The 143,138-nt window shown below is 43.3% G+C and overlaps 9 protein-coding genes across 15 annotated transcripts in view; 4 read left to right on the top strand and 5 right to left on the bottom strand.

Annotated features, from left to right (window-relative positions):
* The window catches only part of tcea3 (transcription elongation factor A (SII), 3), a 7,125-nt gene extending 5,459 nt beyond the window's left edge, over nucleotides 1-1,666 (top strand). For both annotated transcript variants that reach the window (XM_084027085.1, XM_084027084.1), the window contains exons 15-20: nucleotides 124-284; nucleotides 376-437; nucleotides 547-696; nucleotides 811-957; nucleotides 1,148-1,219; nucleotides 1,313-1,666. In XM_084027085.1, coding sequence (XP_083883211.1) covers nucleotides 124-284; nucleotides 376-437; nucleotides 547-696; nucleotides 811-957; nucleotides 1,148-1,219; nucleotides 1,313-1,321 — 601 coding nt within the window. In that variant the 3' untranslated portion in view covers nucleotides 1,322-1,666. The remainder of the gene's footprint in view (nucleotides 1-123; nucleotides 285-375; nucleotides 438-546; nucleotides 697-810; nucleotides 958-1,147; nucleotides 1,220-1,312) is intronic.
* A 14,702-nt stretch (nucleotides 1,667-16,368) lies between these two features.
* Nucleotides 16,369-23,473, top strand: oprd1b (opioid receptor, delta 1b). Its single transcript, XM_084027362.1, has 3 exons — nucleotides 16,369-16,655; nucleotides 21,075-21,430; nucleotides 21,512-23,473. Exons 1-3 carry the CDS (start codon nucleotides 16,420-16,422, stop codon nucleotides 21,847-21,849), a joined length of 930 nt encoding a protein of 309 aa, XP_083883488.1. The 5' UTR covers nucleotides 16,369-16,419; the 3' UTR covers nucleotides 21,850-23,473.
* A 6,353-nt stretch (nucleotides 23,474-29,826) lies between these two features.
* Nucleotides 29,827-37,166, bottom strand: rcc1 (regulator of chromosome condensation 1). Its single transcript, XM_084026692.1, has 10 exons — nucleotides 37,095-37,166; nucleotides 35,685-35,781; nucleotides 35,325-35,512; nucleotides 35,029-35,208; nucleotides 32,481-32,577; nucleotides 32,273-32,395; nucleotides 31,987-32,127; nucleotides 31,671-31,790; nucleotides 31,298-31,450; nucleotides 29,827-30,572 (listed from the first exon to the last, which is right to left on the bottom strand). Exons 2-10 carry the CDS (start codon nucleotides 35,761-35,763, stop codon nucleotides 30,397-30,399), a joined length of 1,257 nt encoding a protein of 418 aa, XP_083882818.1. The 5' UTR covers nucleotides 35,764-35,781; nucleotides 37,095-37,166; the 3' UTR covers nucleotides 29,827-30,396.
* A 1,803-nt stretch (nucleotides 37,167-38,969) lies between these two features.
* Nucleotides 38,970-60,658, bottom strand: phactr4b (phosphatase and actin regulator 4b). 6 transcript variants are annotated; one of them, XM_084027149.1, is made up of 16 exons: nucleotides 60,255-60,658; nucleotides 55,360-55,471; nucleotides 55,168-55,212; nucleotides 49,449-49,619; nucleotides 49,130-49,210; nucleotides 47,766-48,275; nucleotides 46,127-46,483; nucleotides 44,914-45,045; nucleotides 43,377-43,893; nucleotides 42,805-43,094; nucleotides 42,194-42,392; nucleotides 41,935-41,990; nucleotides 41,514-41,575; nucleotides 41,294-41,431; nucleotides 41,065-41,141; nucleotides 38,970-40,483 (listed from the first exon to the last, which is right to left on the bottom strand). In XM_084027149.1, the coding sequence occupies exons 3-16, from the start codon at nucleotides 55,178-55,180 to the stop codon at nucleotides 40,468-40,470; spliced, it is 2,619 nt and encodes an 872-aa protein (XP_083883275.1). In that variant the 5' UTR covers nucleotides 55,181-55,212; nucleotides 55,360-55,471; nucleotides 60,255-60,658; the 3' UTR covers nucleotides 38,970-40,467. The 6 variants fall into 6 exon arrangements, with proteins under 6 accessions (XP_083883275.1, XP_083883274.1, XP_083883276.1 ...); XM_084027148.1 differs by lacking the exon at nucleotides 60,255-60,658 and adding an exon at nucleotides 59,629-59,769; XM_084027150.1 differs by lacking the exon at nucleotides 60,255-60,658 and adding an exon at nucleotides 58,430-58,561.
* Nucleotides 60,659-65,207: 4,549 nt separating this feature from the next.
* On the bottom strand, nucleotides 65,208-69,715 carry LOC311024357 (uncharacterized protein). Its single transcript, XM_084026727.1, has 7 exons — nucleotides 69,669-69,715; nucleotides 67,793-68,049; nucleotides 67,615-67,696; nucleotides 66,858-67,014; nucleotides 66,578-66,691; nucleotides 65,759-65,824; nucleotides 65,208-65,673 (listed from the first exon to the last, which is right to left on the bottom strand). Exons 3-7 carry the CDS (start codon nucleotides 67,670-67,672, stop codon nucleotides 65,589-65,591), a joined length of 480 nt encoding a protein of 159 aa, XP_083882853.1. The 5' UTR covers nucleotides 67,673-67,696; nucleotides 67,793-68,049; nucleotides 69,669-69,715; the 3' UTR covers nucleotides 65,208-65,588.
* A 2,244-nt stretch (nucleotides 69,716-71,959) lies between these two features.
* hivep3b (HIVEP zinc finger 3b) lies at nucleotides 71,960-106,072 on the bottom strand. The gene is made up of 9 exons (XM_084027828.1): nucleotides 105,831-106,072; nucleotides 81,639-83,972; nucleotides 81,060-81,346; nucleotides 78,817-80,835; nucleotides 78,487-78,641; nucleotides 75,280-75,455; nucleotides 75,005-75,106; nucleotides 73,673-74,319; nucleotides 71,960-73,526 (listed from the first exon to the last, which is right to left on the bottom strand). The coding sequence occupies exons 2-9, from the start codon at nucleotides 83,632-83,634 to the stop codon at nucleotides 72,867-72,869; spliced, it is 6,042 nt and encodes a 2,013-aa protein (XP_083883954.1). The 5' UTR covers nucleotides 83,635-83,972; nucleotides 105,831-106,072; the 3' UTR covers nucleotides 71,960-72,866.
* Nucleotides 106,073-109,788: 3,716 nt separating this feature from the next.
* Nucleotides 109,789-116,359, bottom strand: serinc2l (serine incorporator 2, like). Its single transcript, XM_084027952.1, has 10 exons — nucleotides 116,225-116,359; nucleotides 115,306-115,467; nucleotides 114,951-115,138; nucleotides 114,764-114,843; nucleotides 114,468-114,605; nucleotides 114,132-114,301; nucleotides 113,957-114,047; nucleotides 112,563-112,713; nucleotides 112,262-112,471; nucleotides 109,789-111,694 (listed from the first exon to the last, which is right to left on the bottom strand). The coding sequence occupies exons 1-10, from the start codon at nucleotides 116,261-116,263 to the stop codon at nucleotides 111,556-111,558; spliced, it is 1,368 nt and encodes a 455-aa protein (XP_083884078.1). The 5' UTR covers nucleotides 116,264-116,359; the 3' UTR covers nucleotides 109,789-111,555.
* A 2,654-nt stretch (nucleotides 116,360-119,013) lies between these two features.
* stmn1b (stathmin 1b) lies at nucleotides 119,014-121,490 on the top strand. The gene is made up of 5 exons (XM_084026751.1): nucleotides 119,014-119,129; nucleotides 120,115-120,160; nucleotides 120,533-120,711; nucleotides 120,829-121,020; nucleotides 121,115-121,490. The coding sequence occupies exons 2-5, from the start codon at nucleotides 120,145-120,147 to the stop codon at nucleotides 121,172-121,174; spliced, it is 447 nt and encodes a 148-aa protein (XP_083882877.1). The 5' UTR covers nucleotides 119,014-119,129; nucleotides 120,115-120,144; the 3' UTR covers nucleotides 121,175-121,490.
* A 2,550-nt stretch (nucleotides 121,491-124,040) lies between these two features.
* paqr7b (progestin and adipoQ receptor family member VII, b) lies at nucleotides 124,041-129,476 on the top strand. The gene is made up of 2 exons (XM_084027152.1): nucleotides 124,041-124,149; nucleotides 126,100-129,476. Exon 2 carries the CDS (start codon nucleotides 126,106-126,108, stop codon nucleotides 127,162-127,164), a length of 1,059 nt encoding a protein of 352 aa, XP_083883278.1. The 5' UTR covers nucleotides 124,041-124,149; nucleotides 126,100-126,105; the 3' UTR covers nucleotides 127,165-129,476.
* The last annotated feature ends 13,662 nt before the right edge of the window (nucleotides 129,477-143,138 follow it).

The raw sequence follows: 143,138 nt of genomic DNA, 5'->3' as shown, positions 1-143,138 counted from the left end.
CACCAGAAAAAAAGATCACAGCTGATTTTGGATAACAGCTCTCCTTCAAATCAGGCCAAATCCACCAGATGTCTCGCTTCACACGATCTGCTCTGTAATGCTCCGATGTGTCCTTATCTGCAGGAAGGGCAAAACCGACGCCCCTAAAACTCCCACCACCCCGACCAGCCCCATGTCACCCGGCTTCAGTTCTGCTGGGGGTCCGCTGCCCCCCCACCTCGCCACGGGAGACACCGTCAGGGACAAGTGCATCGACCTGCTGGCAGCCGCCCTGCGCACAGACAGTGAGGCTAAGACTACGTTTTATCCTAATGTGCTCTGAATATACTGACAGTTAGGAGTGTGCAGATTGACTTTTTAATCTGGTCTTCACAGACGACTTCAAGGATTTTGGAACTAACTGCGATAGCATGGCCGCGGAGATTGAAGATCATATCCTTCGATTTAGCTAATTATTTGCCAATTTATGGTTGGTTCAGTGATGGTGCCGATGTTAGACATTACACGATGACTATTATCTACCTTGACTGCGCGGTTGCACATATCTACCAGGAGATAAAGGCCACCGATATGAAATATAAAAACAGAGTCCGCAGCCGCATCAGCAACCTGAAGGACCCCAAGAACCCGGGGCTTCGCAGAAACGTCCTCGCGGGGAGCATCGACTTGGGCCGCATCGCCAGTATGTCTGCTGAGGTACAGATGACCGCAGCCGCTCACTGAACCGATGAATCCCTTCCATTTGTTTTTACGACTAAGGGCTTTTTATCTCCCTTTGCTCGGTTTGCTCACATATTGGTGTTTGTGTAGGAGATGGCGAGTGACGAGCTGAAACAGCTGAGGAACGTTCTCACCCAGGAGGCCATCCGGGAGCACCAAATGGCCAAAACGGGTGGCACCTCCACCGACCTGCTGCAGTGCGGAAAGTGCAAGAAGAGGAACTGCACCTACAACCAGGTAAACGCTCACAGACCTACTGGGGCTTTTTCAACTGGACCTTTGACTCCTAATGGGGCTGAATGTTGAGATCTTTTCACATTAAGGGTGATGTTAATGCTCCATGATCAAGTAATTAGGAGTAAGTGATGGTGTTTTATTCTGCTGTATGTATTGTTTACACCTTATTAAACCCCCGTGTGTGTTTCAGGTGCAGACACGCAGTGCTGATGAGCCAATGACCACATTTGTTCTGTGTAACGAGTGTGGGAACCGCTGGAAGGTACGTGTGTGTTTCCCGGCCTTTGTTTCGATAACTCAAATCTTTTTGTACGTATAATTTTGAAAATACATTTGTTGTTTTTCTAAATTTCAGTTCTGCTGATGCCTTCCAGATGAAACCACTTTTTTTTTCTGAGAACATTGAACTGCATTATTTTCTATAATGGGAAGGGAGGGAGTTTATAAATTATTGCAGCTAGTGATTTTGACACAATTTTTACTTGAAATTTTGATTTGTAAGCATGTGCTAATAATCTGGGTTTGCTTTATGTGGAATTGAAGACTGAGCATTAATGTAAGTTTAATGACTGTTAACACGTTAATAATGAGGGTTCTGTCATGATGGACAGGCTATCCAGTTAATATGCTACATCATATTGCAGCTGTGAAAATGCAAAAATCATCCGTATGATGGCTTTTTAAAGTCATGTTTAATAAAAAAAATTGACACTACACTTCACGCATCATTGTGATTGTCCTGTGACTGACAGAATATTGCTTTGAAGTAATTGATAATTATTTTTTCTTTACATTCTTATCAGTATTATTAGTAGTATTAGTAGTAGTATTTTTTTTTAATATTTCAGTAAACTCAAGAATTGACTGAATGAATAAATAAATAAAAAATGAACATTACATATACAAGCCAAGTATAAAAATGCAATGACAGTTAGAGTTAGAGAGTTACTCACTGCACAGATATTCAAAGACAGAATTTTTTTAAATGAACATGCAGTTGAAAGTTCTCCTGTTGCACCGCTGAAAACGTACAGTAGATGGCAACAATTCATCACAACCCAAAAACACGGGCAGCGGCAGTTTCCACAATTCCCTCTTCAGGTTACCCACCACAACTAAATGAGACGCTTGTGTGTTAGTGCCACTCCAGCCGGCTGGTAAAGCCAGAGGGAAACGCTGCTGAACACTAATGTGATTAAATTAAAGCCATTCAACAAGACAAACCTTTTTCCTGAACATAACTGAATTTGATATATGAGAAATATATTGTTCCTTGAGCGGTGCCAAATGATACTCCACCAATTCTGTGTGTCTGAAGAGATCGGACCGCATGCAGTTCATCCAGTATATACACAAAATGTGCTGGTAATGTGAGAAATGCCCGCTGGCTGAGTATCCACCATCTGGTTTCCTGTGAGTTGAAACCACATTCATTTACTTTTTCTGCATCATTTCCGCTATTAGAGGTCCTCTGCTGATGTGCACGCAGCTCAGAAAGCATCCACACCGACTGTTATTCTACACCGGTGCTTCGGTCTTAAAAACCATCATCCCTCTTACATCCCGGAGTCTAAAAGTAAGCAGAAAAATGGCTCCTGAAATTCAGTTTAACAGCTACACACAAAAAGGAGCAGCCGTAAAGCTCCATTTACTTCATTAACTGGGACTTCTACTTAAAAACAAAGAAGTTAAAATAATACATTTCTAATTTGTTTTAATGGATTCTGCAACACACTTCCCCATCATGTTCACTTAGTGCAGCTGCTCTGCTCCGACCTCTGTGTCCTCAACAGTTGGTGGAAAGAGATGTGAGAAAAAACCTCTTCACACTGTCACACAAATCAATAATGCTCTCGGAATTGAAGGCGACGTTTGACTCCATCATAAATCAAAAATAATTATTGTGACAATTATGTCTATTATACCAAATCATGATGAGATTTTCCGGTGAACTGCTCAGATGCTCCAGAAGTTTTGATTTAGCTCAACTGTCGTTCATACTTTGAGGTTTTGGTGGATTTTGCGGGGGAAGAACGTGATGAACGTGTGCTGCATTCAGACGTTGGCGGTTTGGTTTGACAAGAGGTCTCCATACAGTACGTGAGCGGCATGCCATTTAAATCAAAGACAGTCTGATGTAAACACAGTATAGATGTTTCAGTCTCTCTCTCTCTCTTGAGAATACGTCTGTCAATCCAACACTGACAGCATCCTTCAGGCGCCGTCCAATCACACAACTCCGTCTGCTTCAAGACGACCTCAGGAGTTAAATTGACAAGTCAGTCAGGATTAATTTATTTCACTACATGTCAGAACGTTTTCACACGAATCCATCTGTTGGATGAAAACAGACATTAACACGGTGCTCGGCTGTGTGTTAATGACAAGTTGATTATAGGCTGTTGGTATTCTTGAAAGCTTATTGCATCGTTGACGTGTACCAGTCTTCTTTTGTGGGAAACGGTTCTCTGCAGTGTTGATGATGAGTCTGTAACATCTCTGCCTCCTGTTGTTGCTGCTGCTTTCTGCCTCTCTATAAATGGAAATAAATGAGATTTGGTAGGCATGCGGAGTCCCCGACGTAACATCATCAGTCAGGCGATTAAAAGGAGAAAACACTTCCAACTACTGATGTGCTTTGAACAGTCTAAAAGAATGGCAGTGGGAGAGCATTTCTCTGATATTTACTAAGGTAAATTAAAATCAGACAAAAATATATATATATTTTTTTATAATTTCACAAGATGCTAGCAGCTCTGTGAGGCTGGACTTTGGCTCAGTGGTGCTTTGAGCTAAGTGCTCGTCTGGCAGCATCAATTTGTAAAATCTGCGGTGTGCATTTGGAAAGACATTAGGACTTTCTTCCAGCTTTTAGAAATGGCTGAATATAGAAAGTGTTTACGAGAGCCAAAGGCCTCAAGTTTAAGCCCTGAAATCTGAAATCTCTGTATAAAAGCATAGTGTCATGACTTCTCCATGAAACCTTTCACTTTAGAACATCGGCATTTTCAAAAGCATCTAAGCCGGCCTCCTCCTGTGAAATCGTTCCTTCTCAGCAGGGAACACCGGATCATTTTATTGCATTATTTTTTAATAATAAGAAAATGGATCCTTCAAGAACTCCATCACTGCAGCAGGTAATCTTTTGGCTATAATGGTGTACCAAAACTTCAAAATTTTATCTATCACTATTTTCTATCACTCATAATCTCAATAATTTTTATGCTTAATCTTTTGAGACCTCCTCAATACTTGTGAGTGGGCGTGAAATGTTAAATGCTCACCTTTAGTGCTGCAGCATGTGATGAAAGCTTCACGGTTGGGACTTTTTAAATTGTGAGGAAAATGCACCGAGGAAGAGAGGGAAAGGATGATCAAAACATCTGGACTACTTGCGGAGACAAACTGCCTCCTTCTCGGTCTCCTGCCTTTAGCTTTCAAAGAAGCAAATTCTATTTCATTACATTTGCTCAAGAGTTGTCGCAAAAATGCATTTGATGCTGAGGGCTGTCAGATTGCAGCAATATTCCCGTCCTGGACATACACCTGTCTTTTTGCTGGAGTTACTCGTTAAGGGAATGAAAAGTAATTCCCTTTTCATCTGCTGTATAGAAGGTAAATACTTCTGTGGAGAGAAAACTTCTACTAGGAGCCTTTCCTGCTCCCAAATCTGTTGATAACTGACTTTTGAATGTGGTTTGACACCCATTTGTTTGATATATCCTCACATTTCTGGACATCTACGACGACTAGAAATAGTTGGTGGACTGAAGATGTCTGACCAGCAGGAAAGTTTCCGACATTTTGAAACGAGCTTTGAGGACCTGTGACTTGACAGGTGTTTGTCAGGAAAGGGAGCCAGGGGAGTGGCGTTCAAACAGTATCGGATATATAATGCATGGTTGGGTACCGCTGCGTGAAATGACCTGGACCAGATGGGCACAGCGGGCTACAGAGCATTTGAGGACAAGATCCATTTGGCTTTCTGCAATTGTGTTCCTGGATCGGTTTGGCTTTTATATCACGGCTGCCTTATGTGATAGAGTCCCCAAGTATTAACAAACAATAAGTAGTGCCATCATGCAGGACGGTAGACCTGCTGCTTTATGTTGGTTGTTCTAAACACCGGACCAGGGCTGTCATGATGTTAGAGTCTCAGTAACAAGATCAACAGCAGTGTGCAATCTTTGTGTTTTGGACAGTGTGGAACTGAATTACCAGCACATATTTTTAAGCCTCATGGTATAGTATGTCATAAAATGTATTAGTATAGTAAATCCTAAAAACCATACTATATCAAACCATGGAAAAGTCATAGTATGTCATATAAAAAAGTAATGAATGTCAAATATCATTAAATAATCAGCAAAGCCAGCAACCGTTTCTATTCTAGCTGCACACCACTGTGGCTGTTTATTCACACACATCCCAAATCACAACAACAGCCATGGAATCACCTCCCCTTAACCCCAAAATGGCACTGTTACCATGGTTACACCAATTATCTTTAAGGAAAAGTTCACACTCACCATTAGCAGCAGCAGAGTAATATCACAACGTCACAATTATGTCCTTACGCCCAGGCAGAGACTAGTATTGTATATCTTAAAACGATTATACTATATATATATATATTTATCAGTCTAAAAATATGAATGTAGGGAGGCAGAGTGAGAGAGAGATATATCATATTTGCATGAACATGATATCAATATTTGATTTTTTTAAATATCACAGGTACAATGTGACATCTTTGCAGCTTCCAAAACACACTCGTGATCCGTCTACTTTCTCTACAACTAAGGATGGGAGGAAAACCCATTTCCACCTCATCAAAGAAAATGTTGAGCCTGCAGGCTCTGTAGCTGTAGCTGTGTCAGATGGAATTGCGTAAACTGCAGAGCTTAAAGTTTTTAATACAGAGCTATCTGGGGTCTAAAACAGTGAGACACTGTCTGAAAGGAACGCATAATAAGGTAAAGCATTCTCCAGACTGCTTTAAACTATTTAAATGACCAAGAAATCAATAAATTCAATAAACTGACTGCCCAGACCAGCTGATGACTTATTGACGTAGCTAAAAATCTAATTTAAAACAGACTGTCAGGTGCAGCTGCTTAAATCAGACCAACAATTATATGCAATATGCAAGCGCTCCTCAACGATGCCCAAAATGTCATGCCCACTTCAGTGCTCATCAGCACCATTATCATGTGTAATGAGGCCGAAGACATTCTCATGGAAATGTCGCTCCCCTCTCATCATCAGCCGGAAATTATTCAATGAGCCTTCTGGACAGGGTGAAAAACTGAGTCCAGACCTGCTGATTTCACCCAGGAAGTAGGAAGGATGCAATGTCATTGAAATGCTGACGTTTCTGTTATTTAATAGTTTGCGAAAGTGCGTTGTGGTGTACTTTTCAGGAGTGTCTTCGAACAACTTTCTCCTACCTCAGGACAAGATATTCACAGTTCCTTTGTGTTTCCCTCCTTTTATCCGTGCCTTGGAGAAAAGAACAGTCTTTGAGTTTGTGATACTTAAAGGCCACTGGAGATGCTGTCAGCAGAGCAAATACAATGTCCACACTTCAATAAGATATGCCTGTAGGCATGTGGCTGGCATAATAATATCATATTTCTTCAGATGTTCAAGACATCAACACAGCAACAAATGTACTTCTCTTTATCTGTCCTCACGAGTCACATCAGAAACATTGGGAAGCCCTTATCTTTCCTGCTTTTTAAAAGAGGTTCTCCATGTAATGTTTTTAACTATACAAGATATTATCACGTGTATATAGTTGATGCCGCCGCTATTTCAAGAGAATATCTCGGCGAAACAGTCGTGACACAGCCTTGTTTACAGCTCCGTCCCTACGTGCAGATCACCCGTCCCGCCTGTATCGAGTCGACAACATGATCCTGTGTGTGGAGGTCGATTCCCAGTAGCACCTGGTGAGACACAGTCTCACTCTTCTGTGTTGTTGTAGTGACCCGCAGGGTGAGAGGAGCCATGTTCATCCCCACCTGTGTTTTCTTGACCGAGTAATCCCACTGCAGTGTGATTTCTGGCCAGCAACACTCAAAGAGGATCTAATGAGCGCTTCGGTTGGCAGCTGGGATTTATCCAATCAAACGCTTGGCCTTCAACACAAGGAAAACAGGAAGCTTGGATTGCAAATAGCTGCTCAATTGCTGGCTTTTAAATGTTGCTTCAGAGTCCCTCATTCAACCGTCTCTCTCACTGCGTTGCTACACTGATGGCCTTCTCTGCACTTAATATGCAGATGCACTCAGCGATAACGATGTTCTACTGGCAGTTACTACTATTGTTCTACAATGCAGACATTCTTCTCTTCTTTTTGCAAATGTCCACTTAGTGCTGTTGACATGGTGGAAATAAAATATACATTTTCTTTTTCTCTTTCGACGGTGTCTGTGTGATGAGACGATGACCCAGTTTCTCCACGCTCGTCATCAAAGTTCCATCTTATCATTTTGCATCTAGCGAACAGGGAGGTTTGCAGAAGCTCAATCCCAAAATCCTCTCTCAAAAAAAACGGAACAAAAGAGGGGGAACACTTTGGCTGCAATCTCGGAACCCACCAGCTATCGTCTGGCCATGATTTCACTTTTTCTTGGTTTCAAATTAGCTTGTATACTGGCCGTTAAACAATCCGGTCATTCATCGTCTCCCAATTACAGTGTCTCATCTCAACCCAATCGAACTGTAAACGATGAGCAGTGCACAGAAAAGGACTTCTGGGGCAGCTACATTAAATGTACTCCTTTCCCCCAGAGGCTTATCCATCGTCAGACCGAGAGCAAATGGGCTCAGAGTTGCTGCCTGCTTTGCTGAGCCCAAAGACCCTCCAGTCGTAATCCAACAGGCTCACTGATCGAGGGACAGACGAGTCCAGAACCAGAACGATTCTGCACAAAGTGTTTGAATTATTGAAGTGGGCTAATGCAGTTTTGGTGTCGAGCACTTAAGACGGAAACAGACCTGTTCAACCGTACCTGTCAGTCCACCTCCTGTTAGTGCATCAAGCCAAGTGATACTTGTATACCTTCACGTGATTGCCTGGTTAGTCTGAATAGGAAGACGTTGTCAAGGCTGTATGAAGCCAAAGCCAGTAAACAGCCACAAATGTCAGAATGCAATCATCCGGTGACAATCATAAATACCAAGGAGCTGAAGCTGTTTGCATTTACAGTGGAAGCCTGAATGGCATTTGATCTCAATGAGAAACTTCAAAATAGATGTTATTTGCAGTAAGTGGGCTTTGAACTCCACCCGTCTCGTCTCCCTCTCCTTCTACTTTCTGGGCCTCCCCTTCAAGCGCCCTCCTTACTGGCTAAGGTCACGGGTTCCACTTCAGCTCATTAGCTTGATTTCTGTTTGAATGAACTGTGGCTCTTCGTTTCAGATGTGTCCTCCTCCTTATTTTACACCCGGAGATAGTGTTAACACAGCGAGACATGGAGGAGCTGCTGTAACACCCTGCCAAGTCATCAGCGCTTCAATGGATCTCCACAATCTTTTGTACTATTTTTTTTTTTTTGTCCATTGAATTATCTGACAGTAGGCTTTTTACTCACAAATTACAGAGGGTGTAGCAGCATCATGATCAATATAGGGATGTTAGAAAAGTCGGTTCACGTTTGTCACACTGTTTCCCGTGAGACGCCAGCGTTACACGATGTCTCTCGGTTCACTTCTTAGTGTTACGACACTGCAGAATCGGTTACCACTTTTTAATAAGAAACTCTTCATAAAGAGTTAAAAACACACCATGGCAAAGGAATTTTAAAGGATATTATAGCTGATTGTTAAAAGATAGGATCCACACCACTCTCACGTCTGTTTGCTAAATACAGAGCTGTGTTGAGCTTAATTTAGCACAGACAAGACAGTTTCCAGTTTCCAGTTTTTGTGCAAAGCTAAACAGCTGTTGGCTGTATCTGAATATTTATATATAAGCATGGTATCTTTTCATTTCACACCAAGCAAAGTTAATAATAGTTACTAATGTCTCATAGAGCCGTAATAAGCTATTTATAAGACTAACGTTGCGGTTGCCAGGTTGTGTTTATCCACCATGGGTGAAGATTACTGGACACAGCGGTGGACACAACCCCCTCCCAGCTGCTCAGTCTCATTCACATGCATGGAGGATGGACAATGACTCTGGACACAACTATTAGTGTAGTTTATCACGTTTAGGACCTCATGATTTAAATGAACAAAATGTAATAACATTTTCAACAGAAGGCTTGGATTATTACGAACCCCTTTTAAAATGCTTATGAAGCCGTATTATTGAAGATTACTTACTACATTTTGCTAATGAGATAAAAAAAAGAAGTGTGCCATGAGATGAAACATTTCACAGTCATTCAATATTGATATTTTACATGAAATCTGCATGAGCCTCTGAACCTCATCTTTCACCACAGCAGGGATTAAATAGCCTGTACTAAAGGGAAGGGCTACCAGACTGTCTGGAGAGAAGCTCCGGGTCGTCACTGTAACACAAATCAGCTTCTATCCACTCACACATTAGCTTCTCCGAACAGCCTGACGTCATGAGCCCAAAGCACACTTGCTCTCTGTTGTCACTTTATTACCTTGTTTGGAAATCTGAGCATCCTCCTGGGCTGCAGACATCACGTTATTTCATTTCATCATTCAGCTGAGAATACTGTGCAGTTTCTCTCATCTTCATCACACGGCGTCCTTGTCAACTACAGTATGTGTCACCATGCTGCAGGTGTCACAGTGAGGGCAGCCGACCTCCCAGGGGACGGCAAAAGGCAGAATTACAGGAGGGGTCTCCTCTGCTCTTTCGGGAGGAATTCATATGGAGATAAGCCAACTGTTTCCTTGACAACCACATTTTTAGCAACTTCTTTTTTTTTTGTGTGATCACTGAGGTCCTCACACCTTTTTATTCTCTCTCTTTGAGATGGTAAAACACTTTTCTATCAATCTTCTTTAAACATCTGCTCTCCTACTCATCTCTTTTCATACATTCTTTTTGCATCCTGTAATTCATTCAGTCCATCTTTCTGTTAGTGAGTCGGTTGAGTTGATGCTTTCCCTTTTACATTCCTCCCCACATTCCACTCTCCACTCAGTTCATCGGTTCTTGGATTGGATGTCGTCGTCGTAGGTGTTGGATGACACTTAATAAGACCTGTAGACCTGTAGACCTTGACTTCAGTATAGTAGCAGATAACAACAACAACAACAACAACAACAACAACAACAACAACAACAACAACAATAACAATAAATGTATGCATTTTATTTGTATTGTATTTCATTGTCAAAAACAATCTCAAGGTGCTACAGAGTAAAACAAGGGGGTGAAGCGGGATTTTCTTACCGGAGCGGAGGTTTCATGAGGAGGTTTGTGGTGTGAGGAGTTCTTTGAGGTAGGGAGGGGCATTGATCCTGAATGAGACAGGAAGCCAGTGAAGTGAATGAAGGATGGGTGTGATGTGATCGTGTTTTCACACCCTCATCGGGATCCGAGCAACAATTGGATGTATTGTAGTTTTTGAAGGGTCTTGCTAGGAATCCCGATGAGGATTGATGAACATTGCAGAGCGTTGCAGCAGTCCAGTCTTGAGGAGACAAAGGTGTGGATGAGTTTCTCAGCATCTGACAGCCTGAGTGTGGGACGAAGTTTGGCAATGTCTTTGAGGTGGAAAAAGGAGGTCTTGCAGAGATTGGTATCAAATTTTACATCCAGGATAGTGACTGTTTAGGATAGCGGGATGTTTTGGCCGGAGAAGGTAATGTGGGTTATGGGAGTGAATGGTTTGTGATCTGGCACTTCCATGTCATAGCGGGTTTGTAATGGGGCGGAGTCAGTAATGACCAGTAGTGCCCTCTGTTGTGTGTGGGGACGTCAACATGCTGTTTGAGTTTGAGAAAGTCCGGTAATTGTAGAAATCCAGCTGCAGGGTGGCAGGAGGGGAGTCTGTGTATAACTTAGGTGTATCACAGCTAAGCTGACCACTGCAGGCTCTCTCCAGATAATAATAGCCAGGGGTCATGATGATACCTCTACACTTTGAAAATAAACGTTGCATAAGATTCCAATTTGAGGGCCGTTTAGGTGCATAATACCTGAAACCAGACCTTACATTAATCTTAAACAGTCCATTAATGAGTAATATAATGAATACCCCAACATTCAGGGTATTCATTAAGGGCCGAAACAATTACACAATAGTAAGTACTTCAGTTTAAACTTCCTCTTGTGCAAAATGTCACTGTCATCTTTTTAAATCAATACAGCAAGCAGCTTGCATGTGAATATTCGGCTGTTGCATCACACTCTGCTCTGCACTGCACAGCAATTCTTTTCACAACATTGTTATGATTTATAACCAACTCCCTTGGCAGTAATGGAAAGTGTACAGTACAAGACATGAATTGGCTCGGGGTGGGTCAAGGACAGGAGCCCTGCCGTTGCACACAACCCCCAGTGGATGACGGCAATGACTAATACTCTTTCAAAAGAGAAGCTGCCTCAGACTTTGATTTGAAAATCCTTTAAAAGAGAAAAGTCTGAAAAAAAGGGGGGGAGGGGGCTGTAAGCTGTCCCTGCCCCTTCTTTGATTAATTGTGATGCCTTCATTCAGTCATCACTGCATGACATTATTCCTTGAACAGAAACAATGGATCAGACACATTGGCCTCTGCTGTTGTCTACAGAATGCTGAGTTTAATTAATGACTGGCACAGGGTGCGTTAAACATTTCCAATTAGAGCATACTGTCTCTGTCATATCTATGCTGGCTGCCTCCTCCAGACAGAAATGAGAAAACGAATCAAGTCCCAGACCCGGACAAATCGCTGTTGCATAACTAATTGCATAACTGAAACTGCTGAATCTCTGCCGCCACTGCTGAACACTGCTGTGAAGGAAGGGGAAAAACGAAACAGATGAAAATAACCTCGGTGATACATTACATTTAGCAGCTACAGCTACTCAGTGTATATGTCTGTCAATCACATGCTATCATGCCTGAGGGGGGTCGAATATTTTAAATGATTAGCACCGCAATCAGGAACTCTTCACACTTTACACTAGGAATTACTTATCGCATTGCTAATGACATTAAGAAAGACAACAACACTAAATGGATTTGGCAGGCATCAGTAACTTAGCAATCAGAGGCCCCGGCACTATCAGTATCATAAGAAGTGATATCATAAGAAGAACCATTCAACCAACGCTAAATAAATTCTTTATTTATAAGATATTATTTTTGATGTATTCCAGGTGAGGTAAGATCATAACATGCAGTAAGAAGCCTGAACCTCTCTGAGGAGGCTAACATGTTCCAACTTCCTCTAAGTGACCATGTGTCCATGTAGACAATTCAGTGGTTTACAGACTCATAAAAACCTGAATACCTCATTTTTGCAGTTGCCAATTTAACTCTAAGTCAACCCTTCATGTCTAATTCGATTCTCAAAAACAGAATGTAGAAGTTAAAGGGGGAAAAGTAGTGTAACAGAAAAGTGTGAATTTATCTTGAAAGAGCGTATGAAAATGATTGTTTTGGGGAGGGTGAATTGAATTATACATTTTAGTTTCTAAAAATAAACCATAATCTTGTCTCCTAGAAAATACATGTCTATAAGACTAATTTGCAAGAGACAATACGTTTTGAAGAAACCCAAGCAGGATTAGATGAAGATGCATTAAAGTATTCTGTTTTGATGTGTGTTTCACTACTCGGAGAGGAGAGATACTGTATTTTGTGTGTGAGACAGATTTGTGGATCACAGCCTGTCTTATTCTGTCCTCGAATGCATAATACCACAGCAGGGCATCGGTAGCTTCTCTGCAAATGAATAACACATAATCGTACACACTGACCCATCACGTTTTATAAAGGAAATTGTATTTTTTATTTGGGGGAGGCTTATGTTCTTGTTCATCTCTTTGCTTGCAAGGTAGCGTCAGGTTGTCAGGTTTCATTTGATGGTTTCTTGGTGTCACTGACACTTGTTTTGTCCCCTTTTCAGTCTGTGTGCAGAAAAGCATCCATAACAGTGGAACATATTGTGCATGGATGGTGTGTCATTTGTCTCATTGCTGCAGTGAATATTGTTGAATGTGTGTTGGCAAAATGACGTGATCACATAGAAACTGGTCAAACTCAGCGTGGCTTGCTGGGTCATTGTTGGATAGTGATACGATGTGACAGCCAGCAGAAGATCAGCTCCTCTGCTGAGCCTCAGCTCTGACAGCTGCAGAACAAACAACTTAAACCCTTGCCAAAGCCTCAGCACATGTGTTTTCATGTTGTTTCTCTTGCATTTAATACCACATGTGCAGAAAGATAGTGGCAACGTGGAAAAATAAAATGTCAAATTATAATACTGTATGTATTTCTTTTATTGTATTTCTTTTTTCTCTGACCTTTCAGAAGTTACCAGCTCATATCAGAACCGCTGTCGTGCATGCAACCGGATAGCAGATATAAAACAGATCTGCTCATAACAACAGCAAATAAAATATAAAATGACTGCGAGTGCAACAATCATCATGGCTCAATCGATGCAAGATGTTTTTGTAAGTGTGTTAAACATGATTCATTGAGATTTAATCGATCAGCAGCGACAGAAAGGAGCCTTCTTCTCTTGTTTGTTTGTTCATAAATCAAACATGCGCTGTCATCACTTCGTCCTGATGCAAAACAAAACCTCACCATGAAGCCCACTTTGAATCGTCTGTTCTCGCTGACATGTATTTGATGGGTTCGGGGAGGCTGCGTAATGCTTCCCAAGGTTTCCATTGGGCTGATGAGTGATGCGAGTAATCATAGTGCCTGTTCAGAGGAATTGTGAGTGATCGTCCCCCGGCGGAGGACATAAACACCACAACAGCAACGGCAGCATTTAGTCTGTCGTCTGCCGTACATCCAGACCCATTTCTGTTCTGTTTCTCTCCACATTTTGACCACATCTCAGATTGTGTACAGAGATATTGCTCATCATGCACACTCTCGCTGCCATTACAGAGAGTACCTACCCTGCAGTCATACATTATGGTATTTTTAGCCCCCTTCATTAGGGGGGATAGATGGCCCTCTAATCTAACCCTGTATGTCATCGTAACTCGGCAGCAGGTGTCATACACTCCCACACAGATGTAACTGAAATGAAGCAGAATTGACTTTCATGGACTGCTGTGTAAGTCATTTCACACCAGCGGAGTGTCCCGTGGTCCCGTTGTTGAGGTTGAATGTGATCAGGGCGTCGGTGCCAGAGTTGTAGGTACACCAGCACCATTAGACCAGGATATAATGCCGAGCCTTCTGGGGGGTTGTGGGCTGAATTCAATGAAACATATGTGATGGGAGGTGTCTGTTTGATAACCCCCTACCCTCAACTCACACTCACTAAAAGCAGCTCACCCTTCAGATCTCAGACTTTGCATTGCAGACAAGCGTATAGCTCTTTTATAATTACTTTACACTCAAACTGATAGTTGGTTGTCTTCTGCTTCCTTTTTTCTATCTTTGGCTGATCTCATCTGCACTAAAATTGAAAGTATTCTGACTGAATTTCTTTCCACTGTATTCTCTTTTATTATGTAGCAACGCATTATTCTTCACAGCCACCCACTCATTAACTGTGAATTGCTATTTGTTAATTAGCATTAAAGGTATAGCTGATGCTGTTGGGTATGACGTAAGTTTTTGGTCATCGCACAAATTGACGTCGGGGGAGCGCAAAAGTTATTAGGATACATCATCTGGAAACCATGAATGTCTGTCCTAAATTAATTGAAAATCCATCTTGAATAATATGTTGATGTGGTACTACAGGAATAACCAGAGGGTCACCCGTCATATGGAGTGATCCTCTGGGAACCATGAATATTTGTACCGAATTTCATAGCAATCCCTTTGATATATGTTGAGATATTTCCATCTGGACAAAAGTGTCGGATCAACTGAATGACAAATTGTCCAACTGACATTTCCATCCAGAGATTCAGTCTTGCACATCATGTTGCGAATAAGGCTCACCTGTGGATTGCAAGACATCTAAAGAGATGCCGCAAACATCCCTCGTTAATGAAAGACAAATGAGCTCGCTGAACTCCCAAAAGGAGGCAGATCTTTTTAATCACAGCTCTTCATCTAAGGAAGATGTGTGTGATCTATCTTTAGAAGGAGCAGAAAAGAGGGAGGTCTCTGATACATCTGAGCCTTTGTGCAGCATGCTGGCTCTATTCTTCTGGCTGTCCCCTGATGCTTGAAGGCGTATTTTTGTAAAGGTCACAGTGCATTAAGCCTGCCATGCTTATGAACACAGACATGTCAAATTAACAATTAAACCTGAACAAAAACTGACTGCACACTTGCACATGCATGCGCCAATTTCAGCAGATACACACGATGACATGCAGCTGTGTGTTCCTAGTGGTTTCTGATGCTCCTAATAATGGGCCACAGACAAAAGGTGGCTTCAGATAAATGAGCGCTCTGATTCAAAATGTGAAAACAGAAACCTGCATGGCATTAAAAGTCAAACGTTTGTTTAATCAAGGATTTACGAGACATGGCATTACGTGAACATACAACGTGCCCGATTGCAAATAAACATTGATGGACCATGGCAAACATGAGCAACATTGGTTCAATATTGATCGACAGCAAATACAGAGTTCTGCCTCTGCTTGCTCATGCAGATGTAATGGATACCAACACAATTGCAGAGACAATGAATATATATATGCTCGGGTTGGGAGACAATTCATGGGAATTAGAAATCAATACACTTCACCTGCTGCCATATGCCATCAAAACCATCTCAAATTAGTACTCATCCTTGCTTCTGACAGGTAATTACATCACTCCCTGGTTTAGTTGGGTCCTTTCATGGAGGTGACTGCCTGGTGAGAACTGTCACTCCTCTAATAGAGCTCCCCCAACACAAGCCACCGGTCACGGAGAGAGGGAGAACAAGCACCTCAGGGGTTGAAGACAGGCAGCAATAAGAGGGATGGCTCAATAAAGCATGTCTGATCGAACAATGAGAGATCTGGTTTGACTGACACGATCTGATGAGCTGCTGGGTGGCAGGGGCTGTTATTTTTGGAGAAAAGCCAATAAGGAGAATAATAAAAAAAAATGGATGCGATGAATCATTATTACATGCTAGAGCTAATAAGAGCACTTTGACAAATGGTGCCGCTTTGGGCAGAGTAGGGGAGAGAGAGAGAGGGGGGGGGGGGAGTGAGAGAGAGAGAGAGAGAGAGAGAGAGAGAGAGAGAGAGAGAGAGAGAGAGAGAGAGAGAGTCTCTCTCCTGGGCGCCTCATTACTAATTTGACGCTCAGTTCTGGTGCGCTCCTGTGAACCTGCTCTGGGAATCTTTGACTTCTCCGTGCGCAACAAGCTCACTTCGAGCGGCTATCAGAGATGGCTCTTCCTCCCTACACTTTCGGTTATTTGAACGATTCGGTCTCCATAACTCCCTTCAATGTTTCGTTCACCGAGGATCCGCTGCGCGCGCCCTCGAACAGCAACCAGACCAACAAGGCTGCAGCCAGGGACGCTACAAGTCTCATCATCGCCGTCTGTATCACGGCTCTCTACTCGCTCATCTGTGTGGTGGGACTGCTTGGGAACGTGCTCGTCATGTACGGGGTGGTCAGGTAAGCAATACACGATAAACAAAGATCAATAAACTATTTATTAAAACCTTAAAGCAACAAAAAACATAGTTCAGTCATGATGAAGCGCATATTTGCAACTATAATTTAGTGGCTATGAGCAATTAAAAGGGACAAGCACCACACACTATCAAGGACTATCATCATTGTAAAGGTATTTTTAAGAATGGAATGTGTGTAAAAAACAATATTATATATATGTATATATATATATATATATATATATATATATATATATATATATATATATATATATATATATATATGTATATTACTTGCAGTGCAGTACAGTATAATGGTCCTTTCTCATTGCCCACAGTTTCAGTGTGTCACTCTAACACACCCACACACACCTACTCTCATACATGAGGCGGGGCATGATGTGATAAACTCAGATGATTATTTTGCATTGGAAATAAGTGACATGTTGGACCCTCACCTGCACATCAAAAGTGACGACTGTGGCACTGATTCAGGTGTTCAGATTTTGAGGATTCATGTTGATTTGAGCTGAAATGAGAACCAACTCTGTGATGGTTGGACCACCAATGTCAATCAAATTAATTGTCTCACTAAACTATTAACTGTGTGGAAGATGAAACAGGAATTTATGTTTGTTTTTCCATTCAGAACATTAAAACTAAAGACAATAAGAGACATTGTGCCCACTCTCTCCCAAAATAGTTACATTCAGAGGGAGATCTAATACATCTCTGTGGGGGTTAAGACAAAAGGTAAGACATGTCTTTGTCTTCCCTCAGAGCTTGTTGCTGCAGTTTAATTAAATGACCGACTACTGTCATCATGTGCACTCATGTGGATGGATCCATCTTTACAGAGAAAGGGGAAAAGAGTTTTGGAGGATTTTTCAGCTGAAATCGACTCAAACTTGTTTATGTCATTAAAATGTCTAACATGTGTTAGTCATGTCTCCATAGTTTATGGTATAAAATAGTAATGGTATAGTATGCCATTAAAATGTCATAATATAGTGCCACAAGGACTTTCTTGTATCTTTTTTTGCCTGGTCTGGCACTCTGTCCCTGTCTCCAGCTGTTGCTCACTTTGCCACGCCATGCACCCTCACCTCACTCCCTGGACCTTCCATCCTCTAACCATGTACAGGATGCCCTTAGACTCTCCTGCCAGCCCTGCTTATCTGACATCCCCTTCCACATAGACACCTATTGCCGTTTCTTTTATCAGCTCTGCCTGGCTTTCCCGCCACCTAATCACCGACATTTCAATTTATCATAAGTCACTCTCCGCATATACCAGTTCACCTCCCTTTGTTCCTTGTAAGCTCTTTACTATTGCTATGTAGTTTCTTGGAAACTACCTGCTACCTGTCTCTTACCTGCTATGCAGCCTGCCTGTTACCTGTCTGTCATTTGATTTGTTCACCCTGATTCTTCCTCATAATTCTTAGAATCTTTAAAAATGTATGCCTTTAATTAAACCGAAAGATGCAGTTCAATTCCATTTAATATTGACTAGGATGTTGAAAAAAGTAATATATAGAATGTCAAATAAAACGTCCAGTATGTTGAAATTGTCAAAAAGTCATAAAAAGTCATATATAGTATATGTCCAAAAAAAGTCAGTGTGTTGAAAATGGTCAAAATGTCATGGTGCAGTAGGCTATGTCGATGAGTCTAAAACAGTCATCAAATTTCATGATACAGGATATTAAAAAAAGAGTGTTAAATTGGCAAAAGCCATAAAATTTCATAGTACAGTATGTCCAAAATTGGCAAAAAGCGATAAAACGTCAAAGTACAGTTTGTTGAAATTGCAAAAAGTTATAAAATATCATTGTATAGTATGTGCAAAAAAACATCATTGTACAGTATGTCAAACATTTTCAAAAGATCATAAAATGTCACAGTATGTCAAAAATAGTCAGAGAGTCAGAATATGTCATAGTATAGTTTGTCAAAAAAATACATCAATGTATATTATGTTAAAAGTCATAGTATAGTATGTTGAAAAAAGTCAGTATAGTATGTCAAAAAAAGTAATGTATTGTGTGTCAAAAAATTTAGAAAAAGTCAGTATATTGTGTGTTGAAAAAAGTCACCAATAAAGTCATAGTATAGTATGTTGAAAAAAGTCATAGTATAGTATGTTGAAAAAAGTCTAAGTAAAGCATGTCCAAAAAAGTATTGAAAAAAGTCATAGTATAGCATGTTGAAGAAAGTTATAAAGGGTATAGTGTCATAAAATTAACAATTAAAGTCATAGTATAGTATATGGAAAAAAATATTGAAAAAAGTCAGTATTACATGTCATAAAAAATCGAAATATAGTATGTCGAAAAAAGTCATAGTATAGTATGTTGAAAAAGTCTTGAAAAAGTCATAGTATAGCATTTTTTTAAAGTCATAGTATAGTATAGATGAAAGTCAAGATAGCATGTTGAAAAAAATATAGAATAGCATGTTGAGAAGTCACAAAAAATAGTATAGTAGGTCGAAAAAGTGACATAAAGTCATAATATTGTGTGTCGAAAAAAGTCACGAATGAAGTCATAGTATAGTATGTCGTCATAAGTCTTGTGTCGAAAAACTCAAACATAGTAGGCTATAATATGTTGAAAAAAAAGTCAAAGTAAAGTATTTTGAAAAATTTCAGAAAAAAGTCAGTATAGCATGTCGAAAAAAAGTCATAGTGTAATATGTCGAAACAGTCTTGAAAAAAGTCATAGTATAGCATTTGGAAAGAAATCATATAGTGTGTCGAAAAACTCATAGTATAGCATGTTGAAAAAAGTCATAGTATAGCATGTCGAAAAAAGGCATAGTCTAGTATGTTGAAAAAAGTAATAGTATAGTATGTCGAAAAAAGTCATAGTATAGCATGTTGAAAAAAGTCATAGTCTAGTATGTCGAAAAAAGTCATAGTCTAGTATGTTGAAAAAAGTAATAGTATAGCATGTCGAAAAAAGTCATAGTCTAGTATGTTGAAAAAAGTAATAGTATAGCATGTCGAAAAAAGTCATAGTCTAGTATGTTGGAAAAAGTAATAGTATAGTATATCTAAAAAAGCCATAGTATAGCATGTCGAAAAAGTCATAGTCTAGTATGTCAAAAAGTATGTCAGAATATGTCATAGTTTGTAAAAAAAAAAAAAATCATGTATAGTATTTAAAAAAAAATTTCATAGAACATTATGTTGAAAATGGTCAAAAAGTCATAAAATGTTATAGTTGTATGACTAGTATGTCTAAATTAATGTCATAGTACAGTATGTCAAAAATGGTCAAAAAGTCATAAAATATGAGTAGTTGTATGACTAGTTTGTAAAAATAAACATGATAGTACAGTATGTCAAAAATGGTCAAAAAGTCATAAAATATCAGCAGTTGTATGACTAGTTTGTAAAAATAAACATGATAGTACAGTATGTTGAAAATTGTCAAAAAGTAAGTTAGTATAGTATCTCCATAAAATGTCATAGTATAGCATGTTGAAAAAAGTCATAGTAAAGTATGCCGAAAAAGTCTTGAAAAAAGTCATAGTATAGCATTTTGAAAAAAAAATCATAGTCTAGTAAGTTGAAAAAAGTATTGAAAAAAAGTCATAGTATCGTATGTCGATAAAAGACAGGATAGTATGTCAAAAAGTATTTTATTTAGTATTTAGTAAAGTATTTAAAAGACAGTACTTCAGACAGTACGTCATACAGAAAAAAAGTTCATGAAGTCATATCATAGTATTTGGTTATTTATAAAATGTCAGGAAATGTCCATGCATAGTATGTCACAAAACGTCATGGAAATGTAATGTCATAAATAATGTCATACTTTTTCATTTTTTATAAAGTCATGGTATAATAGGTCATAGACAATCACAATATAGTATTCAACTAAAAGTTATTAAATCTCACAATAATATGTCATGAAAATGTAATGAAAAGTCAAAATATAATATTAAAACGTGTATAATACATTTTTTAATATTTCATATGGCATAGTATAGTATGTCATACACATATAAAAAGAAAAGAGTATATTATCTGATAAAAATATTCCTAACAAAATAATCGTAAAATATGTATATAAAAGTCATAAAATCATAGTATAGTGTGTAAAAAGAAAACGTTTTGCAGTTAAATGCAGGTGTATGGCTCTTGGCATTTACTGTTGTGCCATGGAAATATTATGCACCTAAAAAGCTAATTTATTAGTTTGATATTATTAGAGAGGAAACGTTTGCTCACCCATTAGTTTAAGACAGGAAATGTATTAGAACAAACAACTAATTGGTTTCTTGCTCTGAAACGTTTTAGTGGGAGTCAACCACACTCTTTATTTTTTCTGTGAAAAAATGAAATCTCCTTCAGCTAATAATCACTTCTCCTTGAATGAGTTGAAATCGTTTTTTTCTCCCAACCAACCAGGTACACCAAGATGAAGACCGCCACCAACATCTACATCTTCAACCTGGCTCTCGCCGACGCTCTCGCCACCAGCACCCTCCCCTTCCAGAGTGCCAAGTATCTGATGAGCACGTGGCCCTTTGGCGAGGTTCTGTGCAAAGTGGTCATCGCCATCGACTACTACAACATGTTCACCAGCATCTTCACGCTCACCATGATGAGCGTGGACCGCTACATCGCCGTTTGTCATCCGGTGAGAGCCCTGGACTTCCGCACGCCCGCCAAAGCCAAGCTCATCAACGTCTGCATCTGGATCCTCTCCTCCGCCGTCGGAGTCCCTGTGATGATCATGGCTGTTACCAAGGTGACAGTGCAAGGTGAGAGATTTCTATTGTTGAAGAAAAAAAATCCACTTGAGCCGGGTTATTATTAAACATCTACTTCTTTGAACTCCTCAGGAAACACTGTCTGCGAACTCCGATTCCCCAAACCCGAGTGGTACTGGGACACGGTGATGAAAATCTGCGTGTTCATCTTCGCCTTCGTGGTTCCCGTCCTGGTCATCACCATTTGCTACGGTCTGATGATCCTGCGGCTCAAGAGTGTCCGTCTGCTCTCTGGCTCCAAAGAGAAGGACAGGAACATGCGGCGGATCACCCGCATGGTCCTCGTGGTCGTGGCGGCCTTCATCGTCTGCTGGACTCCCATCCACATCTTCATCATCGTCAAGACCATGGTGGATATCGACCGCAAGAATTTTATTTTGGCTATGCACAATACAAAAATAGGAAGTTAAAGTGTTTATCCTTATTAGGGGAACAGAGCGGGATTCTGTGTATACACAGTTCCACAATGATGAGATGGTCAGGCAGATCCTAAATACACAGACAAGGCTGCAGAGAGGAGTCTTTTTATGGACAAGCGGTGACTGCCACGTCACGTGACCTCAATCCAACGGGTCATGTGTTTCACTTGATGAAGACCAGAAGACCAGAAGTCCACTGCTGCGATGCAGGGCTGGCAGAGAGTGACCAGGAAAGATACTGTACTATAATGTTTTGTAAAAACCTGAAGTAAACTGTGATGATTGTCTGTGGGTTTGTCAGTATGAGTGACTCCTTTACATTGCACATAGGCATGTCACCCATGGTTAAGATAAAAAATGATTTTATAATAGCCTTAAAGCTGAATTAACTTCAAGTTTAAAGGAGCACAGAGCCAATGCAAAGAGAGACGTGTCTCTACCCTAAATACTGATTGAATGCATTGTAGATCTAGACTGGTCGTGACACGAATCCAACAATGTGAATGTTTCACTGAGATTCTCTTTTCTCTGTCAAATGAAAGGAGGTACTCAATGTCATGTTTGTTCTTATGATGGAAAGAGGAGAAATCAGGATGAAGGCCACACGCATGAGCAAGAACAATTTCAGAGCAGGTGAATGAATGCGTGTCAGTTTTTCCTCTTTTCCATCCGATACATGGAGAGATCTTTGTGAAAGACGCCTTTAATAACGTCAACATACAGCCTTGATGATGAAGCGAGATGACTGAGGCTCCCAGCACATATTCACCAGGATCATCAGTGCTCAGCTGATTCATTGTACTCCTCTAGCAGCTAGGCTGCTCTGGGTTTTTTTCTTTTTGCACAACCAAAAAAATATCCAGTTGACAGTAAACTGAGGAACTGACGAGGAATGTGGCACTGCTGTTACAACCCAACCTCAACCCGGCACGGAGGCTGGATCAAACGCTTTAGTAGGAACGGACGTTTCCATTGATGATCTTTGGACACTTGCAAGAAAACTGAGGAAAACATTTTTAATTTTGTTGCACATTAAAACAGTTAAATCTTTGCCTCCCATCTTACCACTGCAGCAATGTGATTCTGTTTAAAAAGGCATCTATATATCAAGTGTGTAGATAATATTGTTCTGTAACAGTGATGATGTGATTTATTTTGTTTCAATGTGCTGTCGAGTTGTTGTACCATTAAGTTTCACTTATAATCAATCAGTAACATGAGATATTCTATAAGCAAGTATTTACACCAAGTGCTATAAATGTCAGGCGAAGCGATTCAAATCTTCAAAACTATTTATCGCCTTTCACCACCCTGTAGAAAGAGCATTCGTAAATGTAAATTTAACATGTGATGAAGACATGTACCGTAATGCCTTATTCAGCATTATGTTCTTTTTGCAAAAACAAAAAAAGTACTTGATCTTTAAATGTTTTCACATTTTGTGTTTTGTTCCAGCAGATATATTATCGAAAGTACCTTATTGTGTAGTTGTGATAACTGCTTTAGTGTTTTCAAACATTCATATGGAACAGCATTAGTTGTATCTTGTGTAATTTAAATTTTAAATATTGTTGTAAATAACTTTCAGATTCAATCCAATATTTTGTTTTCTGTTGTTGTTGTTGGGGGGTCGTGTAGGGATATACATTTTGATAACACTATTGCACGTCCCATAATATGAATCATTACATTTTAGGGTGAAGATTTTTGTTTTGAGGGTTGGTCAGGAACAGGCTGGTCGTGGTTCTGGTTCTGGTTCTGGTTCTGGTTAGGTATTGGGGGTTCTGGTCACCAGATTCATTGAGCATTAGCTAATTTTACAATGTATCAATAAATGAGTACAACCAATCATATTATATATTTTGTTATTGTCAAAAAATCCATTGAAATACCAAAAACAACAATGCATCAGTCTGTATCTCGATACATTCTGACTCCCACAGCCTGTGACTCTCAGACTCCGGGCCACTGGTTCCTCCTGAAGATATAAATCTTAAATCAAATTTTTTTTTATTGAGGGCTATTTTCAGCCGTATATTGGTTTGCACTCTCGGCAGCAGAACAGTGCATGTGGGATCACCTCCAATTACAATTGTGAATTGTGCAAGCTGTATTGCACGGGTGCAAGTCAAGTATCAGCCATGATTGGTAGCAGCCAGTCGATGATGAGACATTCCTATGGAGGCACTCAGCACCTAAATGACACATGCCAGCGAGCTCCACAGAAGATGTGTTGAAAATTAAAGTTCTTTTGTGTTCTTCTTCCATTACATGTTCAAACATCCTTCCACTGATTTCTAGCACATGCTAAAGGGCTGAAATCACTCTCTGCTGAAGCAGAATCCCTGATGATGCGTAATCCTCACTCCTCTTTCAGACTCACTCGAATGAGAGGCATTCAGTCTGAATATCTCAGACGTTCCAGACATCAGAGAGCCACCAGGAGACCGACATTGAAGATTTCCTCTACTGAGCACACACACTATGCTCCCAATGCTCTGCCGATTTGTTCACTGCAGACAAATGAAACAGCAACAGAATTAATAATTTAGTCAAACACCTCAGCAGACAGATTCTCTGTCATGTGTAGCCGGAGATATTTGCTCCCACACAAACAGTTCTCTGACCCATCTTGTGTTTTCTCTGAGAGCTCGGTTGCACATGCAACAGACATCTGCTATCAAACACTGTGTTGCACGCAGAGATACCGCCGACTAGAGTGACAAGCAGATGACCGAACGTTCTCATCTACTGACCTTGACTAATGGTTGCTGGTGCACTTGAATAAACAGAGAAAAAAAGAGAGGGAATGTTGCTGAAGCGCTCAGAAGAGCTCTCGGTGTCGCCATGCTGCTATTCCCTTGTTAGCATCAAACATTCAGATGCATGTTTTCTGTTTCATCCAGAGAATTCCTGCTATGTGACTTGGTGAGGAGAGCTACTGTCAGTGAGGGAGGGAGATGTCTTGCTCAGCAGATTTGTTGCTTGGTCTGATCATCTTGTTAAAAGCATGACTTAGCTCCATAACACCGCAACATTACAGCCAAGACGATATTTCTACGTTACAGATGTACAGGCGTCTCAACAGCAGACACTTACATACTGTATGTGGCGTTTCATACAGCACAGCATCCTGGTTCACACACCTGTGCTGAGTCAAAACCCTATAACCCCAAACTGAAGAAAGAAGGACAAGACACCCAAAAAGAACAAGCTGTTTAGATGGTGATTATGCAGAGATTCTGGTAATGGATTTGGTAATTTGGTCGTGCTGCTTTGTGCGACGCCTGCTGGAACATGGATAATCGGGCCGCCTGGTTGCCTGAGGTGTTTTTCCGAAATGCTCGAAATGCAGAAAGCTCTGAAGCAGTAGCAGTTTCCCCGGATGTTTCGCAAGGCGGCAACTCCTCTGGTATTCCCTGCTGAGGAACTGAGACAGGGATTCAAACTGGGTGCCATCTGCCAGCTGAGAGTCACAGGGAGTGTACAAAAATTATTGTAGCCTTGTTGGAAGGCTGAACCTTACATTTCGCTTCATCAAGCACAGGGTTAAGTTTTTCTTTGAATCCTGCTCTTGGCTTTTGACGACGCCTCGAGCGTTATGAGCTGCAAAGGTTCAGCCAAGTAAAAAATCAAATAAGGCCCCCCAAATAATTTGTATGCACTCCCTAAGAGTCTGGGCTGACAAACTCAATTTCTTCACAGGATCCTTCCCTTTGTACGAGCTGCTTCCCTCAATGGAACACCGTCCTGTTGTCAAACATAATGGGGATTTATATGATCATACTTCACGTAGACCTCTGGAGGTAATTAGTACAGAATCAATACGGCACCGGCATCAAGATAATTACAAGAGAAGTCCATTAAAGCAATGAGTCACATGCCGCGTGATCATTAATGGGCTTGATACCTGTTCAGTAACAAACAACTCCGTGCATCAGATGAAGAGGTCGGTCCCGCGAACGGTCCGAGTCCCTGCACAGCCGTCAGTCCTCCGGTCTGAGCCTCACGAGAGGCCCTCAGCCCACTGGACAAAGAGTTCAATATATCAAAGCAATCTCCTGTAATTACAAATGTGGTCCTCAGGCAAAGGAGTACCAACAGCTTACCAGCAAGAGAGCCACTCATTTGGTTTCCTGCGCCCACAGAAATGCACTTTTTTCTCATTTTCCGTTTTAGACTTCAAAACAACAGCTCCCCTGCCATGGCAACAGTGGAGTATTTATTACATGTAGTACTTCATACATCACGTATTGCATCAGTAGCAGCCAGGGGCATTTGTTGTTGTTATTCCGGTGCGACCAATGAGCAGCGGCTCCTTTGAATCAAATCCAGACACAGGAAGTATGTTGACATGTATGATGTGTTTGTCTGAAGACAGCTGCTTTACAAATGTTTCAAAAGGGTTTCTAATATTTTCTGAGAGCAGAGAGGAGCATTTCTCAGATGTCACAGTTGAGCCTCCATATGGTGTTAATTGAACTGCTATGAAACAATATGTGTTGTCTTCAAAGTGTTTTAAAATCTATATGGTGGAAAAGAAGCGTGGGCTGAATGCTTTCTCACACAAACAACAAACAGGCTCTCATTTGAGGGCAGCAGCAAAGAACATTGCAAATGGATGTTAAGTGTTTCCTTGAAAAACACATTTAAGTGCTCGTGTTTGGGATAACTGTCTGATATGGTGGTTGTAACAATTAAAATGTAATTCTCCCATATACAGATTTGTTAATGTTGATATTTTAGTACCTAAAATTACTCCTTTAACCTAAAGTTAACACAAAAATCATGATATTTTCCATTTGTTCCAAAACTGACCAGTCATTTCTATCCATTCTCCGTAGAACAAGGAGTTAGATCTGAAGACTGTATCTGTGGTTCCACAGTGGCGAGGAAAGAGGCGTTACATTATGCTCATACAACATTGCTAATAAAATAGGACTTGCCGGTGATAGCCGGATAGTTTAATATAACAGCTTCTTGGTGTTAAAATTACACTTCATTAGGAAATTCAAGCCTCCAGTAGTATTATTTAATGATCTGGAAATGTTTCATATCACGTGATTTTAAATAGGGTCTAAGCAACTTTAGTTTTATTCTTCCATCTGGACATTCATAATCTTTTTTAAAAGGATGTTTTTTGTTTGAGGCTACATTTGCTTTCTTTCAATCCATATTTGTCCTTCTACAGCTTCACTTCCCACATACACACCTGCATTTGAAGGTATTTTGTCCAATTTTTCTGTGTGTGAGAAACAGAGTATGAATGCAATGATTTGTACAACTGGCTCCCATTAGGACGGATCTCATCATGAACCCCCCCCCAGAAAAAAGGCCTCTCCAAAGCATTCAAACAATCACCAGAACTTTGGATTTCTTGATTAACACATACTTGAGAAATTTCACCCAGAATTATTTTAAATGACAAGATAATTAAGAAAGCAGCGGGTGACTCGACGGCAGCCACTTCCCAATCGAGGCAGAGCTAAACGATGCCATTGAATGCTAAATGTGTCCTATTGTAAGATAATAATATTAATAGCGTGATGATGCTGCTCATGAATGCACCATGGGGCCGGTCACGACCCTGTTACAGATGTGCGGTGAAAAGGGCGCACAAAGACAGTGTTACCAGAACAAAAAACAGCTTATGAAAGCCTCACGTACGGCTCCGCGTGGAGCAGCCGATTGCTGTGATTAATGACGATCCCTCCATTACTCTGGTGAATGTGAGGCGGTGCAGGTGCCTGAGACTCCTCGGTCTCCCCTGTGATTAGTTTAACTAGAGGAAGATTAGAGCCCGCATGCATTCTGAAAAAATCCTGTTATACTTCCTATAAGTGAATGGGATTAATCACAGGATGATATTGCTGAGTTCCTGCAGGATTGTTTCTCTTTGTGCTGCAAACATACGAGAGGGTTTCTGGGTTTTGAGGGCCTGATGAGACCTTCGATGCTCCAGCATATGGGAAGCTGTGAACAGATGTCACAGACGGACCTTTTTGACAGCTTTTTTTATTAAGGTCACTTTTTAAAAAGTCTTTAGGAAGAATTTTGTTTTGAAGGTCTGAAAGTCCTGAAGATGCAGAACCAAAGGACAGAGATGCAACACGTTGAACAGGTTTAAGAAATGCAATGTGCTCTTTAAAAAATAAACTTTAAATCCACAATGGGTGAAGAAAAAATAATGGATGTATGACTTCTTGATCAGTGTGATTGATATTATGACTTAATGTCATTGTTACTGGCTACTCATTACTGAACAAAGGCAACACCTCTGTTTGGTTGAGTCCTTCCCAATTATATATCCATCATTGAAAAAACATTTTTGTGCACAGTGTTGTAGGTCTTTGGCTGAAGCTGAAACTACCATATCACTTTACATAACTGCCACTACAATATAAAAAGAAAATAAACCATAACTGATGTTTGTGGCAGAACGGCTCTCAATACATCTGTAGTACCCATGACAGGTGTGATGAGGAAAGCAGCCAGAACCATTTCAGATGTTTGACACTAACAGGTGTGAACATTCAAGCTGGAAAGGGGTAAGAACAGTCATCACTCCTGCATTTGAAAGACTCTTGCAGCCACTGCAACCATTACTGATGTGAACCTTCGAATGTATTCCTGACAACATTATGATGCAAAACAAACAATGGACGAGGTTCACTCCTTGCAATTAACTGCTTATGAAAGATACTTTTGCATTTCAAAGCTTTTTGAGAAGCTTTCTGCCACGAGGGCTTTTCACAGCCCTTATACTGTACTTCATCATCGGTCCTTTTGGCCAGATGAAAGCAAGATGAGACGAGCAAAGACCCTGTGCATTTCACCCCGGATAAAACACAAACGCATGCAGCTTTGATGTACTTGCACCATCATTTGCATTCTTAAGTGTTTCTGATTAACATTCACGACTCTATGTGAATGGAATATGTTGTTTGCATACGTAATAGACATAAAGCGGCTCAGTCGTGTGCTGGAAAGGCAACTTGAAAACCTCTGGTCCACATCGCTTACACTATGGTGACAAAAAGCATGATGCCCATACCTTCTGTAACTGTTTAACTCAGTTAAATGTGTTATATTGTCAAGACATTGAAACAAGTCAATTTCTTGCTTCCGTGGACACGTTTCTTTTTCCTGTTATTTAACGTGAAATAAGTTGCATTTAGCATGGTCAGAATTCTTCCTTTTACTTGCTTAAATGAAATTAAACAAATTTTAGTTTTAGGTCACTTGTTAACAAACTTAAATGTCAGCCCTTATTGGAATATCTGATAACTTCATTAAAGGGCTGCAACTGCACATTTTCAACATTGCCATTAAGGGTGCTCAATACGAGATTCGGAGCCCATCTAGTGCCTAATCACGGCTCTCAATATAGAGACGGCTGGGCCGGCCGCTAACAGTGCACACAATGGCAACAGTGCTGACAGAGCTAACAGTGTTAATGTGAGGGGGAGCACAACACTTCTGGGAGAATGCTGTCAGCCAGCGGTAACCGCCGTATGAGTGCGATGTAGGGAATGCTTGCATGCATTAAAGCATGCACAGCAAGCCTGCTATGTTCCAAGTCCAGAGAAGCCTGGATAACAACACACACAGAGGGACAGCGACTCCATCTTTGCTCAGGTACATTATTCCACTATACCTTTACATTGCATATACTTGTTTGCTGCTGTGTTGATGCTGTGAAGATTGTGTAGAGCACCTTTTTAACTGCCAAACTATTGTATTGATCATTCAGAAAATGATTAAGACAGAAAAGGGTTAAAAACATCTGAGACAATTTCTGCAAAGCGAAAGTGAGACATTTGACATAGTTTAAAGTCTAAACTAAAAATACATTGTCTACTTAAATAAGAAAAAGAAAAGCAGCAAAAGTTTTGTATTTTTGCACTGAAAATAACTAAATCAAATTGGGTAATTTTTTATGCATAGGATAAGAAAAGGCTTGAAAACTTAAAATTGTATCTTTATTTTATGACAGAAAAACCCAACAAAAAAGCAGAACACTGTATGATGTGTGAGCATATTTCCAAATGGTAACACTTGTGTGGCAATGAACAGTAGTTTCACAATTTAAACTCACGGAGTACAAATGTCCTGTCTGAACCAAGGTTAGTGGAATTATTGCTAAGAAAAAAGAAAAACATTAAAAAGATTGTTGTCTGGGGAAGTCATTAAAAGGCTTGCACTCTCATTTCCTTTACGTACATGCAAACAGTCACATTCACAAACATCACATACCATGTTGCAGTCATACTAATGACTTTTGATGAAAAGAGAACATCAAAAACTAGATTTAAAAAAATAGTATCTCATTTGTCATGATCTACAGAACATCCATGAATATTTTCTCCACATCAGGAAGAGATGAGCTCTCATAAAAGGGCCCAAACGTCTCACACTCCCTCGGCTCAGCACAGAAAGTCACACATAGATCAAGCCCTCCCCGGATTTAGGCGTCATGAAAAAAGGCCCCGGCTTGAAACTACTAAAAAAAGAAAAGACCACTTTCTGAGATGGACATCAGCTCTCCTGCTTGTCTTTGACCAAAAGGGCCGTGTGCTGCCCTCCGCTGGAAACCATCAGTACAGTGCGGTTCTCCAGTTGCTTGCCCGTCATCTTTACAGGGCTCCATTCATCTTCCTCCTCTCCTGTGCCAAGCTGCAGGTTGGTGCCCATGCCCCAGCCATACACAGATCCTGGAGAGAGCACAAGCAACAGCAAGTGTAAGCATTCCTTTTACCCTCAATCAGCTGGCAGTATGCTTCCTGTAACAATGGATATTTATTGTTCCACACCAAAATACAAACTGAATTGCCTGTGAGGAATGTGGACTATCCCATATTTAAAATATATGATTTCTACCTTATCTTTAGTTAAAATTGTATTTACTTTTGTGTAAATGTATAATTATTATTACTATAAAAACATTGTTTTGTTCATTTTTTAATTTTCATTGGTTTATAATATAATTTGCATGTTCTCTTTGAATTTGACATTGACAATGCAGCTAAGTCATTTTTTTTTGTGCAAAATAAAGATTTTGCACAGGGCCAAATTCATGCCAGAACTAAGTTTCACCCTCCCCGATCCTATTTTTTCAGCCACTGAAGATGGGACATGCTGAAGCTCAAACTCTATTTGTGTTTTCCTGAAACAAGCCTCTTGCATCTGAGTGAAGGGAGCAGGTCAAGGTGGATGGATGTGCACAGTATGTGTGAAAATGTTTATGTTGAATGTTTTTCATAGCCTGAACCATAGAGGTGGTCAGTCAGAAAACACTTGAGTCCTATGTTTTAGAAGGCTTGTTAAACAACTCCTTTTTTCATGAAGGAATGAGGACTTAAACGCACTAGATAACACCATTAAACCAACTCAGAATTTGATGCACTCAATCCTCGGCTGCGTTTGATTAGTTTCTCACCTTCTTTGGTGACAGCGAAGCTGACAGACGCCCCACATGTCATTCCACTGGCCGACTCCATCCCCATCACAGGTGTGGGCTCACTTTTTTCTTCTGCCCCTTCGCCCAGACCAAGGCGACCATATTCTGCTCTGCCCAGGCTATATACCTGTCCTAAAAGATGAAGAGAAAAGTGTGTTAGTCACAGTACTTAGGTATACCTGTAATTCTTGTTTCATCCATTGTTTCATCATTTTAGCCAGGGTTTGGGTTATATCCTTGAATTATAATACAATGAGTTAATCACTTAATATGTAGTCTAGAGGAACAAAACATCTGAAGTTAAAGTCTGTTAACTACTTATTTAGTTTCAATATAGTTAGTTGGAATTTACCTGCTGCATCAAGGCAGAGTGTGTGATGTTGACCTCCAGAGAATTGCACCCAGGAAGTTGTAGAGTTTTTGAAGCATGGTAGTTTTACTGGGACATAAGAGATCTTGGTGCTTTTAGTGCCTGAATAAAAAGAAAAGGTACAAGAATACATAAAGGAACCTCACAACGGTGGGTGCAATTACTTTAGAGCAGAACGTGAGCAACTCCCTCATAGCTAACCGTAAAGCAATGTCAGATACCACAGCAGGTAAAGTTATAACAACAATCTGGTCAACGGACACCATCAAAGGAGGAAACACTGGTGTGACATACTGACCCAGCTGGTGATAGTTGGAGAGACCAAATCCATAAACATCTCCATCTTTTGTCACAGCAAATGTGAGGTACGCCCCACAGAAGGCATCTATAAAGTGAACTTTCCCTTGGACTTTTACCATCTGTGGTACCAGCAACCGTTCTGAAATCACAGGACACACAGTCAGCCAGAACACCACAATACACACACATGATATGAAAACACATCATTTACAATCAAAACTCTTGTACACTTTTGTTCAATCATAAGTTGAAGTTTTGGCCTGGGAAAAGCTTGCATCACTTACCGAGGCCTTTCCTGCCTCCTCGGTCTGAAAAATGCTTGGGCACTCTTCCCAGCTGCCCCTGCTCTGCAGTGCCGGATGTGTACAGATTTCCCGCCAGTGTAACCAGTACAAGGTGGTCGTTACCTATTAGAGGAATCATGAAAATTAAACAAACATACAAACTTCAAACAAACAAAAATCATATGGCACTAAAAAAAGACTTTCTTACCTGATGAAATTTTCACAACGGGTTCTGTGATGGGGACTTTGATGGGAACGGTAGATGTTTTCATGGCCTCCAGAAGACCTATTGGCCCATTGTTATCCTGGGAAAAGAAGGCACAGTGTATTAATACTTGGAACCAACCTGCATACCTACTCAGATGCCAAGTGTCTATTTTATTATGAAATATTTCACATTTCTGCATATTTTTTTGATTTCATTGAGCATAATAACATTCAGTAATACATTAGACCAAACATTGTGCAGGTTTGTATTGTGACCGTTAGTAAATGCAATACGATTTGTGTCCACAAATATCTGATACACAGCATTCATTCTACTTCAGTCTTCACACCAAACTGAACTGAACTAAAAACAAAACCCAACCTATCCGGCAATCTAGCTTAACTAAAAGTAACTTTTGGTAAGTGTTGTACTTTATTCTTTACTTGATCATGTATTTTTGATGTATATTTCTTTTGGATGATAAAACAAAACCTGCAGCGATGGAAGGATAGATTAAAGTGCGAGCTGGAGATGATTACAGCAGGAGGAAAACGCCTGACACTAAGAATGGGGTGCAGCTGCTTTGAGAATAGACCTGCCTGGGGCATAGAGATATTATGTAATTCAGCAATAAAAGGTGATGCAATTAGAAAACTTCCACTTGCCACATTACCTCCTGGGGGGAAACTAATTGATGGGATGTACTCTAAAATGCTCATATAAGACACATTTAAAATATAAATCCCAATAAATACACTGGATTTGTTTTCAAAACAGACATTTGACACCGTTTTCATAAATCAAGTGGGATTGCAGAAGGTAGGCAGAAATAATAGAGATGTAAGTGTTGCTGTGCCATTGAGTATTAATAAAGAAAACCTATAAGAAACCTAGCAGGAAGAGTGATAAAAACTGCATGGAGAAGAAATCAAATATAGAACTTTTGGTCAGAGATTGGGTCATGTAGCCACGAGAGGCAGATATTACAGATATCAGAACGATGAGACACGAGAAACAGTTCAAAGGGTCACACTGTGGGAAGATCATCTCTAATAAGAAGCAGTTAGGGAGGAGAACTGATGAGAGGACGTGCAGCAGACAAGAAGATTCTGGTTGCTTTTTATGCTGTATTATTTATAGCACAGCAGGTGGTCTGACAGTGTTAATTTGTTGTTACAGTTGCAGAGCAGCATCTCAGTTTAACTGGACCGACATGAAAAGCAGTTGGTGACCTAAAAGCTCAGTCAAGTGACAAACAAACGGTTGAAATTTTAAAATGCAATTATAAATCTGATACCATCCATTTTCAGGATAATACCAAATACACAGGGACTGGATCATGAGTTTATACTCCAGCAGTACAAGTGTAGCTGTTCAAGAACGTGTGAGTTACAAACTAAGATTCCAGACAGTAAAACATAAGAATGTGACATTTTAGTGAGATGCCACTGGTTTGATAATTGAGGAGCTGATGGATACAGAGAGCCTGGTTTGCTTGAATAATGGTGATGTGAGTAGAATAGTTATTATTACAGGAAATATTATATTTTTCTTATAGTTGTACCAGATCCATTTTGCAGTTGGAGCTCTGCAGAAGAGGGGAGGATGGACACATTATCAAGTCATGAAAATTAAAGTATTGATTGAATGAATGGAAAAAAGGAGAATTTATGGGGACTCAAGTTTTATGTGGAGATAAAAGCTTGATGTTAAGGATGAAATTGAGGAAACAAATGATCATTTTTCCAAATGAGGACACAGCAAGGAAAATGGATGTGTCTAAATATTCATCAAAGTTTGGATTTTGTTGTCACTGTACTGATAAGAGATGGACAAACCCAAAAAGTATTAATACTTGAGCTCTTAGGGTTGGGCTGGTGTAAAACATTTTTAGAGTTTATATTAAGCCAAACTCTGGACCAGACTATTGGATTTTACCACTATGTGTCACACTTGACTCAGCAGCTACTCAGTAAAACAGTAACAGTAAAATATAATGAGAGTCCATGAATGAGAATGAAGAAACTCCTGCTGTGTTCAAATCGCCTCACTTTTTTCTTTTTTTTTTAATTATCTTTTCCTTGGCATCAAATTCATCAAAGTGTTTCTCTGCCATGTCTCATCACCCCAAGAAACACAAACTTTCTCGTAAACAAGCAAATGTCCTTGTGTTGCTCCGTTAGTCCGTTTATAAAGAAACACAATATTATGTTAATCACATTGTCATATTGGTTATTACTGTAACAGATGTTATGTTAGTCCCTGTTAATTGTATCTCTCTTACTGCAGGAAAGAGGGGCGGGGCAGAATTCCCCAGAGAGGAGGAGAGTAAAAGGAGAAATAATTAAGCATTTTGGCTGATGCTCAACTGGATGCTCCATGTGCATTTACTCTTTCATTATAAAAACCAGTTAGGCAAACCTATGAATAGCCGGTTAAATTATAAATGCAAAACAAGTCGGTTTTAGCAGCGTAACGCCGGTGATGTAAGCAGGCCACTAGTTGACTAGATGTAGGGAAAGGTGGCAGAAAGCAGCAGGTAACTAACCCTGAAGGAGCCCCATATGTACACTGCTCCATCCTCTGTGACTGCAGCTGTGTGGCTGTCCCCCGCCGACACCTGGACCACCTTCTCCTCCAACGCCACCTTTCCTGGAACCATCTCAGACCCCGACTCTGTTGTGTCCCGACCAAGCGCACCATCATCATTACACCCAAAAGTGTAAACCTACGAAAGAAAAAGGGGAAAAAAACTGTTAATCTGGGAAATGCAAGACCCTTGAAATGTTAGCAGAGAGCCAAAGCATTTGCGATACAACAGAAAGAAGACAGTAGGTTCCTTACATTGCCAGTGTCGCTGACGCACACAGTGTGCATGCCTGCAGCTACCACTTGCACCATCTTCTCTGGCAGGGACACAAGAGCCGGCTTCTTCCTCTCAATGGTGTTCTCGCCTAGACCCAACTGTCCAACATCCCCCTGACCCAGAACAAGAACGTGACCCGCCTCCTTGCCATGACTCCTGTGGCAAACTGTTACACAGACACAAAACACACCCACACAATTTCATACCAGTTGTTGAATTTCATTTGACCTGCTATTAAGTCTTACAAGGCCAAACTTGACGACTGTGGTATAGAAAAATAAATATGGGCATAAGACATGTGAAAAATATCTGTTGTATGTTTAAGGCCATAGATTTACCTTTCACTTTCTTGGGGCCTTTTTCATCCTCTGCGATAGGCTCAGTCTTCCTCTTGTTGGCGGTCCTTTTAGCAGGCATGACAGCAACACTTAAGAACTAAAATATGACGAGAACAATTTTGTATGATATTTCAAAATCTACTATTGGTCAAAGTATATGTAGGTGACAAAAAAAAACAAAAAACAAAACAAAAAGGGAAATCAGAGAAAACTATCATAATTACAAATGTGGCTGCAAAGCTTACTAAAATTAGGTAGGTAGGTTACAGCTTAGTGACAATTCTTTGTTTTGAGAGCTTATGAAGCTAAATGAACTGCAGCAATGCCTGAGCTGCAGATCCACGAATGTAAACAAAGAGTTGCAAGCTGAAAGTTAACAGGATATCAGTCTCAAAAATGTAACCTACAAGAATAAGAACATCGGGACCACTTTAAACAAAAACAGTGTTCTTCATTTTGGCAAACTGAGACTTAATGGGTGAGAAAATGTCCACACAAACAGAACAATTTCAGTTAAATTTGAATTATAATAATTAAAGCTATCAAGAGAAAAATACAATGACAATATTGTGACACTTGAGTGAGTAAAAATACTGAAATGAAATACGTTTTCATTAAATAAAAGAATCACTGTAAGTTGAATGTCCTTGGGTCTTGGATTGACATTCAGACAAAACTTTGGGCTTTGGGGACGTATATCCACATTGACATTAACATAAACGTAAAAGCCCACAGACAGAATCAGTCCTTATTTTGGTCGTAACATTAACCAGGAGCAGTTGAGGGGGTCAACAGCTGTCAGAAAGTCATTCAATGGCTGGCACGGTGTCAGGTGCTTTGCTTTCACCCCACAGACAGTTGTGCTTCATCTGCTGCTATGCTGCTGTGAATGAAGGGCCACAGTATATCTGCTACAATCTAAACTAGAGTCGCACTCAGCTCTCACTGAGTCTAGTCTCACAAGACTACGATAAAGCGACGTAGCGCAGTTTAAAATAGGCAGCGTGACCTAACGTTGGCAGCAACTTACCCATGTGTCCTTGCTAACATGTAGATAGCTAGGGTACCGAAGCTGTAGCTCATAGCTGAGCTTCAGTCCACTACTTGATAGTAAATAAATGTGACGCAGCCGGTTACTAATACAGTAGGGGTGAAGGACGCTAAAGTCGGGTCGTTACCACATAGACGATGTGAGTTGCCATTAAAGTAGGCTGTAGCTAGTCTTCATGGCACTAGCTAACGCTGAGAGCAGTTTGCTAGCTAGCGGCATTAGCACGACATTCTCGAATGAATGATCTACAATAACACAATTTATTGAATGGACCGCATAACGTTACACGTTGCTTAAGTCGTGTGTATTTTTGCTCGTCTTTTCCAACTGGAAAGTTTAGGAACTGATCACTTACTAACCTGTGATGTGTAGTAGTTTGAAGTTTGCAGTCTGCCTACGAGTGAACACGCAAAGCCTGTTCCCGGTCTAGGTTGAAACGTCACGTTCTGGAAACCCCGCCTCCTTAAAGAGACAGTAGCACTCGAATCTGCAATGGTGGAAGAATCATTGCAAGTAAAAGTCCTGCATTGAACTTGTCAATGTGTAGATACAGTATGGTCAACATCGTAAACGTATACGTATTGATTATGTAGAAGCATGTCCCTATAAATAAAACATGTTTTGATACTCCTGATGTATCAACATGCTAATGTCCGTTCTTAACTAGGCCTATACACTGTTGTAGTGTAATCCATAATGTAGGCCTCAATCATATCTCAATTAGTTATAGTAGAAGTGCATATGCATTGAAATACAATTTTCTCCAAAGTAATTAGTCACTTTAGGTGTCAAATCAATGTAGTGGAGTAGAAATGTCAGGAAATAGAAACACTCAATTAAAAAAACTAACTCAAAACTCAACATAAGGGGAGAACTTAGGCCTACTCATGAGTTACATTCCAACATTGCAAATATGTGATCCAGATGTAAAGAAAAGGGAGGCCTCACAATTTGAAGTATTACTCCCATTTTGAAGGAAGGGAATTTGGGATTTTTTCACCTTCATCCGTTTTGTAATGTTTATATGTGTATATAATAATGTTTCAAGTAAAGATAACAAATGATATAAAATAAAATAATGACTTGTGGCCAGCGAAAATATGGATCTATTGGATGTACTCCAGCTACAGGCGGTGCCAAGAAAACATTTGATAAAAAAGTGTAGGATGTGCACAGGACGGGAGGACTCTACGGCGGGTGATTAAAACCAACCATAACATCTGTGGTAACCATCTATGTAGTATTAGTGATATTGGTGATAAGAGGTGCCTGCAAAGAGCCTAAAGGATATTAAAAGACAAAACCCTTTTGAGCCACAGCCTATTAACCCTACCGCCGCCTGTCAAGCCTTATCAGCTGCCGTACCACCAGACTTCTGAGCAGCTTCTTTCACCAAAGACTCCTCAATCCATCCTCCACCCTCCACTATACAGTATAATATAGTATTGTTTTTGTGTTTGTTCCTCTAACGTTGCAAAACTAGGACTAAAAACTGCATTCCAACCCTGTTGATGATAAATGAACCTCTAACTATGTGTTAGAAATACAGTTTGGTCTAGTTTTAGTTCAGTCTTTGTTCTAAGATTCTTTATTGTATTCTAGTTTCTAGTTTTTATCCATCACTATAAACATAACAATCTTGCTTTTGTGTTCAATTTGGTGTGACTTTTTATCTGTGATGTCTCTGTATCTATTTATTTGTCCCAAATTATACATATTTAATTCATATTTTGGGTATTTCTGTTTCTGCATGATTACCTGTTATGTGTCCTGTGTTTCACATAGCAATCTGATGATTCAGGTTTCCCAAATCATTCCTTTAATCTACATTCTAGTGTTACACATTTTATCTTCTTTTGTCAATCCTGGCCATTATTCAGCTGCTACAACAATGCAGTGCCCTCTTCTTACAGCATCCCCTCACCAGATGAGATCACCCTTGAGTTTGCTTTCAGTTTACAAAATACACCGTTTTAAACTTCCCTGGTTGATCATTTAGAAAACAGAATCCTAGGTTCCTATTCTTCATGGATGAGGCGTCAATAGGCATCAACTATCTCCAGGTTTAGCCCATTGGAGTGACATACACGTGCCATGCCACAAGGTGTCGCTGCAGCCATACGTTTTTATTTTAGAGGTTCAAAATGAAACGTTCCACCCAAACACATCAGTAGGTAAAACCGGTCTGTTGATTCAGCAGCCAGGTGCAGAGTCATTGCACAGACAGATCAAGGAATTGTGAGATTTTTAATTAGATCCAGATGTGACTATTTACAATTAAAAAGAAAACTGTCAGTCCATTCAATTCCCCATTCAATTAAAAAGGAACTTCTTTTTTTACAGAAAACATACACTTCCATATTCCCATTCTTGTAGCATTTAATCATAAACTAATATTCTGTGCTTAAAAAAATAGCAACCTATAATACTTTTATATTTAAAATGTATTTTCAAATTAAAGGAAGACAAGATATACACAAGCGTCAGTTAAACCTATGTCAACCTGTACACAGCATAGAGAACCCTGTAAGCTACTGGCCAGACAACAACACAAGATAAAACACTTCTGCAGTTTCAAAAGGTTTCAGCCAAAATGACTCCCTGTTGACCGTTTATACATTTTCAGATTCATTTTGATAAATCCCTGATCTACAGAGCTTACAGTTGACTCTTAGTATAGACACTACTAGCCTGACCTTATTCAAAAATGGCTACAGAATGCATTGCATGTTTGATTTTTAAAGGGAAGTACAAAAACTAAAAAAAGAAAAAGTGTAAATGAAGAGACTATCCAGATCGCTCCAATCGTATTGGATTCTAGATTGGCTCATGCAGTGGATTGCAGAAATCAGTGATATGAAAACAGTATCCTATAGTCCTTTAGGCATTGGGTATGTTGGCACACATAAAAGCCCCAACAAGCCTCCCGGCCTGCACCTTTTTTTTCTCTTGATATCTAGATCGACACTTAAATGGCCACCTCACATCACAATCATAAATACAAGCAATCCCCCCTCCCCCCCAAAAAAAGTTAAAATAAAAGCCATCACTACTCAAGTGATCAAATTACAATATAAAATATATTGTGCATTACAGAATATTTTGTATTTAGATCCTTCCATTTTCATTCTAAGGTATGACAATAGCAATCTGTACACAATTTATATAAAACTCATAATATCCCAGAGATGTCCAGTCATATAACAGAGTATCGCAGTCTTCTTCCTCCAGCCCGCTCTCGCTGAAGTCCTTTTCCTCCTATCGATTATTACTGTGTGGAGTATTATAAGTCATCATCATTATTATTACTATTATTGTATGTTAACAAGATGAATTAGCTTTTCCATATACACAGTAAAGAAGAAAAAAAGGCAACACAGAATGAGGCCGCATTAAAGGTTGCAAGTAGATCCAAGTCCCTGAGGGGTACCACATAACGGCAGAGGGTCAGCCCTGTAGGTCCTCTGCCACTTCCCCACTTCATTGGCACGTGGTTTCCCCTGAAGTCCGGGAGAAATACTGCATCTGTTCCTCACCCATCCACCCAGTAAAAGCAATGCAGTAGGAGGGTGATGGATGGCAAGCGAGAAGCATCATCAGTCTCAGGCGTTCTCTGATAATCTGTACAGTACATTCGGGAAACGTAAAAGGGCATTCGGTCTGCACAGGGAGCAGCTTCTGGCCACACGGAGATCTTAAGTGCTTCATTTTCCGTGAAGGAGGGGGTGGGGGCTAAGGCCGATGAAACCTAAACAAAGCAAAGGAATCTCATGAGGCATGAACAGACATTTATACTCCGTTCAAAATGTCAGCAATAGCCATTCCGTGCATTAACATTTCGTAATTGTGTTTCTAGAACATAGCAGCCTACATTATTAGCGGCGGCGTTCGCCATTCCCCCTCTGCATTCAATTTTGCCTTCACATGCACAAAGGATTCACACGACACTTGTATGCGACTGTTTTTAATGTTGTCTCATGAGCCTCACTGCTTTTCACTCTCCTCGACGCTGCATCAAGTCACTCAAGACCAATGTTTCTGCCGCCGCTTTACATAAAATTATGAAACATGACAGAGCTTTTATTGTAGAGTTGCAGTAAACAATATATTTGACTGGTTGCTCATGACATGAAGAAAAAGAAATGCCCATTATTAACTGGATTCTGAGTTTATTTCTTTCGTGTAAATTTGCACCAGCTGCTCTTCTGTTGCATTGCAGCAGCACACAGTGTTTGCCGTAGTATTAAACCACACTTGCAGGTTAGCACAGCAACCAGGCCTGAAATCTGAAGGAGTCTAACGTCACGATCCATCTGATCAAATGTATACCTCGTGTAGATTCTGCTCTCTTCGTGGACCTCCATTTCAGTGCTCTTGTAATCGTTGAGCTCCTTCCGGATGGCCGCCTATAAAGCAACAGAACAGAGACGGTCAATGTGAAGCTGAAAGGAAACGTGCTCAACGCTTGATGCTGATTTTATGTGAAGCACAATCCCGCTGTTGGGAGATGTGTGGGGTTTGTCGAGTGCTTGCCGGACATGGCAAACTGAATGAGCACCTTGTCAGCAGGAGTCAGCTTGGTCCACGGCTTGTCCGCTCTCCGATCGTAGTCCTGGGCGTCCGTGACTTCCACGTACTCGTGGAACCGCAGGATTTTCCTTGCCTGCAGTTCTGCAACTGTGGGTCTTTGACTCAGCTACGATGAAAAGATGTCAATTTAAGATCCAGCAAATATATGATTTGACACTTGAGTGTCTGTTGTGGATGTGTTGCCTCACCTTTCTGGTCAGCCGGCGCTTGATCTCTCTAACCTCAGCTTGTCTGTCAGCCTGATTTTTGGCTGAAAACGGAGAGAGAAAGCAAAAAAAACAACAACAAAGCAGATCTTTATTTAGATGACAGGCCTGATGTGCACCAAAGGCAGAGTAAAAACACTTTCCAAAATTAGACACTGACCTGTAATTCATGTTTCAAACTGTCATTTCGAGTGGAAATTCTTGCCATTACTGCATGTACATTTTTTTTTTATAATTTGTGAGACCTTGCTCAACTATGTGAAAATGTGGCTTCATTAATACAAACCAGAGTAATTCACGGACAATTGATCCAAACTGAGATTATTCCAAACAAGCCAAAGAGTAGCCGCCTCAAAAGTAATGGATAATAAAGGTGAAAGAGAAATAAAGATTTGATACTAACGTTGAAGGATGTTTCTTTGCTCAAGCTCCTCAGCACTTGGTCTCTGACTAAGTCGCCTGAATTGGGAAAGGTAGGAAAAAAGAGGATAAGACTATTTTTACACAGTTTCATCGCTTTGTCATTCAGGTAGAAGAAGTAGGACAAAGATCTAAGAAATGATCAGTGGATTTCTTCAGGAAGTACACATTCACTACCGTCAGTTTAAAGGATACGAAAACAGATGGAACATGCACCTAGGTGTGATGGCGCCTTGCTTTACCTTGTGAGTGCAGTGCCGATCTGTGTGCGGATGGCCTCCCACTGCTCCCTGCTCTGCCAGGTGAGGCCGGTGTGTCCTGGAGGCTGGTCGTCTCTGAAGCCCCTCTCCTGGATGAACCGGTCCCTGTCTGGGGCACATGGACGGTTGCTCAGCTTCAGAGCCAAGGTGTCCTTCCTCTTGACCCTGCTGGCCAGGGCACCTGAATAAAAGCCAAGCAGAGATGTGGTCAGGTATGGAGGGGCTCAAACAAAGCAACTGCTTTACAAAAGTCTAAAAATGCTAAATCTTTACATATCCATCCATAATCTGTGACCGCTTATCCTCGTCAGGCAGCGTACAGCCCGGACAGATCGCCAGTCCATCACAGCGCTGACACATACACACCATTTACACTCACATGCACACCTACAGGTGATTTAGAGTCATCAGTTACCCTAACCTGCTTGTCTTTGGACTGTGGATTACCCGGAGAGAACCCACGCTAACACGCTAAGCAAGAGCATGCAGACTTGGAACCTGGTCCCCTCTAGCTGTGAGGTGAGAGTGCCAACCACTACACCACCATGCAGCCCTAATCTTTACACATTCACATAACATTGGGTTATGCTTACTAATTGGGGGCTCATCCTCCTCATCTTCATCAGAGTCTTCATCCTTATAAAGCACAGGACCGTCCGAGTCGCTCTCCTCCCCGCGCATGTCGTGCTCTCCATCCACATCCTCCTCTTCCTCCTCCTCCTCACTGCTATTTCCCCCGGGGATGCCGCAAACACCGGCGTCTCCGACCAGGCATCTGCGACTCCGCGGCTCCAGCTCTGGCTGGGGGATCTCCCCGTCGTACTCCTCTTCTTCCTCGTCATCTTCATCGTCATCTTCCTCGTCTGAGTAATCATCTTCAGATCTAATGGAAAGAGAAACTAAATTCATAAGCATTAAGGATACAGATGACTCATTTACGTGTGTGTATTTAACTCATTTAGAACTAGCATTTGTCACTAGTTTTACAAAGTTAAATAAAGTACTTTTATTACTTTTATTACGCCTCATTGCTATTGCAAAGCTGGATCTCATGTCGATAGAGGCCTTGAAATATTTCTGCCTGCTGTGCCATGAAACCGTTTATCTCGACAGAATAGCTTTGTTTTACAAAAGGTCTATCATTACTATGTATTGAGTGACTCACAGTTTTAGTGGTTGGATGCTAACAGGTAGTGGTCGACCACCTTGGTAGTCCGGAGGAGTTTCAAAAAGCAGCGCATGTGCGCGCTGTGACCCGTCTGGATGCGGCTGAGCCGGGCCGGGACTGGACAGGGCTCGCTGGATCATGATATGCAGCGGGACGGGAGCTGGGCGCTGAGGAGACTCATTGGTCGGGCTCGGTGGGTCAAACAGCATGGGTATGGGCTGAGGCAGTGGGTGGGGGTAGGAGTGCTGATGGTGGAGGTGGTGGCTGTGTATGTGTTGCCGTGGAGGAGAAGGTGGTATGTGCGTTGGAAGGGGAGGGGAGGGAGGTGGCGGGGGCAGCTGAAAGCCCACAGTGAGGCTGCTGTGGTCCTCCAGAGAAAGCGGCGAGGGGATGATGGGATGGCTGGAGTCCTCCGTGTTGCGTTTGGTGACGGGCGTGGTCCTCTTCGGAGGCATCGGTGGAGAAGGCTTGGCTGGCACGAGACTGGCACCTCCGGTGGCTTGGGTGAAGTCACCTGCAAATTGAGAAACGGTCAATACAGCCATTGATAAAGGGAGACAGACAGCTCAGGTCTGTGAGTGCCACCGTTACATGAGTGCACATGCATCAGCTCTACATGTATGATGTACCCAACACAACAGAATACATATGAACAAATATAAATACTGGGGTTACATGTCTGACCGAGCTTAATTGCGTACATACAGTGTGTCGGATCACATGACTGGGTCGACATGAATGCACACATTTCCCCTAACAAACCAGTGTGCAGCATGTGCCTCAGGTCACAGAGACACACATACAGCCTACATGCTCTACACAGCCAGATTCTCAACCTGCTGTTAAACCATGTTTATTAGCATCTTCATAGTGCAAAAAGCTCCTAAAAAGCTGAAATAAAAAAAAAAAATCAAATTATTTGCATGCATATTTGTACATATAGAGAATTCTTACAATGCTGTAGAACAGCTTTAAAGCCACATCAACGTTAAAAGCCATAGCCGTGCCAGTGAGACATACGAGATAAGTGCTGCCAGACTTGAAACATGCAGTAGACTGAACTGGATAACATCTCCATCTCTAAATTAAGTCAAGCCCTTATGTTAAAACCCTTTGGCCCCCTTCATTCATTCATCCATTCACATCCACCCATCCATCCCAGTTGAGCAGAACCTAAGAAAAAAAATTCACTTGATGCATTGAAGCCCACAGCTGGAAACCGCCAACGGCTCTCCCTCATTCACATGCCGAATAAGAGGAGAAAACAGTCCACGGCTCGCACACACAGAAGTCGCCTCTCGCGTACACAGAGCACCCAGCACACTCATTATCAGCTCATTATGTGCGTGCATGCAGCTCTTATATCCCACATCCAGAGAAAAGCAATCAAGGCCAGTAAACAAGTTAGAGGCATTGTGGAGGGCGATATGTTGGCAGCGAAGAAGGACGCGACACGATGAAGAACGCAGACTCTGAGAGGGGGGCATTCCAGACATGGGCACCCTGGCCAGAGATACCAGAGGGCATCTTTTACCTGAGCGCAGGCCTCCGGCCCGCCGGCACAGATAGACGGGCAGGGACAGGTAGACGTCGTAGTCACACTCTCGCTTCCAACAGGACCAGTAGAGTGGAAGCTGAGCGTTCTCTCCCCCCTGCAGGGCAGAGACTAACATGGAGGAGACGGAGGCCTTCAGCTGGAGTGTTTGATGAATGCAGGAACATGGTGGTACTGTATGCTGCTGTATAGATAGTGTGCTAATGAAGGAGGCGGTGTTGCCCTTAATACTCATCATTCTATTAAAAAAAACACACACTGTGGGATACAAGCCTTTTGTTTCCTTGCCATGAGTTGGATGAGAAAGTCGATACAATATAAAGCTGCTACCAGGAGAATATTTAGATAACAATTAAAATAGGAATGTTTAGTAACGCTGACTTGATGGACAGCTTTTGTAAACTGTCAACTGCATCAACAGATTTTTTTGTACTTGAGTAGAGATTCCTCGGTATCCCGAAGCGTGTGAAGATGACAATGAGGTTGGTTTCCAAGTCCTAACCAATATAACATGAAGTGAAACAAAGACAAACAGGTGATCTAAATACATTTTCCCCATTTGGCTCGTCACTTCTTTTCACATGACCAATAAATGTGAGAGAAAGAATGAAAACATCTCACAGAATATCATAAAAAAACAAAATAAAACTGCAAAATTCAACTCACACAGACACAACTATGGGCATGATATGCAAAAAAAACCCACCAGATCTGCTGATAAAATCAAAGTAAACAGCCTTGCCCGAGTGTGACAGATGAGCTAAACCCCCAGCAACAACCACCACAGCACTGCATCTGTGTGAGCATCATCCCACAGCCACAAGAGTCCCTGTAATCCTCACAGTGTAAAATCCTGGGGAAATGTTGCAGCTAAAACAGTCCAGGCGTAGAAAGTTATTAGCTGGGGAAAAGCCACTCAAACTGTTAAGATAACATCATTACCAGGATGTGTGTGTGTGTGTGTGTGTGTGTGTGTGCACATGGATGTATGTGTGTGTGCGCTAACTGTGGTGAAGACTTCTCTTTGCCAGCAGTTGCATGGTGACTCAAATGTACACATTGTATCCCCCAGAGAGAAACCTACATGCTAAGTGAGCAGACATCTGAGTGTTGGGAACGCTTGCTTAATACTGTCGATGTATCTGCATGTGACCGTGTTAACAGAAAGCACCCACTATTGAGCAGAACTCACCCAGCATGTTGGCATTGCCCCTGTTCACAGGCTTGGGTGGGGGCACAGGGGGCTGCTTGGTGCCATGAGAGGCGGAGGTCGGGGCTGTGCACGGAGACAGCTGAGTGGACGCCCCGGCAGACGAGATGGAGCGAACCGGTTTGGGCGCCACGGCCGAGGGGGTGGTGGGAGAGCGGTAGTGGTTTGTGGGGTGGTTGGATGGGGTGCGAGGTGGTCCCTTGTTGCCGGGTTCAGGGGCGGAGGTCATCAGCCATGTTGGAGGCATGACAGTCTGTTTAGGTGGCAGAGGTTCCCGCAGGGTGTCCCGCAAGGCGTCCCGCAAGGCTTCTGGGTCAGGAACAAAATGGCTGTCTGACTCTGAAAACATTAGATTAAAAAAAAAAGTTAAATCCACCAAATTAACTTCAGTAATCTATGCCACCTAGATTGAAAAAATGTTAACAAAAATGACAGAAACCTTTTAAAATCTCTATATCCAGCTTTGTCACACTGGTACTCTACATGACAGGCATTTTAAAAGTCAACTTTTGTCTTTTCCATATGTGAATTAGTGAATCTAATTATGAAATGCCTCTCTACGCGGCTCTAAACGTTTCAGTTAAGGGACGGAGCAGCGGGCCACTTTCTGCTTCTTCTCCACTCAAAGTGCTCTTTGCGATAACGCTTGTTTGCGAATTGCATTATCTGGGGAGCAGCTGTTAAAATAAACAGAGTAGGCGGCTGCAATTACCACCAGAAACCCATCTCCCACTGCACCACCCCGCACTGCTGATGATGCTCCCACGCCATTCCTCAAAGCTGCAGCCCTGAAGTCCAGGGTTATTCATTTACAGACGCGCCTCTATCACTGCGATGTCACACAACCAAAGAGGAAATAAACCAGATGAAAGGAGGAAGTGAGCAGAGGAAGAGAGGGAAAAAAAAGAGGACAGATAAAGATAGAAAAGGAGTGGGAGAGGGAGAGATGTGCAGCATGAGAGAGAGAAAGAACAAAAAAAGGAAAAGAGATGAGCAGGGACACATGAACACATATTTGTTCACCTGCAAATCTGTCGATAGAAAGAATTCTCATTTCTGATGGTTCTGCCTTGGTGTTTTCAATATGATGCATTGTTGTATTCTCAGTTCTGTTGTTGCAAAATGTTATCCACAAGTGTATCATTTTGGTTTTCTCTCATCTTACCGAAAGTGGTAGAAAGTGAAAGTGAGAACTGGACAACTGAGGTCTAAAAACAGCAGAAAACACTATTATTTCTCAAAGTGTACCGTTTCAATAAAATCAATTAGCTGTGGGTCTTCGCCAATTATCACTGAGCTGACAGCGTTAGCGTTAAAGGGCAATAATGGTTATAGTGATCGTGCCACATTAATTAGGAGGAGAGGGGACGAACTATTCCCTCATGTTCCTGAATAGGAAGCGTAGCTGGAGCAGGGCCCCTGGGAGCCGACAGGAACCTGTCTATATCTGGCAGGACAGCACACAATCAGGAAAGTGACAGTAGGAGTGAGTATAAGAATACACAGGGAGGAATCACATGCCATCTTCAAATATGTATGAAGGAGGTCAGATTTTAAATATACACCGTGTCTTTGACTTGACCAGTGAGGAACGGGTATCAAGGATGTTGAAATGACTGACCTCGGCGGGCCCTTCCCTCCTCAGCAGATGCATGCCGAGGCAGGACGGGCTTCCACTCGGCTTCAGCAGGCCGACTCCTTCTGCCATCCTCCGATGGGGCCTTCTGCAGCCCGGGCCTCCTCTGCCCGTCCTCGGGGTGAAGTCGACGTCTGCCCTCCTCCATCTGGCCATGAGTCTGGCCCTGCCAGACCATACTAGGCTTCCACTCGCCCTCAACGTGCGAATGTGACCCCATCCCCCCTCCTCTGCGCAGATCTTCGTGCAGTCCCGTGCCCCTGGAACCCGGCGCTCCCCGGCGGTCTCCTTCGGAGGGAGACCAACCCCTGCGGTCGTCTGGCTGGGTGAGCCAGGCCGGGTTCATCCTAAAGTCCGACTCTAAGGGGAGTTTGCCCTGATTGCACGGACTCCTGCCCCCACTGCCCACTCCTCCACCTCCTCCAACGCCAGCGCTCACAGGCAGCGTGTGGCCGTTCTTCACATAGGGCTGCTTCGGTTTGTGCATATCTGCATCTGAAATAGTTGGACAAAAAGACCAAGTATCTTGAGGAAAAACCCATCCAGAAACAAATACTCGAATACCACTAGACAAGGAACACTAAATATTTATCCAATCTAAATTATTCAAAATGTTATACTGCCAATGTCATTGTTTGAAATATTAGAATATTCTGGCAGTTTAATGTTCCCTTCCTCTTGAATCTAGATGCAAAACAGCAGAAGTGATGAAACGATTTGTCAGTGAATCCAATAATCCATGCATTTTTTTAAATTATGTTTTCCATTAGGTCATTTCTCAAGCAAAAATGCCTGGCTTCTCAGATGAGGATTTGCTTCTCTTCTCTGGCTCATTTAAACTAAATACCGTATATACAGTTTAGTAGTTTTGAACTGTGAACGGTTTTGAACTGAAACAGATTAAATCCATAATGAAAATGATATTTACTTGCAGCCACAGTGAAACAGGAAGGGTGCCTAAACCAAGGCCCCGTAGACAGAGTCTGGGTTTGTTGGTGAGACGAAGGAACGGCTGTAGGTTTATTAAATGTGGCTTCTGCTGCAGCGGGGCCGGCCCACGCTCACACACACCCCTCTCTAAGCTATTTTGCTGCACAGCACCATTCGTTCCACTTTTCCCTCAACTCTGGAGAGTGGCATGCCATTTAAAAACCGATATTACATTGCTTTGAAAAAAAGCAAGGTGAAAGTAAGTTTGCCTTTTTTAAAAAAATGTCTCAGACACCGTCTGGTTAGGAGGGCTGTGTTCCTGCGATTACGTACTGATGCCTTAACTGTGCTGTCCTGGGAGGGTGCTAGAGCCTCGGGGCCTACAGAGTGATCAGATGTATCACAAAAAGGCCCCTTACCGTTGTCTGGGACCTCCTTCAGCACCCCCTGTTCTATAAGCTCCTGCCGCGTACGCCGCGTCGACATCTTTCTCTCCAGTTCTACCGGCAGGAAACAGAATGACTTCAAGTTAAACACTTTTCTTTTCTAACATATTGCAAAAAAAATGCTCAACAGGATATTTTGTTAGCAGCTTATTGTCTGGTTGAAGGTGCACTGAAACACTAGGAGAGCCAAAGGGGGGCTGAAACATCCAGGCAGGAACCAATGCATTGAGGAATTTTGGTGAAAGGGGGGGGGGGTCACACTCTACAAACACAATGAGTTCACGCCACAAACCTTCAGAAGTTTCCTTGAACTTATCGCTGCTTTTCTTCTTCCGCCACTTCCACGGCTTGAAGATCTTGCCAAGGGTGGAGAACTTGCCCTTACGCTTGGGGGGAGGGGTGCTGTCCCCCGTGCTGCCCTCTTCTCCCACCATCGTGCCGTGGTGCTGCTCAGCTTCATCGTCTAAAATAAAAAGCAGTCAGTTGATATATAACTGTTTCAACCAGATTCGGGCCACTTAAAACAAGACACTGGAGCTTTGGAACATAATAAATAATAGTATAGATCCATCAGCAGCCACAATAATCACTTGTCTAAATGAGCTCATCTGCTACCTTTAAAGAGGGCCGCTCGTGATGGCGGTTATTATCTTTCGCTGCTAGGTCTCAGGGACTGAGCGTGCTTTGGCAGGGTGATGCTCGTGGACTCCTCCACATAGCCACAGTTAACAGGAGGGGTCTGACACTGGCATTCAGCCAGGATTTCTCGCTGTCAAGTGCTCACATTCCTTGGCTGGATGGAGACTGGTGCCTTATCAGCCTGTCAGCCCTCGCTGCTTCTATAGACAGGCTCACTCATGGAAGCAGGCATACAGTAGCAGAATGCAGCGGCGGCCGCCATGATACACAAACAACTGAAATGTTTTAAAAGATCTCCGCATTTTTATGCGATGCCATTGAGGCTTAAAGTGCTCCGTTACATGGCATTCTGCAGTCATGGTTACATATTGTGGGTTATGTGATTGACAGGCCAAGTCGACGGCGTGCTGAGCTCGGAGAGTGTTTCAAACATTCAGCTCTTCCCAGGCTGCAGCTGCTGTTCTCAGCAGACATAATATTTACCAGCGGAGAGGAATAGGGCCCCGATTTAAAACATCCAGTCTTATACACACACACACACACACACACAGGATGCATCGGCGACAATAATGCCTCACGGTCAGATTCCCACAACAATATGCCCATAAACAATACCCACAACACTGGCGAGGCAGTCCAATAAAGAGCGTAGGGGCATCATAATAGTAATTACATCATTCCTGGGTGGAAGCTGACTCTCCGTTTGACACACACAGCAGGGAAGTCAGGGTTAGCTACGGACCAGCAGCACTGGAGCTGGCAGGGTTTCAGTATCTTGCTATGGGACATTTTAGCACGGCGGAAGGTTGCTGACACACGATTCAAAGCCATTCTGCAGCTGAAGGACAGAGTCAGAGTCGCTCCTCCATACGGCTACATCAACGATGGAAAATCTGAACCAAATGCTTACATAGTGATTAAAAGCCTGTCTGTCGATAACACCTGCAGAACAAAGCAGGGCTTTGATTTAAATTCATGCACTACGGCTAATTCCCAAATCAGGCTCTGCTGTTATGTCTGGAAAAAGTTTTTGACAAGCCTTTCAAAAAACACTAGTCTACCTGGAAGAGGGGAGTTGAGCGTCCAGCTTCCATGGTGGTGGGACTTGAAACAGCATGCCATGGGGAAGCAGGAAGCATTCATATCAACTCTCCCGTGTATATCCCAACAGAAACAGCCAGAGGGACAAGTTGCAGAAAGCTGTAGGAAACTACAGCAGAGGGGCTCCGGGTTCAAGGAACATGTCCGCACCATGGAAATCCAGCTTATCTTGGCGAGGTAGAAATCTCAGGATTCAGACCAGCTGCCACAACATCCAGATTAAGCATTGCTTAAGGCAGCTTGTGATGCAGAACCGAGGTTCTCACACAGCAGACTGCTCTGTCAGAGGAGCCCCTGACACCGGGGCTCAGCTGAAGGCAACGAAGCAGGATAAGAGCTGCCTGTGCCAGGCCAGCAGCCTCCGAAGCACTGCAGAGATGACGGCCGCAGAGGACCTATTTGAAAAAGATGACTGACCGTGTCCTCAGGAGGCTCGTACATTTGCTTTAGAAAATGTGTTGATCCACAGACACAAAAAAACAGTACATCCAATTCAGTAATCAGAGCTGTGGATCCGCTCAAAGATATTCTTCACAGATACGGAGTAAAACTCGTCCGACGTGTCATAGTTTCAGCTGCAGTGAGAAGAGGTCTGGCGTGTGGTGGCAACGCAGCTGTGTGTGACTGTGGGGGTGGGAATGGGAGGAAAGGGTAAAAAAGAGCTACAAAGGGAGAAAAGTACAGGAGTTCTGGTGGAGGGGGGGCAGCCTGGAAACACAGGGAGGAAACGGCACTCCACCCTGATTCTGTGACCGAGAACAAAGACAACCTCTTCCCCTCAAAACTCAACAACACAGCCCACTGTAGCGCTCATGGAAACACAGTGCTGCGAGGTACGATACGCCGAAGCCGATTCATATTCTGTTAAAACATCTCGATGATACGAAACCCATTTCCATCCTGAACAAGTCCAGAAACAGAATTCTAGTAGGAGGCTCTGTAATCAGGAGCTCTGCCAAGATAAGGCATACCAGTCAGGAAACATGGGGGGGGGGTGTGACACTGTTCCTCTGACGTACCTCCATCCTGAAGCCACACCCACCGTGCTCTCAAACACCTCCCGGGGAGGCCAGATTTCCCTCCGACCTCATGATTCAGTGAGTCATGGCGGGTTGGTCAGGTGAGTGTGTGGTTAAAAAGGAGATTGTTGTTTGAAACGGATCTGGCCGTTAATCCAATCTGCTGGCCACCCTGATCATGTACGCAAGACGCCGCCTGCCACGGGCTGCAGTGGTCGGGAAATACCTCCAACACTTGCCGGGCCAGATTATGAATTTGAATCTACTTAACTGACAGAACACAAAGAGATTTTAATCGCTGTGATTGCTTCTTGAGATGCTTTTGTACCCTAACATCATACAACCAACGATTTCCATTAAAAAGTCTTTTCAATATTTAATTTACTTAACTTTCTTTGTACTGTATCGTAAGAAAATAAGTGCACACAAGTGTGTAAAAACACAGCTGAGATTCATCCACGTGATCCCAGTGATTTAACATTCCTTGTGGTGGTGAAAGTGAAGGAGGGGGCAGAGAGAATGGAGTCCGTGCAAACTTCATTACACAATCTCAGACCCTCATCCATCCGCTATGCTTTAATTCATTGAAAAACTCATTTCATGCCATTGAGGAATGCATATCTGTGTCAAAGACACACAGAGAGCACCACTGAGTCCAGAAACTCACCGCCATTGTTGTGGTGTTGTGGGTCCTGAGCTGGGGTCTGCACATGAAGGCTCTGTCCCATGATCCAGCCCCCGAGGGGCCTCTACCTGTCCCGCACCCAGAAACGTGCACACCACACCGGGGCAGCAGCACCTGCCTTCGTCCCTCTTCAACCAAGGTCTCCTCTACTTCTGGTCTCCTCTTCTTCGTCTGCGTTTCTCCTGTCTACCCGTCCTCTACGCCTTTCAGCTCAGTCCTTCCCCCGTCCCTCCCTCCCTCCCGCAATCTCCTTAAGATCTTCCCTCCCTCCAGGAGTCCGACTCCCTCTCTCCCGCTTGCTTACTGACCCTCCCTCCTTGGCTCGTAGCACAGGTCAGCATTCACTGAGAGATGCCTGCCATTCCTGGGGGAAGGACAACTTTTCAATTTAATGTGTGTGCTGTGGTATGTGGTTCAATCAATGTGTGCATCCAATAATGCAGGGCCAATGCAACGCATGCCAAGTGGTGCAGCGGGTCTCGAGAGAACAAGGACTTTACACGCTGATCCAGAAACAGAAAAGTGGACTCAAAACCTCAGACCACATTGTAAACTGAAAACAGTCATCTGCCACACACACTCAGTACTTTCTTGCCTTCCTCGCGCTGAAATGACAGAAAGAACGGGCGACAGAGGGATATAGCGTCTGTATGAGTTGCTCCTAAATTAGCAATGACTCCAAACTGACCAACAAAGAAAAAAACCTTGATTTCGTTTTGGTGTCAAGGATGGAGCTGAAGGAAAATCGGTGCAATCAATGCCCTCAATCAGGAGAAATGTCGGACAAAATCAGAGGCCTGGCATTTTGTGGGAAGTCGAGTGTGTCCGAGAAGCAGCTCCCTCAACATCTGAACATGATTCCCAGCAGCTACAACGGCACTGAACTTGTTAAAAAAGAGGAACGAAGGACCATGAATCAATCTGACAAAGATATGTCCATCAGACATATGCTGCCGTTCCTATACCCAGCATGCATCGCACGCTACTATTAAGTTACGACTACTGTTTTTTTTTTTTTTTTTTAGAACTAACAGAGGGTGTTTATCATGCCGCTCACCTCTCTTAATGCCTTCAGACTCCATTTTATGCATCTCTTATCACAATTTGAACAGTCTTGGAGGCATTAGCGTGACTTTGTAACATATTTGCCAAGGAGACTCATCTTTCCTGAGAGAAAAAGAGACATCTTTCTCTTAACTAGAAAAAAAGCAGAGTATGGATTGGACCACTGAATTAGGGCTTTGATTCCTTTTGGAGGTTTGTAAGTCTTCAAAAACCCTTGTCTGACTGCTCCTCAGAGGAATTCAGAGCATTGAGCTATGTCATTATGCCTGGATAGATCAGAGTTTTCGGAGCATTTTTGGCTGCATCTCGAGCCGTTTCTAAAGATGGGAGAGCTAGTGTGTTCGACAGCACTGCTTTTTCTCTCCCTGTGCCCCAAATACAGCCTCCACGCCGGGCCGGCTTCCAGAGAGAGCTGAGCCAATCCGCATGAGCCCAGAACCTGTTGGCCTGACCTGGATAACAGACTGGGCCAGGCTCCTTCAGCAGGCACACAGACTGGAGCAGGTACTCACGATAATGGGGGGAGTATGGCATCTATGGAGGGTATTATAAAGCTGCGTCACTGCTGCAAATCTCATTAAGTCATTCATTTAAATGTCTTAACATACGCTTTATAATTGTCAATAAAAGGATATCTTTTAACCCATTACCTGTATGAATGTTGTATTTTCTTTTTTTTAAGATCAAGTGAAGACAAGCGTCACTGGGATACAACTAGTAGGGGCAGGAGACTCTCGCGTCTGAACGATAAATGCAAAGCTACCTCCAGAAGCTAGTTAATTTGTACGAAGACTGAAACATCGGGACCCAGCTAGCTATGTCCGGACCGAACAAAACCCCCCACGAAGTGCAACTGATCGAGCGATAATCGGTAAATAAGATCCCATTTACGTTTGATATCATAAAGTGTGATCTGCATTCCGATATCTAATGTGAATTCAACAGAACACATGAAAAGAAATCTCCGTACTGCTTATAAAATGAATATACGACTGCTTTAATGAAAATTCAACACTTCTCACATGCCTGTAAATGTTTTTCAGTCTTGCAGTGATGAGAATTGTGTATGGCTTTTATTATAAAGTAGGAATACAGGAAGTGCTAAGCAATAGTCATGGGAACTGGTTAACTGGAGTTTTAGGTGACTGCAGACCAAAAGCCAGAACACAAGATCAAATTTAACACTTCCTTTTTCAATTCAACTTTTCAAATCAACCAAAAACAGTGCAACTTAAATAATGATGCAACAGATATTCACCCAACCAGCTCTTCTGTAACACACAGACCCGCTCTGATTAGGGAAAACCCTGAAAAGCCGAAGTTTTGGGAGGGGAAACTGATCCAGGATCAGGCTCTGGGGTTGACTGGATGTATCGCTAAGTGGCTCATGAAACATGCAGAGTTTAGACAGACCCCATAAACGCAGTGGATGTACAGCGGGATGATTCTCCACGGCATTGATGCCGCACTTAACAAACCACAACGAGCAACACGGTACTCACCACGAGTTTCCATTACAGAGTTTGACGCACACCAATCGACGGTTCCTGAAAAACAACGGTGGGAGCATCAACACGGGTTTGAGATGCAAGCAGAGACACGCTAGGTATTAAACAAGCTGTGGTTATTGAGGATGCATGTACATTCATTCTAAGTGACCGTAGCATTATTCATTGGGCATCTGTGTAACGTACACTGTAGAAAGTCATGGGTGAGGCGGTGGTGGAGGTCCTCAGCAGCAGTACAGCAGAATATGTTCAGGTCTCCAGCATGCTTACGATGGCAGCTCCACCCATCTGAACCCCTCTGGTAAAAGAAAAACAGAAGATTAGATCATAGTTGGTCAGAAACAGAACACCAATATATTATGCCAGAAAGAGCCATAACCATCCACATCCCCTTGAATGTATATGAAATGCACAAAGCAAATAACACAACAATGGCCCTTAAAAAAGACGACATGAAGCCCAAACGTGTACGGAAATCTCAGAACAGACAATCAGATTTTGACCATCTAAAAAGATGTTAGAGCGATCCTCAAAACTGGACTGACTGAAAGCTGAGCGAAATGTGATATCCGTTACGTCACACTGATGGTGGAGTTAAAGCCTTGTAGTTTTCTTGTCTTCGCTCAGGCCTTCGGTTCCAACTCGGGAATCGTTTCAACTATCCGGGGGCAAAACATTAAATGCCGATGATGATGTCAATAGTGTAATTAAAACACTTTCCTTGGCCAAGTGCACCCTTTTAAGTACCCAAGTAGGCAATTTATGAGTGACAGAAATATTTTGCTGTTGAGTAGTATAGTTACTGCAAATAACTAACAGAGTGATGGAGCCCCGGAGCAGAAAGCAGCAGAGAGGACAACAGAGACGGCTGTGATTTAACAGAGTTTGACATCACCAGACAGACGCCGATATTAACTGAATCTTACACAGGACCAGAAGAGAAAGTGAGAAAATAAGCAGGCCCTGCTTTCCTGCACCTACTCCTGTTGCATATACGCCCATTTGTTGAGAATGGAAATCCTGCCAACATCTGCTCTTGTCAGCTCAAAGAGAAAAGAGGATGGGACATGAATTCTAAGATGGAAATAGAAATGAGTGCACGATCCGTTCCTTGCAATGGCTGAAACTCAGAATTAATCAGCAGCTATTTTGATAATCAAATGATTCTTTTAGTCATTTTCAAGCACGAAAAAAAAAACAGGCTTTAAGTGTGAGGATCCACTGCCTTTCCATGGAACTTGAATATTAAAGCTATTTTCAGACATTCCCTTGGGCTCTCGAGAACAGTCATGTGCATTTAACACTCTTTTAAAAGAGAGATTTTATAGAAAGTATTGCTCACTTAAAACAAAAAAAGAAAATCATGAAATTAAAATAATCTATAGCTGCAGTTTAACATTTCACAACATCATAACATGCAGGGCTGCAAGTTGATCATTCTTTGCAATAAAAACAAAGCCACATCTGTCGGGGAAATCGGGGGAAAAACAAGCAGACGTTTTCTTGGCAAGAGAAACCAAAAAAAAAGGCAAATGACACGAGAAAAAGAATGTTGGTTCTGACTACCCACAAAAGTGCCTGAGTTCCTCTCTCAGCAGCCCGGATGAATTCCAATGCAAAGCAGTCCTTCTGCTGGTCTGACGGGCCTCCGCATCAGCTCACATTTCTGTGAATTACTGGTCTAACCAGATCGCAGCATCCTCGTCTTGCGGGCATTTTCAACGAAATAACAAGATGAGAGCAAATGCGCCTTTTCGACTGGGTGATGGAGTCCAGGCCGCAAGAGGCTTTCTGACAAGACTATTAATGTGATCAATGATCAATGTTCTGCCATGGAGTAAAACAATGGCATGTGCTGACGGCATTGTGATGCAACGGATAGACCTGTAATCTTAGAAATGGTTTTCCATCTAGACTAAATACATAGACGGACTGTAATTTGGCATTCTCCTCTGTTCCTCTTCCAGACCAGTTTACTGTCAGGTTCAAAGGTGAACTTCCCCATCAAAAGAAGAAGCCAGAGTAATGAGACTTGGGCATCAAACACGCTAATAATCTGGCCTAAAACCACTGCTTGAAGCCCATAGGCAAAAGTGTATCTTATGTAAAATGTGTTTTAAAGTATTGTACTTTTCGCCGTCTACACAGACTGGAGGAGAACCCGAACGTCGCTGAGAGCAGGCAGATGGGGCCGTGGTCGGAGATGATTTCTTTTACACTCCCGCCCAGCGCCACAGCCTTGGCCGAGCCGAGGGTGAGCGCTTCGCTCTACCCGAGGAAAAAGAGGATCTCTTTGGTGTCTCAAAGCACAACTGGATTTGAGGCGGCGAGGGGGTAGAGCTGCAAATACTGTTCCACCAATTCAGCCACAACCCTCATGTGTTGAGTATGCACAACACTTTCATGCATTGCTGCGTGTTAACTACAACATATACTTTCCAGAAAACAATCACACATTGCTGTTTCACTTGCTCATTGTGTCGCGCTCAAAGCCAGTCTTAGAATGTGCCCATAAAAAAAAGGGATGTCGGTGGCCTACTTCCTTTTGAGTCGTTAACCCTTTCCCTGCTCTCTCGTCATTCCGATCAATCTGAAATTGATGAGTCAGTCAGTATCTGCAACATCATGAAAGATATTTTTTTCTGAAGCCTTCAAAAGTCGACGCAAGTCAATTCACACGAGACAAAACAAATTATGACAAATAGTCTGAGAGAAACGTATCTCCCGACTCATCCATCACTACTCGTGCTATAATCTTGTCTGCAACTCAATCTATACAATCAGGACTCCCATGTTTTAAAAACGCTTATTAGGAACCCACATCTTTTTTCGCAGATCGTACCAACAGGGGATTTGGTCCTCTTCCCAGCATCAGCCCCACAAGCACCCTCACTAGGAATAGGGGCCACCAATCAGGTAGGTGAAAGTGGCCGTTAAAGACGGATGCCTAGATGTCCTGGCTGTATAATCTTCTGCACACACCCTCACTGGCGCACTTCAGTAGCACTGATTCAATTATGATGCGAGCGGAAATGGCAGCAGCTGGCTGGGTTGTGCCATCTTTAAATAGCAGTGCGCGTCTCTCTCTCTCTCTCTCCGGGGCACAGGCTTTTTTCGCCAAAAAAGCCACCAAGTCAGTGGAGGGAAAAATCCCTAACTCCACACTTGTGGACTAACAAGTAATACTGAGATGGCGCTTTGCTGATTTAACAGCAGTAGGTCCTGAGTCAGGTGGACTGGGCTGGAGCATACTTACAGGCCTGCTCCAGAGAGGTATCGATGACCAGATCAGGAGAAGGGTCTGCTGTTTGGAAAGCAAACTCCGACCTGCAGTCTCTCTCTCCGTTGGACCGTTCTGCAGTGCGTATCCGAGCAGCACCTCTCTCCTAAATGGACGGACAAGGGTGTCTGTTCCCAATTCGGGCCGAGCGAGCGTCATCACCGAGCCTGCCCCAGAAAAGCATCCTTCACCACCGCAGGGACCAGCAATGGCCCACTTTTTTTCCTTTTTTTTTTTACGATGAGGCCAAAATGCATCTCGCTTTTGCTAAACTTTACTTCATCAGAGTCCCTCCACCTGTGTGCAGACCGCTGCACTGCAGGGAGGATTTACCACCATGCAACATTAACGTGGTACACAGGAACGCTTGCTTCACATGCAACGGCTTTTCACCTCTTCTCCCTGCCTGGAGAATGGCAGAGAACTCCTGGGAAACGGATCAGTCTCATCTGTGGTCTAACCCAGTCAATCAGGCCCGGCTGACAGCTTAACCATCAGTGGTTGCCTCTTAATGGCCCATTAAAGGAGGAATGGAAGGAGCTACAACACAAGCCAAGAGGCATCATTTCCTTTTTCCTCGGAGGAGAAAATTAACTTGAGGGGCTTTTACGCCGCAGGCAGATGAAACCAGAGAAAATGCACGTCGCTGCATAGGAGAGGAGGCACAGGTTTGTGAGGGACCAGACTCCAGGCTTTGAACACTGGCTACACGGGCCAAATGTAACCCACTGGTGTCACACATGGGCGATTGGTGTGGACACTCCTCTGAACAAATACAACAAAAAGAGACACACAACACACTCATGATGAACGCTTCTAGAGAAGACACACTCAAAGAGATGCTCTATGCAGGTTTTCTGGCAAAAACAAAAACGGTGTCATCCCACTTTGTGAAGAAAGTGCTATATGTGACATCCAATATCTTACATGTCCTTGAGGAAATCCACCCCACTTTAGTCAAAAACACAACCAATGGCTAAACAATGAGGACGTTTTTCTAGCATGTCCAGAATTACACTTTCATGGGCAGGCGAACGTATCACGTCTTCCATCTTTTCCAGAAAAAAAAACACACACATCCTTATTAGATTTAAACAGACGCGCGGATTTCTAGTTGCGCTGTCGAGATTTGGACCTTAACCGCTTCCTTACCCCGAGGCGAGATGTGAAATTACCTGAGAGGTCGACTCGGTGTAGCGCGTCATAGGCGTCAAATTAAACAGTTGTGACTCCCGGCAGGAGGAGAACACGGAGCCCCGCGTGCGTGGAGGCTTTCTGCGCCGACCTGCCTCCTTCTCTGCGCGAGCGGATCTCGCGCCAGTGGACTCAAGATGCTGATGAGTGACTGAAGAGCAGGGGGGGTCAAGTCGGCCGCGAGCAAGCTCACTTCCGGCCGTGTGTTTCAAAATAAAAGTCACCAAACGCAGTTATTTTATTTTTTTTGCGACGTCTCGCGCTCAACACAATTTAAAGTCGAGACAAATAAGGTTTCGAGTGGATTCGCTGCTTTTGACTCGTTTTCACATACGCTCGTACAGGCATTTCATAAGGCCACATGTCATTTGTCAACGATTTAAATTAGCTTATCATTAGCCTGCTTTGAAACGGGCTTCCATCTTTCGAGTCGAGTGTAATTCCGCCCCTCGAAAATGCAGCTACAACTCGTAGTAGCTTCCGATTCTAGCAGCATCCCCCTGTTCTGGTGGCTGCAGCGCAGACAGAATAACACACACAAGGGGGACGCGTTTCTAGAGGCCCGTAAAGGTCTGTCCCCACAACAACAAAAACCCGGCATACAGACCTTTTAAAGGTGCATCCCGCTGACAGTCACCGGACTACGAACCCCATCTACATCCCGGAGATCACGCGCATCCTTTGTTGTGACGCCCGTGCAGAGATCAGTGGAAAATGGAGTTTCAGGTGGTGAAACGCCAGCAGCGATTTCACCAACAAAGATCCATCCTACGGCGCCCAGGTCGTGCAGAAAACCAAAGATGTTCACGGGAAATGCTGCCCCGTAAACGTGCAGTCGACTCGTGATGCCGGCTTGTTTTGTATCGGCCAAGTTGGAGCGCAACTTAGGTTATTGTCTGCGGAGAAATCTTCCCTCCCAACTCGGCCAGTAATTCATTTGTTCCCCCCGCCGTGGCCTCAGCCATCCTTCGCCTCTCTCCGGACTCGACCTCCTCCGCCTTCTCCTTTGAAATGAGTTACAGCGGATTTAAAATAGCAACCCGGTCGTTTCCTCACCTCACACTTTCCCCCTCTTCCAGTGGCCGGTCCAAACATTTCTTACCGGAAACCATCCCGAGCCGGGCATCTCGGTACCGGTAGTTCTCGGCGCTAGCTGCAGCTCTTCCGAGGGCGTTGCGAACACGGCTCTTCTTTGTGGTGGGAAGACTTCAGTACCCACCAGGCATTGCACTCGGGGGTGGAGGGGGTGTTGGTGGAGGTGGGGGGTTTATTACATTATCCAATAGCCGCAGCGGTAATCACTTTCCCCTTCCTATAGATACCCATCATTTAAAATAAATGCAATGAAAATAGCTCCTACAATGAGTGCTGACATGAAGCCTGCGTTGATGATGTATTACTATAAGATAATTAATCTACTTCACATCATAAACTATACTGGGGTCAAATAAAAAAAATAAAGCACATTTACAAATTGTTTTTGAGAAACCCACATTCGTCTGATATCTTAATTTTATTTATCTGTTAAAGGTTTTGGACCAAAACACAGCAGATGATGTGCATTGGGGTGTTTTAAGTTAATTCTATAATTTGAATCTAGTTTTATTTCATAATCAAAATGTCTAAGATGACTCCTGTACACCATTTCACTTTGATATCGAAACACATTCTAGAAGATGTTTCATAATTGTGTGTTATTATCCCTTTTATTTATATAAAAAACGTCTTTAGCTGCATGTTTCCATGGCAACATTTTTAAATATCGCACGATACACAATTCAGTTTGCACATTTTATTATGTTATTAGGCAAAAGCGAAATATGTAACTTATTTATGTTATTATATTATTATATTTATATTTAACCTTCACAAGTTGTGTTGAGTGTTACATCACAATTGATGTTTTTCCAGTTGTGGAAACATTTTGTAATTTTGAGGTACTTCTACTCCACCACATTTCAAAGGGAAATGTTACACTTTTCACTGCACTTTAGTTTATTTTGTTACATTTGTGATTCAATATACAAAATACAATCAACAGAAAAAATAAAAATGATCTCCACCTTTAATAGTGACAACATCACTGCATCAGTGCATTGAAAATGAGAATATGCATTATTACATTATGCCATTCTGCAAAATGAGTGCTTGGTATATTTGGTACGCTACTTAAAGTATATTTGAATGTTAATACATTTGTACTTGAGTAGAATTTTGAATGCAGTTCACCTTGACTTGTATTTCTACACTGTGGTATTACTCCTTTTAAATGACAATGGTGTTTTTTCACTTGTCACTCACGTATTGTGCAACTTTGTTGGGGAAAGTATAATTTACTTCAGTAAAAAGAGCGATAACTTTATGTCAAACTAGTCCGTTAAAAGTCCCGTGTTCAGATATTTTCAGTATTATGTATTGGTAACTGTCACATAACAGTATTGATTATATTGGTAATAAATATGCAGTCTTTTAAGGGGAAAAGATACAAGAGAATTTGCCCTTCAGTGATTGTTTTTACAAACATAAATTGCAACATTATTGCCAGTATTTAAGTTTCAGTTTAATCAACACTAAATGCTGGAGTGTTGTTGCTGTTCTACTCTGAGTTTATAGTGGCTACAGGCCATCTACTGGCCAACTACAGTAATAGCATGTTCTACTCTGATTTTACCCCAGAACAATATAGTATACTGTATGTGTTTTACCTTCCCATAGACACCACTGTGCACAGTGCAATTAGAAGATCCAGAGATTATTTTCAGGACTAGCTTAAACATTTAGGATTCATTAGACCAAAATCTGGATGCTTTAAAGCCTTTGATATTACAACGTTAATCCAGGGACGCATTTTGATCCATCAGGGAAAAACCAAACCCACTAAAATATATATAAAAACATGCATCCATGTGAGCATTTGATGCCGCGAAAATTCAACAGAGAAAGCCAACGGTACATTTAAATACACGGCAGAGGCACAACATCTGGAGTCTTCCTGGTTCAATAGTTTATTTAATACATATCATCTGTAATTTCCTTAATGTTTGAGATAAGAAATGGTCTGAGATAAAGTGTTGGCACTAGAGGTATACAGTTTAAATAAATGCACTGTCATTTATCTAGAGGCCTAATCAATTGATTGGCCGGTATCTCTGAGTGAACTTCATCATTGATAAACTAACTATAAATTAATAAATAAAGTACTCTGCTTGGAAGCACCCTGCAGCAGTGACGAGAGCAAAGTGAGCCTTTGCACTTTGCCCTATACCCTATGACACTGTGACGCACAGTATGGATTGTTCCTGAATGGGTCAAGCCGTTCGGATGTTGACATGAACGGGACAGGCAGCTGTCTGAGGCCACATAGAGGAATATGATCACGTGTCCTGGTGGTAAAAAAGCATTGCGGTGCACAGTAGAGGGTAAACACACACTTGTTCTGCTTTACAGGTCAGTTTATGTTTTTGACGGCAGGATCTGCTTCTTTTTGCACGATACAGTATAGTCTTGTTGGAAAACACCTCCCCATGGTAAATCCCCCACAACAGCTGCGTGTGTGTGTGTGCATACTGTATGTGTGTGGGCGGGAGGCCGAGGCGCTGGGATGTTACTGCACTGCACATTCTTGGGGAACAGCTGTGGAATATTTGACCACTTGCTGCATCCGGATGGTTCAACAGCAGATCTGTGCTTTGACAAAGTCCTCATTTGCTGATATTTATCAAATGTAACGATACCGCTTGAAGCTAAATATACCAGAAGGGGAGGGGGGACAGAGGCCGTAGCGTAGACCATGGTGACTTCCCTTCAATGAAAAATATACACGCAGGTATGAAATATCTAAAATATGTTGCTGATCCACACCTGCATCCGTTTCTTGGTTGCACTACAACCCCACCATATGTTGAACATACATTATATCAGTTACATGAATTATATTTAGAGTGCTGCCATGTAATTGTAAATATTGGGAACCACATTATACTGAAACTGCTTTCAATGCACTTGATACACTGCATACATATTGCAGCTTTGACAATTCCAATGTGTGCTGTGAGAAAAGTATTTAGGAATGAAGATAACATGCTGGCTAGTTGTCACATGTTATATATGTTTTTTATTATCAGGAATAACTTCAATTTACAAATTCTGTTTAAACGAGTTGTTACTCAGTCAACTGCCAACAAGAGGTTCCACTGAATGCCTTGCAGGAAACCGGTGATGTTCATGCACGTATGGTGGCAACAGTGAAGCGGTTCAGCGTCTCTCCTATTCCAGCACCATGGACAGAGTTCTGAGGCAGCCTGTGGTTTCACGGCCGAGTCCTTTCTTCTATTATCTCATATAAGTCAATCATTGATAAGCATCTGTGTGTTCGTCATATAATCTCCATCTCCACTATGTTTTACAGCATAATGATTGTTTATTGTTGCTGTTGCTGCCACAAGATGACTGCAACATAGAAATGCCTGAAGTTATAACGAATCACCACATCCCCCCCCCCCCCCCCCCCCGCCAACGGGTGCATGATTTCCGAAACAGGGAGGAACTAGCTAACATGACTCCGTGCACAACAGTTTAACCCAACATGTGAAGGTGCGATATCACAGCTGACTGAAGCGTCAGTGTAACTGTGTCAGACAGTGTCCACTGTTCTACCGTGGATGCAGGCCGGGGTTGTGCTTAGGCCTGTTTTCCAAAGAAAGTGGAAGGAGAAGTATGACATGAATGACATTCAACGAAGCAGGAACATCAGAAACTACATCCACATTATCTGATCATGTATCTCTTATCATGCATCGATGCTATTTGATCAAATGGCAAAAGCAGGTCAGTTCTCTGCAGCTTTCTTCATTAAATGACAGATGAATGGTCTCTTGTTTCTTCAAGCCTGGTTTGCACTTGTTGCATATTCAGGTATGCATGAATGTACAGCAGGCAATCAGACAGGAACACGGGGTGACAGGACATTTTGTTCCCCTTGTTCACCCTCTGAGCAAAGTTGCAAAACGCTGCATTCTTTCCACAGATCCTTATGCTCACACAGGCCGTGCTCCCTTTGAATAGCAGGTAAACTTATTATTAATGTGAGCCTTGAATTCCTGGACCATTCATCCGTCGCAGGCCTCCTTTTGAACTCAGAAATGTGTTTGCTTGCCACACAATTGAATCCCACCTGCCACCTAAAAGGATTTTTTTCATCTCAAATGATCCTTCACGGATAGTTTCTTTTACACTGATGGCTGTGATTACACAGTGAGCCTTCCTAAAGCAAACAGAAAGCCATACATTAGAAAATAGCACAAAGGTTTGTCAATTTCTTTTTCTTTTTATATTTCAATTGATATTTACATTCAAAATCTTTGACAGACAGATATTAAGAAACAATCTTGAATGACAGCAATGATTGATTTTTGCACACAATAACCCTTTATACAGAAATATAACTCCACTCTGAGTCACTAATAACAAAACATCATACCATAAATTGTAAAATGCTCAATCTGTTGATCCAAAAAAACAGAAAGTAAATGCATTTTACAAAAAGAACACGTATGTACAGCATGTCCCTGATCTTCTCTTCCATCCTCCTATATCAGCCTGTCTGTCTGAACAGTGACACAGAGACGACAGCTCCGACTCTTACAGACCAGATGGCCACAGTCAAACACGACCACAGGCACAGCGCTCTCTTATCACGACAGCAGCTCCTCTCACTGCTGATCCTCCACATCTGTCTTCTTGGTGTGTTTGCAGAACTCTGTCATGTTTTCCGTCCCTCTATTCCCGGGTACAAACAGACATCTTTGTGCCACTTTCCTGCCTCAGACAGCATCTTTCAGCAACCTTTTTGTTTCCCCCTTCTCTATCAAAGGAGTGTCATTTGTTCAGGTGCTCGCCTCTCTCGTGCTTCTCCCTCCCTTCGCCTCAGCTGGCACATTGTTCAGCGAGCGTTCTTCCTCTCAGCGGACTCTTCGCTGTCTGGATCCGGTGAATCGTGAGCTCTCTTGGACCTGCTGGCTGCAGCTCTGAGGGACAAGAAGTCAGTCGCATCCTTAGAAATATGATCAAAATGGAAGTGAAGTTGTTGTAATCTTGTCATTCAAAGCTCACCTTAGGATGCTGAGTATGTTGAGTTGAGGTCTCCTTAAAGATCTCTCTGGGGATGTGACTTCAGGACTGCGTACAAGAAGATAGTACAGTTACCCAAAATGACCAGTACCCTTAAAGTCCAGTCTCATCATGACGTTGCAGTTTGTTCTTTACATTTTTATTGAGCTTTAAAGAATGTCATGCTCCAATTTAAAGTGTACAACACTATTCATCTTTTACACTCTCAGCAACCTTAAAAAAAGTTTTATCTTTACGGGCTCCATTAAATGTTTTATGTTACAAGAAAACAGTGAACCAAATCTGCAGATCATTCCTTGTAAAGGTTTGAAATGTCCCAGTTTAGACGCGATGCTTCAGCCGGCCTCAAGCGGTTCCTCCTGTCTCGGCCCGTCACTCACTCTACCGTTCCAGGTGTTGACAATATTTGTTTGGCATTTCTAGGAAAAATTCTCCTCACAGTTTTTCATTGCTTCCAAACTCCCACTCGCTTCACTCCTTGGGCCCTCAGAGCCAATCAGAAACAAGCTTTGTGAACCTCTGCGCCAGCCTGAGAGATAATTCTACTCCCTCAGGCCTCAGTTGTGCTGTTTTGACGGGCCCAGGACATTTATTATAGAACACAGTATAAATATGTGTAATTTAATAATAGCATTGCAGAGATGTTCCCTCACGCTGCACCACTCCTTGTCCTCCCCGAAGGGCAGTAGTTAATGTCTGAGCAGAGCATGACGAAGACCACAGAGATCCGTATGAAAACATTCAATAGGGCCTTCGGATGATTCTTGACTGCTGTGTGGGATGCTGGGGGACCAGACTCACCTGTGCTGGCAGAAGCTGGTACAGGTTGGGTCGTCGGGGTTGGCACAGGTGCAGCGGCCGGTGGATCTTCTGCGTCGGGACAGAACGCTGCCGAGACCATAAACTGTTGTCCTGCTGCAGAGAGAAAGAGGAACTCACGATATAAACATTCTGCAGACTTTGCTCTTTGATACTTCACGCACCACGTCCCCCATTAATTATACAACGGTAATGGGAGTACATTCTTCCAGATAATGGACTCAACGCGAGGACGCTCCACACTTGTGTGTGTCCTGCTCACCTGGGCGTGTTGACCCAGATGATATCCAGGTGGCAGAAGTAATGGCACTCAGAGTCCAGCGGGCTGCTGCAGGCACAGCGCTTGGTCCTCACTCTCTGTGTTGGGACACCTTCACCGGCCCCCCCTTCCAGCTGTTTCATCACGGGAAGACCCAAACCTAGTTACGTGACAAAGAGCCATTCAGTAACAGAGATCCAAACACAACTGAGTCAAACTAAGTACCTTTACATGATTCTCTACAACACAACACAGATGGATGTGTTACATCACCAGTCTGTTATGTAAGTGAGGACATGAAAAAGCTCATCTATTCTTCCAAAATTCCACTTTCTTTCCACAAAACTCATCACTCTTGATCTTTAACAGTGAGTCAACTTTTTTTTACAGAATGGGAACACGTAATTACTTTGCTTTTTTTTCTAGGCTAACATGATTAATATTCAAAAAAGGCAAAATCTAAAACCTACTACTTGTATTTTAGACAAAAAAAAAAACTGGATGAAAGGCGAAAAACACAACTACGCTCCTACTACTTGTACTTACAAAGAAAAACAAATCTAACTGAGACCAAATGAGCAGCTTTTATGGAAATAAATGTTGCTTTTATGTTTCCTGTGCTTCTGAGCTTGCCAAAAACATGCATGTGCACCAACATACAGAGATGACAGTCACTAGCATAACTGGGAAAGTTCTAACGTTGTCATGCATACCCCATTAAAAGAAGAATTTAAAGAAATTGTAGTAGAAATAAGCTCACCATCCTCCATGGAAGCCCAAAGTGTGATGACGAGAAGAACGCTGGTGCAAGTAGACATAGCTGCTATCAGATAGGTGAAGCTCTGCAGAGAGATGATTATCCGTTCAGTTAAAGCTGTATCTCTAATGTGCAGCTGCTGTTTGTCTGCAGGTGTCTGAGCTCTGTAACTCTCTTATACCTCTGCCCTCCTCTCGCTCACATGATGTCACAACAAAAGCTCCACCCAGAGCTGCTTGGAGCCACAGTGTACGACCACTCGGGTGTTTGAACCTCCAACACATTCCAGGAAGAGCTGATGCTTCGTAGCCTCTCTGTGTCACCTACCGGGGGACATTTGTGTCTGAGGTCTGCTGAATTGTTAGTTATGCTGGAATAGAGGGAGGCTGGTGGATCCTGATGGAGGAGGAATGAAGCAATGCTTCCCATCAGTGATCACTGGGAATACATGGGAGAAGAGATAAGAGGAGAGATGAAGTGATATGCTGGGAAACATTTCAAAGAGTAAATCAAAGAGACATTTTCATTTTCAATAACATGTGGAGCTCCTGATTAGATTTCTATTATTGTATTCTGTATCAACATTTTTTTTAAATGTCTGATATAGACCTTTTTTTTAAGACCTTTATTTGTATGTATGTTTTTTATTTTAATAATAAAACTGTTGGACTCTTCAGTCACATTTGATAAATAATGATTTAGTTATAAGTTGCACATGGTAACTCATAAATGAATTACAAAAGCTTGACTTAATATGTTTTAGAATAATGACTCAAATGTCAATTTGAATAATAATAATGGAGAAAGATACACTTTCTGTGGGAGTTGGTTGCAACCGGTTGGTTGCGAGATTGAATACTGGTTTTACATTCATCTGGTGAGCAGAAACCCGACTTCAAATAAATTATAATATTGCTCCGTAATTGCTGGATGTGTGACTAAAATAAGATAAAACTTAATTCATCCTGGGGGAAATTGCTTTCCAGCAGTTGAAATATGAAGTGGAAAGAGGCAATGAGCAACTGTTTGCTTAAAAGGATATGTTTACACTACCCCCAAGTGGCTAAAGAAAAAATCTGTTATTGTGACTGTATATATCTATGACTGTATATAATTTATATATACTATATATATATATATATTGAACAACAGAATAACACTACACTGGATGAATGCTGGGTGATGACGGGTGAAGGCCATGAACATTAGTAAATCTGTCTCGATGTTTGCCGCTGTAAGCTTGAAGGTGTGTTTGTCCAATGGAGACACACAAACGTGTGAAGCAGACAGCGTTTTTGGGAAGATGGATGTATAATCACTGAACCGTCAGTATTTGTCTGTACTGTAAGTACCATAAGAGCAGATTAAAATATATATTTTCCTTATTCATTTCTCACAGGTGTAAACAACAAGGGACTTATAATCATCCTTCCATAAAACCCGACACCTGAAGATAAAGGACAGAAGAGAGCAGACTGTACTTTCCCTCTGTGCACAAAAAATGTGTGAAAACAAGCACAGAATAGGACAAACTAAAAAGGTCAAATTAGACATTAAAAAGAGGGCAAGTAAAAGGGCAGTCATTAACATTTTTTTTCAATACTACTGGGTATAACCCTTTCAAAACACCTTTACACCCTGTATTGGCTTTGATTTTAAAACCCTTAAGTTCACTCATCACCTCAGTCTGGTCCTACTTCTTACTTTAATGAGTCCATCGGGATATTCTTGCATCCAATGCATAAGCCACACTTCCGGCGTGGAGGGAGACAACATGTTCCTCGCCTGTGGATATGTGTGGAATGTGTGACACGGTGAAGGAATTGCCACAGTGCATCCTGACAGCATTCAGAGGTCATAAGTTCAGCTCCCTCGGGAGCACAGATGTGCCCCTCTCCACAGTCGTCACTTCACGTTAAGACATTCCCTTCTCTAAAAGATGGATAGCAAGTCAAAGTGAGAGTCAGAAACGGTCTCTCTTTTCTCAGCCGCACCCCCGATGTGTTTGCCAGCTTCTGTCCTAGAAGCAGGCGTTTATTTTTAATTAACAACCTTACCTCCTCGGTGCACTCCTTACAGATATAATCTCCTTCTTACCCCTCTGCGTTGTGTTGTCAGCGTGTACAGGAGCTATAAACGAGCAAGGATAATCATTCACGTCTGTATTTGATACGGCCACAAGCACAAGCACCTCCCTGTTGTCTGTTTTGAAACATTTTTCTATGGAATGTCAAGCCGCAGCAGCAATCTTCTCTTGGCTTCACGTCAACACACTGGCTGGCTGTGCCCGAGTCAGCTTTACATAATCCACGTCTTGCTGTGCTGCGAAACACTGTTGTGCAAAGTTCCAGCGAGAGACGGGAGTGACACATTTGTGTGGATATTGCAATCTAATTATATGATATAGCAGAATCATGTTTTATCTTTGTAGAATCCATTGGAGGTGATAAAACATAGGTGTTTTCAGGAAACAGAATCAAGTCACATTTGACCCATACTGCTCCTGGATTTTATAGACATGTTGTTTAAGATGTTTCAGAGTTGATAAGGTGCATTTCCTCTGAAAGGTACACACCCTCTTGACCCCAATCAAAACTAAAACCAAAGAATACCGAGTGACGCCAGTGTTTGAAGGCACCTCCTTTTTTCTAATGTATCAGCTGCATGAAGGAGATTAATATTTTCATGGATACCGGAGTGTTGGGAAATTAGTAAGGACATCTAGTGGTCCGACTACAGATGTACAGCTGCCGTGTCACTCCTACAAGACAGAAGAGCTTCGTAGTTTCATTATGACAGAGTTTGCGTCTGCTATCCAGCTCCTGTCACATACTGACAGGTTCTCTTTTAATGTGTCACCTACCAGCGAAATAGATGAGTGGAGAAGTATCAAAAGCATCATGCTTCCCGACAGGGGTGCAGATCTGACGTCAGGATTGGGGGGACACAAAAGTGATTTTTTTTTTTGCCTGTTTGCAACTACCATGCCACCATAAATCACAACTTCGTAGAGGCTCGACATATCATTCAAACAGTTACTGCACAGGGAATCATTTATTGTTCTTAACTTTCTTGTGAATGTGAAGAATGTGAAGTCTGAAAATATATTTCTTTAATTTTAAATCATTTAGGGTATTTTTATTGGGGGGGGGGCAATTCATGTTTTTCAGAAATTGACATGTTCCCTGTCCCCCCCGGGATCTGGTCCCGACAAGACACAAAGGGTCAGAGAAGAGTTGGGTGAGTATCAAAAAATGAAAAGTAACTCTCATTCCGACAGACAGGAGAGTTAGTGAAAAAGCAGAATCAGAACTAAGAAGGGCTCGGAGTTACAGCGGGTTGTCTTCTAGTCAGAAGACCGGCAGTTTGATCTCCAATCCACATGTCGGCGTGTCTTTGTGTAAGATAAAACCCCAAATTGCTCCTGAAGGCGGCGCCACCAGCCTGTGACTGTGCATGTGATAGTTTAGGTCCCGATGACCATTGCATGGCAGCCGTGTGTTTGTGTGTGTAGTTTATCTTTGCTTTGAGTGGTCCAAAGATGAGAAAAGCACAACATAAATGCAGGTCCATTTACTATTTAAGAGGAATTTGTGAGGGCGATTCTCCGGCTCCACCAGCTTTCCTATGAGCAAAACACACACTTTAAAGTTATTAAGCCTCTTTTTCTCATTGTTGTGTCTCTTTGTAGCCTTTTTTTTATGTCTCTCTGTGTTCATTTTGCATCTCTTTATAACTCTTTTGGTCTTTTTATGTCTCTTTGTGTTCATTTAGAATCTCTTTACAACTCTTTTGGTCTTTTTGTGTTTCTTTGTGGTCATTTTGAGTTGCTCTCCAGCTGGTACATGTCTCTTTAATTAACATTTTGTAGGTGAAAGCCTTCAAAATGTTAATTACCTGACACTATGGGCCCCCGATCCATAACCCATCCACAGCTGTCCTCACTACGCCTCACAGTCGGTTTAGTTGAATCTTATTATATATATAATTTCTTTTTTGTTATCTCTCCACAGAGATTTGACATGGAAGTAATATTTGAAGACAAATCTGCAAAGGTGAACATCATTTTAGAAGACAGAAATATAAACCAAATATATCACAAACTACTACTCTGGCTTCCTCCCACAGCCCAAAGACTTGCAGGATGGGTCGCGAGACCCTGAATACAAGGTAAGTGCAGATTGATAATGGATGGATGTTCAAATTTCATTTCCAAAAGCTCTTGTCATTAAATCAATGGAATGTGTGTAGAACGATTTGTCCGAAACTGTAATAAAAACTCTATTAGAGCAAAAGTATAATATTGGACACATGGAAAGATGGAAGAAAGGCAAAACCTGTCTGCCTGTCTGGTGCATTTTTTTATTTCTTCAATGACTAGAAATTTTGCTGTGTGTGAAATCTGCAGGGCACTTAATCCTCCAGTACCAGCCAAACGCAATCCCTCATCTTTGTCACCAATTCAAGTCACATGAACATCATGAAAAAGACACACAGATGTAACAAAACATCCTTTTTCCAATAAAAAAAAGTAAAAAAACAAAAAAAAACAACAACCTTGAAACAATGATCATTGTCATCAAATAACAATAAATAAAAAGCGCTCTTCCCTGTACAGAGATATATTCTAATTGAAAATATTTTTTAATAAAAAATAGAACTTCAGTGCATTTCCTTTGACACGCTTCAGCTGCTTCTTCAATACCACCACGATGCGACTCTCTATACCTTGGCATTAAAGCAATGGCCTTTGGAACAAAATCAACAAAAAACCCTCCTGAACAACACAAAAAAGCAGATATAAAATTTCACAGCCTTCTCTTTGTCTATCTGTACTGTACATCTCGAAACACAAACCTGGACAGAAAAGGCACAAGTAACTACAATTATAGAGTAATACTGGACAAATTTGGACAAACGAAAAAAAAAAGAATTATTTTTGATTAAAGATTTTGGTCATTTACAAATTAATGTTCCTTTTAAATGTTAAATTTATATATATATAAATTATATATATATAATTTATATATATATATATATATAAACACAGATAGACATTGTTTTCACAAAGAAAAAAGTGCATTTTTTTTATAACAAACCTGAATATTGCCAAAGAACAAACATTTAAGTTAACAATTAAAAGATAGTATTGAAAACTGTATAAAAACGAAGCAATAATAATAAAAAAAACAAGACTAGTGTAGCAACCAATAAAGCAAAAATGGGATGCACAACGCATCAAAGTGTAGACACCGTTAAGTGCTCTGGTCTGTTCGGTCTCCTTTAGCTCCTCCATCTCCTCCATCCACCGGGCCACCACCAGGCGGTGGCTCCTCCCCCTCTGGCTGCTGTCCAATGACATGCGAGGCTATGGGGGCTGCTAGACTGAGGGGTGCTCTTGAACTGTCTCTGACGCAGTGTATGGTGGTCTCAGTAGCAGGCGTGCGGGTGTGGACGGAGCTATGTGAGCTGCCATATTGCTTTGAGTCCGTGGTCTCCGACTCCTGTTTGGAACGTGATAGTGCTGTGCTGAGAACGCACCGCCCTGACTGGCTGGTTCCTGCTGTCTGGTGCTCCGACCAGTGGTCTCCAGGAGTCCTAAGCCCTTGAGTTCTGGGGGTCCCGCCCCAGTATGATTCAAACCTGCCCGCTGAAGGCCCCTCCATGGGGGGAGACGTTGGGGACGAGGGGGTGGTAGGGTGGGACCTCGGTCTGGCCTGCACCATTTGGATACCTCCGATGGGAATCATCAGATAGGGGACCTTGGATTGCTGGGAGTGCATGGGGAGATGGCTGAAGATGTTGTCTGCCGTTTGGTGGCCAGGATAACCCTCACAGGTTGAAAGACGGAAAGCAGGTGGAAACAAACTGGCCTCTGGCAATGCTCGCCCTTCCGCTGCTGTACCCCTTTTCGCCTGTAGAGGGAGCAAAGACCTCACCGTTACATTTCTTGCTAGGATCTTTTTCTAGGAGGTTAGGGTTGAGGAAATGCATTGTGGTCACTGTTGGTCAGTTTGCATTTCTATACACAGATCTTTGCAGGCTAATAAAAAAGACTCACCGGTTTGAAATGACTAGCCTTTGTACCAGGGCTCTCCCACGGCAGGTATCCAGGGGTCCTGTGCTGTAACCAGAGTGGCGAGGGAGGGGTCCGAGCTTGTGATGACCGGTAGCAGCTGGGCGAAATGGGATGGAGAGGAGAAACTGCTCTGATGGGAGACGCTCCTCTTTCAGGGGAGGGCGAGATGTGTCGGCCAGGCGAGGAAAGCTCCGCCCTGGGGGAGAGGCTGTGGATGGGCGAGGACAGCTCCAAACGGGGGGAGAGGCTGCGGCTGGGGGAACAGCTCTCACTGCTGGGGGAGAAGGCTCTCGGCGATGCCTTCCAGCCCCGCCGGGAGAACAGCGCTCTCCTACTTCCTGGAGACGCAGCTCGTCTGCTGGGCCAAACTCCCCTCGGGGACGGCTCCAGACCTGGGCTGGGACTGGGGCCCGGGGCCTCAGGGTCGGGAGTGCCCTGCTGAGAGCGCCTACCGCAGCTGGAATGACCTCCTATTGATGGGTGGGTGTCCGACGAACAGGAGGAAGGATCGTCATGGGACTCCTCGTCCTCGTCATCATCGTCATCGTCTTCGTCCTCAGACTCCTCTACGTCAGAAAACTGATGCTCCTCCTGTTCCTCGGAGCCACACGTGCGTTCGTCACCTTCTGCTGTTCGTGTGGACAGGGAAATAAAAACACATGCTTTCAATGACATCCCTTTACATCCATGTTGTACACTTTTTATGCTAAATATAAATACACGAGTCGTGACAAAAACACCTTAACAGAACAATTTTCAGGAACGAGCAGACAAGGGTCAGGACAGCGTAGCGTATCTTTCAGACAAACCTCACCCACCACCCATCAAACCCAACGTTATAAATAGGCCGAGGCTGAAAAGACCGGAATGTAATTGAATAGAACCATTCCTCTATTCACAAACTATCTCAGCAGCCTTGTGAATAGAAAGACAGTTTAAATGGCGCGTCCTTGGCTGTGATGAGTGTAGTCTGTCTGCCAGGGGAGGAAGGTTTAGGGAGGAGATCGTGAGGTGGCTGGCTTTGAGGCGGACGCAAGTGTTGGAATTGGCATTATCATATGCCAGCAACACATCCTTGAGGTATACTTGCCAGACAGCCGCAACCACATCAGGAGACCAAGGTTTTTTTTTTCTCCCCTTCATATTTCTTATGCAAGGCCGAAAGGGAGGAGAATACAACGTGGTGTTGCATAAGCTGTCAGCGCTGAGCAGCAACGATTCTTCAGAGGCAGAAGTTCATCCAGCTGTGTACCCATATTTCCCCACAGTGGATAAGAAATATGCGAGACGCTTCCCCCATCCCCTCTTAAGTACCTGTTTCCTCACTCTCCGGCTCGTCCAGTGATGACTCAGATACTCCCATTGCCTGGCATTTTTTCCCATGAGCCTTTGACTTCATGTGTTTAGTAAGGTTCCCTAGGAAAGGAACAAGAAAAGCACATCAAAATTGCCCCTGACTCACACGGGGCAAGTAAAAGTGAGGACACTGCAACAACACAAAGCAATATGACGTAGATGGCTATGATATAATGGAAAGAATAGCCATGCGGATCATGTTTTTCAGTAACTTGGAAAACTTGCCTCCTTACCTTTGGTTTTGAAGGCAAAGTTGCAATGTTTGCAGATGTACGGACGGACATCGGTGTGCGTTCGGATGTGCTTTTTCAGCATGCTGGGCTTCTTACAGCGGATGCCACACTCTCCACATATGTACTTGCCCCGGCCGCGACCTCTCACATAAATGTACTCTTCATTGGATTTAAATCTAAGAGAGAGAAGATCTTTGGATAAGATATCTGGTAACCACAAAATGATCACCTTCATATACATGTCGACCACTGATTTCAATGTGTGGGGGCGAATGTAGGAGCCAAATGCACAAATAGCTTTTTCATTGACTATCTGTAGCGAAATGTACATTTTATAAAATTGAATTTCATTTAAAAGCTGCATTAATTGATTTTAAGGCCACTTGAGGGCAACGGAACAAGTTACACACTATTAACCTATTGACCATTTACACATCCAGCATTATTGGGATTGATTAAGACTTGTGTTTCTGACCAACTGGCATCCTTGAGTCCAATATTCACCGTCCTTTCACCTTTTATTTTTGTCCCCATCAACTCCGTTATCACATATAAGTTCACCAACGTTGCCTTTCTTGGCGTTTGGCGGTGGGCAGGTAGCATACAGCAGTTGCACAAATGCACGAGTTCACAGACAAAACATACACACACCCAAGGGAAATTAGGGAAACAAGGCTTTCTTCATGGAGGCCGGTTGGGGGAAGCCCCACCAAAACCCCAGCAGCACTGAGTCCCTTGGCTGTTCCCTCCACTGCACCACGGACGCACAGAGAATACCAGCTATTCTGCTGCGATCGGGGGCCCTGCCAACAACAGCAGCAGCTAAGGAGAGAGAAGGGAAGCCTGGCTATAGTCAACAACCTAAAATAGACGCTATATATAAAAAAATAAGCAACACATTTAGGTCTAGTCTATAAAAACATTGTTTATACTCAATCACGATGTTTACTAAAGGGCTATTTGTGGACACAGTGGTCCACAGTCGTTTTACATCTGAATGAATTGTCCCCCTGTGAAAAACTCCATCTGCTCTCACTACTTACAATCCATTCTGAATTATAAACATCCAGCGAGCGTCGACTGTGTTTAATTACTAGATATGCGCCACATCTACATGAAAACCCAGGAGCGGGTGTGAATGCTCCCCGTTGTATCACAGAACCAGAAAACATAACAAATTGATACACAACTGCAAAACAGTCTCAACCGTGGTATTATGCCGTATTCATTCAGGAAATGGCTACTGGCATGTATTGCTTGCCATTGCTAAAAATATCCACCCACGTCTCAGGAAAAAAAACAAAAAACAAGGCTGAAGTTGCACTTCACACATGGAGCATCACAATCAGCAGCACTTCTCTCAGTGAACCCAACCGCCCTTCTCTCCCTGCTGCTGCTGCAGCTGTACCGCCGCGGCAGACCAGATTCAGCGTGTGATGGACCGACAAGGCCGCCGAATTTCAAAGCAGTGACATGACGAGTGTTAACAGTAACGCGTACTGTTAACTCTGCTGAATGGATACGACCCATTTCACCACTGTAGTGTCATGACAAATCTGCAATGTTAACCACTAACACCATGGAAATCAATCGGCAGCCTGCTTTAAGAGGATCCAGTCAGAGACAGTTCAGCTTGTGTTCACTAAGAGGGATTAAAGCCGGCGTTCCACGGACTTTCGCTGCCACCGAGGAGAAGCATTCTCGCGTAATTGCTAAGACACGCGTTATTGAGGCGAAAGCGGTCTCCATCCAATATCCGTTCCTCCAGCTGCATGATACTAATAAACTCTAAAGAACCCCTGCTTTCTTCATGAGGGATCTCAGAAATGGGATCAGAACGTAAACAAAACTGTGCGATGCATATTCATAAAAAGAAAAGAAAAGAAAAGCGTTCTCCAGGATAAAATGAGTGCACACCGTCATGATTTCAAAGGCTTGACAAAAGGGAGATGGGGATAATGAGTCAGGGTACAGAGTGAGGGGCTGTGCTTATTTGCATGCACAGAGAAAAGAATAAAAGGTGCACAGAGGAGGCTGGGAGGGATGAGGAGAACATATACATAAGTAAAAGTGGAAGAGTGACACAGGCAGCATGAACAGAAGGAGGAGGGTTGCAGCGATGGAAAGAGAGGATGCGGAGAAAGCAGTCGAGTGTTTTTGGATGAAAATGAATGTGTGTTAAAAGTGTGGCTGCAAATGATAAAGACTAGTAATTAGTGCCTTATCTACTGGTAAGCAGACACAATCCTTCACAATCAATCTGTGAGCACATTAACAAAACACAGGCCTTAAATGTGCGAGTGTTGACACACACAAGTGCAAACGCATACATATATAAGCAAAACGCCTTGCAAAGATATTTCATATCTCCTGCGTACTATCTCTCTACGGCATTTTCTGCTCCCATCAAAAGGGAAACCACTAAAATTCTTAATTGGGAACATTTTCCCTCGATCCACGACTCCATCTCTCGCTGCTCTCCCTTCTATTCTTAACTTCTTCTACTATTGCTTCAATATGAACAGATGTGGGGAAACTATCAGCTCTTACTGTAAAACAGTAAACCATTGAGTCAGAATTGGGGGGGGGGATCTCTCAAATGTTTCACATTTATGGAAAGAACAGCTATGTGAATAGGTGAATGCAGTGAAGAGTACATATGCGTAAATGTTAGAATACAAACACTCGCACACAAACATGACAATCATATCATGACTATGATACCGATTGCTTGCAGGTTGCTTCATACCATTCACGTTTCTTATCTAACTGTAAAAACAGGTAATAATAAGAGTCTCACAAAGTGAAGTCAGAGACATTCCCCATTCACACACACACACACACACACACACACACACACACACACACACACACACACACACACACACACACACACACACACACACACACACACACACACACAAACTGCTAACATTTCTAAAACACAGACATCCACGCCAGCAGTAAGAGGAGAAAGCTTGGCCGCAGGTACAAATGAAGTCCCTGCGGGTTCCACCGCCTCCCATCTGTTACTATAATTCCCCGCACACTCTTGTCAGCGCCCCATAGTCCCTGCTCTGCTGTCGTCAGATGTCGGTTTGTGACAGGAGGACAGATTACTCGTGTAATGAGGCGCTGCGATTATTTGTTGAATTCTGAATTAAAAGTTGTGCATTTGAACTCCGTCTCCGTTCTTGCAGTTCTTACCCGCCTTCAAAGATGCGAACGCGAGAGGGCTCGCTCTGCTTGGAGGTGGAGGGCTCCTCCTCTTCTCTCGTGCCTTTTTTCTCTTCCTTGTCATGCTGCTTCTGCTGCTGCTGCTTTACTTTAGTGAGGGTGCTGCTGGGTGGGGTGGCATGTACCTACACTCAAGACACACATAGAAAAATTCAAAACAACTTCAAATAAAAGTTTAACTGTTTAATTGTTAAAAGAGTATTCCACCCCATTAAGCAAAAACCCACAAAATCGATGTTTCAGGTCTCTTCAACAAAGAGCTTAACATAGAAACACAGTGTACATTGTGATTATGTTTACCTCCGACACACATGGAGTCCTGCTACTGGCAGGGGCCAATCTGCTCTTGGCTGGAGACGAGGCAGAGGCCGTGGTGTACGTCTCTGCGCTGTGCTTCTGTTTGGAGCACAGCAGCGACAACGCCACCTTGGTGCTGAAGCCCGGCAAGTTGGGATTGTGAGCGCTGACGCTCCAGGTAGAGTAAACTGAACCGCGGGGGTCCCTCAGGGCAGACGGGTTGGGTTTAACATAGTTCAGGTAGCACCAGTTGACCGAGGCAGAGGTGTGGAGGGTGGGGTACGAAGGCTCAGCTGGTCTTTCAGCCCCCTCTTCCACTGGCACCTCCTCCTTTTTTTTACTTGTCTTTTCAGCAGAATCCTTCTCCTCCTCCTTCTCCTCTCTATTATGTTTCCTTGGTACTTGTTCCTGCTCCTCCTCCACCTTCACAGTTGTCGCCTCTCCCCTCTCCGGCTGTTTCTTCTGCCCCTCTTCCAGTTTTTTCCCAGTGGCTTTACTTTCTCCTTCTTCGTGGCTTAACTTCTTTTCTGCACCCTTCTCCTCCTCTACTGCCTTATCTTCATCCCCTTCCTCCTCCTCCTCCTCTTTTACCCTTTTCTGGTGACGCTGGGCCTCTGTGCTGAGCTCCAGACTGGCTGCAGGAGAAAGCATGCGTTTACTTCCCCCAGCCCCCAGTGGGCCGTATCCCTCCCCAGATCCTGAGGCCAGCTCCGTGGCCAGAGACAGGGGAAGAAGGCTCTTGATGGCCGGGGAGGGGACTTTCAAGTAGGAGCTTTGCAGCTTGTCCCGCTCCACCTGGCCCATGATGACCATCGTTGTGCAAGAAATGGGTTCCTGTGCACGGGTGGAGGCCAGGATCTGGGACAGGGTGGTATACATGGCACGGGCATAGGTAGGTATGTGGGTTTGGAGGCGCACTGGCACCACAAGGGACACTACTGGTGCTAGCTGTGCCAGACATGTGGCGATGACCGGCCGTGGGGGGTGGTAAGAGATTCTTACAAGGGATTGATGTGCAAGGGAAGGAGGCATGGAAGAGATGGAGGGGCGGGACTCTGTAGTGGGAGGGGAAGTAACATGTGCACTTAGTCTTGGAGGAAAAGGCAAGTACAGAGCCTGGCTAGCTCTGGTCCTGGAAGAGAATGGGAGAGGAACTAGCGCAGAAAGCTGATGGAATGGTATACCCAACTGCTCTGCCACGTGGATCTGTGATGGATGTATCTGTACAGGTGGAGGTGCGACACGTGAATGTAAGAAGGCTCTGTGGACGATTTGGGTGGACAGTACTTCAGAGATGGCTGTGGTGACAGGGAGCAGCTGGGACAGGGATCCTGGGGGAAATGCTTGCTGCAACGGGAGCACATCCTGGGATTGTAAGAAGATTTGTGGCTGCAACAGCTGCAAGGATTTCTCTGTAGCTTCCAGGCTGGAGCGGGGGCTTGCCTCTGTTATGTAGATGGGAGGATGGATGGAGCGGGAAGGCCCAGGCTTTGGACTCTCTGCTCTGGACAGGTGACTCGTGCTGGCCCCCTCCTCCTGCTCTGGTTCGCCTAAGGTGGCGTGCTTCACAAGGAGACACTTTCTCCTCTCTTTCCAGGAGGATGCAGACTGCTGAGGGGACAGAGACCCATAGTCAAATGACTTACTTCTGGTCTCTGAGGTCTGCTCTGTTTTTTGGGAGCTGGCGGGGGTCTGCTCTGAGGCTGAGCGCCTCATCTCCTTAGGACTTTGTTGGTGCTGGTGGTGGGAAGCGGATGGCACCATCAGCATCTGGGAGCTTTGGCTACTGGAGGCCCAGACCGCAGGCTCTGGTCTTGCTGTGTCTTCGAATGGAGCAGAAAGGCTTGAAGCATGGGAGATGTTGCTCTCTTGACCGGGGCTGTGAGGCAGAGACACAGATTCAAAGCTAGACTCCCCGGAGGACTGGGCTGCTTCTGCCAGGCGGAGTCTCTTCTTCTTTGGTGGCAGCTTCTCTGGAGGGAGCTGGGCCAGAGACTGGCTACGCTGAGGCCACTGGAAACTCTAGGCCACTGGAAACTCTCCGTTCTCTCTGTGTCCTAGGACAGAACAAGTGTTTACTAATCTGACATTACATGTAAGATGAAGGGATATTGACTCACATGCTCAAAATCAATGTGCAGTGTGTTTCACAGATATAAGAGGGGAGGGAGCTAACTTCACAAAAGGTAGGCAATCGAATTGTGTAAATTGTACAGAAATATATAGCAAAATTCTACTTAAAATACCTTCAGTGAGGAAGCCTTCACGGGTGGAGACACAGACGGCATGTCAGCATCAGGCTCCACAGTAACAAGGATCTCTGGCACTTGGATGTTTGGCTGACGGATGAGGCGAGATGTAGAGGGGGATGGTTTTGGCTCGGGCTGTTGCGTTTGCTGACACTCTCTTAGTTCTGGTTCCTGACTCTCCATGGATACACTCTCCTGCTTTTCAAAAGAGCTTGTGTGTTGGATGACAGACACACCCTTCCTGTCCTGCTGCTGCTGTTTTGGCTCAGTCTGTATAGACACACCTAGAAACAAACCAAAAATAAACAACCGTTATATTATATTGTATTGGTACATTGCTTTTCAATTGCTCATGCACTTTACTGTTTTATCTGTAGCACATTGTAACTTCACACAGTTTTTCACACAGTCATTTTCACACTTTTCTTTCAGTTTTCTTTGTTTTACATTAATGATGTAGATGCAGAAATTGGGTTGTTATTTTTATATTTTCCTTGGTTATTTGGGTTTCTCAGGTGTTAAAAAGGTATGACCGGAAAATCTGTGATCTGCTGCTGCAGGAATACATGAACAAACCTGAGAGGGCCTGGCTGTGCTCTGGTCTGCTTTGAACAGGAATGAGGCCCGTAGAGCTGCCTGCCATGGCTATAGAACCAGGGCTGGGTGGATCCTCCTCCAGACTTTCCTCTTTCCTCCTCTTCCTCACCGCCATGGCTAGCGCTCGGAACTTATAGTGCATCATCATCTGGGGACGATCCTCCCTGCATGTCTTACTAGCATCCCTGCTCTCTCCTGGGCACGTGCCTCTGTGGGCCTTGTAGCCTTCACTGTGTTGGAATTGGGCCCCGCATGCTTCACATTCAGACAGACCCAGACTCTTCTGCTGTTGTTGTTGCTGCTGCGGCGGCTGCCTCGCTTGTTCAACGTCTCTGACTGAAGAGGAGGAAGTGGGGCTGGCCTCCTCCAGCATTAACTCAGCACCCAGTGGAACCTCTATGGCAGGCTGGCGCCTCAGCATACGCTGGGCTTGGCCAACCCTCATCTCTGCTACCACCGCCTGCTGCTCATCAAACGACTGGCAGAGGCGGTAACCTCTGGGAGACAGGGTGCCAGAGGTGGAGGGCTCTCCTTGGCTGCTAGAGGACGGCATTGAGTGGCTTCTAAGCAGAGGAACCGTTGACAGCTCTTGGGCACCAGCCGGATCTGCCTCGGGATTGTGGAGATGCTTCAAACTACTTGGACCAGGGGCTTCACCTTTGGATTCAAACGTGTAGGGATCTTTAGGGGTGGTGAATTTGGGCGACTCCATGCTGCTCTTCCTGGACAGAGAGGAGCGCCTGGGCTTCACACTGTCAATCTCACTGGTGTCTACCACCGCTTCATTAATAGTGATGAGCTTGGTAATGTGTTCTATGACTTGGGTTTTGGGCACAGCAAAGGGAATGTTCTTCTCCTCCGTTCCCAAGGAGGAGGAGAGTGAAGTGTGTGGCTGCTGTTGATGGGGGCCGCGCTGTTGCCCTCCCAGCCTTCCATATTTCCCCAGAATAATTTCTGCGTAGGTTTTGGCACTGGCACTGGGGGGGCTAACTTGGGACAGGTCAGTGCTGCCTGACCCAGAGAAGTAGCCGGACTCTGTGCTGCCCTTACTGCCAGGGCCTTGGGAGGAAGATGAGGTGGAGAGGGAGGAAGGAGGGTCATCCGGAGAAGCCATAGGGCCACGTTTCCTTTCACTGAGCCTCAGTGCCAGCCTTTGCTTGACAGCCTGGGAGTCGTCAGGCCTCTGGCTCTCCTCTGAGCCTACCAGCAGCTCCTTACCAACTTTCCTCTGCTGGCCCATGGTATCCTTAGAGGAGGATTTTCTGTGTTGGCCCGTCTCTTCTTCAGACTCAGTGCTTTCTCCCTCCGTGTGTTCCTCGGGGTCTTCTCCAACAGCACTGCCCTCCGGTCCACTCAAACTTGGCTCGTCACGACTGGAAGCCAGGCCTGCTTTAATGCGATGGGCATGGGACTTGCGGTGCTTGTACAGGTTGCTCTTGGTCTTAAAAGAAAAGCCACAAGGGGCACAAGGGTAGGGTCTTTCTCCTGTATGGGAGCGAATGTGTTTCTGAAGAACGCTTGGCTTGGCACATGGGCGGCCACAGTAAGTGCACACATATTTCCCCGGTTTTTGGGGTTTCTTCTCCCCTTTTCTGGGTGAGCAGACTCCTTCTAGACCCTCTTGGCTGGACTGAGATGGGACCCCATGACCATGCTCACCCCGGGTGGAGGAAGTAGACGGATAGGGTGAGGTTGACGAGGAAGCTGGAGAGTAGAAGCTGCCTCCCGAGGTACCAGGGCTGTCTGATTGCTGCCATGTCACCGCTTGCTGCTGCTGTAACCGAAGCAGAAGGTCAGTGCGTTTGGGTTGGCGGTTCTGCAGGCGGCCCAAAGCCCTGTGCACGGGGCGGGGATTAGGTGGCTGCTGGGGCTGCTGAGGTGGACAAGATCCTGGAGAGGATTCAGCTGTTGCGTGCTGCTGCTCTTGCCTTCCAGAGCGTTCCCCATCAGCCGGACGGCTGGGCTCAGCCTCCATAGAGTCACAGACACACAAGGAGGGGCTCTCCGAGCCTCATGGGGCTAACCGCATGGCAGCAGAGAGGTCAGAGGCTGGGGAACATGGACGGACTGAGTTGTAAATCACAATGGAGGGCCTTTTTTAGAGTGGGCCGCGAGTTATTCAAGAGTACCAAATGAGGCATCGTTAAAAGGTGCCCTGGAGCTGTACGGTTGCAGGTAAACATGGATCATCTTTCTGTACAAAGCAGTTCCGCTTCTGTCCAGCCTCAGCCATCCTAACAGTCCTCCCGGGGTCTTCTCTGCATCTTCTTTGGTGGCTGTCAAGAGGGTGAGCCGTTCAGCTTCTGAATGGGTCTAAAGAAACAGAAAAAAGACAGAGAGTTACAAAAGTGGAAACATATTGGTATATTTATGAGATTACAATATTCAGAATTGTTTCTCTTCACTTTGCAATAAAAATTTAAATACAAGGGTTTCAATTCAAATAAAAGCAATAATTCAAAAATAATATAGGTCATGGTCTGCTGAAAAACAATGAAGCAGTAACACGCAGGACTTTGTGTGGGTGACTTAAGCTTCTTGACATTGTCAAGAGTTTCCAGAAAGCCTGCCACGCAGTCTAAAAAAAGAGTTATGTAGGTAGAGCACAAGGCCAAATCCATTAGTGTCATATTATCAAACTCCCTATTAAAAATGTTCCCCACATTTCATACTATGACAAAGTTGGTTATATATTCTAGTGGGTGAGTGGGGTCACTGTTATAATGAGAGCATTAGCAATAATTGAATCACCAACATGTTCCTGCTTTCATCCGTCCCGGCTTCGACTCTTAATGAGCAGAAAGTATGCAGTGATTCAGGAGACGGATGAACACCTACTGTGAATCTATTAAAAATGTGAGGTCAAGATGTCCTGCAAGCACATGGGCATCCAGTATGTGAATGTCCACATACTGTTTAGGCTCTCTTCAAATGTAGACATCCACTCAAAAACAGCCACATCTGATTCATATCTGACCCACGAGTGGCCGACTCTGGAGGAGTCAGAGCAGTTCAGGGCCAATGGGCAACATCGGCAGCAAAGGCCCCAACAGCGGAGACCACAGTGTCAGGGCAAAGAGTCAAAACAAATGTTGGTAATATAGCCTTCGCTTATCTGATCTGGCACTTAAGCTACGGGGGTTAAATGGAGGGGGTGCTGTTTACCAGTGGATAAAGGGACTTGACAGCAACTGGGTTTTCAGCCTACGCCTCTCCCCACTCCGCTGTTACACAGCCACCAGGGTGCAGTGTTTATGAGGGGTCGAAAGTGGCTGCTTGTTATGAAGCCTGTTGTGAAAGGGTGCCGTGAAAACGTTTATCAAGATGGATCTATTGTAATATTTCCCACTCACACACACACACACACACACTACCAGAGAGCCACGGTTATGAGGAGCCAATATAGCCGATCACGGGGACTTGCGGGGGGCGACGAAATCTTCTCTTTTATCAAGATGTATGTCCTGTAATATTCCCCACTTACTACAAATCCTGCACTCCGTTTCAACTCGAGACACAGGATTCTTGTTCCGCGGCCAATCAAAACACATTCTGGGAATGGATAGGGCCAATCATAACATTTTCACTGAGCGGCCATGCCCGACTGCTGACAGTCCCAGCACAATCTCATCCAGAGTATCAATCATCGCCTAAAGACATTGACACTACAGATTCTGTCGGATTTCTGCAGATCAGCACGGAGGAGGCCGAGTGTGCTCACCTCTCAGCGTGCACCACCTGCAGAAACCGACTGGTAGGTGTTGTTCAACATTATAAGAGATATGCATATTAAGTAGGTGTAAGAAAGAGTGCAAGATGACACGGGAAGAGGTGAGGAATATTTAAAAAAAAGACTGAACCAGTGATCCAGTGGCTGCATAAACAGGCCCAGCAGAAGACTGCAGCTCGAGGTGCCAGTGGTGGCAAGGCAGCACTGACAGTTTTTTTTAATGAGCCACTCTTGTGCTTCTTCATACGTCTTAAAAAATAAAAAAAACACTGTGCACAGTCAGCCTTCATTAGTGCCAGTTTACAGTGGGAGGAAAAGAAAGCGAATCAGTCTTCCTCTTGGAAACAACTTGGCAGTTTCTCAGCTCCTTCTCCACGTTCCCCCACATCTGCCGAGGGCCGATCGTCATGTTTAGTGTGTTTTTTTCCCTTCAGGCAGACCGGCGCTTTGATTACAGCAGACTTTTATTTTTTTTTAAACACACAGCAATTAGGCAGCACAACAAACCAAATCAACACCAATTATAATTCACTTCACTATTTTCATTGGCTTGTCTTCTACATGTTCAGCTGTACCGGAAACTTCTACAAGACAGGCTTTACTGCCACGAGCCGTTGAGCCAGACAGACACATTACTCTCTAGAGCTACATGAGGATATGTCAGATCAGGAAGGAAGGTGTATAGCAGATCAGATCTTGACTGAAGAAAGTTGTCCCTTACACCAGAGATTTTCAACAGGGGGTCCGGGACCACTAGGGGGCCTGCAGCGTTACAGCAGGGGGTCCCCAAAATTATTTGATCCCAAACTATTTTTACTTCCACAATTTAAAATGTGACCTGTCCAGGGTGTACCCTGCCTTCGCCCAATGATAGCTGGGATCGGCTCCATTGGGCGAAGGCATATATATATAATTATTTATAAATATATAAAATAATTATATCATATAAAATATGGATATGGATATGTAATAAATAGGGGGTCCCTCCAACGGGTCACTATCAGCCAAGGGATCCTTGGCCTGAAAAACGGTGAAGACCTCCGCCTTACACACTTGAATTACAGAGAGAAAAATCAGCAAAGGGTAGCAAAACATGCATGAAGGTGCTGTGCATGGAAAATATAAGAATCGAGCACGAGGGAAAACACAAAGAGCAAGACAAATACCTAGTCCCTCCATGTAATAAATGTCTGTGCTCATGTAGTGGGTTATCAGGGTGTAAGTTAATGATCTCTGGCATAGCGGTTGATGCAGCCCTTAAACAGGGCGATTAGAAGGTTTTAAGGTTGGGGAGAGCATTGCTTACATTATTCATGGCAGTCTAGACTGCCAGCTCTGAGCAGGGAAACACACAGTCCGGGTCATGCCAGGAAGAAGGAACGCCAGAGTTGAGCCTACGTTAAGCCAAAACACACACGCGCACCCATACGGTATACAGTTGTAGTCTCCCCAGAGCCACAGACACACAGCAGCAGCCCTGGATCCACTCACACACAACTGACCAGCCAATCATCTGCGGTGCCCTGAGGTGACATACTCAGCTGATCCGCCTGCTGTCTGACGAGGGGATTTTCCTTCCTCATCACCCTCATTCCACAGAGATGACTTGCCACAGTGCCACCTATATTGCGTGCAAAGCTTGAACACGCTATGGGCTTATAAACACCACTAGAAACAGACAATGATAAGACCTCTGTTAAAACACACAACACACAACAACACAGCGGCTGTGTAAATTTGTGTAACCTTTGATCGATGAGGGCGGGGCAGGGGCATTCTTCATGCTGCTCTATTTTTAGGCGGAGGTGTGAGCAGGACGCCACCGATGCGGCTGTTAAACGGTGTCACATCCAAACCACAAGGCTAATATTAGCAGTTGCAAAACAACATAACTGGGAACACCTCTCTGGTTTTCCACCTCCGGTCCGACGTGACCCGCCACGTGACACTTCACAGGAATTTGTTGTGTGAACTAGTTTCTGCCGTCTGTGCCTAAAATGTGATCAACGACTGGTCCACAGAGAGAAGGGAATGAGTGAGGAATGTGTGTGTGTGTGTGTGTGTGTGTGTGTGTGGAGTACATGCATTGGGGCTTCGTCAGCAGAAACAAGCACAGATGCAGGTGCCCGAGGAAGCCCTCATACAGAAGAGCTCAGACTCCACATCCATCACACAGACACACACACACACACACACACACACACACACACACACACACACACACACACACACACACACACACACACACAGTCTCCCTCCATTGTCTGTATCTATAGTCCAGCAGTTCCACTTCTAAAAACTGTAAATCCCATAACACAAACATTTTTCCGCGACTTCTGCTCAATAAGTAGCGCAGGAGCTCTGCAGCAGCTTTACAGTTCAAACTTCATTATCATGCACAGGAGAGCAAGGCCGGGCACAGTTTGTGTTCATTTCCTCATCAATACCCTGCATCCATGCAGCTGGTAATGACGGATACAAATATGGGCTAAACAATAAATTACCTTTGTGCCCTGAGAAGAGATAAACCCTCTTAAGTGCTTTTTGTAAAAATCTGCTGTCATACCCCTCCGAACACACACACACACACACACACACACACACACACACACACAGACACACACAGCAAACACACCACTCTCTCTCTCTTTCCCCATTCTCTCTTACTGGCGGTAGCCTGGTGCAGGTTCCCATGGAAACCAGCCTACTCTGAGCAACGGCAGATGGAGAGGGAGCTGGAGGTCTAAATTTATCTCCCAGCATCCTTTCTGACTATAGACGCACACTGGCAGCAGGAAGTGAGGAGGGGAAACGCTTCGGCCTCAGTGTGCACTGACAAGCTGGCGTGACCTTTGACATCGAGCCCCCTTTGAGTGACGTCGGGTTGACACCACGGCAGACAAGTGCGTACGGTTAACGCCTGGGACGGTGTGAAACGCGGGGGGGGGGGCATAAACTCAATGAAGCAATACAGCTTTGATATGATACAGGAGGCCCTGCAGCATTCCTCAAGTAGAAGGTAAACGGAAAGTTAAATCACAGTCCTTCCCAAGAGTTGTCAACCAAGCCACAAATCCCAGACAGTGGCACGGACCAATCACAGAACCAGAACAGAAACAGGTTCGATAGCATCGCCTGTTAGTACACGCAAAAACCTGAGGCCGACACTCACTTTCACCCGGGGGTGTCACCGCTGTCAGGAGATGCCACTCGCTAAGGAGGACGCTGTCCGGAACGAACCACCACGTACCAGAGCTCTCACTCACTCACTCACTCACTCACTCACTCACTCACTCACTCACTCACTCACTCTCACTCTCTTCAGCTCTGTGCACCTCTGCTGCAGTGTGGGATTACACAGGGCTTTGATAAGGCTGTCATTTCACAACCGTCACAGCGTTCACTTTGATTAAACACAAGCCAATGAACTGCAGGTCAATACCGGCCTTTAGATCAAACACGAGCTGGCGGGAAGCTGGTAATGCACACCTCGATGGCAGGACGCGATTGCCCTGAGGGTTTTTAATGATACCCCTGGCAGTGGAAAATCTGGTGCTTTTGGTGACATAATCAACTGTGAAAAACAAACTGACCACAACTCGGACTAAAGTGCAGGTTGCTGGGTTTTCCATCATTTTTTATTTGTGGCCAGGACCTTCACAGATGGAAATCATCTTTTCGTGGTCACTTTGTATGTGATTTTAAATGACATGGTTATGATTTGCCTCAGGGGGGCTTTACCTCTGATTGGAGAGGGGCTCTTTCTTCAGTCCCGCATTTCAGATTAGGAACAACTTTCCACAACGTTTCCAGAAAATCAGGAAAAACAAAAAGGGAGAAACCAAACAGGGGAGCGATCCCTCTTTCTGAATGCATATTCAATCTTGGAGACTCTTGAAATAAACTTTCAACAAATACAATTCACCCCACTCCGACATGCTCAAACAACTTGTGTTTTCCTCAAACAGAGGAGACACTTCAATCCTTCAAATTTACAAAATCTGGGTGCTAAGGCGCTGGTTTATACCAGAAGACAGAGGAGACAGAATGAATTTAAATAAGAGAGGGAGACGGACAGCGGAAGACGTAGAGTGAGGGGAGGGGAGAGCAGAGAGAGAGAGAGAGAGAGAGAGAGAGAGAGAGAGAGAGAGAGAGAGAGAGAGAGAGAGAGAGAGAGAGTTTAGATTACCTGACAGAGCAGTCTGGTGTTCCCCCTCAGAGACGCTTCACAGGCACTGTGAGACGAGCAGGGAGAGCCAGAGTGAGAGCGGATATGACTATTTGAGTGGGTGTGTTGCCGAGAGTGAGAGAGAGGGAGAGTGAGAGAGAGGGAGAGAGAGAGGGAGGCTCGGGGTGAGGCAAAAAAAAAGTGATGGAGAGCGAGAGGGAGAGGAGCAAGACAGTAAATGAATGTTTCCACTGTACTAATGTGAGGGGAGGAGAGGGAAGATGCGGTAGCAAGGAGAAGAAGCTACAAGCGACTCATATTCCCACAGCATGAGTAACGTCTCCCGAAACGCACCGTCCTCTCTGAAACCAGTTATGGCATCAACTGTCACGTTTCTCAGTCCAACCGACAAACCAGGAAAGCGAAAAACATTCAGCGGGCTGGAAGCAGATAGGATTACAAACAGGACTTACATGGGGGTTTTCCCCTGTCACACAGAGCCCTGAGGGTGATCCCTCTCAATTATCACCTCCTCATCAGCTTATTGTAACGGCGTAAGACAAAAAAAACAAACAAAAAAAACATAAGTCCTCTTCCTCGGCGATGAGCCACCCTGCCTAAATGACCACGTCTCATTTTACGTAAAGTCTCCCAGCTCCTGCTACCACGCTGCATCTGTAAATGAATTCCAGAGTGGCATCCATTCAAGCAAGCCCCCGCATTACGCAGAGCTCGGGCTGGGCCTATCAGCGCCGCAAGACGGGAGGGGGAGAGAGAGAGAGAGAGAGAGAGAGAGGGAGAGAGAGAGAGAGAATTGAGAATGAACGAGGTCCTGCTGTTCCTTAGAGCTCACTGGCAGTGCACAGGAAGTGTGAGTCACACGCTCGAAAATAAACACGCTCGCACAGGGATGAGCCAGAACGCAGGACGAGCGGATGGCCGGGCCGCTGATCAGAAGACAGGCGGAGGGAACATGGACCCTCACAGGGCGGCAACACGTGGCGGCCTGGTGGGACTCACAGCCAGATGGATCAATTATATTTGTGCTCATTTAACCACACACCTGCTCATTTGCTCTCTTTTTGTCCGGTTCTGTCCCCGGGTTGTTCACATGTCCCCCCCCCCATTCTTTCTTGTTCTGCGTATCCTCTCTTATTTTATTTGGTCCCAGTCAATAGGGGTGTTGTTCAGGACTGATTACCCCGTGGCTGCTTGCTGACCGCTGCATGGAGCCGGCCTGATGCTGGGCTACCCTTACAGGCTGCCGGCTCTGCAGGCCGGGCCACTGTATTGTGTCTGCCCTGAATGCGTTCATTGTCACCCTTTACAGCACGCACCTTCTATACTGTACTTCCCTGCGAGGGACCTTCAACCATCCGTCATCCCTTTGTCCTCTGTTCCTCAGACTGAGGGGTTCTGACGGGAAGGCCCGGGGGGGGGGGGGGGGTGGAGGCAGGGGCCCCGGGAACAAAACTGCCACTGTGGCAATGATTGACAGGAAAGTTGCTCTACACAGACGTAACGATTAGCGAGGCCGGGGACCGGGCTGCAGACAAACAGTCTGGTGAGGAGCTAGAGGGAGCTGGGAGCTATTAAGCTGAACGGAGAAGATAACAATTTTGAAGACTGGAATCAAAACGGGAAGTGCAACAATCGTGAAGGTGTGAAAGTACGCCGACGCTACGATAATAAAAAGTATCCCATCGGCCCAAAGCACGTCAGTCTGACATGCAAAACTGCTCTCGTTTACAGTAAATGGAAACAAGCGCTCCCGTGTGGTTCCATCACGGGACAATTTCACATACAGCAAGTAATGCAGAGGCAAGCAACACCTAAAATGCACACATCATGATTTATAAGAAACTATGTTGTTTTGGAGCAAGCCTCAGACTATAATTTGGACCAAATGAGTGGTTTGAGCATTTGCAGACAACCATACAGATGACATATTTTTGGACTTTCACCCCATAAACTGCTCACACACGCAGTAAAATGGGCAAATATGGGAGTATTCACAGAAGGCTCCCTCTGTTCCAAGGGCAGATTATTTCAGACGTGTGGCCTTCCAGTAAACTGACCCCCATCTGTTAAAGACTGCGGTATTATGATAGAAACAAAACCCATTTAAAAAGGGAGCCCACCTAGTGTATGAAACCCACTGTGGTTTAGTATTGGTCTACCTGTTTGCATTGATTTGTAAAAAGAAGACGTCCATCTAACCAAGTGGGCTGAGGCTTCTGGGAACAGCAAGTCAAACCGCTAAATCCAAGTCATTACTTGGGTGAATGTAGAGTTACATACTCATCACTTCATTTCCAACAGCATACAAGTTAAATTAAAGTTAGCTTAAGCTAAAGTAGGCCCACTGTTCTTTCATTTTAAGAAAAGACCATGACTCAACACGTGTGTGTTACTGAGCAGACACACATTGTGCAACTAATGTCGTACGTAGCGCCAGAGGAATGCCCAAATATTTGAACACAGGTCTTGCATGATACCAAGAAGCTTGCTTTTAGTCATGCTAACAGACTCCAGCAACAACGACTAGAGAAGATGTGCCACATACATGTGTTAAGTGCATATGATGCCAAGTGCTGTTAATTGGCAATATTGTTTTGATATTTGGATCATTCAAATATACATATGCATGTAACGCACACAGCCAGATATAATAGAGCTGGCGGTGAGCGGTCTTACACATGCAACCAACTGGCCTGCTAATGGAGTCAAGCTCGCTAGTCTTTTGTTAATGCCAATCGATATGTATCCTCAGCAGATGTGATATCTGATCCTGTGAAACACAGAGTGACCACCCTCTGTTCCACTCAGCATCTCCACCTCCCTCCTCTCTATTTATCTCCATTTCTCTGAGACTCAGAAATGCACAACCCCCCTCTTTGCAGCTACTCCCCCCCCCTTCCACCATTTAATTCTCAATTTCAGCCTCGCAACACACTCTCATTATCTTTTCCCTTTATGTGGTGCTGGAGCATTAATGAGCGCCACTGTCTTTGTGTGCAGGCAAAGTAAACTTCATGTATACGAGGATGTTACCAGGAAATCATGTCTCCAACGTGACTGTGGCTAGTGATTATGAAAAGCAGCCCGGCCCAGAGTAAAGTCCTTGATTGGTAAGTGATCCCACGTCTGCAGCTGATATATTATTAGCAATTTGCAGCGGCAGTGTAAACCCAGCTGTTATGGTTTATACAGTATTAGTGTTTTTTCTAAGTCTTGGCATTAGTTTTGATTCACTGCCTCTAAGGCAAAATGGTCTTCCGACATGAAACAAATACATCGGGGACGGCAGCGGTGAACCAACAGACGGGGGGTCACGTGGCGAGCTACTGTAACACAAGTGAAACAGATACAGAGCGTCTTGTCACGGAAACCTCATCTGCCTTCGGACGGCTTCGACACCGAACGTCAAAAATGCAACGCAAAGGTGGTGTGCAAGATGAAATGACAAAGCATAGGAGGGGAGCAGGAGAGGATAAATATAGAAAGAGGAACTGACATTTTCAGAAGCGGTCCTGCCTGTGCCCACAAGTTTCAGTGATGCGTGGATGTCGAGATCACAGTGCAAATTCTCCCACGCAGCTTACTGTACCGCCGTTCACAGTCGGCTGCTTCATATTTGCTTGCTGAAGTCATGGTGAAACTGAGAAGAATGGCTGTGATGACATGAACATCTTCAGTCGAGGTGATTGGAGCGGAGACAAATACTCGATACTGATCTGTTTTTTTTTTAGGGGGGGGGGATCTTATAATGTTTTGCTGTCTTTGCACTTGCACCTTCATTATTAATTTTATAACAGCGACCAATTCAGTTATTATTTTATTTTGTTACTATGAAGTCACCGGTGTGGATTCCTCCCCAGTGATGGGAAAGCCTGCGTTAGTTCCTCTTTTCTGCAGCTGCTCTGCCACATCCTGTGTGACGCTGCAGCAGCGACAACAAGAACTGCTCGTAGACGACGCGTGACCCGGCGCCGCGCCTTATCAGCACGTCTCGGGAACCCGTGAATACGTTCATTCGAGCCGTTTGGGTCGGAGCTGCCGGTGCTTTCAGCGCTACCTGCACAAACACAGACGGCGAGAAGAGTCAACAGGTGGAAAAGCTCGGCCTTGAGTGTGTTCAAACAGAGGGACCAGGCCGCAGAATGTACCAACACGGCCTCCGTCCCCCCCGCCTTTCTCTCTGCGGCCTGGCAGAGGGGCAAACTTCATCATCAGGGAGTTTACTCAAAAGCCAGACCGGTCCAAGTAATTGCTACCCACCGTGACAAACAACTCCATTCAGGCTAAGTGTCGGTTTACACTTTGCCCCCCCTCTCCCTCCGCCGCGTGCCCCCGCCACTCATTCTGCCCGGTGCCACGCTGAATTAGTGGCCTGTCGACAGAAGCTCTCCTGACGCATCAACGCCTCGTCAGCTGCCCTTCAAAACCCAATGCACATATACAAATGCCATGTGCCATAACCCGTCTGTTTATTTGCTCGTTTTTCTGGAAGTGGAGGTGTGTGTGTGTGTGTGTGTGTGTGTGTGTGTGAGAGAGAGAGAGCTGGAAAGAGACAGAGAATAACAAGATAGAGGAGGAGAGCAGTGTGTGCAAATGCGTAGGAGGAAGACACACAGGGTGAGAGAGAGAGAGAGCACTCTTGGAAATGGTCATTTGGTCCTCTCAGTCCATAGCTCTGACCTGGTAACGACTCCGTCTGCCAACGGAGACAATCTTATACGAGGCTATCATATGTGTTCGCGGTGTGCAGCCTCTATATCTTAAGACCGCAGCTCCCGGGCTGAGCGAGGCGGCTCATCAATCAAACATGACAATCAAGAGCAGCTAAAACAGTCTCTGAGTAAATCTGTGTGTGTGTGTGTGTGTGTGTGTGTGTGTGTGTGTGTGTGTGTGTGGAGGGGGAAATAAAATGCTGAATTTACAGCTCACACACCAACCATGAACTGCACTGGTTTGCTTACTTGTTTAGGTGTCTTGTCCTGCAAATAGTTTTGGCTCAATTAGTCATTGTTAACATTCATACGTGAACCTTTACAGAAACAAGGTCCTCGTTACCCTGAATGATCCCTAGAAGATCTTTCAAGAAAATAAATAGTTCCTCTGAGCACTGCTGACAGTGTGTTCCACGAATAATTACAAATAACATTGTGAGCCCAAAAGTTTCAGTAATTCTTTTAAAAGGCAAACTTTTTTCATTATTTAAGTTGCTTTGAAGTGATATAAAGTATCTTTCCACAGTTTGCCAGCATGTATTCCTTCTCCAGCGCGTTTCTGAATGTTTGAATCATTGGGCCGCTTTCACCACGCTAATCTTATCTTGACAGTCACAGTCGTCAACAACAGTGTGCTAAAGATACAGAGCCTTGCTGTACTGTAAACACAAGGTCGAGAAGGATTAAGGTGTCAAGGTGAGCGTCAATACCTGCTTAGTAACAAAGCACCATGGACGACCAAACATGCACTGGCGTCCTATTTATTTTGACCAAAAATCTCTGGCTGTAATCAAGTCAAGTTTTTGTCGTCGCTGTATGTCGAACAAGGCCCGGCGCAGTGCAAACCAAACGGCCCACTTTGTCTGGTAGACAGGTATGTGTTGCAGGCTGTACTGGTTGCCAGGGTCTAGTCTGGTCACTAGGGAGAGCCACACCATCTGCTTCTAGGGTCCAGTTCTAATGAGATCCAATGTACGAAACACACACATTACACATTCTCACCCCCTCGCCGACCAGACCATTCAAATTGCCACGGAAAGCGAGTCTCGAAGGGTCATGTGACCCGCGTTCGGGTGAAAATTAGCGGTGCATTCCTCCAGCTGTCATCGCCTCGTAAAGATCCGGTTTGGAGAAACCTGACTCTGGTTTCTCCCTCGCGCCACCGACCTGGCCGTCCTCAGACGGAGCCGCATCCCCTTGCCTGCGAAGCCTGATTATTTGAACACAAAGCCGAGAAACAAAGACGTCCTTAAAATAGAGATGCTGTGGCTTTGAAAGAGGCATGCTGCAGAGACGCAGCCAGAAAGGAGAGAGAGGCAGCAAGATGAGCAGGGCTCATGGCGAGAAAGTGAGACGGCGAATCGATGTGGGGTAGGTGGCTGGATACATCGATTTCCTGTTAGTTCTTGCCCGGTTACGTACGGCTGATTTGTCATCCAATACAGGTTGAAGCGCTGTCTCCCAACATGCCCTGAGGCAGGCTTCACTGGCTTCTCTGTATGGATGTACACACACACACACACACACACACACACACACACACACACACACACACACACACACACACACACACACACACACACACACACACACACACACACACACACACACACACACGGAATTATTGAATTACCTCAGAGAATGTTTCCCCACTGTGAATGTTTACTGTCAGAGCTTTCTGCCAAGTTACAAGACATTCAGGTGCAACCTCAGGTACCACATCTGCTCAGGACGGCATATTGGGTGTCGCACAATCGCACGAGGATTGTTTCCAATTATCAATACTGATTTGGTAATACCTGTTTGAACCAGCTGCAAAAACAATCCATACAGTTGACACCTCAAATCAGGATTTATCTCATGTTACGCTAACCTGAAATCACCTCATCTTACCACAATTCAATAGAGGCATTTATGAGCTGGTTATCAATCAGGGCTATAAAATCAAGTATGAGAATCATAAGACTTCAATACCGGATAAGTCGAGGAGAGACATTCCTCATTTATAGATCTCAGCCAGAACACGATGGAAAAGAATGTGAGACCTGGAGGTGACTTTGATAGGAATTTGCCTGTGAATATGATAGAAAAAAAGGATAAAAAATATATGATATATTTCGTTTGCCAAAGTTATAACATTTTGAGGACGGAGCACAATTTTCTTTCAAGCCATTAAAGAAATATGGAATTAATAAAAAAAAATATGCAGTTAATGATTTCCTCTGGGTTAAAATTCCTCTAAATCCCTTCCCAATTGACAGTCTCATCTCTGAAACACTGACTATAACTTCACATTGTAAGTGATATAATGAACATGCCTAGAAGTTAATTCATGTCCTAGAGCGATGAGGGAAACCTGGAAGACATGCTCGGTTAACAGCTGACGTTTTGTGGTCAGCAGCTGTAGAATCAGACAGGTCCAGTTAGTCAGTTTCTTCTGACAGGCACAAACAAAGTATTCCAGGTCTCAGTTTTAAGAAAACAATATTTATAGAAAAGCTGGATCCAAAGGAATTATTGAAATAATTGATTTTCCACTCAACCTTTAATTATTAAGAGTTAATTGGTGGTTTCAATCAAGCTGTTTTATATTAAACATGATGGATCATCTTAAAAAAGACTATTGAACAGAAATACTATACACACTCCCCTGTTCAAAATCATTACTGATGGAATAGCTGCTAGGAGGTCAAATGTCAGGTGAAGAGACGAAGGAATCAAAGAGCTTCAGCAGGTCAGGTAACCGACAGCCGGCAGACTAACAGTATCACTCTGGAAGAATAAAAATGAGTTTATAGCAAATATAACGAGCAGATGAAGCAGTCATAAGCATAAACCCACAAAACTTGAACAAACGGCAAGACGTGCCCTCCAGTGAGAGCGCAAATCTAATAAAGGCCAAGAAAATCTAATCTGTGAACGAGCAAGTAGGATAACTATCATCGCTGCAGCAGTCTGAGTCGAAAGTGAAGAAAACACCGACCAGCCCACCAAAGTTAATCTGAACAGATGCAAAGAAGAGAAGGAGGTACTGTGGAGAGGAAGCTCATCAACACAACAAAATCCCATTAAGCAGGTCTTGGCAGATCCGGGTCCTCTTAGCTAACGATGCTTATTGTGTTCTGGCAAGAAGACCCAACAGGTGTTTGGTTGGAAGAGACCTCATCAGCTGTACGGAGGATGATGGACACTCAGACATCGACATCCTCTCAGGACACAATTCACCCGTCTGGCTACACTGTATCGGATTTCTTGAATTCAGTAGTTCCTATAATATTATACCGATGACAGAAAGTATGTCACTAGATCATTACTAGATGAAGTTAATAAATGTTAAGAGGAACTATATTTAGTGACAGAGAAATATAATCAGTTACTGAAGAGTCTACAGCCATGTTAGCGACTGATATACTTATATTGAGAAAGAGAAGTAAGACCACTTGAATAGCCCTTATTTAAATTATTACATCCTAAACGTTATCAAACTTAGAACTTGATTTTCCGTTTTTCTCAAAGCGTGATCTGAATCTTAACCTCAAAGACACAACACTATTGAGTTTCTGTGGGAGTGTAGCCACACAATGGTTGCTGGTGGGTTTGGCTGCGATGCCAGAGGCACAACTCCTGCCTGGCCCACCACATTGGTCAGGGCCGCCTCTGTTTGGGAACAACAAGTGTCTGTACAAACTTTCATGGCAATCTTCCAAATATAGATATTTTAGTCTGGCTTGAAGTCGTGGCCCCGATGAAAGAAAAAAGAAGGGAAAAAAAGCCTGACATTAGATGGGAATAAATACATCAGTAAATGTCACGCTCAGACTAAAGGCCCGGTCTGGCTTCAGAAGGATAACATTTCCTTTGTACAAGCTTGTTTGATGACACACAGACTAGAGTAGTAAAGATACAACACAGTGCTCACCGTGAAAAACTGCACCGAGGATAATCTGATAACACTGTAGTTACACAGAAGCAATAAACAGCACATTACACAGATTGATGGCCTGAAACACCGATCCTCTCTGCAAAGCAGCAAGCTTCGGAGTTTTAACACTGCAGGTGAACAACAGAAAGAAAGAAAATGTCGCCCTCATTCCGTCCTTGCAGCCTTCCGAATCTCTGATATGTAAATGCTGACAACAACACGACCAAACAAACGACTATGCCCAAATCAAAGAAGGACTGTTGCAGTTTTAGCAACAGGTTCGGCTCGCTGTCACAAGACCGGAAACATCCTCCATCCCACAGGCCGACAAAGAAACATTATGCTTTCACAAAAAAAATAAAAAATAAACATAAGATTTACAATCATGTTACACGGCTCGTCATGAAGACAATTTTTAGATCGTGCAACAGGACTCTTTTATCTTTCTTTTTTTTTTTACGAGGCAAATTGATTTCTCCACTCTACACCCACCGTCTCTCTCCAAAACTCACTAGGGTTTCTCCTGATCTCCCTCTTCAATGTAATTTAGGCACTCCCCCGGTAATGGAAACCCTACTCAGGGGCAGTGAGAGGGAACCCAGCCCTGCTGCTCTACTGTACTCCCAAAGAATCCCGATCAGCTTGTTTCTCAGGCAGCCACATACACACCGCTACAGCTCGGTGTAGCGACAAAGAAAGAGAGAGAGAGGAGAAAAGGGAAGAAGGGGGGGAGTCGAGGGAGCTGAACCCTCTGTCTCCTCGGCTGGTCACATGCTACCAGCCGTGCAGCTCCCGGGCTCCCTATGGGTGCGGATGTCAGAGTGAAATATGGCCCTCACCCTGGGGCCGGAGATGCACCAGAAGCACTATGTGCCCACCCTAGCACCCCCCCCCCCCCCCCCCCCCCCCCACCCACCCCCATATCCTCTTCGCTGGCCCTGAAACCTGTCACTCAGCTGACATCAGGGGTCCTCGGAGGGCGAGCGCAGAGCCATTAAGCATATGAGAGTTGCAGAGTGTTGATGAAAAATCAACGTCTCCAGCGACTAAGCCGGGGTTGCTCCCTTGCACTGTGCTGACAGTGCAGGAAAGGAAGGGAGGGAGGGGGGAGGTGAGTGGGGGACTACCTGGGTGCAAACACTGGGACTGCTGACTGTACGAGGTTGTTGAGGACAAGGAGATTACATAATAGAAATCAGTGTAACACCACCGGCGGAGGAAGAGCTTCCTACAGCGTTCTCTGTCCCTTTCTCTAAAAAACACGCATTTCAAAGGCTTTTTTCTTGGTTATGATGGAAACTCATACAAGATGTATAATAGCCAATTAATTTAATGTTACTGTTATTTGCTCCTAGACCAGTAGCTGGGCAATGCCACAGATCCTGCACAGGATAAGCAGGTAGAGTACAGAAGGTGGATTTATGGATGCAGGACTTAGCTTTAGCTTCATGTCTTTGCCTTCATTCTGCCTCTTGGCTCAGCTTCAGCCACAACTCATCCGTTCTCGCTCCCCCGAAAGGTGTTGAAAACCTCAGCTTTAGCATCCAGCAGCAGAGGATTAAGGTAATAAATGCAGCCCAGTGACGATCAGCACCCGCTTCTTACCCCCCTGTCTGTTTGATTTCTCAATTACGCCGAGGTGAGTCCGTGTCAGCAGCTCTGTGCGACAGAACATCAACATCAGACAAACTGTTTTCTTTACCTCCAATCCATAACTTCGCCCAACAGAGTGATTCACGGCGGGCAGCACCATCACCTGACCATTCATCTCAGAGCGTTAATCCACCACGACAGTTTGACAAATGTGACACGGGATTACTCCAGTCAGGCTGCATCATGGAGCTCGGACTGAGATGATTCACCCGCTCTCGTGCCGTTTGTTTGACTATGGTGGATCATAATGGAGGATTATTAGGGTTTTCAGAGAGACACCTAAATAAGCAAACGTGGGTTTGTCCTTACAAACTTTTTGATGAACATTAAGATCATCTGTGTCTCAGCTGGACCTGAAGGATTTCACTGCATGATCTCAGCAATAACTTTAATAAGTATGTTGCATGCAGTAGTTTTCTGTGCAATTCTGTTGAATTATAGAAGCATGTTTGAACACTAAATGTCTAACTGCTAACACGTCACATTGCACAGAAATGACCTGATCCTTTAGCTGGGCCTTTTTTTGTTTGTATCTGGTCTTTTCTTACTACTTGATGACACATCACCCTGCAACTTGCTGTCTCATTGGATGATGATTCATTTGATTTCATTTGACATGTCAAAAACATCACATTACTTTGTAGAGTTCAGGGCGACAACTTCAATCAGTCTAAAATCCAAAGTTTTCGATTTACTGTAATAAATATGATGAGCATGAGCATCAAATCCTGCCATTTCAACAGCTGAAACCAGAGCTTGTGTAGCATATTTATTCAATTAATCAATTATCAAATTATGATTAATTCTCTGTTGATTGACTGTCGCAGACTTTGACTAATCTGATTCAAAAGATGTGGACCACAGGAAGAAGCACTGCATTCTTTTTGTCTTTTATCTCCTCCAGTCACTTTTTTTAAAGCCTTTAAGTGTCTCTATATGAAAATGTATTATCAAATAAGGACGTTCCCACATGTTTGCTGAATATAATTAGCCACGTGCCATGTTTCTCAGAATCACTTCCCAGTATTTAGAGAAAGAAAATGCCCCCCCCCCCCCCCCCCCCCCCATCTCTTGCAGGATAATAGCAGGCTATGAGAGACCTGCCGTTGCTTTGGCACGGTACGAATGCACCGTAGTGTAGCGAGATAGGTTTGGCAGTGTCAGACTGGAATATGACAGGCACTCTGATTTTGTTGAAGTACAGTGGACGCCTGTGTTCTGTCTTAACCCAGCTAGGAAAGTTGTCTGTAGGAATGCTCATGCAAATATTGACCTTCAATTAGGTGAAACAGATGCCCTCGCTGAGGGGCTGCAATATGGACGCATCAGCAAAACATTGTGCACACAAACAGTCACAGAATATACATAAACATGCGGACACATACCTACACAGTGTACACAAACACATCTTGTGTCAATCGCTTGCAGCGCGCTTGCAGTGCGACATCGAATGGAAGACAACTGTGAAACCCGAAGCCTTTTAAAGGTTCGTTTTCCCCTCAAACAGGATGTCAGCGTCGCAAGAAACCACAACCAAAACGAACAGTTCGGCCCAACGCAGCACACACGGACCAGAAATCTGGTGGCCCTTTTAACGAGTCGGGGAGCAAATGACCTTCCTAAGTGACGACGGTCGACCACACTTGCATAATTAAATGGCATCTGAAGTGAGGTGTTCTTTAGTTGACCTTACCTGACAATTTCAAGGCACAGCTCGCCAAGGGGGACGATGTGGGAAACAGACATGTGTGCCGCTGCACAGCACACATACATACGGACCCATTTTCATATTTTTGTATATAAGATAATGGATCATACAGCAGTGTACGGCCCAGAATATAAAAAAGGAACGTGCCAACACATCTCGTGGCATGAAGACACGGCAGGTATAAGAGCATTCCTCAAAGCCTGAACACTGACAGTACCGGGAGAGAGACGCAAAACACATCTGGATTCTACCCGAAGGCTCTTCCACAGATTTCACAAGGCTTTCACAGAGCGTGGTTGGAGGAGGGGGTCCGGGGGGTTAGTTCGACGGCTTTGCTTCGGTGACAGTGACGTGGCTGGGGAGGATTGTGCTGGAGCGTCGCCCGCTGCCTTGATTTGCTCAGCAGAGCCGTGGCCAGGGTTGGAAGGATTTTCCTCCAAAAGCCCTCTTACCCTCCCGCAGAGAAGAAATCCCCTCCAATCCTAACTCGCAGTTACTGCAGGGATGCCTTACACGCTGAGACAAAGGACTACAGAGGAGGAGGAGAGGAGGCAAACAAGAGGAGGGAAAAGAAACCAGACACAGACCGAAGGAGAGGAGAGGAAAGGAATTGGCTCTGAAGAGAGGAAAATAAAGAAGGAAGCCAGTATCCTAACATAAATATCATTCGAAAAGTTTATCCATTAGCAAAGTATACTTTCTCTCTTCTCCTCCTTCATCCACTCACACACATGTACCACGTCGCCGTGGCACCGGGGGAAGCAACGATGGCCAAGATGTAAGCGAGAATCCCATTCTGGAGGAAGTAAAGCACTTTAGAAGTGTGTGCTGAACGGACACCTGGAGACCGGTTTCTGGGCTGATGCACTGTGTGTGAGGAGGGGTGTGGTCAGAGGGGCGTCGTGGGCCCCGCGGGACACAAAGTGAGAGATTCGGAAGGAGGCAGAGATATCTAGACGTGAAACAGGACACCTCGCCTGCATCGCCGATCAATGAACACTGGGCGTGCGTCTACAGCTCACACCGAATCCCTGCTGGAGAGCTACGTGCTCGGCCTCCTGAGGTTTCATTGCATCATTCAAACATCCAGTAATTGATAAGCCACTCTGTGCGTTATCTCTCTTTTGGGGCAGTCCCAAGCAGCCTCTCCCCTCCAAGCATTACGCAAGCCTTGCCGATGAGATCCTGGCCGAGCCCTTGGCAGACATACCTGTGGTGAGCGGCACAGTAGCTCGCAATCACTGCTGCCACTGTGGACACTTGACACCTGCACAAAAATGCCGTGTGTTGATACGAGAAGAAAACAGACCGTAAACTACGCCGAACAGAACATGTAAATGTAGTCAGGAGTGACATATTACGGCCGCGTGAGAAGTTGGAGTGACGTCGTAAACTCGTGGCCTATTCTGAGGAAGGATTACCCCCTCCACATTCCACTTGGCTACCATATGCGCCGAAGCAGCTAATGATTAACTCATTTACAATGAGGAACCACTCGGCCGTGCGTCCTCTCTGCCGAGCTGCCTGGACCTGATCGTCCACATACGTCGATGCATCACCTGGACCCGCACCAATGGGAGCGCGGCCAGGCGGGCACACTGACAAACTCGTACAGTACGGACTCTTGCTCGCTGGCAAACACGAGGAAACTCTACCTGCATCTGTGGCGAGAGGTTAACTCGAGTCGAGGCCAGACATTGATAGACCTCCGCACACACACACACACAGAAACACACACACTACTGCGAGGCCACAAGACTAAATCTATCCACAGTACATTACAATGCAACTGATTGCATACAATGCAATTATTAGGGTATTTGTGAAGCTGTTAGACTGGCCTTCATTTTGCACTGTGTGTGTTTGTACAACTTTGCATCCAAAGGCTTGTTCCTGGTTCCCTCCAGTCTCCCTGCACTACAGTGGCTCTATTCTTCTTGGGTGCTCCGGAGGACAGAATGAATGACCATCAGCAGGGAAATGAAAAGGTTGTGTCCACCGGGCCACCGGGATTTTACAGCCCTTCGCTGGGTGTGTATTTACTATTCCTGCACGGTGGGGGGGAATGATAACAATGCCATCCTTCTTGCTCGGGCAAAGAAAACAAAACTTCAAACATGCTCACACACGCCATTTAATACTTTGTGCTATCAGTGGAAGCCATCGGTCGTGTATGAAGCCAAACAGACTGCCAGCAAACACGACTGTTCACTTTCTCTATTGGGTCACACCAGCTGTGTAACCCCTAAGAGTTTCACATCAGGGGGGTTTGGACTAAACTGTCACTCTTACTCTCACTCCAGATTATCCCCTGATCCTTTGCTCCATAGCGGCCGTGGTTATCAGGCCTTGTTATCTGCGGGAGGTGTGTCTGAAGGCCCAGGCAGGAACTCCACGAGACCCCCTCGCTGCCGATGGCATCTCGGGCATTCAGAGCAACACGTCGCCACCTGTAAAGCCGACTGCGTGAGCGATGGAGAAGCAGAGATGGTATGCCACATTATGTGAAAGGAGGGATTTGGACACACAAACCTGCCTGACTAACCGACTGGGGTCTTCTGTGATCAGTGCTGAAAACAGTTTTACTTGAATTGTACCTGAACAAACTCACGGTGTAAGTCTACAGCTTAGTTATGAATACCTAAGCTTTTTATGAATGACTAAACTCTATGAACATACAAGCTGTACAGCTACACAGATAATAGCACGCTCACTTCGGCCCTTAAAGAAATACTTCATCTTCACAAGCCGCCTTCTAACATTTCAGCAGAGTCACAATGGTACGAAAACACCAAAGTAAGTCATTTTCCCCCGCGATCAAATGTGTCACAGTGTCAAACCATCTCGGACATCTGCAAGGAGACGGAGCAGCGCTTTCCTCGGGGGCCTGCTGAGCTAGCGCCTTTCTTTAGCCAGCACCACAAGTGGTCTTGATCCAGAGTGGAGCTGTAAGACTGCCACTTTGTGCTGATTCAATAAGAAATCATTGCATATTGGCCTCTCTCCACTCGTCCCCTTCTTCGCCACCGGGGTCTGACACTTCTCTGTATTCCTGTGCTGTAAGTTACAGTACGGAGCATGGGGAAGGACATTGCAGCACTGCTGCTTTTGTTATTGCTACATTCATATATATATATATATATATATATATATATATATATATATATATATATATATATATATATATATATCTCAGCAGCACACAGCCTTTGTGGTCTTCATCTGCAGAGAGAGTAACACACTTCAAGTGCTATACTCACCTCGCTTCCTGCCAAACCAGCATGAGACACACTAAAAGTGCAATGACTTGCCTCGTGTCTTCACCTGATGTCATACCAATATGTTTTATCAATATATCACATACACACATAGTCACAGGCCAGGCCTCTGAAATCAGAGTACTCACAGTTAAGATAGATAGATAGATAGATAGATAGATAGATAGATAGATAGATAGATAGATAGATAGATAGATAGATAGATAGATAGATAGATAGATTTCCTCTTACTCTGTTCGGCATGTAGACACACGGTTTGCGCGGAAACTATTTAGCACAATAAACTTGTCCAACAACAGTGACACAGTCGCCCATTGTGTCTGCACAAATGTCCTCCTACAACACTGTGCAAAGGTGAACACACGCTGTAAACGCGTCCAAATAACAAAGGGATTTAACCAGAGATGGTTACTAGTTCAACAGCTGCCAAAATAAACCTGTTTTTTTTTTTTTTTTTTTTTGGTCAACTCCACTCGTCATCGGCTAGGCGAGCGCAAGAAAGCATGATGTCATCTCCTAAAAATCTGGCAAGTGTTGGTGTGTAGCACGTTACGAATAAGTTCACAGGAAACGATTCGGGAATCTAACATTCGTGCGTAGCCTACGTGTGTGTCCGTCCGAGCTGTTGCGCTCCCCGGCCGGGTCAGTAAGCCGGGGTTACTTGTTTCGGACGAACGCTCGCGCTACGTGATGAAGCGGATATGCTTGCTGTCAGCTGCGCGTGCAGCCGACAACACCGCTGCGCGCGCTCTGCTCTCGCACGCGGCTCATCATCGTCGCCTTTATTTCTACTTCCATCCCATCACATATCACCGTAACACATTACTGCTGAACTTCATGACACGCACCCAGTCTGTGGAGGAAAAACACGGGTGGCAACTTCACGCCGCGTCTCGCTCCTCAACGTGACAACCGCCGCAACACTAGGGGAGAACTCGGTAATAAACCGGCAATAACACATCACGGGGTTAATATTTACCAGCTTGCTACAGTACGGGCCAGAATCCAAAAGTCCGCATTTCCTGGATTGCGATGCCGGATGGAGGTGCTCTCCGCGCCCGCGTTTCCTGGGAGGGAGAGCCGGAGGGGCTCGGGGTGCTCCCCGCTGTTGTGTCAGACCGGACAGCGACGCCACATTCAGCTGATCGCCACAACAAAACAACATCTCGCCCTACGCAAGACACACTCCGCGGCTCCGCACCACCCCGCGCGGCTGGTCCGATGGGCGCCTCCCCCATCTCCGCCTCCACCAGTGGGCCGGCGCGTCGAGCCCGCCTCATGAATATTCACGAGGTGACAGCGGCGGCCATTGGTCGACAGGCGGAGTTCCTAGTTGATACTATTAATTCTAATGAGCCAGGCAACATGCTTTAAAGCAGACTTTTTTTCTTTTTTTTTGGAAAACTGATCGAGGCAATCACACACCCTCTGGTTGACTTCATGTTTCTCTTTGATTCTGCAGCAATATTTCATCCCAACCAATCATAACGCCACTGGCACCCCTTCCTGCTATACCGCAAGAATGAATAGCCAAGCTCGAGAGATGCTGACGTAGCATCACACACAGGGAAAATATAATGGAGGTCAGGATCTGAGGCCACAAATCAATTAACTCCTGGGTGACTGTGAATTATTAAAGGGTCACAGACAGTGTTTTGCAATCTTTTACACACAGCTCTGAGTGAATTTCCTGCTGATCTGATGACCCTGTCCATATGGCCTCCTAATACCGGAAGAGCCAAGAGTGGGGGGCTAGTGATGAGGGTCATATACAGTGAAGGCCATGCTGGCTGTGGCTGTTGCATGCATCGGTATGTTTGGGATCAAATGGTTCTCTGAAGGCCAGTGGGCTTCATAGCTCACAGGTGGTGGTGGCCGGCAGCGCTCCTCATCTTCTGACCCGAGTCACATCATCACTTTCACGGCACACAGGTAGTCAATGGCTGCTTTGTAATACAAGTCATATGAGGTCAATAACGTCTCGTGGAAAAGACATGGTGTGGAATAAGAAACATTTTGTCCCTCTCCGCATGCGAGCGTACAGTTAGGCCCACTCTTTTCAGTCTCGTATTTTCAGAGCTGTCTGTGCATCTGCATCCAGCACGCCAAGTCTTTGTTCCGGGTGTCGAGAAGAGCTCCGCAGCGAAGAGAGAGGGGAAGGTAGGAAGAGGAGAGGTGGATGGGAGGGAGGGAGGGAAGGTGAGGGGGGGGTGAGAGGAGAGGAGAGTAAAGAAGACAGTGGGAGGATGTGAGAGACGGAGCGGGAGATGGTGGAAGAGGTGCAGGGACACGCTGTGGTGTGAGCGCTCCGTGCTGCTACAATATGACTCTGACAGGCTTATGTAACCAGACTGGCCTGGCATTTGGCTCACAGCAGACGCCGACTGCACTGACTGTTATATAACTGCATTAGCTGCTCCTCTGAGCTGGGGGAGAGAGAGCATGCGCACAGGAGAGCCCTGCACACACGTTAACACACTGACACTTCCAGACTTCCAGCTTAGTCACTGCATTGCACTACGGGCCGGCGTGAGAGAACAGAAGTCATCGGAAACAAAAGTGAGGAAAAAAACAATGAAAGTCTAGCAGATGTTTGGCGATTTGTTGCAAAAAAAAAACCCCAGATCTATTACTCGCTGGAGAGGGCAGGCGTCAGCATCTTCGCTTCCCTTCAGCCAGCAACAAGTTTGGAAGAAGCCTAATTTGGGGTTAATGTTGGGTAAATGTTTCCAGTGCACATGCAGTATGCCAGCAGGTCTCAAAACTCAATTAGCTCCCCTGCATGCAGCACATAATTTAATGGACCTGGAAGCCACTCTTAAAACCCAATTACACCTCAGACAGGCATTTCCAGTCATTCTGTCAAAGAGGTGGTCAGGGATGCAACAGCCCTCGATGCTTATCCGAACCAACACCAGGGACGGCTGCACTATTCAAAATGCGTCGATGGTAATATTTAACACTGGAAACAAAGCTGAAACGGCGTGATGATCCGTCTGTTTTCGCTGTAGAGAATGACCTTATTCTTGACAAGTGAATGCAAAATGCAGCTAAACACTGACATTTCCAGACTAATGTGGTGGGGGGAAGCAGAGTGAAGATTAAGGTCAGGGATAACACTGCAAGTGATAACCATTGTTTCTGTCAATCTGCAATTAAAAATCCCAGGATGCCTCACCAGGCATGGCTGCAGAGCTACACTAAGTGGTTCATAATCAGCACATTACAGCCTCTGATCTCTTATTACAGCAACAAATTGCATCTGACTCTAGCAGAGGAAATGAAGGTGGGATTTATGACACTACAGCCAAGGGCCAAAGATGGAGAGTGTCTTAAATCTGTTTCATATTTGTACACCTGATGATAACAGGGGGAATAAAAGTGTGATTTATGACACTCAGCTAATTTGTTCTCCGATGCCGTTGGCTGTGTTAAGAGGCTGTTAAATTTCAGATGGGACAAATGGAAGAGTAGTGCAAATAATTCTTTAGTCTCATGAAACTCGGTCTAAAGCTTTTAAACTGTAAACGCATTAATCACCGACAAAGAAATAAAAGGAAAAAAATGAGACTGTGTTACGACTGGCCAGAGCAACAAACCTGCAACAATGCAGATCAAAACACCAGAGATTTGATGGAGTTGCTGCCCCGTGTGAAGACGATGATGGCACAAGACTGGACAGACCCTCTCCGTGCATCTGACCCACGAGGTGAAGCCACGTGTCAGGCCAGTGTGCAGTGCACCGCTACATAGAGACAAGACAGGGCTTCCACTCTGCCATACATTCATGCAATGTGCAGCGTCCCCAACACGTTCTCACTCCCATCTCAAATACAGATGCATCGGAGTCAGTTGAAAACTTAATGCACACAAAAAAGCTCTGGTTTTTGCACATTTTGCATCAGTTGTTTTCCCTCTAACAATAAAGCAAATACAATCTCACAGTTGTTTCTTAACGTTTACAGTTGCATGTTGCTTTCCTCCCTGCAGTTGTCGAGAAAAAATCTTTGTTTCCACCACGACATGCAAGGGGGAAATGAGAATGAATTCTCACAACTAAACTGTGATACAATCCAACAGCTCAAGATTGTCCTGGATAGGCTGAGCGAGGGGTGGCGTTGTGGGAGGGTGGAAGTCAACAGGAGGCGGTGTGTCCTGAACAGTTCCAGACAGTGCCAACTGGTTAGAGTGACTGCAGCGGCCAAAACCAACAGGCCCCCGTCTGCCAGCCCAGGCCAGAAGGATATTTCACAGCAGAGGCTGCGAGCGCTGGCACACACTGCTGGCTCTCTGTACCAGAACAGGGGACACATCAGACGCATTTACTGCTGCAGATTACAGTCAGGCCAAAATCTGGTCAGAGCTATGATTATTATTGGATTTACACGTCTTTCAATAGCTAACAGGTAGAGAAGACACCCAGTTAAGGGTCAAGACATCAGTGGTTGATGTGTGTTTGTGTGTGTGAGAAAACAAAAAGAGAGAAACACAGCAGGGGACACGTCTAGCAGTGAAAGGCCAGTATAGTAGGGCAGTTAAACAAATGTGTTGAGCATATGGTGTGCTTGTTTTGGACCGTTATCTTATGTGATATGCATCTATACTTCACCCAGAGTATACAGCATGCTGGATGTGTCAGTCAGCCCCTCCTCTGGTACCTCATGACCTAAATCTGTGGGGTGATATACAGAAACGAAAAGTGCTATCACACTATCTGCAGCCTGGTGACACATTAGAGATAGGGAGATGTTATGCACAATCAATAACATCCCCGGGGCTCCTAAACGTCAACATATTAGTCACCTTACCGGTGATTATTAGCCCAGTAAATCATTGGTAAGCAAAAATGTTGTCGTTTTTACGCTCCATCTTCCAAGCTTGCCGGTAATTTAACTCAATCCATTCAACAATTTTCATGGGACAATTGAAATACAGAATGTGAGTGATTTCCATATTTATTAAAAAGTGTTTATACATTAATTACAATGTTAATTCATGTCATAGGCCTATGCCTTATTGGCATGCAATGACTGTCTCACCACAACGTAAGGTAAGGCGTAATGAGCACACTTCAGCATTAGTGTTAAATTCTTTTTGAAACGCAGGACTACAATAAGGCACTTAATATTCTTTTGAATTCTTACATGTTATGATCCAACACTGTCGATTCTGCCTAAATAACATCCTCTGCAGGGCAATTATGGTGAAATGTACAATACAACTGACATGTTTGCTTTAAGAAAATGAAAAAAAAAAAAAAAAACACTTTTGTTGTTCACAATACTGAGTATTCAGCCAAATCTGATTGAAAATCATCTGAAAATCTGATTCATATGCAATGGAAAAAAGAACAAAACATAGACCAATTATAATATTTTCAGCATTGTACCAAAAACATTCACAAGTATAAAAACCAGTTTTGGACAAAACTCCCACAGTCTCCATGCCGAAGTGTCCTTGGAGTAAGATACTGAAGATACATCAGTGTATGAATGTGTGTGAGAACGGGTAAAAGAGATTGAATGCCATATAAATGCAGGTCCATTTACCATTTACCAAATCATTATCATCTTATATTTACTTATTCCATTGAAATTTAAATTGAGGTAATTGCTATATAATGCATAAAATAATTGCACCACCATCACAACCATCAACATACTGTGAAAGTCAATATCATTTAACAGCAATTTATCATTCATATCTGAAATGCGACATTGTTTTTTTGTTTTTTTTACACTGCAACAATTAAAAATTCCCTTTTTTCTCCAGTTAACACGCTCTGCAACATTCTGGACATAATGGCATGTGTGAGCGCAGGCGTTGTGGAGTTCACGCCTGAACCGTACCACTGCACATTGCATGATGCTTGACTGCTATGGATCAATACATGTCTCCCTGCTGCAAACAGACGGCTTTACAGGTACAGACTGTTGCCCGTGGCTGTCCAGGGCCAAACACAGCAAGACATGGAAAGGTGTAGAACCAGAGATAAATCATCCTATTTTGGAGTAGACGAGGAAGAAGTGGATATTCGACCGACGGCCTATTAGGACTCCCTGGCTCAAGGTGTAATGACGTGTTTGTATGCAGCCCAGCAGCAAAAGGGAAGCCCTGTTAGGATCTGCAGGGCGTGTCATATTAGTGTTATCTAACGCTCACACTCGACTCACTCTGGGGCTCCTGAGGAGGGTTCTCCTAGGCGCCTCCAGTGCTAAAAGAGTCCTGCTAATCAGGGACTCCAGATCTGGCCAATCAGAGAAGTCAGATCTTACAGGCCCTTAAAAGGGAATCTCTTAGTGAAATGTTTGAGGTATCGAGAAAGTGCTTTGTTGAGTCTTTGTGATAAATCAGACTACATTGGGAGGAAGGTAGGGAGTTGCTTATGATGGCGAGTCACTGACAAAGAAATAAACAGAACAAATAACTTATTGTAGCCAAATACCATCATCAAACAGGCCAGCTAAAAAATATCCACTTAGGCTTTGAAACCTGTACTGATTAACACACTAAATAATCAATAATTGTACCGAGAGAAGTAAAACAACACAAGCACAATAATAGAAGAGGCAATTCATTGAAAAAAGAAATAAAAAGAAATAAAATACATTCCCTTCATAGCATCCTTCCCATTTCCTTCATAGCATCCTACATAAAGCCTCGTACACTAGGCGAGAAACAAAACGAGCAAATACAGCTAAAACTCAGTTGAAGTCCCTGTCAGGGAAGATGAGAGGGGCCACGAGGGTCCACAGGTAGAGTCCGAGGCCCAGCCAGCTGGAGCCCATCTTCCCCCACACAGCTGGCATATTGCTCTGCATGGCCATGGTGGTGGTGTCTGGTCTGAGGGGGGACACAGAGGGAGAGGTACAATTTAGAAAAACCATATCAACATATCACATGGGCTGAAATTTGCGTACTGATATTTTTCCCCACATATAATATGGCACAGGATTGATTAGAAAGTGTGGAGGAGGAAAAATATATTCAAGTTGTGTTCAAGGAATGGATAACTTTCAGGTAAACATATGCCCTCTGGTGGCCATGATGGAGGCAATGATTGTGAACTTCTGAAAAATACAGATTTCAAAATGTTTAGGCATTTCAGAAGCATCAACGTGTACATTCTTTCCCGCTTTTGTCTCAAAACGTATCATTTTGTCACTGACATATGTAAGCAATCATGCTGTCGGTCTGGATAATAAAATAACTTATTGGTATTGGTACGCTCCATGCCAGGATCCTGGAACTTGCCGAACGAAATGGAATGCAGTTGTTTTTTTAATCATATCAAATAAACCTGTGCCTTTTCTGCTACAACGTGCCAAAATGTCTGATGTGTAAAGGCCTTTTCTCTATGCTTCGGGCCCTTAATGTTACATGTTTAATCTGTATGCGAGAGATACTTACTGGTACCAGTTAGTGAGAGTCATCATGATGTACAGAGAGGCCAAACAGAGGTGGAAGTGGAAAATGGAGTAGCTGTAACTGACTTTCTCCTCCTCGTTGTCCACGGCCCTGCGTATGCCGTCCTCTCCTACCACACCCTCTCCACCTGAGCCTCCGCCCTCCTCTGTCCGCATCAACTTGTTAACCTGAGTGTTACTGGATGAACGGATACTGGGGAAAAGACAGAGAGTCAGTATTACAAAAAAGATAAATAATACATATAATTGAATACATAATAATTTGTGATGGCTTTAAAACCTACCTGGCATAGAGAGTGCAGAAGATGAAGATGATCAAACCAACAACGCCCTGAGCATCCCACCACTGCACCTGTTCTGACGTGCCGTCACCAGGTACTGCAGTGGTGTTGCTGCTTGACACTAGACTCAACAGGCTGGGGTTACACTTCCGATCTAAAATGTCAGGGCACACAGACATTAGACAATTTATTATACTATAATATCTTATGAAAAATATATAATTACACAGTAAGCCTGTGTACACTCTACATTATCTTGTATCAATACTGAATTGATTTGAGAATGTTTTAATTAAAATGCAATCAACTTAAATGTTGACACTGAAGATGCTGCAAACATATTAGAAGGAAGGAAATATACATGTGGAAATGTCACTGAAATAAATGTGAAAATGCAGTTTTTCTCAAAACAGGAAGGCATCCATACTAGTTGTGTTTTCTTAAATGTCGCTGTTAATAATGACAATGACGGTGCATGTATATGCTGCAGTCAGTAGCTCTCATGCATTTTGTGACATTTCTGTCTTCAATTGTGTTTTTTTCCCTTTTGGTCTCTGTGTTTATATCACGGTGCTTGGTATTCAAACATAGTCAAAGTTGATGGACAATGTTTCCCTGATGTCGAATTGTTTTTGTTATGATGCCGGCCATGTTATCTGCACAGAGAATTGTTTTTGTTGCTGCTGTTTACATTTGTTCTGATGCAGTCCAACAAATGCACTACAGGAATGCACTACTGTTTTTGTGTTGTTTGTCGTGTGTTTTTATTGTGTAGCAAACATGCTACAACTGCATTTCGTTGTGCATCCCTGTGTTGCACAATAACGATAAATGATCCTTGAATCCTTGAAACAGCAAAACAATAGAAAGTTTTGTGCCATTTTATTTTCCTGTTGTACACTAACCGTTTTTCATTGGACAGCTTTGCGAATGAAAAGAAGCAGCTGTTGCCTATGATATCTAGCAAAAGCAAAAGTGTGTACAGTGTAACAACATTGGTGAAGCACGAAAGAGATAGTTCTCCGGAATGACGAGGATTAATATAATTTCTCTAATCCAATTATTTTTGGGTTATAGAGATGCATTTGCAGTATTGTGTGTAAATGGATCTCGAATGCCTAGAACTCAATAAAACTAACCCTACAGTCACCACCAGCGTGCCCATTCACTTGGGAAAGCGGACCACACAACATGACACAAGGAAGGCGTGCTAACTATTAGCAAAATAGCAGCTTTGTTCCGATAGCATGTCATAGAAAACTCACCAGTATGATCATAATGCTGCAGCAGACAATCAGCAAATTTGACAGAAAACAGTGAGAATAATCACAACTAAACGAGAACCAAAAGCTACAGAAAAGAGGCAAAACTGTGGACTAAGACAATGGCAGACTCACTTGGATTGTTGGTCATTGCAGACCAAGTGACATACATGGTGTAGAGGGAGATGAGGGAAGCCTGGAGCAAACCGGAGTGTGGCTGAGCTTCCTGATACAAACAGAGCAAACCTACAGCAAATGTGGTTTCAAATATATCTGCATTAGTATGGCTTTAGACTGGTCCACACTCTACCTGTATCTTTGGCAGGATGGAGACTATGGAGATGATGATGCAGAAGATGAGGTTGAGGCTGATGAAGACCTTGTGTTCTGTGCAGTCATCTGGCTGTGTGTAGTAAATGTAGAAAAGCACCACAGCGGTGATAGCCAGTGCATAATAGAGGAAGGTGAACGAAAGTAGACCTGGAAATGACATGGACATACATTAACATGAAATGCTTAAAACCACAGATGTAATATCGTGCTACTGACTTGGCCGGGAGAGCTATGAAAAAATTATGTCATTTGTAATTTGGCAAATATGTAGCATTAAAATGCAAATAACATCTCTTTCAAGTGAATGCTGTACCTGCAAACCAGCATTTGTTACCACTATCTTCAGCATTTCCGACCCACACCTTGTTCCAGGAGTGGGCAAAGTCAATGAGAAGAACAAGTTGGATGAGAATGAAGAGGAAGGATCCTATTAGTCCGAAGTAAAACCACACTGTAGAGTAAAAAGAAAACACAGCTGATACAGTTTCCTAAACAGTTGATGAGAAACAGATATATTTTACCGTTTCATAAGTCACTCATATAACAAAGTCAATGTCTGCTGAATATACAGTATTTTACTGTATGTAACAGAACAGAGTATGTTAGTACCAGTATGAAATGTTCCATCAGGGATGAAAAAAGCTCCCACTGTTATCCCAACCAGGATCAGAAATTTAAAGAACCAGAACCTGTAAAATAAACGGGTACAAACCCAACATCAGCACAAGAGACGGAGTGATTCTAGCACACCCCCCCTCAACACCCAAATCCCCTAAGTCCATAAGCAAGCACCTACCCGTTCTGAATCGCTGCACGTGGGTCTTTGCTGCTACGGACACGAATCATGATGGCGGCGAACAAAAAGAAGAAGCAGGTCATGGCGAAACACATGCGGTACACAGACTTGTAGCCCACAATGACATCACAGTTAACATGGTTTTCAAAGCCAGGTATAGTACTTCCTCCTTGGCAAAATCCTGGGATCTACAAAACAACAGAAGGCCAGAAGAGAATGCATTAAAGCGTCAGTACTTGAGAATATGCAACATTTCTTGACAGCGATTTAGCTGCAGTAACAGCATCTAGCAAACAAATGCAAGACAACACCAAACACTGTTATGCAATTGCATTAAGAGGAACAGTGATCTCACTTTACGGAGTTGTGTCTCCATGCCGGGAAGGATCATGATGACGGACACAAAGGTACCCAGCAGCAAAAAGAAGGAGAAAACCAGCCGTGTGATGGTGGAGTTATTGGAGGAGGGACAGCAGCCACACAGAAGGCATGGTGCTGAGCCACACAGACAAGAGGCCTGTGAGTGATGGAGGGCAAAGGAGTGGCAGGGAAAACAAATACAGAGTTAAAACTAGATTTTACACTTCATTGTCCCCTAGGAGAAATTCATTTTCACAGCACTGTATCCATCCATAGCCATACACACCACAGAAACACTACATACGCAAAACACACAGCAACCAAACGATCACAAATAACTATACAACAGTAATAAACTGTCAAATTAATGTATGCGACCGTTTTGGCATAAATAACGTTAAGTTTTGTTCCAATACATGGCTGCGAATTGATTTAACGTGAAAGTGAATTTCCCATGATGCATCCAAGACAGGCAGCACCCACACACGTTACTCATAATGATAATAATAATAATAATAATACATCGGTGTTATAAAGCCCCTTTCCACCTGCTGAATCCTCATCATCACTAGCTTAAGCTAGCTACTAGAAGGCTAAATGTTTATAACGTTAGTGCAAGTGGCCTGTTCCGACAGTTCCTGAATCATTATTTGCTGATTCACTGTCTCGCGAAGCCAACTCCCTTTACAAGTACGTTAACGTTATATGTCCAGTACAGCTAGTATTTGACATAACAACTTCACTTAGAGTAAACGCGTTTAAGGTTGACTGTTACGTCACCATACGTTGCTTATTTTGCTAGCCTTAGTTTAGCGTTAGCTCGCCTAACGTTAAGACGAGTATGAACGGACGTTTAAGCCTTCCGTTTTGCATTTAAGATAGGCCTACTATTCCAATGGAAATGAGATACTTACACAGCTGGCTAACGAGCACAGTGCCAGACAAGCCCCCATTTTGACATTAAACTCCGGGAATTAACGTTGTCGTAGTAGCTGTTCGCTCTCCTGTAATATCCTGTGAACTCTTCTCGCTTGCTCGGAACATATACACAAACAAACAGTCGGAAGTTGCTCGACTGTATTTCAAAATAAAAGCATTCACGATTTTAATTTATTATTATAAAGAAAATGACCCTCTTTCCAGAGATGTGAGGACGAAAAAAATAAAATGACGCAACATTTTCAGGAATGACATCACGGTGGAAAACAGGTCAGAAAATGTGAGGACTTTGAAACCAACCATCTGTCATCTTGCTCAGCATCCCAGGAGCTGTCTTTTTTTTAAACATGGGTACCAAGAGAGAGCCTGTCAGGTGCGGACGGAAGCCTCTTCAAAGCCCCTGCTGTTAGTAATGCACCAGCACAGCAGGGTGCCAACTGTGATTTGGTTATTAATAGACTAGAATATATATCCTGGAACAATGAACATGCCAGTGCCAGACACTCAGTTAATTCTCTAGTAAGTATGAGTATGGAGAGTATAGACTGAGTCAAATTAATCAGCTATTTCTATTACCGAACAATAAATGAAGAAAAACAAATGCATATATTTTATCAAGTTTATTGTTGAAAATAGACAAAAACATACAGCCATAAAACAAAAAGTGACTGTACAACAAAGCATGGGTGTGATTAACACAAGTGCATTTTGCTATTCAGATTATTGTATTGAGTATACGTGGACCATTGTTTTGTCTATGAAATCCACACAGCTGAATGGTCCTTGAAACAAAAAGTATATCAAGACCTTCCTCTTCTTTGCTGCTCCCCAAGTCCTGCCTATAAGAAATTCTTTATATCCTGCAGCTAAAGAAGTATGACTTGTTATAAACGTTTTAGAATACTAGTAATTACAATAGTAAAACACCTGTCATTGTAACATACATTTAACTTTTAAAAACATTTAAAGTGATCAATATCTATGTGTAATACAAACATACAGTCATTAGGCATTTTTTTTTTTTGCCCGGTTAATTCCTATATCCAACACTAGGTGGTAGTATTGAACCATTTTACATCACTCACCAATGACCCATTCAATTTTATGACCTCCTATATTAACATTTCAACAGATTAATCAACTGTCAAGATGAGTTTTTTGGTTAATTTCAAAGCCAGTCCTTATATACAGACCTCACGCACCAGTTTGAGACATGAGACAGAGAGAAAAGCAGATACAGGGAACAACAGAAGTCAAAAAGAATCTGTCCTAACACTAGAGCTGTTTATAACTTACTCTCACCACTAGATGGCATTTTGATTCCACAGAAGCATGCTGAGTAGGAGGCAGTTAAATTAATGTAAGATCCTTTGCAATGTCAAGGCTCTGTCATTCTCAAGTATTTATTGATTTGGATGAATGAAGACAGGTTTGTTGTTTGCACGACTGTGATTAATATTTGAAGAATGTCTGTGAAATGATCCAATTAATTTGGTTGAAAGCTAGATTAATTGGGTATGTGTGTAATCTGATCCTTGCAAACTGTTGATATACCCTAGCACCTGCACTAAGATCAGAGATAGCCAATAAATATGATGAAGGACAGGAGATAAGAGCATCAGTCCACGATGGATGTAGCTCTCGGTATTGAGAAGAACTCAAGGGATTACTGGAGTATAGTGCTGATTAATGTCAAATCCTGAGTCTCCTTGAAGATAATGAAAAAATTGGTTTCCAGCGGTAACAGCCATTTTTGCAGTATAAAGTTTAAATAACATAATTATAGTTCCCGAGGGCTGGTTGCAACCAACTTTATAAAAAAAATTCTGATTTGCAATTGACCATGCAGATGAATTTAAATGTTGCAAGTGCACTTGGACACAGAAACCTCAGCGTCATAATATAAGGGATTCATACTAATGTACCGAACTGCTGTTTTTTTTTATATCATTCCTGTTGGGTTTTGTTGGAAAGATATTCCTGATTTAAAGTTGAGATTAGTCAGCCTTTATGCAGAGGTTTTCTACAGCTATTAGCTGCCTCCGGGGACCCAGTTTCCCTCCAGGCATCGGAACTCTTCTCATTTTCTTGAACGCATGTGGCGTGGTACTTTTTGAAATCCAAAGTAAAACCCTGCTACCAAACTCGTCCATATAGCATACAAGCCACTCACCCTTGTCAGTGTCCTATAATCACCTCTTTGTTCTGACACTGTGGGGCTCCCTTGACTGGCAGCTAATGTCTGCTCTCTATTTTATTGTTTGTGGAATGCAGCTGCCAGGATCCAAACATCACTCTCATCAATCACTCTTTGGCTCTTTTATCACTCACTCCAAGGACATCCTCATACTTGTCCTTTTAAGCAACTGCATGAAAGAAGAAACTTTCAAGGGAAAAGTATACTTTCAGTTTTTTTGAAGACGTTTCTGTTGGATGACAGAAAGGTCAAATGTAAATGCAGCTATAAATCCATAAGAGAACGAGTAAAATCTACCCTGGATAAAATGATTTAAGTGATTCATCTGTATTATAACTTTAGCCCCTAAAACACAATTACTAGCCCACACATGTGCCGAACCTGGACGATTTAATTGGCGTTACATAACGTCAGTTAAACACGCTCTTGTCAGGCTCGTTTAGCTCCGGGAGCAACGAGGTCGACTCGTGCCAGCTTTGTGGGAGTGTGTTTTTGATTATTTTGACCCTGTTCCTGCTGGCGCCAACAGTCACAACAGCTTCTGTGATTGGTGGATTTGGACCAATAGGGCAAGCGGCTCTGGTGACGGTTAGGCTGAGGGGTTTTAGCGCGAGGTCTCAGATGTTGGCGGTTTGTAGTAAACAACAGAAGAAGAAGACTTGCTGCTCTTCAAGCACTTGACGGTGAGAACAATACTTCCATTCAAATGTTTCTACAGGCTTTCAAACCGTTCAAACAAAGTGTTGGAAGGGGTTAAAGGTTTGATTTGGCCACTACGAAGTCAGTTGAGCATCACTGAAGTCAACTGGACTAATTAGTGGACCTTTTGTTCTAGGTCCATTGTGCAGCGACGTTAATTTGAATTTAGCGTTATGTCGAAATTAAAAACGCTTTTAAATAAATGTATTCAAACACTGTAACTCTGAACATAATTTATAACAACGTCTTACTATTAGCTGACCTTGTGTCTTCTGCACGTGCGTGTTTGTTTAAGGAGCTCTCCACTATTTATTATACTAACAGTCGAGTGGTGGGCTCCCAGAACCATCACCTTTTACAGCACTCTCGAATAAAGAGACATTATGGTGTTTTACTGGAGCCCCTGCACTTTCCTGTGTCACCATCACGTACTAACAGTGTACTTGGAGTTAAGCCTAGAGTGAGGAGGATAACTTGTTCTTCCTGACAAGTCAAGTCATGCTGAAATAGGTAACTTGAAAGACTATGCAACGATATAATGCACGGTATGATGTGCAACTGTACAGGACCCACTGCTGCATATATATCTTATGCTGATAAGATTATTAATTGCATCCATACGTTGTCAAATTAAACAACTTACACATAGACGGAGGAATGAGGTTATACCCGAATCAATCTGTGTTTTGATTGTATAAGCCAAAGCAGGAGGGGAATTTAGAAAACTCAAAAATTAAAATGCATGCTTGCATGCTTTGACCGATGATCTATCAAAACATGAGCTTTATCTGTCAGCTCCAGCACCATCGCTGCACTGCTGCTCCTTCTGCTGAGAGGACACGAGCACGCTGCAAGAGTAGCATTCTCTCATTGGTGAACCATTGGCCAAAGTGAAATGAAAGCTTATCCAATTTATAATATTAGACATGTATTTGTTTGTAATAATCTCCTTTTTGTGTTTTCTTCTAGTGGTATCAAAGACGCCAGATTTCTGCTATAATGGAAAGCTGTGGAGGTAGGTGTAAACTCAGTAAATATATGCAGTTGTACAGCATATGACTGCAGGAGAGCTTCTCACCCGAAAACTGTTTTCAACAAGTAACTGAACATCTTTAATGTGGTTGGTATAGGAAGTTGCATTGCAAAGGTGGTCTGTAAAGCAGCACCCACACAATACTTAACAGTCTTTGTTTTTTTGCTCCTTGTTTTCCTTTCCCCTTCTTTGAAAACACAACATGCTGCCTTGCAGCAGGATTTTTGTCAAGTGTTCATAACAAGTTCGATAATCAGTCATTTTTTATTCATGAAGTAAAAAAATGACTGATTAATTAGAATATCAGGATAAATATTGCTATGTTGTCACCTTGAGCTCATTCCACACTTGCAGACATCGAAGTGAAGGAGCTGAACAGGCGTGCTTCTGGTCACGCATTTGAGATCATCTTGAACCCATCAACCCCAGAGGTCAGCTGCAGATCCCCATGTCCATTGTCCCCTCTGAAGAAAAAGACGACATCGCTGGATGAAATTAATAGGAAACTGGATGCTGCAAAAGAGAGACGCGAGGTATTGCCATGAATAGCAAATTCCTAACAGGTGATCAAATTACCACCGTGAAAACCGCTTACTGAGCTGTAAATCTTTCTTACTGCAAAATCTCTCTTTTTTTTTTCATTTTGTCAGAGCTACGAGGCTGAGATGCTGAAATGCGCAATGAAGCAACAAGAGCGCAAGAAGATGGCCATCCAGAAGGTCATAGAAATAGACAGCAACTACAGCAAGATAACACAAGAAAAATGCGATCAAAAGTTCGAGGCAGTCAAAGAGAACCGCACTGCAATTATGGCAGCTCGCATGGAGAAAGCGAAGGACATGGTAAACTCCTAAAGACACGTCAACCTATGTCATGTTTAATGTCGGAATAATAAGCTACAGTGTTGTGATCATTCTGCTTTCAAACACTTAACAGGACAAGAAGACCGAAGAAGTGAGGAAGAAGAGGGAGGCAATGAAAGAAGTGGAGAATTAATTTGTTCATGATCTGGAAAACAGTCCATACATCTCCAAAGAGTTTTATTTTTCTAAGTGCCAGTTTGTTGTGTGGGTTCATATTATTTTGTTGAGTAAACGGTGGTTACACCATGTTGGATTGGGTGTGTATATAATCGGATTTCTCTTATAAGCAGCTGATTAACTCGTTTTTGTGAACGAGAGGGATTCCAGTGTAATTGGTGCTTATACTTCATACTGTTTGAATGCATCGTATATCAGAGTCTTGTACTGTTGATACTGTTTGACTATACTGTGCGATACCTAGGTCCAACCATTAAAGTCTTTCCACAATATTTGTAATCCTTTTACATTGCTGACACCTAGTGGCAGTCAGGTACTAGAGTTAGATAGTTGACCAAGAGGTTTGGAAATCGGCACGTGATTTAAAAAAAAAAGAATAGATTCTATGTAGTACTGGCAGTATCAAAGCTAAAAATTTAAATTATTACACTTAAGTTTACCATAATCTGCACATGGGTCACACTAGACTGCTTCAATTTAAAGGATCACAAGCCCAAAGGGTTCTGGAACAAATTTCACACTGATATTGATAATATGCCATTAATGGACTAGTATGTTTCCTCAGCTTGTATCCATCGCTTCATTGTTTATATTGGCTTATTCCCTTTAAATGTTTCATGCATTAAACTGTGGCGCTCATACGCAGCCATATCATCATGCATGAGCAGCTAAATGTGCCACTGACTCTTTAAGTTGAGTGATCATTACATTGTTTACATGTTCTTGTAGTTAACGTGGCTTTGTGCTGTCTTAAATGCCCTGACGACATGTTGGCACACGCTCAGGACTTTAGCTCTCTTACATTTAGCAAGTCTGCTGTAAGGGTCGATACAAAATCCTTAGTCTTTGGGGTATTTAGAAGAGAAGACATTTTTGGAGATAATGTATGGGTGTTCTCTAAAGCAGCTCATTGCCACATAGGCCACAGATATGAGATAACATCTGTATGAGCTGCAAACTTTGTGCGTTATCAGAAATCTAGTCTTTTTTTTACACTTGCATCTTGCTCAGGCTTGCAGTCAGCTTGTCCCCATGTTGGAAATGTCACCCAGTGTCTAACTGTCATTTATTCAACGTCGCGATCAAAGTAGCAGTGTGTGTGCGTGTGTGTGCATGCAAAGTGCATTTAAAGTGAATTGGATATCAGGATTTTCTTTGAATGGCTCCTTTATTCAAATCATTTACATTTACATTTAGGGGCATTTAGCAGACGCTTTTGTCTAAAGCGACTCACAATAAGTACATTTGTCAAAAGAAAGAAACCGCAAAACATATCATTGCCGATAAAGTAAGAGCTAAAAAATAGAAACAAGTGTTAGGTCCTCGCCCGAGTAAAGTAGGAGCTGTTTAGCAAATATACCTTGAGAACTACAGTGCTATGATCAATATGCTAGGTAAGAACATAGAAGTGCTATATATATTTTTATTATTTATTTATTTTGGTGGGGGGGGGGGGGGGGTGTTAGTGGGTCATGTTATTCAGAGTCGAGGTGAAGTCTTGAGCCTTTTTCGGAACATTTATAGTGTCATTTCAATATGGAGATTTGACGCAGTTGTTTTTCTTGTCGATTTAATACTTTATGTTCACAGTGTAATTATGTTTATGGAAGCGTAGTTGGTGGAAATCTACACATTGTGTTTGGACGGAGACTGCTATGTGCACACACACACACATACAGACTGCTACACAATCCCATCTTTGTCATGTGTTGGGGAGAAACTGCTGGACTCATCAGCCCAGAAGGCTACGCGTCCCATAGTGCAGTGCTCCTTGACCGACAACACAGGGGACAATGGCTGACTCGACGCCAAGATTCTTGCTCATGATCATGACTTTTCCTGACTTCACCAATCTCTACATAAGAATCGACATAAGAATCATACTCTGATCTTCTGTTGATGTTTTTTTCTTTACAGTTGGCCTTTCTCAGGTTAAGACAGAATAAATAAATACCCCAAAAACTGTACTGTTACTGTAGGCACGCTGAATCCATCTCTGTTGGGAATATATAATGAATGCTACACAAGGGAAAGTCACAGGCCATAAAACAGATCTGATCGCATTCGTCAAAGAGGCTTGTTTTGATAACCAAATGAGATTCAGTCAGGTTATCCCTGTAGTTTGGAAGTCAGCAGACAAGCCAAAATACTAATGAAGTTGTCCAGTTTAAGAAACTTCAAATTATAGCCACGCTACAATCCCAAGCATGAGTAGGAACTTTACATTTGTATGGGTCATTTGAGTTACTGTTTACTTCATGTGGGAAATGATGCATGTTGAAAGTTATACCATTAGAATTCCCCTTCAACCTTTTGTTAAATCCATTTTTTTTTACCATTTTACCATTCCTTTTGTTTCCCTGTAGCAGCCTAATAGAAACGTCAATGCTGGGGAGCTATGCATTTGTGGAATATATACCTAAGTACATTTACGTAAACTATTACCACCTCAAATTAGATCCACATGGATGAACATTAAAATGCTCTTACTTTGATGACAATTTTGATAGCTTTGACTTAAGTAAACCGTAGATCTATATGAAGTTAACTTGTGTGTAGATTATGTAGAGGGAATATTAAATATATCTGTTTAGTATATCATGGTGTAAATGTACCCAATCTGAGGTCAACTGCCATACATTCATAGGTGGGAGAATGTCAGTGTAGAGCGGGCGGGCTGATCGGCCCGGCGGCGGCTATCATTGGTCGAGACGAGAGCAGCGGCGTGTTCGCTTATTGGCCAGAAGGGCCGCTCGTCACAGCGCCCTGTATCTTCCCAGCGGCTGCGCGGTGAGAGCCGCCTGGCGCTGCTCCCATCACAGTCGTCTTCTCCGTTCACCCCTTCAAACTATGTTATCTCTATTCTGTACGGCTCCAAACCGCTCATCGACGGCTAAACTCAAAGCGTTGGATTGATTCTACCACATTCAGGTACGTGCATGTATCCGTGAAATCCATCTCGAAAATCCAACGGATTTTGTCCGCTGTCGGTAAAAAGCGGCGTGAAATACGGTCAGATGCGCCTCGAACAGCTTCCACGGACGTGCAGCGGTTTCTTCTCCACCGGCACGTAGCGCGGGCTTGTGATGAAGCAAGCCTCCGGGCTCAGAGAGGACACCTGCATTTATTTAATTTCGGATACTGATGCTCAAATTGAAACAGACACGTCCATCAGGAGCAGATTTGCTAGAAGGGGGAGATTCACTGCAACGGGCCCATACAGGCCTGGCGTTAACACATGCCATTTGAAACATCCTTCCTTCTGATAGCATTTTTTTCCCTTTTCCCCATAAATATTTGAAAGCGTTGCAACCCTCGCTGGAAACAGGAGGGCGTAGACATCGGATGGGGTTATGTTACGTAATCACTTCCCCATTCATCACTCCACGCCTTTTCCTCCTGAACCTCGGCCTGCGTTCGTCCCACACAGCCCGACCCATGCGAGGCGGCTGCCTTTCCCAGCAAGCACCGCAGGCCCGCACGCACCGCACACATCCGGACACGTTCAATCCACGACATGTCTGGTAGATTGGCACATACAATCTAGTCATTTCACAGTGTTGATCATTCAAAACAGACACGTGTCAGGCCTTTTCATCCATTAATCATTCCTTCCTTTTTCTTCCACGCTCTTTTGCATTCAAAACATATTCTCAAATCTTACCTACACTTCCAGGAAATATTGTGTGCACTTCTACGCTTGTCAGGAAGTCATTTCCCGTTTGCACTCACTGATACTGAGAAAAAAGGAAGGATTTATGAGTAAGGCCGGAGCTGTATTGCTCCTGTGGTGTGCAGCCGTCCTGTCAGGGTGGGCACCAATCAGATGGCCGGCCAGACAAACGAACAGCAACACGGCTACTGCCACCATACTCCTATCCAACAATTTTAGAATAATCAGGTGATTAATCATGACTCTACAGGTCAATTCACTTATTTAATGAAAATACTTAAAGCTGCACTAATCAATTTTTTTGTACCCTGGACCAAAATGACTAATGTGAATGGGGTCGCTGTCAGTGGCAAACGTGCAGGATTATCACTCAGGGTTAATCTCTGTGGAGCCTTTTTGTCAATGGTTTATGATTTTGGTTTTCTGGCACATAACTCCAATCTCCTCGACCTCGGGAGTAATAAACCAGTACTACCTGCCCAGCACGACAGCCAGACACAGATGGTGACTAGCTGGGGAACATGGTGGAGAGATATTTTTCTTTGGTGTTGGTGGAGACCAAAACATAGCTAAAATGAGAGAATATATGTGAGGAATACGTCAGATACTCTGTGTTATGTAACCATGTTATTTGAACGTTTTGGTTACATGTTGCCCATAAGTTAAAAAAAAATTACTGTAGCTTGAAAAAACTGTTAATAACAATGTCTACTATCTTTTATTAATCCATGGTTTGATTTTTTCATTTTACATTTGCAGCTAATGATCATTTTCATGATCAGATATTGTGTTGATTGCCTTTGGTCTAGAAAATGTAAGACGACAGTAACAATTATTCGTTCTGATTTCCCAGAACTACAGGTGACTCCTTCAAATGACTTGTTGTTTTTTTTATAAAAAACAAAAGAGGACATTTGGAGTCATAGGGACAACCAGCAGGCTCTGACTGCAACCAGACAATATTTCATGTTTTTGCTTGATAATTGAGGAAATGATTAATTGATTATATGTTCTCTTCATTGACCAACAACTACTCTTTGCATTGCGATAGCAGCAGGAATGCAGGAGGACAATGTAGACAGTAGAACACAGTATTCACATGCAGACGCACACAACCAGTTCTGGAGACAACAATAGCTCAAGTCAGACATTTATTGACTAACTGACTGTTCGCTCATTCTTTTCCCGCCCTCCTCTCTGGCCTCCAGTTTGCCATGGCGACGGTGGTGATGGAGCAGATCGGTCGCCTGTTCATCAACGCTCAGCAGCTGCGTCAGATCCCTCAGCTGCTGGAGTCGGCCTTCCCCACGCTGCCTTGCACCGTGAAGGTGTGCGACGTACCCTGGGTGTTCCGCGAGCGCCACATCCTCACCGGCTACAGGCAGCCGGACCAGAGCTGGCGCTACTACTTCCTCACCCTCTTCCAGAGGCACAACGAGACCCTCAATGTGTGGACCCACCTGCTGGCCGCCTTCATCATCCTGGTGAAGTGGCAGGAGATGTCAGAGACGGTGGATTTCTTGCGAGACCCTCACGCTCAGCCCCTCTTCATCGTCCTCCTGGCGGCCTTCACCTACCTCTCCTTCAGCGCGCTCGCCCATCTCCTCTCCGCCAAGTCCGAGCTCTCTTACTACAGCTTCTACTTCCTCGACTACGTGGGGGTCGCCGTCTACCAGTATGGCAGCGCCCTGGCGCACTACTACTATGCCATAGAGAAAGAGTGGCACACTAGGGTGCAGGGGCTTTTCCTACCCGCTGCAGCGTTTTTGGCCTGGCTCACCTGCTTCGGCTGTTGCTATGGTAAATACGCGAGCCCCGAGCTGCCGAAGTTGGCCCTCAAGCTGTGCCAAGTGGTGCCCTCAGCCTTGGCTTACTGTTTAGACATAAGCCCCGTGGTCCACCGCATATACAGCTGCTACCAGGAGGGCTGCACCGACCCGGTCGTGGCGTACCACTTCTACCACGTGCTCTTTTTCCTGATCAGCGCCTACTTCTTCTGCTGCCCTCACCCGGAGAGCTTGTTCCCTGGGAGGTGTGACTTCATCGGGCAGGGCCACCAGATCTTCCACGTGTTCGTGGTGGTGTGCACCCTGACGCAGATCGAGGCACTGAAAACGGACTTCGTGGTGCGCCGGCCCTTCTACGAGCGCCTCCACGGCGACCTGGCGCACGACGCGGTGGCGCTCTTCATCTTCACCGCCTGCTGCAGCGCCCTGACCGCTTTTTACGTGCGCAACCGCGTGCGCTCCTCGCTGCACGAGAAGGAGGAGTAACGAGCGGGAAAAGAAAGTCCTTCATTTTCATGTTTTTGTCGATGAAAGTTTATGATAGTGACTTGTCATTATTTCTTCTCTATGTGATCTGCCAAACTACAGTCAGCTAAAAAAAATCTATATATATAAAAATGATTTATGGTTGTGTTTTGTGACTTCCAGTGAAGAAAAGGGAATCTCATCATTTGTCTGTAGCAATACAGGTAGTACTTAAACACTGCAAAGAGTCCCTGCGTAGCGACTCTGCTCTTTTATTAGTCTGTTTTTAGTCATCGTCTAAAAGAATGTGGTTTTACTTAGCCGTGCAAAAAAAAAAAACGCTTTCTGTCAAGGTGAGCAGAAAAAACAGACTTGTTTCTTAAGATGCCTTTTACCCAAATTGTATTTAGAACAATCTGACGTGTTTGATCAAATTGTAGCATTTCAAATCACGATGCGAGCATTTATTTTTGACAATTTACAGTCCCGTAACACTTTGTATGCTTCCGTTGGATACCAGTTCTGATCCAATTTAAATGGCTGGTCTTGATATACATTTCTGACACATTTGATTCTGCCCCCTCTCTTTAGGGATCAAAGCAGGGATTTTTTTTTTAAATGATCAAGGCACTAACACCACTGTTTAAATATATTCTGGGAAAGTTGAGAACCCAAATTGAAAACCAAATATTGTACCTCTTATTAAAAGAAAGGAGATTTCTTCCCCTTTGGGTGATAACATTCTTTTTGAATTCTGTCGAAAAATGAGGCTGGCACTCAGTATTGGTTCGGAGACGGATGGAAGATTACTGATGTCCCTTTGTCGTTGTGACAATGTTAATCTTTCTATTCAAAGGGCTGGAACTTCAGCTTTTGCCTTTTCACATCCCATGATGTCAAAGCTTTGGCGCTCTTTGTTTTCGTCGACGGTCGATCAGACACGAGACACAAAAAGCCACCCCCGACTGGTGTTCTGCTTTTGGTGCGTTTTTTTTGTTTTGTTTTTGTATGATGAATATGTATGTGCCTCTATGCATGTCTTTTGGTAAATACCGTGGATGTTAAGTGTGTGAATGTCTACGAAAAAGCTTAGCCTTGCACTTCTTTCTTACCTGTAAATAAGCGGTTGGTTCTCTAGAAAGTCGTTTTGCATCCCTGTTTTTCCTCTCCGGCACTCGGAGCTCAACGCGTCTCTGCTGGAAGACAGCACATCCCTGTTTCCACGCATCTGTTCGGAGTGCGTGTTGTGTTCAGTGTCCCGCTAGCTGGTCGGACTTTTAATGGCTATGAATACTGCTGCACTGTTACACTGACGAGTCCCTGTGCTTTTTGTTCTTCTTCTTAGTTTGATGAGTTTTGTTATAAAGAAAAATATCACACATATACTGATAATGTTGCTTAGATTTTTACCTCACAGAAAAATATCTTTAAATGTCAGAAATGATCTATATTCATGAGGGAGCTCTCTGTTCACGATGGTGTTAATGTGCCAATGAATCTGTTACTACTTCAGTGATGGTACTACTGAGAGACGAATGACAGACTGTCAGAACTTGATTTTAAATGATGTCTCGACCTGACTGCGAACACGTAACCAGTGAGTTTTAACCTTAACCGTTACTGACCCAGGCTCATCATGCACTGCCTGAAAACAACACTGTATTACTGTAGCTGACAACATTGGCTATGTTTACATGCATGGGATATGATTTTGTGTTTGTGGAGAAACCTGTGCAAGACACCTCCCTTGTTGTGTGTGGGGTTATAAACGGGTTGGAAACCAGATTGAAGCTCTCGTGCAGAAGGCTGAGTTTGTGCATGTAGTTTGATGCTTTGTAGAAAGGCTTCATCACAGGCTAATGATATCCAATTGGCAAGTGAAGCCTGTAAGTCTTTCGCCAGTCCTGTCTGGGACATGAGTTTATTGTCCCGACCATCAAAAGAACCAAAAGTATTTCTACTGGGGGTAATATATCATTTATCTCCCACGTGTTGGAGATAACCTGATGGTTAGACCCCTTCCTGATTTGTTCAATCAGGAAGGGAGCCGCCGTAAAGTATTTTGCTAAATGGGTTGTTTGTCCACAGATGATCTAAATCGTGCAACAAATAAACCTGACTAAGATTTTAACTGGAATATAGGCAGAATATGGGAAGTGAACTTGCATGTAAACGTAGCCTCTGATGCCACCCAAGGTTTCCCTTTATCCCTTTTATGAAAGCAGGGTGAGAGGGACCACAATGTCTTCTGCCTCTAAAAAAAACTAAAAATGTGTGACTGACTGTACTAATATTCTGTTGTATTTAAAATAAAATAAAGTGTTATAGTAACTTTAGATTCTCCTTTTTTATGTTTCAGGGTCAGTGATTTTGTGGAAGCAGAGAGAGTTCATTGTGAGTTGACTCTCAATTTAAGCTGCTGGATGTTTGTAGGTGGTTAAATGGCATTGAAGTATTTTACTTTGAAAACCATCCTTATGAATTGATGTGGTTTGCATTCCTCCCATTGAAATGACCTCTGCCCCCTGAGATTATGTTCATGTTGGCAGAAAAGTTGAATCAAAGAATCACTTGAGTTGCAAAAGTTGAAATGGAATTTCAAGAGGTGAGTTCAAACAACATGGATACAAAATAAAACATTTCAATGTTAAGAATCCAATGGTTTTCAAACATTTTAAGATATGAATTATTAGAATATTTTGGTAGTGGTTCCACAAGTTTTCAGTGTCCTACTGTATACAATTAAACTTATTATGGCCTGTCCTTGGTTCCATAGATCACAACACATTTATGTCTATATATTTCAAATCAATGGAGCATCATTGTGATTGTATTTCACATTTGTTAATTCAGGTCCACACAATAAGCTAATTTATTGAAATTTTAAATACATCTAAACTTGGTTAGACTATAAAGCCTAATTTTAAGCACATGCTGTTGTAAATCTTGCATTTTAAGTTTTATTCCCATCATTAGAGATGATTGATGTATGTCTTATCTGGATATTGGCTTCTCTTTTCACTTTACAGACAATAAAACTGTTCCGAATGCAGATCCTTTGAACCCACGCCCTCGCCAGTGATGTGTTACGGTCGCCAAAATGTACGACAGGCTGTTAATTTTATTCTCAGACCTGACTATTGGCAGAGTAATGGCCCTGGACTCCAGGTTATGAGGTGGTAAATGTCAATAATAGACGGCACCATGTCTACTCTTAAAATCTAGCTGTTTCTTAGAGCTGTGCGTTAGATATGAGTAGTCATCCTTCAACGCCACCAGAGGGCAGCCTTGTTGTTCCGTAGGACAGATGCAGTTTGACAAAGAAGGAAAGCATATGGAGAGGATGGTCTCATCTCAGGTAAAACTGACTCTGAAGAGGAATTTTGAGGTGAAAACGTAATCTATGAAGACAAAATATCTATAAGTCTTGGTTTTGCATGAGGAGCTAATCGGAGCAGTGCAGCTGGTCACAAGTTTAATGTTGAAGAGTCTCCTAATGTTGATTGATGAACGTTAAAAAACAGTTTATAAAATCCTGTAAATCTGCTTGTAAGCAAAATGGCTTCAGTTGTTCAACAGCAGCCTATTGAGTAAAGACCACACATCAGTCAGAGTAATGATGTTCAAGCAAATTCTGATATTTTAATTTGAGATTCCCTCTGCAAATTGATAAATGTGCTGTAATGTTGGTCCCACTTGGGTTACAGTGGCAAAAATGCAAAAACACATTCTTTCCTCTATGCATGAGTGAAATACAGATAACACAACACAATTCTTCCCTTCATGGTCAAAGAGTTCACACAATTTACTTCATACCACACAAATGTTTACAAGAATTCGTCTTTCCATTAGGGGGCACAAATGACCTGCACTATGTTCATAAATATAAATGTATTACTGATGTATCACAGCTCATTAAAATAAACTTGCATGTCAATCAGGACAGTTCTTTATAAATGCATTTTTATTGATGGAGATGCCCTGCTGTAACAATATTCATAACAAGCCATGTGCAGGCTGGATAATGAAAAAAACACACGTTGTTTGCCATTTCCTTTGTTAAATTAAACCTCCAGTGAAAGTGAAACTCAATTATTGTTGTAAATATTTGCTTGATAGTCTAAGATGAATATTACATGATGAGATGATGTTATTGGTGCAGGTGTTCCTCCTGGAGCAACGGTCGGAGCGGCGTCTTGCTCGCGCTGCAGCCCATGGGCGGCTGGTATCCTTTATGTATGTGTGCGTTCTCCGTATGTGTGCTCGGGGTGCTTTTCCTTTACACGTATCTCCATGGTTCCAACATTAGTCCAAATATATACACATCTGTGTGGGTTTACATAGCTCAGGATTTGTGCCCTTTATTGATATTCGTCAGGAGCTTTGCTTATAATGATTAAGCTGCATTCATATAAGGTAACCTATAAGACCTTCTGTCTCTCTCCCACACACACACACACACACACACACACACACACACACACACACACACACACACACACACACACACACAGACAACAATTCTGCCCTGATTAAGTGAAAATTAATATGCTGCACTAATGAGAATATCTCCAAAGTACATTTTTTTCCAGTGATGGAAAAGAATCATTGAAATTTAAGGCAGAAATGGGGTCCTGATGTACCTACCCTGGATGTGATTAATTCACAGTATTACACACTCAAGATGGTCTTAAATCAAACGGCAGAGATAGTGGTAATTGCCTTACAGCCTGCTTCCTGTCCTCTAACTATCAATTGCTCCTCCAGACTCCATCAATTTCATACGCCTGTTTCTTGAACAGCTCGCCGCCGCTCTCCTTTCAGCTTCCCTCCTCTGCCTCTCAAAGCGAGCTCCGCTGCAAAGCCACATTGCTCCTGTCCTTCCTTTTTTTTAAATGCTTCATTTGCTTTGTATGATTTGTATCAATGTTGCCGAGGTAATATTGGGTGGCCTTGGTCTCCTATCGTGTTTTGTAATTAAAGGTTTGACTTGCGAGAGGGAACGGCTTTGTTCAGAGTTATTAATCCGCCTCCTCTTTTTGCCAGGTGACAGACAGCCAACTTCTTTTTCCATCTGTCTGTCTGTCTTTCTTATTTTGATGAACCTTTTCTGCGCTGCCAGGTATTCTGTTCCCACATCCTTTTGTTATTGTGGCATTTTCATATGGTCTCCCGCTTTTGTTATAACATGGAGAAAAGCTTTATGAAAATCACGGTGTTATGAGGGATGTAATCATATGAGAAATTGAATTGAAGCTTTATCAGGCCGTAAATTATAATCAAAATGGAAAAAAAGGTAATACCTGTCCTGCAGTCCCGGCAATGTACTCATAACTAATAATGGCACAGGGATGGAAATGATTCTCCCACTGAAACCTTGTTTTCTACTTGATACAGTAGATTTCATTCCTATTACAGTAAAAACATGGTCTATTTGAAGTATGAAAAAAGTGTATTTTTGGAATGTTTATTTGTTTCTTACGTGAACAATGTTCATTTGTCACACTGAAGTAAAGCCAGATAATATTCTGTATCCAGGTGCCCAGCTTTATTATAGATCTTTCTTTAATGCTTTGGATGGAACCAGGCTTGCTGTTTCCCTCTTATTCAAGTCTTTGTGCTAAGCTAAGCTAACTGTCTCCTATCTCAACAATAAGAACCATGCACTCCAACTTTTTCTTCTTTACATATACTTCTAAGAAAAGAAACATGGCACCCCGTTGTTTTCGGATGTCTACACTCGAGTTCAAATTAGAAACACGTTCCACCTGTTATTCTGTACCAGTCGCTTGACTCCCCTCTTTAATATCGCTTTCTGCATTGTGTTGATTGCCATGGTTTTCTCACAATCGCGTTTAACAACTAAAAATGGGCACTGTGGCGTGCACAGCGCACAGCGGCATTTCTCTTCACTCATCACACTGTGTATTGTTAAATGGAGTAAGACAGGGCACCAGACGGATGAAGGCTGAAAGAATCGGCAGCATGAAATATAAATAACAGGGGAGATGAAGCAGACTGTCGAGGCATGTAAATTGTGAGGCTCCAGCCAATCAATGGTTGTTTTGGAATGAATATGATCCTTCTTACGATACGCAGAAAGTGTGCTGCTGGCTTTGTATAACCCCCCCCCCATTAACGAGGCACTGTTTCCTTTTATAGTGTAACATCATTGCTATCATGAGAGTGCCAGCCATTATAATCTCGCTAACATTCTCACAGACGTGTTGGCATTGATATATATTGTCGGGCTTGTACTCTGGCACTGTCGGAATCTTCTAGACGTAATAGATTCAGTCTGTTTGAAAAGAGACGCTCCTTACCTCCTCTGCATCTTTGTGGTAGCCTCGATGCTACCTGCCTCACCAATCAGCTCGCCGCTGATCGGCCCTATTCATCATGAGCTGGTGGTGGAGATACTGGAGGCTGGCGGAGGTGCGCGGGAAGCACGTATGCCCTATCTGAAGGTCTCTCTGTCTTGCCAAAGCCCATAGCCGCTCAAGGATAATGAATTCCCTCCTTCTGCCCCTTGACCTCTCTGTATACAGCAGGGTTACCGACTCCCGACGCATTACACCCAGAAAGTGGGAAACTTCAAGAAGCCTGGACATTGTGTTTTTCTCACAGCCTTGTGCTACTGCAGATGGACTTGTTTTGTTGGATTTTTGTCGAACAACCTTTCACTCACTTAGAGTGGAGACGTGCCAGCCTCACGATGCATACTCAATTCTCCTGCAGGTTGATTTCTTTATTATATCCCAACACTATCTCTGAAATCTGGTTTTGGCTATATCATAGGTGCATAATATGAGATTGGGAGCATTTCGATTGCCTCTCAGCGACACTTGAGCTGGCGACTTGTAGCTAACGGCGCTAACGGTACAAACTAGGCCTATGGTGGGTTGAGACGGCGGTATCCGCTGTAAACGGCGTGCAGAGCGGCGGCACACTCATGTTAACGAACATGCTCTCAAAGCATGCAAAGCCAGCTCTTACATCCAAACAAAGCAAGGAGAAGCACAGATTACAACACACTCAGAGGGACCGTGATTCATTCTTAGTAAATAGGAAATAGTTGCTTGCTGCTTTATTGTTGCTGTATATCGCCTCTTCAACAATACAATTCTGTGTTCTCAAAGGACAAGTTGCAAGTATTGGCTTTGTGTGTCGTTATAATTATTCTCCCACAATGCAATGAAAGGAAGCAGATGGGTGCTAATGGTTGGCTTTCTTGCTGAGAGTTGAGAAGATCAACACCACTGAAGGTAAATATGCAAACATTAAGACTGCAAGCAAAAAGTCTGTCTGACTAAAGGAAACACAATCAGCAACTTTAAAACTCATTAATGAACCCATTACAACTGCTGTAAAACCCTAGTGTAAACACAGCACATTGTTGTATTTTAGGCCAACAGACTCTTAGGAGGGAACAGTAACTTCCTGGCATCTCTGCGGGTTGCCTCACAACTTTCTAAAGCCAAAAAAAAAAACACAAAAAAACCAGGCAGGTACATGACGCTCCAGTAAAACTGCAGCCTACATTTCCCTCCGTTTTCCGTCTCTGCTTACCACACAACAGTGATAGCAATCTTCTTATCTCACTCTGAGCAACAAACTATTACGTTTTTCACAAAATGTAAAACTATTCTTTCAAAGCTACTTGTGGATGCTGTTGACAAACTTCCAGGAACACAACAAAACAGCTTTTTACCTTTTTGGTATAAAACATTTTGGTTTATTTTTGGCAGAATCATTCTAAAGTCACAGTTTGATTGACAACATGGCACAAATTGATTTCTGCTGCCCTAACGCACAGTTTAATGATTGCACATGCAGTCTGTATGGAATTGCTATTTGGTATTGGATTTGCATAATCTTTATGGCTGATTTAGATATTGAATAAATTATAGTATTGATGGTTTCGTGCTTGTCAAAATGCCGAGCCTCTGATCCTCTGATCCTCTTACCCAATGTGTCTTTTCCTTTGTTCACATTGTGCCTCACAGAAGAGTCTTTATGTTCCAATTCTGAAAATCCATCACCTGGTGAAGAGCCCCCTCCTCTTCCTCTGCCGCAGTATGAGTTTTCTGAAAAGGCTCCAGATGGCTCCGGATCCTTTTGTCGAGGTCTATCTGTACGCTTCCTCCGCTCATCTCTGTTCCTTCATAGACTCTATTCAATTACCCATGCACCTGCAGCGCTGCTTTCCGTTTCAACAAAACTCTTTGAACTTGCTTTTCCTGCGTGTCGCTATAGACAAAGAGAAGCCAGTTTCCCTACAAAACTATTCCTAATAGTTTTAATATCTGTACAATATTCTGCATGGGAAGACAATGTTGAAGAGTTGGTTTACGACGGAGCGGTTAAAATAACTTCCTCCGACTGAATGATGAAAGTCTTTAGCAAGGCAGAACAATGCTCCTCCAGTAGATATACAGAGTTATCTATTTTCATTTTTTTTAAAGTTGTAACTCTGAGTGTAATTCTTGGATTATGCAATTGGATGGGCTCAGTTATTGTTGTGACTTTTTTCAGGGATTACATCCACACTGAGGATTAGTACAGAAATTGTTAAATTGAATTTTGGGGTGGTACAGAGACGATAAAGAGAAATGGTGCTGTATGGTATATTGGCTCAGTGTTGCTGAATGGACTTGGTCTTCTTCAAAGAGCACAAGACCTGATAGCCGCATGAAACTGGCAACCCTCTCTGATCCCTTTTCTACAGTGTAAACCGGCTTATACAGCAACAGTTGAGCGTCTGTTGGGAGGCTGATGTTGTGGAAGAAGTTGTGCTCCAAACGGTGAGGAAAGGATTTTTTAAATAGTAGTGGTACTTGTGTTTAGTTACTGCAATAATGGTATAAAAAGTAATTATGATATCAAGTGAAACTAATTACCAAAGAAAAATCTATAAATGGTGAGAATAAAAAAATGCCCTTTGCTAAATAAAACCAAATGCAAAATGAATAGAATGCTACTTCCTTTAAAAATAGATCTCACTCCTCTCATTTATACTATGATGAATGCTTCAGTTTTGTCTGTTGCAAATATAATTCAACATGATCAAGATATGGAGCGATTCCAGCTCTTAACCTCCCGGAAGGCTACGGGTGAAAAACCCTTTTGTATACCTTTCAAAGAATAAAAGAGCCACATATTTCTCACAGGAGAACAAAACGACTTAATGAGAGTGTTGGATTGGATTCACAGTTCAGGTAGGCAGAAGAGTGAATAAATGCTAATGTCATGTCTGATGGACGTGTAAATAGTCCAGTATTTGCGAACATTTTCACCGTATCATCATATGTTAATGTTATGTTTGCTTGTATTGTACCTGGATTATGTCTACGACTGTATTCTTTTTGAAAACCAGCATAAATACAAAAAGCGCTGCTCCCCTCCCCCAACAGAACAGCAGGGGTTAGAAGTTTTATAATGATTGCCTTATTGAATTATAGCCACTTACCTTCACCAAATTCAAATTGGAGTTCAGCGTCATTTTTACAAAACTTGTTTATATCTCAACCGCGATGATACAAAGTCATTACTTTTGTCAAGAGCTTATTCAGCATGAAATAGACATATGCAGCCAGTGTTCTTACTGCAATCGTACAAACCTCCGATTCCATGTGTACATGTAACACATACTTTTTCCTTATCTGTCGAGGTGAGTTGAGAGTATAAAGACTGAAGATATATATAAAAAGGAGGAGGAGAAGCCCCCCCCCACCCCATGCCCATCACTCCGAAACAATGCATATAATGTGATGAGTGTATCTTGACAAAATCTAAATAGAAGTGTCTGAGGGAAAACAAGGAATGGGAGGAGGCAATCGCTGTATCGTGGAGCTCCCGGCTCGGTGAATCTACGCAGGCTGATAGATGGCGTGTGGGCTGACAACGCCAGCACAGTAACTAAATCACAGAGAGGAGGGGCAGAGCTGATAAAAACTCTGGGACTGTCACACTGTTACTGATTAAGCTTCTCTTTCCGTCTCGCTGTTGTGAGGGAGCAGTACTTTTAAACTTGGCTTGAGAGTTTTTAGAGGTGCCGGAGGGAGGTGGAGAACTTCCTTCTCATCCCAATTAACCCGACCACTAGTTCTGCAGGAGTAGGGCAGTGTCTGGCGTGATGTGCATTTAATGCATTACCATATCATCTGTGAACATTTTAGGCTTGATTTTTAAGCCTGGATGGGGACATTAAATGGGACAGCGCTAATTATTAATTGAATTAATTAATTAATACATATATATTTTTTAAATACATATTTCTTTACACCTCACAAGCGTCTTTAAAAAAGACAATTTACATATCTTTTTAGGGATGTGAAAAACAGAATATTGTGTACTTGCTGATACGCATAAATATGGTCTGGCTGCATTCCCTCTGCAGTCAATCTGAAGAGTAGTCATGGCGCTATTTAGAATTTATTGCAGTACTTTCAAGTCCAAATAAAGCAGGCTGTAGATTTTATGAAAGATTGATGACTTGCTCACTTCAAAACAATGCGTATGCTTTGGAGATAACAGTGGTGGTTTGCATTTTGGCGGAAACTCAATAGTCCTTTTAAAGAAAATGCCCTTGAAAGGGATCACGATGTATGTGGTTTAATGAAGCACGCACACCCACATGCAATTGTGAGTCATCCCACTCTGCTGTGGTTCACAGTTGGCTCAACAACTTGTATTGAGCAGCAAGTAAGTAAACTCCACAAACCAGACTTGGCAACAACATATTTGAGTTAATGCAGCAGTTTATTTCGTAAAGTAGTTCATATCCTGTAGTATTATTTCTGAAAAATGTCCTCTTTTTTTGTTTTGTTATCCCTCCCTAAATATAGATGTACAAGCTATAATACAGCAATATTCAATTGGGCTAATTCCTAAATATGCATGCACATGTAATAAATGCTAAATGTTTAAAATAGATAAATAATGAATTCTCTGAAGGAGAAAGAAAAACAAAAATTATGGTTTATGGTAAAGTTATGGTCCATCTTTTACAAGAGGAGAGACTCTTTAGTCAAATGATATTTAAATGACATGCATTTGCAACAAATACACATGAAGTACAACTTTATCTTCATATAAGAGGCAAACTACCGAGTTTTACAAAGCATCAATTAACTCATTGTGGGATGTCCTGCTAAACCTGCGTGTCGTTGGCACTGCCCCACCAGATCTTTTTTCTTTAGTTGTATTTGTGTGTTTAAATCATTGTATTTCTATTATTTTATAGTCTATATTCATGATCATTTCATATTGATGATGCATCAGTATTCTTAATAGATCAAAAAGACCCACCTCCTTTTATATATTATTGGTTTGTTCCAAAAGTTTCCTACTAGATCGGTTGCTGCACAGTCGCGGTCACGGACGTTAGCAGGTGTGCTGCTCTGCTAAACTGTCCAGCAAGTAGCAGCGTGAGCATCAGTCCCTTTGACCAACATATACAATAAGTTTATCACACACGTATTTGCATTGGAGGAATATATAGGCACCCTGCCTTCGCCCAATGATAGCTGGGATCGGCTCCAGCCCCCCCGTGACCCTGAATACAAGCGGTAGACAATGGATGGATGGAATAGACATTGTTTGATTTGCAGGATCGTTGGCTAGCTCCAGCTAAAGTTAGTAGCCTAGCCTAGCCATCCCCCATTCTGTTCGTTTAGCCTTTTAGCTTGTTAGCTAGGTGTGACTTGACAGCATAGCCTGCTATTTAAAATTGCTAAAGGAGGAGAGCTTATGGCAAAACCTATGGCATTGAGCTAATTTACCACCACTATCACAGGTTATAGTTGACAAAATACTGAAATGTATTTGACATCTCCAGGTATGATGCAGAGGAAAGATTCATCCTTTTTTTTATTATAACACAAAGTCCCAGACCCAATTCCAGATCCAGTTCCAGACCCAGTCCCAGACCCCATTCCAGCTCCAGTCCCAGACCCAGTCCCGGACCCAATTCCAAACCCAGTCCCACACCCAATTCGTGTCCACACAGGATTCGCAAGAGGTAGGTTATTTGTATATGTATGATATGTGTGTATGTAGTAAGAATTTTAGTGATAGGCTATTTGTCCTCTAATTTGCATTGTGAATATATAGTCTGTTCCTTAAAATGTTTGGGTGAATTCGTGTAACTCGGCCTCTGCTGTTTGGACTTTGACATTTAATGATTTTTTAAGCTGTGGAAGAGAACCATCAAATCACTGGAATACTCTGTAGTTTTGTCTGCTTATTTTAATAATAATAATAATAATAATAATAATAATAATAATAATAATAATAATAATAATAATGATAATAATAAGAATAAGAATATTAAAAAAGCAAATGTCAAGTCTACAGCCTTTCAGCAGTCTTTGTCAACAGTGTTTTTGTGGATAAAATCTGGATATTGTAAAATATTTAAATTGTAGTGTAGGCCACCACCCCAAAATGAATAACGCTAACATATAGTAGCACAGATGGGATTACAGTTGGAACACGTATACAGAGAATATAAGCATATTAAAACCAAGTGAAGGGAAGAACAGATGCTGTATTAATTTACTCTCTGTTAATCCAATACTCAGCTGCATGCAACACACTTCTCCCCCCTCTGCGTGAAGGTCTGCTGACATAGGATTGGTATTCTTCTGCAGGCACAACTTTCTGGGGTAAATATTTATAGAGGGGACTGGCACGAGGTGATAAGGAGAAGGGGTCCATTAATGATAACACAGGGGAATATAAGCAGAATATTTAATCAAGAGCTAGTTTGTATCTCAGGGACAATAACATTTCAAAGCTTTTAAAGGCCTTCCTTAAGGCATTCTGGCAAAGGTCAAGGAGGATTTCAACAAACTTTTATTCCTCAAACAGCACGCTATTTGGGGGCTTTCACAGGGTTGTAATAATCATAGACAAAAACATGGCACATTTGTTGTCCCAAAATACAGTGCAATGTGGGCTGCCAGACGAATATAAAATCTAGATCACTCAGCATTCAAAATGAAAACTGAATTTGCAGCTGCACATTCTGATATGGATATCACAAAACAGGTCTGTAATTTATGTGTTGTTGAGTTTTGCTTTTTGACTTTAACCATCAGTGGTAGCTCCTATGTGATGGAAAAAAAGACACACAAAAAAAGGGACATGGCAAAAACCTGCGATCATCATCATTCTATGCTGCAGTGGTTTAACAAACGCTGTCCATGCTATTAATCCACTCTTCAAGAAAGGCTCAACATGGGAATAATTGTTCACTGGCATGTCAGTATCATTTTCACTTTATATATGGGCTAATGATTCTTCACAAGGTGTGACAGGAAACACAGAGCTAAAGAAGAAAGGCACAACAAGAATCAATACATCATTCAGATAACAAGCCCCCGAGCTCATATTCACAGTTGAATGAAGCCTGGAGTTTCACATCTCATGTGATAGCTAAGTGCCAAATTGGAATCGCGATGTGAATGTGTATCCAAATCACTGACTCTCAGTCAGTCACGAACTAGGGTCTTTGCATTGAAAAGCATGTGAAAAATGGCATGTTGCTTGAAAGTTGCAATATAATGTTGACAAAACTAAATAACTTTGTATTGAACAACTTATTTATCTATGCTTGGATTGTGGTTGAAGGTGAGGCACTAAAAAACTGAATGGCAACTAGAAAGGATGTAATACCTCCATTTCATGCATTTTAAGGTGGATTGTTTTACCTACAAAATTCAGCTGCACTCAGCAACCAACTGTGAGGAATATATTCGAAGGGAAAATGCAGTTTCTGTTTCTTGCAGTGGAAGGATGTGTCCATATTTGGACTGCGGAGGAGCGACGGGTGGATCTGAAGATCACAAGCTGCAGAGGGTCACCTTGAGCGGCAACATCTGCCTCGATCTGCCTTCTGGTGTGAAGCTGTGAATGAAGTTGACTTCCACAATTTCGAGGTAAACTTTACAACTACCGTAACTGTTAAAGTTAATTACATTGGTGGCGTGGTAGTGACGGCCTGATAGAAAATCAGAGCTGTCCGAGTGAGATGCTGTGCACATTTACGCACAAGCAAAAGCAGAATTACATTATCAATGATTTCTTTTGCCTTAGTAACAATGAATACCACACAGGTTTATGCATATTGGCCTTGTTGTATTCAGTGTCTTAAAGTCGAGTTTCTCTCATTTTCAAGACAAATACGAATCCCTTGTTGAAATGACTATATGAGAATACGTGAGTGGACTGCTTTATTAGCAGGATCAGTGCCAATACAAAAGTGTTGGCACTGATTGAGGACAACAAGAAATAGTTTATTTAACTCGGATAACGTTGAGTGTGAGACAGTTTGAGCTTTAAGCTTCTTTCAAAGGAGATGCCTGGCAGCAAGGACCCTACTGAGACAGATGGCTGAGGGAGGTAGGGGAATAGAGGAGAACAACAGATCAGACCTGACTCGGGATTGAAGGATTGGAGGAAGAGAGATTTTGGAACTCGGCATGAAAAATGTGTGACAAGAGGAGAGATTGCAGGATTGACTCCAAAACATGAATCATATAACTTTAATGACAGTTTGGAGCGCCCTGAGACGCACAAGTCTTTCTGGCGCTTTCAGTGAGTTTGCACAAACATGAGTCATTTCATTAAGTCGCTCTGGGTGAAGGACATTGTTGTGCTGCGTTCAGCTCTCATTTGGCGATCAGAATGTGTTGCTTCACTTCTTGAACCCAGGTCATTTTAATTTGGATGCAATTAAGAATTGCTTTAGTTGTGCAAAGAAGTGCTGTTTGATATTGCGTGAGGACTTGGGGGCAAATGTGAAGGGGAGACCTGGCGATGTGAAACTTTTTGCTGGCTTAATTAACCCCCGGTCAAGCTTGCATTGTGTTCTGGTTGGTGTAAACGGCATCGCTATCCTGTAAGCACAAATGAGTCTGTGATAACTTCATTAGATGTGGACGATTCGGTCACATTAATGCATCAGTGTGCAGGCCCAAGTGAAAATGGGATAGAGGGTGAATGTAAAAACAAGCCACTTGCATACCCCCTACAGATTTCTTGGTTTTGGGCGGCGTTCTCTCTCTTCTTGGCATGGTGCTCCTGACCCACTAGCCAGGCTTAACCAGTTTAGTGCTTCATCTGTTTCCTCAACATTCAACACTTAACACCATCTGTTGTGCTCAAGTGCAACCCACCCGCAAGTCAAAGCCTCGCCGCCTGATTCTCAAGCCGCATTGAGCTGCTCCACCATCCTCTTATCCTCTTGCTCCTCCTGAGGGAGTCCGTGTTTTTAGACTCCAGGTTGGTGGATTGAAAGTGTCCAATCTTTTCTGGTGCATTGGGAATTCAATCTTGTCTTCTTCTTTTTTTTCTCCCTCCGTCTCTGATGATCTCTGCAGCCTCCCTGAGCTTTATCTTTCAGATAGGCACAACTATCTGCATCATCTTCCTCCCTCTGTAAATTGTTTTTCCCACACCTCTGCTGACTTGTTGTAAGCCATCAGTATGATTTAGTGAGTGATGCTTTGCCGATTCCACTCTCTGAAGTGAATCAAAAGGAGACTAACAACGAGGGTGGCAATATGAAGGCTTTTTTGTCTACTAAAACTGGAGGTCCTTTGTAGTTTTTAGAGAAAGAATGACAGGAAGCTTAAAGGCAGGTGCAACAGGTGTCTCACCACATTGTAACAGCAGCAGTATAACCACTTCATCTGTAATAATCAGTGTGTTAATATAGAGGTAACAAAAATAAAACAGCACTAACCTGCACAGCATGAACATTTTCAAATTACTAACAAATCATTGACCATGTTATTGTAGAGGCAATCTGATAGATATAGATTATTAATATGTCTTGTTTTTCTCATTTCAATCCTGTTATGTCATCTTCTCACACTGAAATTACTTAATGAATGTGCATTAAGGAGGGTGATAAGATGTTATATGGAAGCATTACGAAGAAAAGAAACCACAGCGTGTGTCACCTCCATAAACCTGGAGTGAAAGTC

Source organism: Eutrigla gurnardus (assembly GCF_963514095.1).
Source record: "Eutrigla gurnardus genome assembly, chromosome: 14".
NCBI lineage: Eukaryota > Metazoa > Chordata > Actinopteri > Perciformes > Triglidae > Eutrigla > Eutrigla gurnardus.
This window is presented reverse-complemented; position numbering and strand designations above follow the sequence as displayed.

Bases quoted from the DNA above. Each gene is read 5' to 3' on its own strand.
- oprd1b (XM_084027362.1), top strand. From the start codon at position 16,420: ATGGCTCTTCCTCCCTACACTTTCGGTTATTTGAACGATTCGGTCTCC. The intron at 16,656-21,074 runs GTAAGCAATACA...CCAACCAACCAG, and splicing joins GTCATGTACGGGGTGGTCAG to GTACACCAAGATGAAGACCG. The intron at 21,431-21,511 runs GTGAGAGATTTC...TGAACTCCTCAG, and splicing joins TACCAAGGTGACAGTGCAAG to GAAACACTGTCTGCGAACTC.
- rcc1 (XM_084026692.1), bottom strand. From the start codon at position 35,763: ATGCCTGCTAAAAGGACCGCCAACAAGAGGAAGACTGAGCCTATCGCA. The intron at 32,578-35,028 runs GTTAGTTACCTG...TTCTTTTCCCAG, and splicing joins ACATATGGGGCTCCTTCAGG to GATAACAATGGGCCAATAGG. The intron at 30,573-31,297 runs GTGAGAAACTAA...TGCTCTCTCCAG, and splicing joins CTTCGCTGTCACCAAAGAAG to GATCTGTGTATGGCTGGGGC.
- phactr4b (XM_084027145.1), bottom strand. From the start codon at position 51,049: ATGGTGCGGACATGTTCCTTGAACCCGGAGCCCCTCTGCTGTAGTTTC. The intron at 46,484-47,765 runs GTCAGTCATTTC...TAATGTTTTCAG, and splicing joins GGAGGGAAGGGCCCGCCGAG to AGTCAGACAGCCATTTTGTT. The intron at 42,393-42,804 runs GTAAGCATAACC...GCTTTTATTCAG, and splicing joins GGAGGATGAGCCCCCAATTA to GTGCCCTGGCCAGCAGGGTC.
- LOC311024357 (XM_084026727.1), bottom strand. From the start codon at position 67,672: ATGTCTACTTGCACCAGCGTTCTTCTCGTCATCACACTTTGGGCTTCC. The intron at 67,015-67,614 runs GTGAGCTTATTT...TCACGTAACTAG, and splicing joins TTGGGCTTCCATGGAGGATG to GTTTGGGTCTTCCCGTGATG. The intron at 65,825-66,577 runs GTGAGTCTGGTC...TCTTGTACGCAG, and splicing joins ACCAGCTTCTGCCAGCACAG to TCCTGAAGTCACATCCCCAG.
- hivep3b (XM_084027828.1), bottom strand. From the start codon at position 83,634: ATGGAGGCTGAGCCCAGCCGTCCGGCTGATGGGGAACGCTCTGGAAGG. The intron at 78,642-78,816 runs GTAAACATAATC...TCTTGAGTGTAG, and splicing joins GGACTCCATGTGTGTCGGAG to GTACATGCCACCCCACCCAG. The intron at 75,107-75,279 runs GTAAGGAGGCAA...TTCCTTTCCTAG, and splicing joins CTTTGCCTTCAAAACCAAAG to GGAACCTTACTAAACACATG.
- serinc2l (XM_084027952.1), bottom strand. From the start codon at position 116,263: ATGGGGGCTTGTCTGGCACTGTGCTCGTTAGCCAGCTGT. The intron at 115,139-115,305 runs GTGAGATCACTG...GTTGTTTTGTAG, and splicing joins TGGAGACACAACTCCGTAAA to ATCCCAGGATTTTGCCAAGG. The intron at 114,302-114,467 runs GTACAGCATTCA...TGTCATTTCCAG, and splicing joins TAACAAATGCTGGTTTGCAG to GTCTACTTTCGTTCACCTTC.
- stmn1b (XM_084026751.1), top strand. The intron at 120,712-120,828 runs GTATTGCCATGA...TCATTTTGTCAG, and splicing joins CTGCAAAAGAGAGACGCGAG to AGCTACGAGGCTGAGATGCT. The intron at 121,021-121,114 runs GTAAACTCCTAA...AACACTTAACAG, and splicing joins TGGAGAAAGCGAAGGACATG to GACAAGAAGACCGAAGAAGT.
- paqr7b (XM_084027152.1), top strand. From the start codon at position 126,106: ATGGCGACGGTGGTGATGGAGCAGATCGGTCGCCTGTTCATCAACGCT.